Source organism: Elephas maximus, chromosome 18, assembly GCF_024166365.1.
Source record: "Elephas maximus indicus isolate mEleMax1 chromosome 18, mEleMax1 primary haplotype, whole genome shotgun sequence".
NCBI lineage: Eukaryota > Metazoa > Chordata > Mammalia > Proboscidea > Elephantidae > Elephas > Elephas maximus.
The window spans coordinates 17663361-17807539 of NC_064836.1; the positions used below are offsets into that span (position 1 = coordinate 17663361).

The window sequence follows — 144179 nt, forward strand, 5'->3', positions numbered from 1 at the left end:
TAAAGCACAATAAAAATTATTTTTAAAAATTAGTGTAAGAAATCAAATGTGAAAGTCTTCAATTACCTGAAAAATGGCTTGATGAACTCGAAGCATAGAAAATTTCATTGTCTGAAAGGTTCCTGTAAGATAATATTCTTGAATCTAATTTAGTACCTGAAACTAGGAAACCGAACACTAGCCATTTTTTTTCCTCCTATCTTTTTAATTTTCTCAAGTGAAAAAACTCCTACTTCTAAGCTTCAAAACAGATAGGACTTTTTCTTAAAATTGTACTTCAGATGAAGGTTCACAGAACAAACTAGCTTCTCATTAAACAATTAGTCCACATATTGTTTAGTTACATTGGTTGTCAACACCATGACATGTCAACATTTCTCCCCTCCTCGACCTTGGGTTCCCTATTACTGGCTTTCCTGTCCCCTCCTGCCTTCTAGTCCTTGCCCCTGGGCTGGTGTACCCCTTTAGTCTCCTTTTATTTTGTGGGCCTATCTAATCTTTGGCTGAAGGGTGAACTTCAGGAGTGACTTCAGTACTGAGCTAAAAGGGTGTCTGGGGGCCACACTCTCTGGGTTTCCGCGGTCTTTGCTAGACCAGTAAGTCTGGTCTTTTTTTTTGTGTGTGTGTGTGAGTTAGAATTTTGTTCAACATTTTTCTCCATCTCTGTCTGGGACCCTCCACTGTGATCCCTGTTAGAGCAGTGGGTGGTGGTAGGCAGGCACCATCTAGTAGTGCTAGACTCAGTCTGGTAGAGGCTGTAGTATTTGTGATCCATTAGTCATCTGGGCTAATCTTTCACCTGAGTCTTTGGTTTCCTTCATTCTCCCTTGCTCCAGATGGGGTGAGACCAGCAGAGCCAGATGGGACATTTTTAGTATTTATTGTTGCAGAGAATAATAAACAGATTTTCTGCTTTCACAAATAAGTGCAATATTGAGTCACAGAATGTTTCTGTCATATCACTTTCACAACTGTAAGCATTAACAGAAATGACATTTCCCCATCATTAAGTTTCCTATTCACTGTTTCCTTATTTTAAGTTTACTTCCTTTAAGTATCATCATGGAACGTCAGCATTTTAAAATCCAAGATAGTAAGGTGTTTACTTTGCATACCACCTCTACACTAAGTGTTTTCTATGCTTTGTCAAGAATTCACAAAATTTTCACAGGAAAAGGAAATTCTATGGGTTGGTGAACCCAGAAAATCTTCAGTGCATCTCAGATACAGAGTTATGTTAAATATATATAAACTGTAGTAATTACAGAAGGACCATTCGAGCTTCCTAGAGGGCCTTCATTTCCTCACCATCCTCTCATACCTTATCCCTGTGTAACACAGGTTCCATCCTCATCATTCTGTTAACAAAATATCACTGGGTACATGGGTTAGAGTTTTAAAACTAACCTTTGACCAAATGTAACATAGGATCAATGCGGAAAACTTATAAAACTGAAAGCACAAAGAAAACAAAATATCCATAAGCCTATCAACTACTGTTAATTTTGGTATGTTTCCAACTAGTCTCCTTTTAAGCACATTAATATGGTGCTTTTGTTTTAATAAAATGAACGTCATGATGTACATACTGATATATCAGAGTGATCTTTTACAACACTTGCTACATAGGATTTCATCACATAAAAGTACCTACCATAAATTCTTCAATGGTCTTACTAGACCCTCAGCACTTACATTTTTTCCAAAATTACAAATCTTTGCTCACAGCGCTGATGTTTTGGGATAAGCTAAGTGCTACAGCTGCTAACCAAAGGGTCGGCAGTTCGAATCCGCCAGACTCTCCTTGGAAACTCTATGGGGCGCTTCTACTCTGTCCTATAGGGTCACTATGAGTTGGAATTGACTCGACGGCACTAGGTAAGTGAGACTGTGGTTTAAAAGTCATGTCCATTTTAAGACCTTTAACGTACTGCTAACCTGACCTCCAAAGTTTTGTTTTTCCACTAAAAGTTAGGGAGTGATGCCCCTCCTTGCCCAACACTGGCTGATGTTTTTATACTCTTTTGACCGCTTTTAAAATACCAGTCAGGTTACTTTTATTTATTTACGTTGTCACACAGGCTTACTCGCAGCTCTACTGATAAATCTTACTCATTCTTAATTTTTAGGGGTTGTTGGAGAGATTCTCTCACCAGAAAAGTTCTCCTCCTGATCCACTCCATTTAACCCATCCCATCTCCTAAGGCATTCATTGCTTCTAGGAATTTGGCACTTAAAACACCCTGTCTTTACATTTTTTATGAGTGTACATTTCACCTTCAATAAAACATTCAGCTGCTCAAGAGCAAGAGCTACACAGAATTGAGGTGCAATATGCTAATCGTCCTGTTTCTAAACAATTCACCTTCCCATGGGGTCTCTGAAGGAAGTCCAGGAAGAGCAATTTCCACTCAGGGTTGGGAGTGCAGTGGCCAAACCCTCTTTGTGATTTTGAAAACCAGCAGGTGTTGAGAGGGTTTAGCAGAAGGCACTTCTTAAGCAAGTACGATCCTTAATCATGCCTGATTCATGCCAAATATTGGGTAAAGACGCAAGTAGTCCAGACCACCCGGAGTGCCCCAGGACAATGGGGCTCTGAGGGGTGCTGGTTCCACAGTGTCATGGATTGAATTATGTCCCCTCAAAAACGTGTATATCGACTTGGTTAGGGCCATGATTCCCAGTATTGTGTGATTATTCTCCATTTTGTGATTGTAATTTTATGTTAGAGAGGATTAGGGTGGGATTGTAACACCCTTACCAGGTCACATCCCTGAGCCAATGTAAAGGGAGTTTTCATGGGGTGTGGCCTGCACCACCTTTTATCTCTCAAGAGGTGAAAAGAAAGGGAAGCAAGCAGAGTTGGGGACCTCATACCACCAAAAAAGCAGCACGGAGAGCACAGGGCATCCCTTGGACCTGAGGTTCCCCCTGCTAAGAAGCTCCCAGAGAAGACCCATGACAAGGACCTTCCTCTGGAGCCCAGAGAGAGAGGAATCCTTCCCCAGTAGCCAGCGCCCTGAATTCGGACATGTAGCCTACTGGACTGTGAGAGAATAAACTTCTCTGTTAAAGTCATCCACTTGTGGTATTTCTGTTATAGCAGCACTAGATGACTGAGATACACAGTGACCCACTTCCTGCACCCTTGGTGTCCATTTTTAGCCCAGTGCCTTTTATTCTTCAATGCCCAGTTCCCAGTAAAGGAACAAGTTTCCCGTCCGCCCTTCCTGGGCAGGGCGGTAACCCGGTTCACCCAGCTGTAACGCTGAAGAGCGGATGTAGCAAGAGCAGTCACGCCCCATTCCAGGGGAGCTGGCGGCCACTTTCAAAACCCCTTGGGTTAGTCAGGCCACACCCATCTATTCCGGCCCCTTAGGCGGCCGCCTTCTGCCTGCAAGCCTGGGCACCGAGGCCCCGCCTTCCAGCGCGCCGATTGGCCCCGCCCTCCAGCGCGCCGATTGGCCCCGCCCTCCAGGGCGCCGATTGGCCCCGCCTTCCAGGGCGCCGATTGGCCTCACCTGGCTCCTGTACTACAAGTCACTTCCGCCCGGGGCGTGGTCCGGGCCACGCCCACCTGCTGTTGGGTACTTGTTACTTCGTGAGGCTGAGGATTGTTGCGTCTGATAGCCAGGCTCTGGGGGGTTTCTCTGCCCCGAAGGCTCTCGGGTTTCCGCCGGATCACCGGGAAAATGACAGTGTCTGCCGCGCCGCCCACGGCCCCTGCTTGCCGCCGCGAGAGTCCCTTTACTTCCTGGTGCTCCTTGGGAGCGGTTTTGATGTCTGTAGTGTTCCACCTGCTAATTAAACACACCGGTAAGACCCCGGCGAGGGTGCGCGCGCAGTCCGGAAGGCTGCTGGGCGGGCGAGGAGGCCCGCGCTCGGCTGACCTGGGTCGTGTATCTTATGGTGTAGGGCATGGCAAGGTTCGCCGGGGTCGCGCTGCGCCGGGATTTGGGGGGACCATGAGTTGCATGGCTTGGTTGCAGTACGGAACTGGGCGGTGCGGAGGTGGTGGCCGCCGCAGGTGTTTTTACAGCGGCTGTGCCGTGTTTACGGTGATTTAAATGAACCTTTCTTAGCTGTGGAAACCCTGGTTGCCTAGTGGTTAGGTGCTACGGTTGCTAACCAAAAGGTCCGCAGTTCGAATCCACCGGGCGCTCCTTGGAAACTCTGTGGGGCAGTTCTGCTCTGTCCTGTAGGGTCGCTATGAGTCGGAATCGACTGGACAGCAGTGGGTTTGGTTTTGGGGGGTTTCCTTAGCTGTGCTGTGAGTGCTGGCGGAGAGGCACAGCCGCCGTTGGCTGGAGCCGTGCTGTGCCGCCAGCAAGGGCCAGGGCGGTGTTTCTGGGACTGAGGCTCACCCGGAAGGGGAGCAGATGGCGTGCTTCGGTGAGGGCTTGGTATGAGGTGACTTGGGGTCTCGAGTGTTGCCAAGGTCTCTGCAGTATCCGCGTTGAAGGCTGGGGTGGCGGAGCCCAGGTACGCTTTTGGCGCAGAGTGTACTTTGCGGACGTTGAGGGGGCCCTACTTGGCGGTACCGAGTGTGGAGCCAGGAAACGCTCGTTTTGCTTTGTATGAATGAGTTCGAGCTGTGGGGTTGGGGAGGGTACATTGTGCTTGTTGTGCTTGCGGTCGGAGCAGGCACTAGATGCCAAGGTTTAGGGGGATGGAAAGGGAACTTAGCTTTTTAAACCTTCTGGAAACAGGCTCCTTGCCGGTGACCGTGTTGGTCCACGGCAGAGGAGCGCTCTTCTTTGGCAGATTGCTGCTTGCTCTTCCCCCACCCCCCCGCCCCGAGCCATCTTTCTGCTCCTAAAAAAAAAAAAACCCAATATAAAAAAAAAAAAATTTTTTTTTAAAGCAGTTTCTAATTCTATTACCTAACGGCTTTTGGGCATTGTTTTCCTTCTTTTCATTAGATTGTGCCATATTTGAGGGCATATTTGCAAGCCGTGGTACCTTGGTAGCCAAACCTAGTAAGAAATTAGTGTCCTAAGAAAGAAATGTTAATGTGGCCCCTACAGTTCATAAACTAAAGCAGAGGGTCTATCCCACTAAGCTTGTTTCATATTTTATTGAATGGGATAAGTACTTAAAAAATGGTAAAAAAAAAAAAAAATACGTGTGTGTGTGTTTCTATCGTATGCAACTTGCACAAAGGTCAGCTATTTTTTAATATTTTGGTGTGTTCCTTCTAGTCTGTGCACCTGTGTCTCTATGCCCAGGTTATCTTTAGGATCCGGTTACATGTAGAAGTCTGTAGTAGTGCAAACGGTTAACTGCTCTAGGCTGCTAACTGAAAGGTTGGAGGTTCAAGGTACCGCTCCACTCTCTCCACCCTTATTTGTTTTGTCCACTGTTATAGCCCCAGTGCCAGGCACATAGTGGGCAATCACTAAATATTAGTAGAATTTAAAGGGTGATAGACATTATCCGGAGCCCTGGTAGCGCAGCAGCTGAGAGCTACGGCTGCAAACCAAAAGGTCGGCAGTTTGAATCCACGAGGCACTCCGTGGAAACCCTGTGGGGCAGTTCTGCTCTGTCCTGTAGGGTCACTGTAGGGTCGCTATGAGTCAGAATCAGCTGGATGGCAACGGGTGTGGTTTTTTTTTTTTTGGTAGATATTATCCATAACATCATGCTAACGAATATATTATAAACTAAAAGAAATGCTATGGAAGAAAGGAGCACGATTCTCTATTGCATTTAACAAATGACTGGAAGCAGATTTTCTCCTCAGCACATGGGCCAAGCTCTGCAGCTTTAGGGTGTCTGCACTTGCTGTTCCCTGTGCCTTGGCACACTCTCCCGCCTCTCCAAATAATTAGCTCCTTCTTATCCTGCCAGCTAGCAGGGGTGTTCCCCCTTCAGAGAGGCCTTTTCTGACCACCCTCTCTGAGGTAGACAGACATTCGTCTACCTGCTAACTTTTGATCATCCTGCCAAAACTATCTTTTATGTTCTCTGTCTCTCCCCACAAGATAGACATCTTGTCTTGTCAGACTTAAGGTGCTAAAGGCCCAAATTTTGGTGCAAATAGTTAAGTGCATGACTGCTAACCAAAAGGTTAGTGGTTCAAACCCATGCAGAGGCACCTCGGAAGAAAGGCCTGGCAATCCGCTTCCAAAAGGTTACAGCCTTGAAAACCCTATGGGGCACAGTTCTACTCTGCACACATATGAGGTCACCATGAGGTGGGGTCATCTCCATGGCAACTGGTTTGGTTTTTTTGATTTGTAGCTGTTAAGTACCAGCAAATATATTTGACAGGGGCTTAGAGCCCAGGAAGAAGTTAATTCTTCCTGCTCTCCAGGAGGAAAGTTCTTTAAAGAGCCATGTTTAGGATGGCCTTTCTGTGGTGTGTAAGTAGTACGGCAGGGGCGGCTTAGGGTCAGAAAGTATCTGTCTTCCCTGTTTACGTAGACTTTCCAGAGCTCACAGAACTTCAGTCTCCCTTCTCACTGATCATTAAAAAGTTCATTTTGGTTGGGGGTTCCTTTTCTTCACCATTAAAAAGCAGTGGTGATGAGAAGAAAACAAGGAATTTTTTGAAAAAAAGAATAGTATTTAGAATAGGCTTAAAACTAGAAGTTGAAAGAGACTAAGATTGCTGTTTGAAATAGAGGAAAATAGATGAAATAAATATGGTCCAACATGATGGGAAACAAAACTAAAAGTAAGAAAAGGGAAAAAAAAGGCCAAAAGGTAAAACTCAAGATAGGCATAAATCCTAGTGAAAGTCAAAATGAGAATTCACCATGTTTATGTGCCATCAGTATGGTGGGCAAGGAGAATACATGAGTAAAATAAGCCTTTCTGTTTTGGAGCGGTTTACACTGTCAGGAGGAGAGAGTTTTCTAAGCAGACAGTGCTGTGCATGTGAGGCCTTTCATGTCAAAGGGAGTTGCGAAACGATAAGGGATTGCAGGAGGGAACATTTGTCAAATTCCAGGATCAGTCTCATTCTTCTAGAAGACTGGTTACGTTTGAGTCACTGACTCATGGGGACCTCTTGTGTGTCAGAGTAGAACTATGTTCCATAGGGTTTTCAGTGGCTGATTTTTTTAGTAGATCACCAGCCCTTTCTTCTGAGGTGCCTCTGGATGGATTCGAACCTCCAGCCTTTTGGTTAGCAGCTGATTGCATTAACTGTTCACACCACCCAGGGAGTCCTCCTCTAGAAAAGAGGCTGCTTATTTGGATGGAACCCATAATCTCTGTCATTTGTGATCTCTTCTGTCTATTTTAGGTCTTTCCAATTTAAGGAAGCCAAGATCAATAAGTACTTACACAGTAGTTTCTTAGTTTTCTTACTCTGCATGTTACGACGCAGAGAGAGAGAAATCCTTGTCTGATTAGTTGCCAGGTTACCAGACTCCTGGGCAATAAGCAACAAAGAAAATTACGTGGTCAAATCTCTTTCTCCGATTCATAAAGCTTGAGGATGATTATCTTCAATATGAGATTCATTACAGCTTGCTCCTCACTATTTTATGTTTGACGGTCATAATACTTTGAGTACCAGATGTTTTTTGAGTAGCTATTATGAGGGACATATTGTGCTTGTTGTTAAGGTCGTGTGGATAAATGAGATGCAGAAGCTTAGAAGTCAGGCATGTTAACTGTTAAACACAAAAGCATGGAATAGTTACTTGAGAGATGTAAGCAGAGAAGAATTCAAGGGAAGAGAACTGATCACTGCTTCATGGGGAGGAGGGGGAACCACAGAAAATGCTTTCTAGTGGAGGTGATGGGTAGGTTAAGCCTAGGAAGACAAGAGTTGAATATGAGTCATAGCTGACCCAGAAGGAAGGGTGTTAGAGCAGTGTGAACAAAGGCCCGGAATGGTCATACAGCTCGGGCCGTTCAGCGCCTGCCAAGATACTCAGTGTGGCCGCAGTAGAGCAAAGGAAGCAAGAAAAAGGCAAACGACTAGATCACAGAGTGAATAATTGGGAAAAGCAAACAGGATTGCTAGGAATGAACAATCACTCATAAAATTCAGACCAGGATGTTATTCCTTTTAGGGTAGCTGGAGCCCTTGCATTTGACTTAACACAACATGAATCCAAACTAGGGTTGCTGTAATTTCCCAAGCTGTTGAGATGACAGTTTCTTGAGGACTGACTTGCAGATAGAATGTGTAGGTGTCAGCATGTAGGGGTTCTAGCTGAGAGAGGTAATGGGAAGCAGTGTTGCATGGTGGTTCACGTTGTGGCCTGAGAACCAGGCTGCCTGGTTTGACCCCTGGGTCTGCCATCTGCTAGAAATGTGTTCTTGGGCAAATTACTTCACCTTACTGTGCCTCAGTTTAAAGAGCGGGAAATAGTAACTATCTCAGGATGATGATGAAGATTAAATTAGCTAAAAAGCACTTAAAATAATGCTTGGCACAGTAGTGCTTCATGTTTCCTCTTTCTCAAATTATTATTGTCATCACTAATGTCAAGAAGAAAGTTCTGGAATATGTAATTACCACCCAAACCAAAAACCAAACCCACTGCCGTCGAGTCAATTCTGACTCATTTAAGAAAAAAATATAACCCACAGTATTTGGAGTTCGCCTTTGTTAATTTTTAAAATACAATTTCTAATAATAGCAGTAACCAGAGCATGAGTTCATAATAAACTATTAAAGCATAAATATTTTGACGTGAAAGAACTAAAAACACTGATTAAGAAAATGTCTGTAACTAAACCAATTACAAAATTTTGAAGACGGGCATAAAAAGAATAAGAAAAAAACAAAATCTTGATTTACAGATATCTCTAAGGCAAATTGGCTAAATGGTGAAGAATGTGAGTTTTGGTCTAACAGCATTTAGAACTCGTGATGGTACTCCTCCAGCTCTGGCACTGGGTGCTAGAAATGCAGTGATGAATGAGACACGGCCCTCAAAAAGGTGACAGTCTTATACCAAAACCCAAAAACCAAACCCAGTGCCGTCAAGTCGGTTCCGACTCATAGTGACCCTATAGGACAGAGTAGAAGTGCCCCATAGAGTTTCCACAGAGCGCCTGGTGCATTTGAAATGCTGACCCTTTGGTTAACAGCCGTAGCACTTAACCACTACACCACCAGGGTTTCCGACAGTCTTATAGGGGATATAAATGATAAACAACTGCAGTATGAAGAGTAAATTAGAGTATCATAGGATATTTAACCCAATTTTTTGAGTGAGAGATATCAGGAAGCTTCAAGGAAGAAGGGGCATCTAAGATGAAACTGAAGGATGAGTGGTTGGGAAGAATGGCAGGGTCTGTGGTCAAAGCTGGAGTAAAACAGTGCACGGAGGCCTCAAGTGCCAAAAAGCACGACCCATATGGTCACTACAAGCAATTGAGTATGGCTTGAAGCTAGTCTGCAAGCGAGAGCAGGGTCCTGATAGTGAAGGACTTTAAAAGCCTATTAGCCATGTTAAGGAACCTTAGACATTACGTTGAGGGCATTGGGGAGCCATTAACAGCTATCTGTCTTAGAAAAGCCTTGGTACTATATCATAGAAATATCACTCTAGTAGCAAAGTGAAAAATGAATGGGATAAAAGGTGGCAAGGTAGGTAAGGAGACCTGAATTGTGTCAATCGAGATAAAAATGATAGTGGCTTGAATTAAAATAGAAGTACAGGTTAGAGATAGAGAGATCGAACAGGCATTTAAGAGGTGGAAACATGTGTAATGTGTTTGCTGGGCATATATGAATGGGATGAACCAAAGGTAACCACATTCAGGCTTCATTATGTTATTTGAGATACCGATGACACATTCCAAGTAGAAGTGTGTCAGGAGGCAATTCACTTGGCACCTTGGCTAGAGATCTAGGATGGAGAGAGGAATTTGAGAGGCAGCTGCTTCTCAGTGGTAATGAAGTCATGGGAGTTCATATACTCACCCAGGAGACCTGCAAAATGAAATAAGAGGAGGTCCTAGAACAGAGCCATTAGGAATATCATGTTACCCCATCATCCAGGGAAGAGTAGCCAGAGGACAAGTTGAAAACTGGGGTCACATGTTCGGAAGCCAAGGAAAGAAAGCTTTCAGGCAGAAGGGAGAAAGGAGAATGATCAGCTACTGAGGAAGAGACTGTTCAGATGAATTTAACAGGAAGAAGGCCACCTAATGACTTTGAAAATGATGTGATTTTGTGAGTCTAGAAATAAGTGGGAAGTAAGGAAATTGGCAGGTATCAGGACAGGGTCTGCATTTTGAAGAAGCAGAGAGAGTTTAAAAATATCTTGCATGGGGACTTCTGGGAAGTTGGTGGCACAAGAGGAGTAAGTTTGCAACTTCTTCACAAAAACACCAAGAAAGACACAAAAATTCTCTACCAGACTCAGCAGAAAACCTGTGAAGGTAGGCAGAGGACGCCTGCAGAGACCAGCTGAGGGGCCTAGTCAGAGAAGAGAACTGAAATGTAGGAAAAAACGCTCCCTCCATGATCTTCACTCTCTGACTCCCAGCGCCTGGAGTATGTACACCACACCAGCACCATTCCCCCTGGAGCCATCTTGCAGATCCAGAGGGACTTGTAAGCAGGTTCCAGGGAACCCTGAACCCCTTTTTCTTTGCAGTTTGTCTATGCAAAGAAAAAGCCTCCTGAACTCTGGCCAGGCTTGACAAAGCAGATCTCCCTGCTGGGCAACTTAGGGTGCACCAGCCTCCCTTCCCCCTACCAACACCTCCCTCAGATGATGGCTGCAGTTCCTAAAGAGGGGAGACGAGCCGAGTCTGTGGCAGGAGACATGAGGGCTGTCACACAGTGTGAGGGGAAGCTTTGGATGGGGACAGAAGAACTCCTTTTGGGGACCCCGTGGATAATTTTGAGAGGGCTGGGCTCCACGTTCACTTGCAGGAGTGTCACAGAAGTCATCAAGTGCGGCAAAGCAAGAAACAGAACTGAAGTTGTGCCATATGGTGGACAGATCAATTAGTGCAAGTGCTCAATTCTGATTGAGAGCTGCTGAAAGACCAAAAAGACCCTCTCTACTGGTCTTACTTGTTCCTACCCCTCCCTCCTCTTCTGCAGTAGAGGGAGGGGGAGGAACAAGCAAGGTTTGAAGACTGCCCACCTAAGGATTTCCAACAGAAAACAGTGCTGTCTATAACACCAGTTACTGAGGAGAGCTGAGGAAACTAACATCAAGGAAAAATTCAATGCTACAAATCAATAACAGAGTATAAGAAATACTAAGAGAGTGGAAATGGCAACTCACTCACAAGAACAAGATGAAGGGAGATACATTGCATCTATGGAAGCCCAAATAATGAACAGAATGGAAGGCTATAATACAACAATATTAAACAACCTCAAATAATTAAAGAAAACATAACGAACTAAAGGAAATAAGAAAAACAATGAACAAACAAAACAAGAATATAAATAAAGAAACCATAAAAAGAAAATAGATACTGGGACTGAAAGACAACAATAACTGAAATGAAAAATTCAGTGGAAAATGTGAACAATGGAGTTGAACAGGCAGATACTGATGAAGCTGCCTACATTGAAACTCTCAATTCTCTTGAGTCTTTGCCAGTAGAAGGGGTGCTTTTACCTCCCTCTGAGGAAATTAACCCCTTTGCCTGCAGAATCTGTAATGGCCTTCCCTGTGACAGTTGCCTTGTAAGATAGTGCTGATTTTCCTTAGGACTCACACACTCCCCACTCTTTTCTTTGAGACGATAACTAGAATCAAGTCCTAGTAGGCCTCAAAAGGTGAAGGACAAAGTGTGACCCATAGGAGTTGTGCTACACTCCAAAAGAACTACATGATTTTCTAATTTATACCGACAGAAATTGGGGAAAATGTGTGGGAATGGACATTAAGGGTGTAGGATAATAGTGAAAGGAACAAAAAGTTGGATCATGCTGAATTTATTTATATGGCCCACTAAGAAAAGATTCTGAATTTAATGTTTCAGTTTGATGGGTTAAAAAGGGCTTCAGAAGTTTGGTTGGTTGGTTGGCTGAAGCATGGACCAAAAGGTGGCGTACACTAAATGAAGTTGAAATGCCAGAACTACCTTGGTATACTGTAGAAGAAGATATCCAAAGAACTGGAATGTTAGAGTGAATTTATCATGTAAGACCTACCCACTCACCCTGGAAGTGCCCAAACGATTGATCTTCCACCACAACCTTGAGGAATAAATCTGTGAGGGGAGCCCTAGCATCCTGGAAGAGCACTGTGATCACGCTTCTCTGTAGGGCAGGTATTACAATGGGAGCTGCCACCACTGAATTAGGAAACTCTTAGGCTTAGTTCTCTACAGAAGCAAAACCAGTGAAGTGTATAAATATATGTAGGGAGATTAATATCAAGGAAATGGCTCATGCTATTATAGAGGCTGGAACATCGCAAGTCCATGGGTCAGGATAGAGGCCTCTCCTGATTCATGTCACTGCAGGGGTTGGCAAACCCAAGATTGGCAGGTCACACAGTAGGGTCCTTGCTCACAGGCTACGAAGATCAATGAACCCCAAGATCAGCAGGCAAGATGGCAGGTAAACTGCTAGCTCAAGACCCAAGAACTGGAGGTCAGATGAACAGGTGGCTGCTGTAGGATTCAACGTGAGCAAAAGCCCATGAGCCCAGAGAGTCCACTTACATTTGATGTAGGCTACACCCCCAGAAAAAAAAAAAAAAAAACTTTTTTTTTTTTTTTACACCCCCAGGGAAACTCCTTTTTAACTTACTGGCTACTCAGAGCAGATCCTATCATGGAGATGATCGTGTATATCAAATCTCATTGTGGAAGTGATCACATCACTATACAACTGCTGAACTACATCCATCGTAACTGCCAAACCACTGCCAATCGTGGCCCAGTCAAGTTGACAACAACTTTAAAGATCACAGTACACCCCTTGTGAACTTGGCACCCGTACATATTTCCTTAAACCATACATAATCTCTAAATAAAGACAGTTATAAAGTCATACTTGTGTCTAACGTGATACAGCTAACACACACAACAGAAAATGCACTAGACCTGTTTACAGCTTGTATTTTATAAGTGAAGAAAACAAATGTTTGATGCACACATACAAGGCAAAAACACTCATAACAGAGTCCTCATTTCTGCAATTGGTCATGTGATTGTAACTGGTATTTAGAACTACCTTTTTCCACTACCCATTCCATATTCCCTTTGCCCTCAGCAAGCACCTCAGCTGGTTGTGGTTCTTTGCCTGGTGGGGTGACCCAAATCTTTATTCCTGAAGGGGCTAGGCCATTAGTAGGCATGTGAGAATTGAGTTGCTGTAGTTTTCGATTGACTTTAATTACACGGTATGGTAGTACTAAGAGATGCCCTAAGGGATCACCTTCATTCCAGATGTATGCTTCTTTACCTCCATTATTTCCTTTTGGTAATCAGGATCAATCACACCAACCAATATGGGAACTCCCTTCTTTGCCTGTTGATCCAGAGGCATAAGGAGCCCAAAGTGGCTGGGTGGCATTCTTAACTTCCGGTTCAGTGGAGTCACAGGTATGTCTCCAGATGGGAACAGTCCTCCCTTTCAGACTAAGACCTCTAGACCTGCAGAGCATAGGGTTGTAGGGACAGGAAGCAAAAATTTTGTGAGTGGGTCACCAGAGGTAATAGTGAGTGGTGCCACTCCCATTTCCATCCCTTGGTTCCTGGACCCATGAATCCTGGCTATGGGAGAAACAGCACCATGTGTTGGACACTGGTTTAGAGCATGCATAGTCTCCTGGAGAACATTGCCCCTGCAAGGTATTGCCACCTAGCTGGTACCGTAATTGTGTCTTTAGAAGGCCATTCCATTGTTCTGTCAGGCCAGCTGCTTCAGGATGATGGGGAACATGGTAAGACCAGTGAATTCTATGAGCATAGGCCATTGCCACACTTCGTTTGCTGAGTCCCTTGATCTGAGGGGATACTGTGTGGGATACCATAATGGTAGATAAGGCATTCTGTAAGTCCATAGATGGTAGTCTAGTCGGAAGCATTGCATGCAGGGAAGGCAAATCCATATCCAGAGTAAGTGTCCTTTCCGGTAAATGGAAGTGTCCCAGAGTAATCAACTTGCCACCAAATTGCTGGCTGATCACCTCAAGGGACAGTGCCGTATCTGGGACTCAGTGTTGGTCTCTGCTGCTGGCAGACTGAGCACCCAGCAGTGGCTGTAGCCAAGTCAGCCTTGGTGAGTGGAAGCCCATGTTGCTGAGCCAATGCATAACCTCCATCCCTGCCACTATGGCCACTTTGTTCATGAGGCCATTGAGCAATAATGTGAATGGCTGGGGAAAGAAGATGATGGTTTCCACAGAACATGTCAGCGTATCCACTTCATTGTTAAATTCCTCTTCTGCCAAGGTCATCCTTTGGTGAGCATTTGCATGGGACACAAATATCTTTACTTCTTCGGCCCATTCAGAGAGGTCTGTCCACATACCCCTTCCCCATACTCCCTAGTCACCAATTTTCCAATAATCTGCCTTGCATGTCCCTGACCATCCAGCCACACCATTGGCCACAGCCCATTAATTAGTATGCAGTCGCACATCTGGCCATTTCTCCTTCCAAGCAAAGTGAATAAGCAGGTGCAGTGTTCAAAGTTCTTCCCATTGGGAGGACTTTCCTTCACTACTGTCCTTAAGGGAGGTCCCAGAAAGGGGCTACGGTGCCGCAGCTGTCCACTTTTGAGTGGTGCCTGCATATCGTGCAGAACCATCAGCAAACCAGGCATGAGTTTTCTCTTCCTCAGTCAACTGATCATAAAGAACTCCCCATGAGGCCATAGATGCAAACTGAGAGATGGAAGGTAATGTGACAGGAATGGAGACTATGGTCATTTGGACCACTTCCTCATGCAACTTACTTGTGTTTTCAGGTCCTGCTCAGGCCCGATCTCATATATACCACTTCCATTTAATGATGGAGTGCTGCTATGCATATCCAACTTTATGGCTCTGTGGGTCAGACAACACCCAGTTCATGATGGGCAGCACAGGCTGCATGGTGACTTGGTGGCCCATGGTTAAGCGTTCAGTCTCTACGAAGGCCCAGTAACAAGCCAAAAGCTGTTTCTCAAAAGGAGAGTAGTTATCTGCGGAGGATGGCAGGGCTTTGCTCCAAAATCCTAAGGGTCTGTGCTGTGATTCACCGATAGGGACCTGCCACGGACTCCAAACAGCATCTCTGTCTGCCACTGACACTTCAAGCATCGTTGCATCAGCTGGATTGCATGTCTCAAGTGACAGAGCAGCTTACATGGCAGCCTGAACCTGTTGGAGAGCCTTCTCTTGGTCTGGGCCCACTCAAAACTAGCAGCTTTTCAAGTCACTTGATAGATAGGGTGGAGGAGCACACCCAAATAAGGAATATGTTGCCTCCAAAATCCAAAGAGGCCCACAAGGTGTTGTGCCTTCTTTCGAGTTGTGGGAAGAGCCAGATGTAACAACTCATCCCTCACTTTAGAAGGAATGTCTTGACATGCCCCACGTCACCGGACCCCTAGAAATTTCACTGAGGTGGAAGACATGTGAACTTTTGTGGTATTAATTTCCCACCCTCAAATGTTTTTCCAGTAAGTCCAGAGTCATTGACAGTTCTTATTAGGTCCAGTCAGCTTAATGTCATTGGTGTAATGGATCAGTGTGACATCTTGTGGAAGGGAAAGGTGATCAAGGTCCATGCGAACTAAATTATGAGATAGGGCTGGAGAGTTGATGGAAGCCCTGGGATAGGATGCCAAAGATATATTTTTGGCCTTGTTACCTGAAGGCAAACTGCTTCAGGTGGTCCTTTGAAAGAGGTATGAAGAAAAAGGCATTAGCCAGATCAATAGCTGCATACCAGGTACTAGGATATAAATTAATTTGCTCAAGCAATGAAATGTTTGAAACAGCAGCTGCAGTCTGAGCCACTACCTGGTTAAGTTTTCGGTAATCCGCTGTCATTCATCAAGATCCATCTGTTTTTTGCACAGGCCAAATAGTCGAGTCAAATGGGAATGTGGTGGCAATGACCACCCCTGCATCCGTCAGGTCCTTGATGGTGGTAGTAATCTCTCTCTGCAATTCTTCCAGGAATGTGATAATGCTTTTGGTTTACTATTTTCCTAGGTAGAGACAGTTCTAATGACTTCTCCTTGGCTTTTCTTACCATGATAGCCCTTCCTCCACTTGTCAGGGATCCAGTGTGGGGTTTTCCCAATTGCTGAGTATATCTATTCCAATTATGCATTCTGGAACTGGGGAAATCACTACAGAATGGGTTAGGGGGCAGCCTCCTGTGAGACGGACATGAGCTAAGACTCCATTAATACCTGACTTCCATATGCCCTCACTCTGACTGGTAGGCCACAGTGAAGTTTTGGTTCTCCTGGAATTACTGTCAGTTCAGAACCAGTATCTAGTAATCCCCCAAAAGTCTGATTATTTCCTTTTCCCCAATGAACAGTCACTTTAGTAAAAGGCTGTAGATCCCTTTGGGAAAGGCTGGGAGAGAGATTAACAGTATAAGGTTTTGGCAGTGTATTGGAGTCCTTCCTCAAGGGGACCTGGCCTCCCCTTCATTCAAGAGGTTTTTGGTCTGTAAACTCACTCAAGTCTGGTAATTAATTGAGGGACTCTGACTCTATTCTGGCAATTCGAGTTACAGTGCTGTTCCCTTGACCTAGAATTCTTCTGTTTGTATGGATCAAAAAAACATTTAGTAGATTTCCTGTCTGTTTCACTCTTAGAGACACCATGACTAAGTAGCCAATACCATAAGTCCATACAAGTCAGACTGTTCTGATTACTGCTTTGACTGCTGTCCATTACAGTAATCACACCCACCTTGACTTTGTCTACTGAGTGCCATCACTTGGCCCCTATAGCCCCGGGGTCCAATTAGCCCCACTGTGGTTAGGTGTCTTAATTCAGTTAGGGCAGTTCCCACTGTCAAATCTGACTTACATAAAATATCAATCACAGCAGCCTTCAAAGATGCTGGGACTCCCTTCACAAATTGTTTATCACCTTTGTGGTAAAATGTGTGTCCTCTGCACACTCCATGTGTGGGTCTGTGGGTCTAACCTGATAAATCCACTCTAGCATGCCAGTTTTTCTAAGTTTTTTTTTTTTTTTTTTTTTTTTATAATAACTTTTATTAAGCTTCAAGTGAACGTTTACAAATCCAATCAGTCTGTCACATATAAGTTTACATACATCTCACTCCCTACTCCCACTTACTCTCCCCGTCTTGAGTCAGCCCTTTCAGTCTCTCCTTTCTTGACAATTTTGCCGGCTTCCCTCTCTCTCTATCCTCCCATCCCCCCTCCAGACAAGAGTTGCCAACACAATCTCAAGTGTACACCTGATATAATTAGCTCACTCTTCATCAGCGTCTCTCTCCCACCCGCTGACCAGTCCCTTTCATGTCTGATGAGTTGTCTTCAGGGATGGTTCCTGTCCTGTGTCAACAGAAGGTCTGGAGAGCATGACCGCCGGGATTCCTCCAGTCTCAGTCAGACCATTAAGTTTGGTCTTCTTATGAGAATTTGGGGTCTGCATCCCACTGCTCTCCTGCTCCCTCAGGGGTCCTCTGCTGAGCTCCCTGTCAGGGCAGTCATCGATTGTGGCCGGGCACCAACTAGTTCTTCTGGTCTCAGGATGATGTAGGTCTCTGGTTCATGTGGCCCTTTCTGTCTCTTGGGCTCTTAGTTGTCATGTGGGCTTGGTGTTCTTCATTTTCCTTTGCTCCAGGTGGGTTGAGACCAATTGCTGCATCTTAGATGGCTGCTTGTTAGCATTTAAGACCCCAGACGCCACATTTCAAAGTGGGATGCAGAATGATTTCATAATAGAATTATTTTGCCAATTGACTTAGAAGTCCCCGCAAACCATGTTCCCCAGACCCCCGCGCTTGCTCCGCTGAGCTTTGAAGCATTCATTTTATCCCGGAAACTTCTTTGCTTTTGGTCCAGTCCAATTGAGCTGACCTTCCATGTATTGAGTGTTGTCTTTCCCTTCACCTAAAGCAGTTCTTATCTACTGATTAATCAATAAAAAAACCCTCTCCCACCCTCCCTCCCTCCCCCCCTCGTAACCACAAAAGTATGTGTTCTTCTCAGGTTTACTATTTCTCAAGATCTTATAATAGTGGTCTTATACAATATTTGTCCTTTTGCCTCTGACTCATTTCGCTCAGCATAATGCCTTCCAGGTTCCTCCATGTTATGAAATGTTTCAGAGATTCGTCACTGTTCTTTATCGATGCGTAGTATTCCATTGTGTGAATATACCACAATTTATTTACCCATTCATCCGTTGATGGACACCTTGGTTGCTTCCAACTTTTTGCTATTGTAAACAGAGCTGCAATAAACATGGGTGTGCATATATCTGTTTGTATGAAGGCTCTTGTATCTCTAGGGTATATTCCGAGGAGTGGGATTTCTGGGTTGTATGGTAGTTCTATTTCTAACTGTTTAAGAGAACGCCAGATAGATTTCCAAAGTGGTTGTACCATTTTACATTCCCACCAGCAGTGTATGAGAGTTCCAATCTCTCCGCAGCCTCTCCAACATTTATTATTTTGTGTTTTTTGGATTAATGCCAGCCTTGTTGGTGTGAGATGGAATCTCATCGTAGTTTTAATTTGCATTTCTCTAATGGCTAATGATCGAGAGCATTTTCTCATGTATCTGTTGGCTGCCTGAATATCTTCTTTAGAGAAATGTGTGTTCATATCCTTTGCCCACTTCTTGATTGGGTTGTTTGTCTTTTTGTGGTTGAGTTTTGACAGAATCATGTAGATTTTAGAGATCAGGCGCTGGTCGGAGATGTCATAGCTGAAAATTCTTTCCCAATCTGTAGGTGGTCTTTTTACTCTTTTGGTGAAGTCTTTAGATGAGCATAGGTGTTTGATTTTTAGGAGCTCCCAGTTATCGGATTTCTCTTCATCATTTTTGGTAATGTTTTGTATTCTGTTTATACCTTGTATTAGGGCTCCTAGGGTTGTCCCAATTTTTTCTTCCATGATCTTTATCGTTTTAGTCTTTATGTTTAGGTCTTTGATCCACTTGGAGTTAGTTTTTGTGCATGGTGTGAGGTATGGGTCCTGTTTCATTTTTTTGCAAATGGATATCCAGTTATGCCAGCACCATTTGTTAAAAAGGCTGTCTTTTCCCCAGTTAATTGACACTGGTCCTTTGTCAAATATCAGCTGCTCATACGTGGATGGATCTATGTCTGGGTTCTCAATTCTGTTCCATTGGTCTATGTGTCTGTTGTTGTACCAATACCAGGCTGTTTTGACTACTGTGGCTGTATAATAGGTTCTGAAGTCAGGTAAGGTGAGGCCTCCCACTTTCTTCTTCTTTTTCAGTAGTGCTTTGCTTATCCGGGGCTTCTTTCCCTTCCATATGAAATTGGTGATTTGTTTCTCTATCCCCTTAAAATATGACATTGGAATTTGGATCGGAAGTGCGTTAAATGTATAGATGGCTTTTGGTAGAATAGACATTTTTACTATGTTAAGTCTTCCTATCCATGAGCAAGGTATGTTTTTCCACTTAAGTATGTCCTTTTGAATTTCTTGTAGTAGAGCTTTGTAGTTTTCTTTGTATAGGTCTTTTACATCCTTGGTAAGATTTATTCCTAAGTATCTTATCTTCTTGGGGGCTACCGTGAATGGTATTGATTTGGTGATTTCCTCTTCGGTGTTCTTTTTGTTGATGTAGAGGAATCCAAGTGATTTTTGTATGTTTATTTTATAACCTGAGACTCTGCCAAACTCTTCTATTAGTTTCAGTAGTTTTCTGGAGGATTCCTTAGGGTTTTCTGTGTATATAATCATGTCATCTGCAAATAGTGATAACTTTACTTCTTCCTTGCCAATCCGGATACCTTTTATTTCTTTGTCTAGCCTGATTGCCCTGGCTAAGACTTCCAACACGATGTTGAATAAGAGCGGTGATAAAGGGCATCCTTGTCTGGTTCCCGTTCTCAAGGGAAATGCTTTCAGGTTCTCTCCATTTAGAGTGATATTGGCTGTTGGCTTTGCATAGATGCCCTTTATTATGTTGAGGAATTTTCCTTCAATTCCTATTTTGGTAAGAGTTTTTATCATAAATGGGTGTTGGACTTTGTCAAATGCCTTTTCTGCATCAATTGATAAGATCATGTGGTTTTTGTCTTTTGTTTTATTTATGTGATGGATTACATTAATGGTTTTTCTGATATTAAACCAGCCTTGCATACCTGGTATAAATCCCACTTGATCAGGGTGAATTATTTTTTTGATGTGTTGTTGGATTCTATTGGCTAGAATTTTGTTGAGGATTTTTGCATCAATGTTCATGAGGGATATAGGTCTATAATTTTCTTTTTTTGTAATGTCTTTACCTGGTTTTGGTATCAGGGAGATGGTGGCTTCATAGAATGAGTTGGGTAGTATTCCGTCATTTTCTATGCTTTGGAATACCTTTAGTAGTAGTGGTGTTAACTCTTCTCTGAAAATTTGGTAGAACTCTGCAGTGAAGCCGTCCGGGCCAGGACTTTTTTTTGTTGGGAGTTTTTTGATTACCGTTTCAATCTCTTTTTTTGTTATGGGTCTATTTAGTTGTTCTGCTTCTGAATGTGTTAGTTTAGGTAGGTAGTGTTTTTCAAGGAATTCATCCATTTCTTCTAGGTTTTCAAATTTGTTAGAGTACAATTTTTCATAATAATCTGAAATGATTCTTTTAATTTCATTTGGTTCTGTTGTGATGTGGTCCTTCTCATTTCTTATTCGGGTTATTTGTTTCCTTTCCTGTATTTCTTTAGTCAGTCTAGCCAATGGTTTATCAATTTTGTTAATTTTTTCAAAGAACCAGCTTTTGGCTTTGTTAATTCTTTCAATTGTTTTTCTGTTCTCTAATTCATTTAGTTCAGCTCTAATTTTTATTATTTGTTTTCTTCTGGTGCCTGATGGATTCTTTTGTTGCTCACTTTCTATTTGTTCAAGTTGTAGGGACAGTTCTCTGATTTTGGCTCTTTCTTCTTTTTGTATGTGTGCATTTATTGATATAAATTGACCTCTGAGCACTGCTTTTGCTGTGTCCCAGAGGTTTTGATAGGAAGTATTTTCATTCTCGTTGCTTTCTATGAATTTCCTTATTCCCTCCTTGATGTCTTCTATAACCCAGTCTTTTTTCAGGAGGGTATTGTTCATTTTCCAAGTATTTGATTTCTTTTCCCTCGTTCTTCTGTTATTGATCTCTAGTTTTATTGCCTTGTGGTCTGAGAAGATGCTTTGTAATATTTCGATGTTTTGGACTCTGCAAAGGTTTGTTTTATGACCTAATATGTGGTCTATTCTAGAGAATGTTCCATGTGCGCTAGAAAAAAAAGTATATTTTGCAGCAGTTGGGTGGAGAGTTCTGTATAAGTCAATGAGGTCAAGTTGGTTGATTGTTGTAATTAGATCTTCCGTGTCTCTGTTGAGCTTCTTACTGGATGTCCTGTCCTTCTCCGAAAGGGGTGTGTTGAAGTCTCCTACTATAATTGTGGAGGTATCTATCTCGCTTTTCAGTTCTGTTAAAATTTGATTTATATATCTTGCAGCCCTGTCATTGGGTGCGTAAATATTTAATATGGTTATGTCTTCCTGATCAATTGTCCCTTTTATCATTATATAGTGTCCTTCTTTATCCTTTGTGGTGGATTTAAGTCTAAAGTCTATTTTGTCAGAAATTAATATTGCTACTCCTCTTCTTTTTTGCTTATTGTTTGCTTGGTATACTTTTTTCCATCCTTTGAGTTTTAGTTTGTTTGTGTCTCTAAGTCTAAGGTGTGTCTCTTGTAGGCAGCATATAGATGGATCGTGTTTCTTTATCCAGTCTGTGACTCTCTGTCTCTTTATTGGTGCATTTAGTCCATTTACATTCAGGGTAATTATAGATAAATAAGTTTTTAGTGCTGTCATTTTGATGCCTTTTTATGTGTGTTGTTGACAATTTCATTTTTCCACATACTTTTTTGTGCTGAGGTGTTTTTCTTAGTAAATTGTGAGATCCTCACTTTCATAGTGTTTGACTTTATGTTAGTTGAGTCGTTACGTTTTTCTTGGTTTTTGTCTTGAGTTATAGAGTTGTTATACCTTTTTGTGGTTACCTCATTATATACCCCTGTTTTTCTAAGTAAAAACCTAACTTGTATTGTTCTATATCGCCTTGTATCACTCTCCATATGGCAGTTCAATGCCTCCTGTATTTAGTCCCTCTTTTTGATTATTGTGATCTTTTACCTATTGACTTCCATGATTCCCTGTTATGTGTATTTTTTTTTTAATTAATCTTAATTTGTTTGTTTTTGTGATTTCCCTATTTGAGTTGATATCAGGACGTTCTGTTTTGTGACCTTGTGTTGTGCTGATATCTGATATTATTGGTTCTCTGACCAAACAATATCCTTTAGTATTTCTTGTAGCTTTGGTTTGGTTTTTGCAAATTCTCTAAACTTGTGTTTGTCTGTAAATATCTTAATTTCGCCTTCATATTTCAGAGAGAGTTTTGCTGGATATATGATCCTTGGTTGGCAGTTTTTCTCCTTCAGTGTTCTGTATATGTCATCCCATTCCCTTCTTGCCTGCATGGTTTCTGCTGAGTAGTCAGAACATATTCTTATTGATTCTCCCTTGAAGGAAACCTTTCTTTTCTCCCTGGCTGCTTTTAAAATTTTCTGTTTATCTTTGGTTTTGGTGAGTTTGATGATAATATGTCTTGGTGTTTTTCTTTTTGGATCAATCTTAAATGGGGTTCGATGAGCATCTTGGATAGATATTCTTTCGTCTTTCATGATGTCAGGGAAGTTTTCTGTCAGAAGTTCTTCAACTATTTTCTCTGTGTTTTCTGTCCCCCCTCCCTGTTCTGGGACTCCAATCACCCGCAGGTTATCCTTCTTGATAGAGTCCCACATAATTCTTAGGGTTTCTTCATTTTTTTTAATTCTTTTATCTGATTTTTTTCCAGCTATGTTGGTGTTGATTCCCTGGTCCTCCAGATGTCCCAGTCTGCATTCTAATTGCTCGAGTCTGCTCCTCTGACTTCCTAGTGTGTTGTCTAACTCTGTTATTTTATTGTTAATCTTTTGGATTTCTACATGTTGTCTCTCTATGGATTCTTGCAACTTATTAATTTTTCCAGTATGTTCTTGAATAATCTTTTTGAGTTCTTCAACAGTTTTATCAGTGTGTTCCTTGGCTTTTTCTGCAGTTATCCTAATTTCATTTGTGATATCATTAAGCATTCTGTAAATTAGTTTTTTATATTCTGTATCTGATAATTCCAAAATTGTATCTTCATTTGGGAAAGATTTTGATTCTTTTGTTTGGGGAGTTGGAGAAGCTGTCACGGTCTGCTTCTTTAAGTGGTTTGATATGGATTGTTGTCTCCGAGCCATCACTGGGAAACTAGTTTTTCCAGAAAATCCGCTAAAAAAAAACTGCAGTCAGATCCCTATCAGAGTTCTCCCTCTGGCTCAGGCTATTCAGATGTTAATGAAGCCGCCTGGGGAGGGTGGGGGAGGGAACAGAGAGATAGGAGAGTAGCACCTCAGAATATAGCCAGCGTTGCTTGTCTTGTTTGGAATGACTATTATATCTGAGATTCCCGCGGGCGCGTCGCCTATGTGTGCTGTCTGTGTGGAGATTGCCCCCGGGGGGTCTGGCCCGCTGGAGTCACGGTCAGATCCTCCGCTTCCAGCCCCACGCCCAGCGTCAAGGCTCCCCTACTGGGACGGTGCACTCTCGACTCCAAAATCAGTCGCTGCCTCCCGGGGACTTCTCGTCCCTCCAGCCGCGTGGCCGTGCCGCCCCCGTGAACCAGGTGGGCCCCCTCCCGGGGTTAGTTCAGATGGGTGGAGTAGCTCCCCGTGCTTGTGCCGCGACCGAGTGTCCCGGCTGGAACGCTGTTCTCCCCGCTCCAATACCAGTCGCTGCCTCCCGGGGACTTCTCCTACTGGCTGCGTCCCACGCCGCCCGCGCGACCCGGATGGTCACCTTCCCGGGGTTAGTTCAGGGGGTGGAGCAACTCTCCGTGTTTATGGCGTACCTGCGTGCAGTCCAAATCCCTGTGGGACGGTTCCCCGGCTCGGATGCTGCTCTTTCTGCTCCAAGATCAGTCACTGCCTCCCGGGGACTTCTCCTAACGGCTGCGTCCCACGCCGCCTGTGGAACCGGCTAGTCCCCCTCCCGGGGTTAGTTCAGGGGGGTGGAGCAGGTCTCTGTGCTTGTGCCGTACCTGACTGGTATGCTGGCTCCAGGCTCTGGAAACAATCGCTGCTTCCCCGTATTAGTTCGTTCTCCGTCTCTAAATCTGTGTTTGTTGTTCAGGGTTCGTAGATTGTTATGTATGTGATCGATTCACTTGTTTTTCCGTGTCTTTGTTGTAAGAGGGATCCGAGGTAGCATCTGCCTAGTCCGCCATCTTGGCTCCGCCTCCTTTTTCTAAGTTTTTAAATACCTTCTTCTACCATATACCAAGGCAGGTCTGGTACTTCAGCTTGATTTCGTATAGACCATCATGTAATGTGTGCTTCAATGACCTAACCAAATAAGCTATTAGATCCTTTCCTAACCTGTTGAGCTGAAGCATTGAATGAAGAACCAGTTCTTAGTGGGCCCACATCAATAAACTCAGATTGATCCAACTTTGTATCCTTGCACCATTATTCCACACCCTTAATAGTCATTTCCATACATATTCCCCAGGTTTTTGTCTATACATATTAGAAAAGTCAAGCAGTTCTTTTGGAGTATAGCATACATCCTCCTGGGTCACACTTTGCACTTTACCTTTTGGCGCTGGCTGGGACTTGAGTCTAGTTATAGGCCTAGAAGCCAAAATCAGTGGTGGGCATGTGTTTTGAGAATATTCAGCATTGTCTTATAAGGCATCTGCCTCAGGCGATTCCCCAGGCCACGACTTATAAAGGCCTTTTAGACACAGCTGGGTTAATCTCATTAGATGGGGGTGGAGGAGCTAATGATTTCACTGGGGAAGGCGGCTTAGCAAACAACATGGAGTAATCTCTTCAGTAGGGAGTGAGAGGGCAGGAGTGATTCAGTGGAATTTAGGGCCTCAGTGTCTCCAGCTTCCTGATTATCTACCCATATGCCCCCATCCCAAGTTTCAGAATCCCATTTCTTGCCCATCAATGCCCTCACTTTAATTTCAGGCACCACTTAAGGTTGGTAATTCAGTTGGCGTTGTAATTCAGCCACTCTTATGAGATGCTGGGTTTTGTTTTCAACAGTATCAGCTCTATGACTGCAAGAAATAAGGCATTCTTTCAAGGCACAAATGGAAAACTTTGAGGTTATTTATGTGGCACTTGAGCTTTGACTCTGAAGCCCTGAGCTCATCTCTTTCTTTTATCACTTTGTTTACCAAAAGTAGGACCAACCAACCATCTTCCTTATACTTCTCATTATAACAAATTGTAGAAAGGCATCAAACATACAATCACCCAGAGCCTCCCCTTTTACCAGTACCTGATCTATTGGTGGTGATATTTTGCACTTTCTATTGCCAACTCATGCCATGGATTAGCAGTGCCTTCTTTACTACTGGAATTAGAGTCATCAACACCTTTAAAACTAAACAGACATGAGAATCAAATTAGAAAACTCAGTCCTTACAGTTTTGTTTCTGTAGAGCCACTCCTGGTTCCAGATGTCTTAGGCTGAGCTCTCTAGAGAAGCAAAACCAAAAAAACCAAACCCATTGCCATCGAGTTGATTCCACCTCATAGCACCGCTATAGGACAGAGTAGAGCTGCCCCGTAGAGCGCCTGGTGGATTGAAGCTGCTGCCTTTTGGTTAGCAGCTGTAGCTCTTGACCACTGTGCCACCAGGGTTTCCAAAAAGCAGTATGTAAATATCTGTAGTGAGATTTATATTAAGGAAGTGTCCCATGCAGTTGTAGAGGATGTTTCAAGTGCATGGGTCAGGATAGAGGCCTCTCCTGATTCCCGTTGCTGCAGATCAGGCCGCAGGGCTCTTGCTCACAGGCTGGGAAGACCGACAGATCCCAGGATCAGCAGACAAAACTGCAGGTAAGCAGCTAGCTCAAGTCCCGAGAACTGGAGGTCCGATGAACAGGAGGCAGCTGCAGGATCCAGAACAAGCAGAAGCCCATGAGCCTTGCCAAAGATTCCACTTATATTTGATGCAGGAAACTCCCTTTCAGCTGATTGGATACTCACAGCAGATCCCATCTTGGAGGTGATCACAATTATATCAGATCTCATTGCAAAAGTGATCCCATCATCACACAACTGCCAAACTACATCATAACTGCCAAGCTAGTGAGAATCATGGCCAAGCCAAGTTGACATGCAACCTTAACGATCACAGAAACCTAAATGCAGGGGGGGTGATTGGATCCCAAGGTGACAGTGGCCAAGTACAGCACTTAATCACCAAAGACAAGGTGGGCATGGTTACCATAAAGGACAGCAGAGTCAAAGCAGTACTGTAGTTTTTATGTAAAAATAACTCACACCTTCTATGTGTGTTTGCCATCTGTGCCCCCCACCACCGTGAGATATTTTCATAAGCGCCATATGGCAATTTTTAGTGATGCTTAATAAATACCTTACTGGGGGAGGGTGCAGTTGGCAAACACGTAGAAGACGTGAGCTCTTTGCATAGAAATATGGTAATCAGAATGGTATGACTCAGAGAGACCTATTAAGTTGATCACGGTGTTCCTAGAAGTGAAATAAATGGGAAGTCTGCCAAATTCTTACTTGACCTATTTAACTGGAAGTATTCTGGAGCAAGTGAACGTAAATCTAACTTGGATCACCAAAATTGAGAGTTATGGCCCTTCAGTTCTCAGACTTCAGCCTGTTTACAGACCCACAAATGCTTGACTGAAGGGGAGGCTGCGCCCCCTTGAGGAAAGACCTCACTACATTGCTAAAAATTTATACTATTAATCTTTCTCCCAGCCTTCACCAAAGGAACCTGTAGCCTTTTTACCAGAGTGACTGTGCACTGGGGAAAAGGAAATAATTAGACTTTTCAGGGATTCCTGGACACTGGTTCTGAACTGACAATAATTCCTGGAGAACTAAAAGGTCACCTTGGTCTACCAGTCAGAATAGCAGCTTATGAAGGTGAGGTGATCAATGGAATTTTAGCTCAAGTTCATCTCACAGCGGGCCCCCAAACCCATCCTGTGGTTATTTCCCTAGGTCTGGAATGCGTAATTGGAATAGACATACTTAGCAACTGGCAGAATACCCACATTGGTTCCCTAACCTGTGGAGCACAGGCTATTATTGTAGGAGAGGCCGTGTGGGAGCCAGTGAAACTACCTCTGCCTAGTAAAATAGTAAACTAGAAGCAATACCACATTCCTGGAGGGATTGCAAAGATTAGTGCCACCATCAAAGACTTGAAGGATGCAGAGTTAATAATTTCTCCCATATCCCCATTCAACTCGCCTGTTTGGCCTGTGCAGAAAGTACGTGGTTCTTGGAGAATGACAGTGGATTATCATAAACTTAACCAGGTGGGGACTCCAGTTGCAGCTTCTGTTCCAGATACGATTTCATGGTACACAGCTATTGATCTGGTAAATGCTTTTTTCTCAATACTTGTAGTAAAGACCATCAGAAGCAGTTTACTTTCATCTGGCAAGGCCAGCAACACACCTTCACTGAACTCCCTCAGTGGTATATCACCTTTCCCCCCCGTATCATAATTTAGTCTACAGGGACCTTGATTACCTTTCCCTTCCATAAGATATCACACTGGTGGTCCACTTAGTGATGACTTCATGCTGATTGGACCTAATGCATTTGGAAGGACAAATGGCCAGATGTGTGATTGTATACCAGATTCACGGGATGTGGCCAGTGGTATGGTTGAATGGTCAGGGACTTAGAAGGAACATGATTGGAAAATTGGTGACAAGGAGGTTAGGGGAGGAGGTGTGTGGATAGACCTCTCTGAATGGGCTAAAAACCTGATGATATTTGTGTCTCATGTGAATGCTTGCCAAAGTGTGACCTCAGCAGAGGAGGGTTTTGTTATCAAGTGGATAGGATGACCCATTCTGTGAATACCATTCATTCTCTTTCCCCAGCCACTCGTTATTGCTGAATAGGCTCATGGGCAAAGTGGCCATGGTGGCAGGGATGGAGGTTATTTATGGGCTCAGCAACATGGATTTCTGCTTACCAATTCCAGCTTGTTAGAGACCAACATTAAGTCCCTGATATGGCCGTTACTCAAGGTGATATGCTAACCACCTGGTGACAGGTTGGTCACATTGGATTACTTCCATTATGGAAGGGGCAGCCTTTTGTTCTTTTAAGAATACTTACTCTGGGTATGGATTTCTCTTCATTGCATGCAATGCTTCTGTCAAAAATAGCATCTGTGGACTTTTAGAATGCCTTATCCACTGTCATGCGTTATATGTAGCATTGCTTCTGATCAAGGAACTCATTCACAGCAAGTAAAGTGCAACAGTGGGCACATGCTCATGGAATTCTCTTACCATGTTCCTTTTCATCCTGAAGCAGCTGATTCAATAGAACAGTAGAAAGGCCCTTTGAAGACTTTGTTATGGCACCAGCTTTCAGGGCTGGGACACTGTTCTCCAGGAAACTGTATATGTTCTAAACCAGTGTCTCATGTATGGTGCTGTTTCTCCCATAGCCAGGATTCACGAATCCAGGAATCAAGGGGAGAAATGGGAGTGGCAACACTCACTATTACCCCTAGTAATCTTGCAGAACTTTCGCCATCTGCCCTTAGAACTGTGTTTAAAGGTTTTTAAAGGTCCTAGTTCCAAAGGGAGGAATGCTTCCACTAGAAAACACGACCATAATGCCATTGAATTGGAAGTTAAGAATGGTACCCAGCCGTTTTGGCCTCCTCATGCCTCTGAATCAACAGGCAAAGAAGGGAATTACTGTACTGACTGATGTGATTTCTCCTGATTGCAAGTAGAGATTCGATTGTTATTACACAATGAAGGTAAGAAAGAATATAGATGGAATACAGGAGATCCCTTAGGGCATCTTTTAGTACTACCATGTGCTATGATTAAACCAATGGAAAGCTGCAACAGCCCAATTCAGGCAGTACTGCTAATGTCCCAGACCCTTCAGGAGTGAAGGTTTGGGTTACCCCACCAAGCAGAGAACCACAACCAACTGAGGTGTTTGCTGAGGACAAAGGGAATATGGACGGGTAGTAGGAGCCCTGGTGGTGCAATGGTTAAGTGCTTGGCTGCTAATCGAAAGGTAGGAGGTTCAAATCCACCAGCCTATTCGAGGGAGAGGAGACCTGGTGATCTGCTCCCTTAAAGATTTTAGCCTAGGAAACCCTGTAGGGTCACTATGAGTTGGTATTGACTAGATGGCACACAACAACAGGACCCCAGGAGCAATTGCAGAAATGAGAACTGAAAGTATTATGAGCATTTCTTTAAAAAAAAAAAAAAAATGTATGTGTGTGCACATCCTCTTTGGGGGAAAGGGTTAGTGTGTTTTGGGTTGTATGCAGTATAGTTATATGAGGCAGAAGCATGCCTTTGTTATTGTCTTTTTTTGGAGATGGCATATAGTTCAAGGAGATATGTATGGGTGCCAAGTTTACAAGGGATGGACTCTTAGAATTAATTTTACCTGTGAACTTGTCTAGGCTATCGTGCCCAGTTGTTTAGTTGAATACTAGTGTAGATATTTCCATGAAGGGGTTTACAGTTGGCCTTAAGGAAAGCAGATTACCCCCTACAATGTGGACGGGCCTCATCCAATCAGTTGAAGGCCATAGGAAAAAAAACTGAGGTTTCCCAAGGAAGAGGGATTCTGCCTCAAAACTGTAAGTAGACATCCTGCCAGAATTTCCAACCTGACGTCTGACCAGTAGATTTCCAACAGACTGTCAGAGTTTCCAGCCTGTCATCTGACTCATGGATTTTGGACTTGCCAACCCCCAATCTCATGAGCCAACTCCTTAAAGTAAATCTCTTTTCTCTCATTGATTCTATCTCTAGGGAGAACCCGAAGACAAAGGTGGAAAAGAATGCATACCTTTGTATATTTTTAAGACCAAAAACAATGATGCAGTCTCTCAAATTTATTATCAAATGAAAATTCACTTTATCAAAAAGCTAATAGGATGTTATTTAAAGCAAGCAAGGCACTTGCTGCCACCACTACCAGCACTTGGGTAAAAGCACTGAACAGTCTTTACAATCTTGCCAAGGACCTTTCCATTTATTCTGTACTGCTTGCTATCAAACCACAGCCCCTGGCTGGTGTCATTCATGTCAGTGCTTCATTTTTGTGTTCTCACTTCCTTTTCCCTAGATGCCTGTGGTGCTCCAACAAGATATGAAACTATGAAGCTCAGGGATCCCCCTAAAGACCATTATACTCCTGGGGAGTCAGTAGTGTATCAGTGTCGCTTAGGATATAGAATAAAGCCTTCCTTTGCCATGACTGCTGTTTGTAATGATAGTAACTCATGGACACCACTCCAAGAAGCTTGTGCAAGTAAGTAAACAAAACTTTTTTTGTTTCCTTCCTTGTTTGTTTCACTCACTCTAGAGCTTTTGTCAGGTTTTAGGGTGCACGTTCCACTATTGCAATGATGATTTTCTCGTGAAACTAGGTTTTAGAAAGCAATGCATTTTTTCAGGCTTTGAGAAATCTCCAGGGAATCTTTTTCTTGGCAACAGTTTGCCTGGGCAAATGTGAGTCTTAAGTTTGCCATTGTGATAGTTAAATTGAGACGATAACACTCCCATTAATTCACAAGAACAATGTAGAATTTTGATTTTTTATTCAAATATGTTTTGAAACTGGTTTAAAAAACAAATTTTAAAATTATTTTCTTTTAGAAAAACTGTGTAGCAATCCAGGAGATCCTGTAAATGGCCGTGTAATCCAGACAAATGGTACCTTGGAGTTTGGCTCACAGGTTGACTATGTTTGTGACGAGGGGTAAGTAAGCTCCTCTTTAGATGAAACAAGGCAAATGTTACTAATTCCATTTTTGTTTTGTTTCTCTTCTTAGGCATTCATTGTAAACTTGATTCATTTTGCTGTCTGTGTGAAAAACTGTACTAATACCCAAACAACTCTTGGAGTTTTCATGGAGACTGGGAAGATGTGTAATAAATAGAAAGAAATTTGAATGGAAGGAAGCAAAATTATATAATACTGTTTTATCAAATAATAAGCCTATTGTAAGCATTCAAGGTGTAGTCATCATTGGTTACTTGATGCTTGACAGCCAACTGTACCCAATTTAAAGATGCCAACTCTCAGTGTTGAAGTAGGGCTTATAGAAGTAGGAAGTGGGATTGCCAACCAAAGATATTCCTATATGCAGAATATAAAAAAACCCAAACCCAGTGCCATTGAGTCGATTCCGACTCAGTAATTCTCTATATTATTCTGTACTCAGTGTTACTAGACCAAAATTGACCTGGTTATCCTTGACCATCAAGTTGATCAAGATCTGTCAGTTGGAAAGCCTTACCTTTGAGATTGCTGTAAAGGAATGAAGCTTCTCAAAGAGAGGTACTGAGAGCTCAGTAATAGACTTTGTTCTAATACTCTTTTAATAGTGTACATTGGGGATATTGGGCATTTATGAAAAATGTGCACCGAGAAAGTAAATGTACTCTACCATAATATAGGAAAAAAATGAGTGAGCCTTGGATGAAAGTCAGCTGTGTCTATGTGCTATTTTTTAACTTGATGAAGTAAAAATATGGAGCATCCAGTCTACAGTTACAGAGAGCGAGCCCCACTAGACACTTTGAGCAATAGTAAAAGTTTAAGACATAGAACCTTCTCAAGGAAGTTGTAACCTTATTGAGAGAGACAATGTATACTGAGAGTCATCAAAGCAAAATAGTAAATGAGAAAAAAAAATTTTTTTTTTAAATAAGAAGTGCCCAATAAATAGAATTATTTATGATAATTAGACTGAGAGCCCAGAAGGAGGAGAGATTACCATGAATTTAAGTCATCAGGGAAGACTTCATAGAGTAGAGGTATTCCTGAGCTATGCCTAGAAAGATACCGTGATCTGAAGAACATCAGTGGGAGCTAATACCTACATGGCACTTAAATGCCTGATGCTAACTCATTTAATCCTCAGAGCAGCCCTGTGAGGCATGTATTATTAGTCTCTTTTTATAGATGAGGAAACTGAGGAAGAGAAATACTAAGTGACTTGCCCAAGCTCAAATAACTGGTAAACTGTGGAAGTGGGACTCAAATCTAGGCAGTCCAGCTCTAGAGCCTGATCTTATTGAGATCAACGTTCTTATTGAGTAGAATGGCATGAGCAAAGGCGCAGAAATGAATGCATAATGTTATTGCACGAGGCAGCAAATAGGCCAGATTACCAGGCATGACAGATTTATGGAGACGCCTTTGCTGTTAGCTAGTACGTGTTCAGATGAAGACACTGGTTATTAGATTAAATTGTAGCTTCTTTAGCACTTTTACTGTATGTCATTTATGAAACCTCTCCCTAAAACTACTGCATATAGAAAAACAACCATATAAAAATTCCCTGTATTATTATGTGCATCTCGTTAACTGCTAAAGGAAACAGTAACCTTTTCTTTTCTCATTTAGTTATCGCCTGATTGGTGAGAAAACTTCATATTGTTACATTTATGAAGATTCAGTTGCTTGGAGCAGTGAACGCCCAGAATGTGACAGTAAGTAAATTCTGTTTTTGCAGTTTAGATTAGCTGTTCTCAAGCTTTTTGACCTCAGGACCCCTTTAAACTTTGATATTGAGGAGGATCCCATAGAGATTTTCTGTGTATCTATTGATCTTTATCATGCTGGAATTAAAACTGAGAGGTTTTAAAAATATTAATTGATTTATTCATTTTTTAGGAATAGTAAACTCAATACATGTCACCATATATATTTTTACGAAAAATGAAAATTTTCCAGAGCAAAAATAATAGAATAGTGGCATTATTTTACAGTTTTGCAAATCTCTTCAATATTTGGCTTAAAGGAAGACATCTGGATTCTCATATTTACTTCTGCATTCAGTCTGTTGCAATATTCACACAGTAGCCTCTGGAAAAATTCACTGTATACTCACAAGAATGAGAGTGAAAAAAGACAGTAATTTCTTAGTATTACTGTGAACCACTGGTTTAGAGAATGGATATATTTATAAACTGTAAATCATATCTCAGCTGGGATTCGGTTTTATTTTTACTCACAAGCTCAAGTTTTCCTTAAATTGTCAGAAGCTCTTAAGATTATTAGAACAAAACTTAGCATGGCCTTGTAGGTAAATACAGGTATCTCATACCTTAAGAAAATGTTTTACTCTGAAAGCTCGTTTCTAAGGTAAGTCTTTGAATTTGGGATAATGCATTTTTACATAGAAACCCTCTTCCAAATGGTTTTTGGATTCACAACTAGCTTGTAGAAATCATGATGCATTTATTGAAGGCAGTTCATAAAACTTAACTAACGAAGTCTTAATCTTGTGCCTTTCATTTCCTATTTCATATGTATGTGTATAGATATGTATATATGTATATGAATAATTTCCTCTTTTTTCCTTTTTTAAGGGATTATGTGTGCACCACCTCCGAACATAGAAAATGGACAATACAGAAATAGTGAAAAGGAAGTCTATGAATATAATGAGGTAGTACATTATAGTTGTAGATCAGCTGATTATTCACTTATTGGAAATGAACGTCTCATTTGTTCTACCAATGGAGAGTGGAGTACTGAGCCTCCTAAGTGTAAAGGTAACAATCTTTGAATGTATATCCTTCTTCATTTGTAAATACTGTGGAAACATTTTGTAAATAATTTTACTTATGTAAGAAAAAAGTCAAATTATGTGCCTTTTCCTCCTATAAAATTGGTCCCTAATTTGATTTAATATAGGTCAAGCAGAGTTGATAATAGTTCTAGCTGAAGGAAACCCCTGCCCCCAATATTCTTGGCATTTGAGTTTATACACCGTGAACTACTGTGTATATGCATGTGTTAGGACTTTTTTTGCTTGAAAGAAACAAAAAATGCAACACGTACTGGCTTAAAAATAAGAAAGTTTTATCTTGTATTACAATACGTCTGTGAGTTCTGGCAACAAGTAGTGGTTGTAGTACTTTGTAAAACAGACTAACCCTCTCACTGATAACAGTGATAAACTCTGGACAAGATACATAAAAAAAAAATCAAATGTTTAAGGCACTGGAGAGTGATCAAAAGCACGGAGACACTGGAGGACATTTGACCCTTGAAAGAAGGGAACCACTGAACAACAGCAAAATATATACTTTCTGAGTACACGTGGAATATTCTCCAAGATAGGCCATAGTACAATTTTCAGCAAATTTCAAAAAGCTACAGTCGTTCAAAGTATATACTCTCAGCTACTGGCCAAGTGGTGGACTAGTCAGATGCAACACACCGTCCTTCTGCAGCAAAGACCTGAAAAACCAAGTAAAACAGATAACAGATGTCAGTCCTGGAACCCTGAGCATCAAATGACAGGATAAAGAACTAGATTGAATACCTACTAGAAGAAGACACTGACTGAAAACAGTGAGCAAGAAAAGACTGGCCCAGCCCGATGGGGCCATCTAGAGACAAAGACAGCAGCGATCCCAGGTGAGGAGCACAGGAGGCTACTTACTCCATGCAGTTCCCATCAGGACACAGAGAAACTGAGAAGACACACCCAAATTGAAACAAGGTGAAAAACAGCACAAGCCCCCCATCCTGCAGCCCAGTCTGCTGGTGACCACAATACAAGCCTCCGCCTTTTTTCTGTCCCCACCCCGACTCAGCCACCTGCTCACCTCATCCACCTGCCTGAGGACCCAAGTGCTGGCAGGCAGCTCCGGCTCCTTTGGCCCCATGCCACCCCCCGCCTTAGAGACCTGAGCACTGGCAAATAGCTCCAGCTCAACTTTGGCGCAGCTTCAGCCCCACGCCATCTTTCCCATCCTCCTGACTGTGCCGAGTGCCGTCAGGCCTCCCAGGTGTGGACCTGACTATCCGATCCACCCTTCTTGCCTGCTGACCTCGCTGGCTCAGAAAGGACAAACCAGCTTACCTTGGCCACCCGTCCTACTTTTCCCATTGCCCAACCATGCCAAGTGCCACCAGGACACTCCAGCGCAGGCCCAACCACCCACCTTGCCTTTTTTCCCTGCTCTGGCAGACAGTTCCGGCATAATTTGGCCCCCTGCTCCGCCTTTCTGGCCTGCCTATTGGCGCACATGAGATACTCCATGCATCGCCAACCCCCCACCCACTATGTGAGCACCAGCTACCACAAGTCCACGTGTTTGCACATCCGTCACCCACCCCATTCTATTCGTTGACCTGGTGAGCAGAGGCACCCATGAGCTCCTACACCTAACCACCAGTGCCAGGGATGTGGTCCAGTGAACCTACTACTTTCTACAGTCACCTGCACTGGGTGTCTGAGGACTGGTAGCACACCCTCCCTCCCCAGCAGCACGCTCTAGCAGAGATGGCACGCCCTCCAACTGGGCACACATGAGCTGGTGACATTTCTCCTACTTTGCCCCCCACATCGCCCCCTCTATAACTGGAGGCTTGTGCCCTCCCTGACCACCCCCACCCAGCCCATGCTGCCAGGCACCATCGGTGAGAGTTTCTTTGCCACTCACCCAGTGACTGATGGCCTGGATACCCTCAACCAGAACACCCAGCAACCGACAATGTGCACACACACAGTACCCAACCCAGTGACCAGTGAGGCTGCTCCCTGCACTCACATCCAGCTGACTGGCCAGAGAGACATATCATCTCACCAGAAATGCCAGCTATACCCTCAGCTGCCCAAGACCAGTGAAGAGAGAACCATGCTCTCACACCCAGTTGCTGCCCCGCTCACCTGGAGATGGGAGGTGAGAGCTCCAGTGCGGCCATTCTAGTGACCAGAGTATCACACACACTCTGCCTACTCAGATATCAAAACAGAAAAAAAATCAGGATGCAGGAAACAAACAATAAATATCCTTGTTGCCGTGAAAACAACAGACAGTATCAAATCACATAAGAAACAGGTTAGGATGGCTTCAGCAAGTGGCCAAAATAAAGCCCAGATGACCTGGAGGAAGAAATGATAATGTACTACCTGAAAAGGAATTCAAAAGACTTAGTCATATACAGGGTTCTCCAAGAGATTAAGGAAAACGCAAGTAAAACCAAGAAAAACACAGACAAGGCAATAGAAGTATTCAGGAAAACAATGCAAGAACAAAATGACAAAACAAATAGACAACTGGAAACCATACAAATACAACAACTAGAAATCCAAAAGTTTAACAATAAATTTTCAGAAATGGACAATTTAATAGAAGGACATAGGAGCAGAATTGAATTACTGGAAGACAGACTTAGCAAACTTGAGGACAGATTTATTGACACTAATTTGTTTGAGGAAGAATCAGAAAAAAGAATGAAAAAAGCCTAAGAATTATGTGAGATACCATCAAGAGGAAAAACTTGATTGCAGTTTCAGATAGGAGGAGGCGATGGAAAACAGAACTGTTGAAGATTTGCTGAAAGAAAACTTCCTTTTACTTTTATTTATTGTGCTTTAAGTGAAAACTTACAAATCAAGTAAGTCTCTCATGCAAAAACTTTTACACACCTTGCTATGTACTCCTACCTGCTATTCTTCTAAAGTGACAGCACACTCTTCCTCTCCACCTCGTATTCCCCGTGTCCGTTGTCCTCTGCACCCTCATCTCACCTCTAGACAGGAGCTCCCCACATAGTCTCATGAGTGTACTTGAGCCAAGAAGCTCACTCTTCACCAGTATCATTTACTATCTTATAGTCCAGTCTAATACCTGTCTGAAGAGTTGGCTTCAGGAATGGTTCCAGTCTTGGGCTAACAGAGGGTCTGGGGGCCATGACCTCTTGTCCCTCCAGTCTCAGTCAGACCATTAAGTCTGGTCTTTTCACAAAAATTTGAGGTCTTCATCCCACTGTTCTCCCACTCCATCAGAGATTCTCTGATGTGTTTCCTGTCAGGGCAGTCATTGGTGGCAGTAAGACACTTTGAAGGCTAAGGTGCACCTAACCCAAGCCATTGTGTTTTCAGTTACCTCATTTGCATAGGAAAGCTGGACAGTGAATTAGGAAGACCGAAGAAGAACCGATGCCTTTGAATTATGGTGTTGGCGAAGAATATTGAATATACCGTGGACTGTCTTGGAAGAAGCACAGCCAGAATGCTCCTGAGAAGTGAGGATGACCAGCTGTCTCACATACTTAGGACATGCTATCAGAAGGAATCAGTCTCTGGAGAAGGACATCATGGTTGGTAAAGTAGAAGGTCAGTGAAAAAGAGGATGACCCTCAATGAGATGGATTGACACAGTGGCTGGAACAATGAGCTCAGGCATAACAAGGGCATGAGGATGGCACAATACAGGGTAGTTTTTCGTTTTTTTGTACATAGGGTTTCTATGAGTCGGAATCTACTCAACGGCACCGAACAATGTAACAGCATGCATAGATGGTTCAAAATTAGAAAATCAACCAATGCAATCCACCACATAAATAAAATGAAAGAAGAGAGTCACATGATCATCTCAGTCGATGCAGAAAAGGCATTTAATAAAGTCCAACACTAATTCCTGATAAAAACTCTCAGTAAAATAGGACTAGCAGGGAAATTGCTCAGCGTAATAAAGGGCATTTAATCAAAACCAACAGCCAACATTCTACTCAGTGGAGAGAGACTGAAAGCATTCCTTTTAAGAATGAATACCAGACGAGGATACCCTTTATCACCACTCTTATTCAACATTGTACTGGAAGTCCTGGTTAGAGCACTAAGGCAAGAAAAAGAAATAAGGGGTGTACAGATTGGTAAGTAAGAAGTAAACCTATCCCTCCTCGCACATAATATAATCCTATACATAGAAAATCCCAATGATTCCACGAGAAAGCCACTGAAAGTAATTAGAAGGATTCAGCAAAGTAATAGGATGCAAGATCAACATGCAAAAATTCAGTTGCCTTCCTATATTCCAACAGAGAACTTTGAAAAGAAAATCAGAAAAACAATACCATTTACAGTAGCTCCCCATGAGATAAAATTATTAGGAGTAAATTTAATAAGGGATATAAGAGACATGTACAAAGGAAACTGCAAGACACTACTGCAAGAAACCAAAAGAGAGCTACATAAGTGGAAAAAAAAATACCATGCTCATGGATAGGAAGACTCAACACCATGAAAATGTGAATTCTACCCAAAGTAGTCTACAGATATAGTGCAATCCCAATCTAGATTCCAGCAACATTCTTTATCGAGATGGAAAATTTAATTACCAACCTTAATATGGAAAGGAAAGAGACCCCGAATAAATAAAGCAGTATTGAAGAAGAACAAAGTAGGAGCCCTCACATACCTGATGTTAGAACATACCATGCAGCCACAGTAGTCAAAACAGTCTGGTCCTGGTACACTGACAGACACGTAGACCAGTGGAACAGAATCGAGAGCCCAGGCATAAATCCATTCACTGTGGTCAGCTGATCATCAACACAGGGCCAGAGACCATTAAATGGGGAAGAAACGGCCTCTTCAATAAATAGGGGTGGCAAAATTGCGTGTCTGTCTATAGAAAAACAAAGCAGGACCCATACCTCGTACCATACACAAAAACTAACTCATCAAAGACCTAAATATAAAACCTAAAACTATAAAGATCATGGAGTAAAAAATAGGGACAATGCTAGGGGCCCTAATATATGGCGTAAATAGAGCACCAAACATAACTAAAAACACACGCAACACAAGATAAACTGGATAAAAGAGACCTAAAAATTAAACATTTAGGTTCAACAAAAGACTTCTTCAAAAGAGTGAAAAGATATTTTGAGAAAAAGTATTTGGCTATGATATGTCCAACAAAGGACTAATCTCTAGAATTTATAGAAAACTTCAACATCTGAAGAATAAAAAGACAATTCAATTTAAGAATGGACAAAGGATATGAACAAACACTTGAAAGAAGACATTCAGTGGGCTAACAAACATATGAAGAAATACTTGTGATCATTAGCTGTTTAAAAAAAAAAACCCAACCCATTGCCATCGAGTTGATTGTGATTCGTAGCGGCTCTATAGGACAGAGTAGAACTGCCGCATGGAGTTTCCAAGGAGCGCCTGGTGGTTTTGAACTGCCAACCTTTTGGTTAGCAGCTGTAGCACTTAACCACTGCACCACCAGGGTTTCCCATTATCTGTTAAACCCAAAAACCAAACCCACTGCCATTGAGTTGATTCCAACTCATAGTGACCCTAGAGGACAGAGTAGAACTGTTCCATAGAGTTTCCGAGGAGCACCTCATGGATTCAAACTGCCGACCTCTTGGTCAGCAGCTGTAGCACTTAACCACTATGCCAACAGGGTTTCCCATTATCTGTTAGAGAGAGATGCAAATCAAAACTACAGTGAGATACCATCTTAAACCCAACTTTACTGGCACAAACCAAACAAACAGAAAATAACAAACATTGGCAGGTTGTGGGGAGATTTGAACTCTTATACCCTGTTGGTAGTAATGTAAAGTGGTAGACCACTTTGGAGAACAGCATGGCGCGTCCTCAAAAAGCTAGAAATAGCAATGCCATATGATCTAGCAATCCGCTCCTAGGTATATACCGTAAAGAACTAACAGCCGTGACGAATAGACATGCACACCTATGTTCATTGCAGCATTATTCACTATAACAAAAGATGGAAACAACCTAAATGCCCATCAACAGGTGAATGGATTAACAAACTGTGGTACATACACACAATGGGATGGTATGCAACAATAAAGAATAATGACAAATCTGTGAAATATCTCACAACGTGGATGAATTTGTAGGACAGTATGCTGAGTGAAATAAGTCAAACACAAAAGGATGAATATTGTATGAGAACACTACAAAAGCTTTACATGCAGGAAAAAAAAAAACAAAACATTTTTTAATGGTTACCAGAGAAGGGAGGGGGAGGGAAGGAAAATTACAATTAGATAGAAGACACGAGGTAATATTGGTAAAGGGAAAGACAATACATAATATGGGGGAAGTCAGCACAACATGGCCAAGGCAAGAGAGAACACTGAGAGAGAGGAATGCAGAATAAAGGACAACTACTATAGCTTAGATATTTCTGTAACAATAGTATTAAAAATAGTAATTTACATATGGGCAAATAGGTAGATAGATACTCCAAGAAATAGGTAGATAGATACTCTAAGGGAACACATTCACTGGCAGATAGAGGTTTGGTGGTAGATATTTGTTCATAGATGACTGTAGGTGTGGCTCAGGCAGAGCATGTAAGGAGTATAGTCAGGGAATCCTCTTAGACATAACCAGATACCTCTCAGAATGAAATCCCTAGGCCAGAAGACAAAGGACCATGTATGTCTATGGGCACAACATAGTACATAGACAATGTTCTGCATCCTACTTTGGTTAGTAGCTTCTGGGGTCTTAAAAGCTTCCAAGCAGCCACCTAAGATACAAAGATTAGGTTCTTCCTGTCCAGAGCAAAGGAGAGTAAGTAAAAGCAAAGACTCAAGGGACCAAAGTCCAAAGGACCAATGGACCACATGAACTCCGGCCTACACAACCCCGAGACCAGAAGAACTATATGGTGCCCAGTGACCACTACCAACTGCTCTGACTGGGATCACAACAGAGGGTCCTGGATAGAGCAGGAGAAAATTGTAGAACACAAAAATCAAATTCACAAAAAAGACCAGACTTACTGGTCTGATGGAGACTGGAGGAACCCCTGAGACTATGGCCTAAGACACTCTTCTGACCTGGAACTGAAGCCATTCTCAGAGAACATCTTCCAGCCAAACAGTAGACAAGCACGTAAGATTAACACCCAAGAGAAACGTACTCCTTAGAACAATCAGTTATGTATGTGAAATCAAAAGGGCATTATCTGTCCAAAAGCAAAGATGAGAAGGCAGGAAGGGGTAGAAAAGCAGGATGATAGAAAATGGGGAACCCAGGGCAGAAATGGGGAGAGTGCTGACACATTGTAGGGAATGAAACCAAGGTCATAAAATACTTTATGTATAAACTATCAAATGGGAAATTAAAAAAGGGGGGGGTGGGGAGCAAAGTACATACTCTGATCACAATGGAATGAAAGTAAAAATCAGTAACAGAGATTTCTGGAAGATCTTCAAATATTTGGAAATTATGCACCATACTTCTAAATAACCCATAAGTCAAAGAGTAAGTCAGAAGAGAAATTAGAAAATATTTCGAATTGAATAAAAATGAAAACACAGCATATCAAAATTTGTGGGATACATTGCTTATTGAGATATTTATAATATGCTCATATTAGAAAAAAAGAAAAGTCTGTAATCAATTACTTCAGTTTCCTCCTTAAAGAAACCTAAAATCCACAGCAAGCAGATTGATGGAAATAATAAAGGTAGAGCAGAAACCAATGAAATTGAAAAGAGAAAAAAATAGAGAAAATGAATGAAACCAAAAGCTGGTTCTTGTAGGCCAATAAAATGGATAAACTTATAGCCAGACTGCAAATAAAAAACCAAGACACAAATTGCCAATATCAAGAGTGAAAAAGAGGACGTGATTACATATTCTGCAGTCATTGGAAGGATAAGAAGGGAATATTATGAACACCTTTATGCCTACAAGTTTGACAAGTTAGATGGAACTGAGAAATTCCTTGAAAGACAATAAATACCAAAATACACTGAAAGATGTAGATAACATGAAGAAATAGAATTTGTACTTTAAAACCTTATGCCAAAGAGAACCCTAGACCCAGATAGCTTCACTGGGGAATTCTACCAACTATATAAGGAATAAATAATAGCAATTCTGTGCAAACTCTTCAAGAAAATACAGGAAGAGGAAACACCTCCCAACTCATTTTTTGAAGATAGTGTTACCCTGATACCAAACCAGAGAAACACATTACAAGAAAATTACAGACAGTATTGTTGATAAACAGAGAGCCAGAAATCCACAACAAAGTATTAGAAATCACATCCACCAGTTACCAGTTGCTATTGAGTTGACCCCAAATTATGGTGACCCCATATGTGTCATAGTAGAACACTGTGCTCCATAGGGTTTTCAGTGGATGAGTTTTTGCAAGTAGATCACCAGGCCTTTTGTCCGAGACACCTCTGAGTGGTCTCAAATCTTAACCCTTTCAATATTTCAGTGGTTAACATTTGTACCACACAAAACCAAAAGCAAACCCGTTGTTGTCGAATCAGTTCCAACTCATAATGACCTTATAGGACAGAGTAGAACTGCCCCATACAGTTTCCAAGGAGCACCTGGTGGATTCGAACTGCTGACCTTTTGGTTAGCAGCTGTAGCTCTTAACCACTATGCCACCAGAGTTTCCAGGGACCCCCTAAATCAAATTCAGTTATATATAAAAAGAATAGTACATCATGAGCAAGTAGGAATTTATCCCATGAATGCAAGATTGATTTAACATTCAAAAATTAATCAGTATAATTTACACTATTAAGAGACTATAAAGAAGAGAAAATATGTTCATCTTAATAGATGCAAAGAAATCATTTGACAGAATTCATCATCTTTTCATGATAAAATATCTCAACAAACTAGGAATAGAAGGGAACTAACTACCTCGACCTGATAGAAGGCATACTACAAAATTCTCATAGATAATATTATACTTGATAGTAAAAGACTAATTGTTTTTTTCTCTCTATGGCAGGAATAAGGCAGGAATGTCCACTCTTACCACTCCTATTCAACATTGTACTGGTGGTCCTAGCCAGTGCAATAAGGCAAGCGAAAGAGAAAAAGGCATACATATTGGAAAGGAAGAAATAAAATTGTCTGTATTCATTTATAACATGACTGTCTATGTAGGAAATCCCAGACTCTGAGGTCTTCAGCAAGGTTGCAAGATATAAGATCAACATACAGAAATCAATTGGCTGTTTATTTACTGGCCTTGGACCATTAGAAATGGAAAAATTTTAGAGTACTATTTATAATAGCCCCAAAACACGTGACATACTTAGATAAAAATCTAACAGCATATGTATAAGATTTGAATAATAAAACTACTAAAAACGAATAAAAGAAATTTTAAAAACACCTTAATAAATGGAGGGATATACAATGTTCATGGATTGGAAGACTCAGTATTAAGATGTTACTTCTCCCCAAATCGATTTACAAATTCAACACAATCCCAGTCAAAATTCCTGCAGGACTTTTTATAGAAATTGACAAACTGATTCTAAGATTTATATGGAAAGGCAAAAAAACTGGAATATCTAAAACAATTTTGGATGAAGTTGGAGGATTCATACTACCTGAATTCAAGACTTACTATAAAACATATAATCCAGGTGGTGTGGTATTGATGAAGGAATAGATCAGTGGAACAGAATAGGGAGTCCAGAGATAGACTCGTGTGTATAAATTCATTTGATTTTCAATACAGGTGTACAGCATTCAGTGTGAAAAAGGATGGCACTCACATTCATAGTTTCTTGCTTAGGAATCATCCTTGCCTCCATTACTCAGAGTTTCAGCCCTGGTTCTGGACTGCTGCATCAGACAGGAAAAAATAAAGATGAGATCATGTGGGGAAAAAGAAAAAACAGTGTTGTAGTGGTAACAGGGAAGAATTGAATAAGCGAACCAGCATCCTCCCTCACCCCCTCCTCCACAGATCCACCAGTTAAAGCAGAGGAATCTCTCTAGTGTGGATGCTCCCTTGGTCCTCTTCATGGACCCCCTCCCACATACTCATGTAGACATGTAAGCCAGCCCTTCATGCCTGTATCTCTTCCCTCTACCTCCCTGTTTTAAACAAACAATGTTTCAATTGCCTGTTACAATTCTCTGTCATACCATTACTCTGAGGATAAAAGTGTGTTCCTTAATGCAAAGAAATACAACTCAGCAGTCCAAATTGGTGTGGTGTCTTCTGTCCTGATTCTTCTGTAGTGCTTTGAGCATTTGCATTGACCAAAGTCTAGTTTGAAGTAATTTTTTATTCTCATCAGGATCTATTTATAGCCTCCCGGGGCTACTGGCATCAGTCCAACTAGCTAGCTTATGTGCAGAGTCTTCCCTCAGAGGACTCTGCCCTATAGCTGCCTGTGGTCGCTGTCTCTTATGTTGACAGAACAGTTCTTACTGGCATTTTGTGCCTCAGAGTACAAGAGGGGTATGTCTAGATTCAGTTTCTCTGCATTGCTGCACCTTCACCATTTCCGTTCTTCTCTTGGATCCAGTTGTCTACTTTGAGGGAGAATACTGGGATATTTACTCACTGGCTGCACTTAGAGGGAGAATACCAGGGTATCTACTCACTGGCTCCGCTTAGAGGGAGAGCACCAGGATATCTACTCACTGGCTCCGCTTAGAGGGAGAGCACCGGGATATCTACTCACTGGCTCCACTTAGAGGGGAACACCAGGATATCTACTCACTGGCTCCACTTAGAGGGGGAACACCAGGATATCTACTCACTGGCTCCACTTAGAGGGGGAACACCAGGATATCTACTCACTGGCTCCGCTTAGAGGGAGAGCACCAGGATATCTACTCACTGGCTCCGCTTAGAGGGGGAACACCAGGATATCTACTCACTGGCTCCGCTTAGAGGGAGAGCACCAGGATATCTACTCACTGGCTCCGCTTAGAGGGGGAACACCAGGATATCTACTCACTGGCTCCACTTAGAGGGGGAACACCAGGATATCTACTCACTGGCTCCACTTAGAGGGGGAACACCAGGATATCTACTCACTGGCTCCGCTTAGAGGGAGAACACCAGGATATCTACTCACTGGCTCCGCTTAGAGGGGGAACACCAGGATATCTACTCACTGGCTCCGCTTAGAGGGGGAACACCAGGATATCTACTCACTGGCTCCACTTAGAGGGGGAACACCAGGATATCTACTCACTGGCTCCACTTAGAGGGGGAACACCAGGATATCTACTCACTGGCTCCGCTTAGAGGGAGAACACCAGGATATCTACTCACTGGCTCCGCTTAGAGGGGGAACACCAGGATATCTACTCACTGGCTCCGCTTAGAGGGGGAACACCAGGATATCTACTCCCTGGCTCCACTTGCCTTCCAGTCCTGGAGGTGTGTTCTTATGATCGACGTTGACGTGTCTGACTTTAATGCACCCCTCCAAAAATTAAATGTAAACGCCACACAACCCTAAGAGTCTGATCCGTTAAAGAAAAAAGTTAACACATTGAACTTTTTTAGAACTAAAAACTTCTGTTCTGCAGAAGACACTGTTAAAAGAATGAACAGATGAGCCACAGACTGGGAGAAAATGTTTGCAGAGCACACATCTGATAGTGGATTCGTATCTAGAGTATGTAAAGAACTCTCAATAAGGAAACAACCCAATTAAAAAATGTGCAAACGATTTGAATAGACATCTCAGCAAAGAAGATACATGGATGGCAGATAAGTACACAAAAAGATGCTCAATGTTATTAATAATTACAGAAATGCAAATTAAAACCAGTGAGATACCACTAAACACCTATTAGGATGGCTGGAATTAAAAAAAAAAAAAAATTTTTTTTTAATTGACAATACCAGGTATTGGTAAGGATACAAATCAGTTGAAAATTGAAACTCATACCTTGTCAGTGAAAATGCAAAGTGGTACAACCACTTGGAACACAGTTTGGCAATTTCTTATGAAGTCAGACGTACACTTACAGCACAACTCAGCGACCCAGGTGAAATGAAAACGCAGAAACCTGTATGAGATTGTTCATAGCAACCTTCTCAATAATCCCACCAAACAAGAAACAACCTGAATGTTTTTAATCTGGTGAGTGGATAAACAACCTGTCGGACATCCATAAAATGGAAATAAACTACAGATAAATGCAGCAACAGGAATGAATTTCAAATGCGTTATACTGAGATAAGCCATACTCAGAAGGCTATGATTCTGTTTATATGACATTCTGGAAAAGGCAAGACTATAGGAGTAGAAATAGAAAACAGATGAGTGCAGCGGTTGAGGGTTGATTACAAGGGGCAGGAGGGAATTTTTTGGGTGATGGAACTTTTTTATAGCTTAATTGTGGTGGTACACTGGTATGAAGGCTAAGTATTGACTTTGAACCTTTATTTCAGGCCTATTTGCATGTCTAATGGTTTACAATGGTTCTTGCTCTGAGTTGCAGTCAAAAGCTTTGGAAAACACGACCCTAAGTCCATTGGCCTGTTTCTTGAACATCCCAGTTTGTGTAGGCTGTTTCTTCCTGAGAACTTCTTTTCGTGTATCTTTGCGTGGCTGGCATCTTCTCAGCTTTTAAATGTGAGCTCGTGTATTCTCAGAAAAGTCTTCCTACCTTTTTAAAAAAGTGAGGGCCATTATTAGTTCAGCATGACCTAATAATCAAAAATGTTTCTTTTGAAGTTACTCTGAATTTTATTTGTAGACCCTTCTCAAAATGTTTTTAGAAAAAAATATTAAGAAAGAAAATAAACTATAATGACAATTTGTTTTGAGGGGTAGGGAGAGTTCTTAGATTTCACTGTATCTTTATCTGAAATTAAAATGCATTGTATTTTTCATTTTAAATATATAAAGCTGTTATTTTCGAACATCTTGCTTTCCACTTCTTATATCTTTGTTCCGACTGGAAATTACGACTTACTTTACACTGCTTTTTCTGGTCCTAGTTAAAGAAGCTTTCCATTAATTCTGAGTTTTCTTTACTTTTCAGTGGTCAAATGTCCGTTTCCAAGAGTAGACAATGCAGACCGGATAGCTGGATTTGGGACAAAATTTGTCTACAAATCAAAAGTTGTATTTCAGTGCCATGAGGGTTTTGTCATGAATGGAAGCGACACAATTACCTGTGAAGGAGATAGCTTGTGGGTCCCCCCAGTTCCACAATGTGTTAAAGGTACAAAGATTGTCTTTTTCCTTCTTTTTAGCTTTCTATCTTTGACCTAAGTATCAATGACACAGAATAACTGAAAGGAAACAATTTTAGTATTTAACTCTGCCTTGTATTCATTTCCATGCCAGATATATGACATGAAATTCGTGTAGAATTCGGCTATTGGGATTTTACGTTTTCATTAAAAAACCAAAACCAAACCTATTGACATCCGATCAATTCTGACTCATAGCAATCCTGAAAGAGAGTAAAACCACCCCATTGGGTTTCCAAGGAGTGGCTGGTGGATTTGAGCTGCTGACATTTTGGTTAGCAGCTAAGCTCTTAACCCTTGTGCCATGTTATGTATATCACACCAGTATATAAATTTCTCTTGTTAGATATTTGTATGTATAAAAAGTGGATGGCAGCAAGTTTTGAGAGTAAATTGAAGCATGGACATTTTTATCTCATTAGTGAATGAAAGCCATAATTCATAAAAAGTGAATGAGAGCATTTGCTCCCAGGTGTTTGACCTATCTCCGTTATGTTTGTTTTTTTTTCCAGTGTCGACTCCTCCCAGTACAAAACCTCCAATTTTGAGTCATCCAGGTTTAGTAATTTCCTGCTTATATTTTCTAAAAGTCCTTTAAATTCCTGGTGAAAATGCAGGCGGCAATTCCCGAGGGTTTGATACAATCCACGTTATTATTGTGTTTTGCAGTGTCGACTGTTTCAGTGTCGACTCTTCCCAAAACAACATCTCCAGTTTCGAGTCATCCAGGTTTAGTAACTTACTGCTTGTTTTTCAAAATTTCTTTAAATTTCCAGTGATTTCTATTTACTGATCATTTTTAGTAATGAAAAAAAGGAGGAAGAAAATTTGTTGCAGCCATTTTAGTTGTTACAGTGACTCTGAATTATTTGTGGAAACCCTGGTGGTGTAGCACTTCAGTGCTATGGCTACTAACCAAAAGGTCGGCAGATCGAATCCACCAGGTGCTCCTTGGAAACTCTTATGTGGCAGTTCTACTCTGTCCTGTAGGGTTGCTATGAGTCGGAATTGACTCGACGGCAGTGGGTTTAAATTATTTGTTGTAGTCTGCAGATATGAACACGTATGTGAACCTAGGTAAACTACATAAACTTTAAATGTGGTTTCTCATGTGTAAAATGATTTAGTACCTTCCTCACTGGGTGATGCTGTTGTTGTGTGCTATCTAGTTGATTCTGACTCATAGTGATCATGTAGGACAGAGTAGAACTGCCCCACAGGGTTTCCTGGGCACTCGGCTGCTAACCAAAAGGTGGGTGGTTTGAACCCACCAGCTGCTCTTTGGGAGAAAAATGTGGCAGTCTGCTTCTGAAAATATTTACAGCCTTGGAAATCCTGTGGAGCAGTTTTACTCTGTGTTATAGGGTCACTATCAGTCGGAATGGAAACCCTGGTGGTGTAGCGATTAAGTGCTACTGCTACTAACCGAAGGGTTGGCAATTTGAATCCACTAGGCATTCCTGGAAACACTATGGGACAGTTCTACTCAGTCCTATAGGGTCACTATGATTTGGAATCGACTCAATGGCAACGGGTACGGGTGTGAGTCAGAACTGACTCGATGAGCAGATAATCTTTATGGGAGCAGATTGCCTTAGCACAGAACGTAGGAGAACATATAGGAAGGTCTAAAAGTTAGCTGATATGATTTATATCACCACTTAAACTAATATCAGTGAAAAGAAAGGTCCATGACTATTGTTTTTTAAAATGTGTATTATTTATGTCATCAACTTTGCTATTTTAGTTATTCTTTTGTTGGCACCCTTACTAGATGTCTCCCTCATCTAGGGCTGTGTTTTCATTCCTTGGAATACAACCAGTTTAATTCCTTTTAACTGGAACATTTAAACTGGGGAAAGTCCTGCTGTTTCCAGAACAATTATTCTAACATGGTTGTTAGAATATCGTTTTGTAACTACTGTGAACTTGGTAACTTATAGCCCCATGAGTGTACTTTAGTTGAATACAGTGGGGTTTTGGAGGGAGGAATTAGTTTTTTGGTGGACTGATAGAGAAGAACAGAACTCAAGTTACATGTGAAATTTGTGCTTATTGACCCATCCATTTTTACGGACCTGCTCCTCGTGGGTGTGTGCTCAGTTTGTAGATGGCTGTTTGGAAGGAGTTCACTGTGACCATATCATAAGGGATTTATAAAACACTGATAAAAAAGAGGAGAGGATTGTGAGAAAAAGTTTATAAAGAAGAAGCATTACAGGAATCTTTTTTCAAAAAAACAAAAAAATTAAAATTCCTCATGGGATTGGCAGTCATTTTTTCTCATCAGTTAGAGAAAGAACATAAAAGTAGCAGCAGCATATAATGGTCGTATAGATCTAATGTGCTCATAGGAAACGTGTAAAAAATATTAAATGAAAAGAGAAGATGCAGATTATGTAGTATGATCCCATTTTGATGTTTTTGGTTTTTCCTAAAGATTCATGTATTTACCTGAACACATTACTTGAGGTTCAGCACACAGCTGCTAACCAAAAGTTCTGTGGTTCTATCCCACCCAGTGACTCTGGGAGAAAAGACCAGGTGATCTCCTACCGTAAAGATTATAGCTTAGGAAGCCCTATGGGACAGTTCTACTCTGTCTTATAGGGTTGCTGTGAGTCAGAATTGACTGGACAACACACAATAACAACTTCTAGGATTTCCATTATACAATACAAAGGTGTAGTAAACATTCTTATCTTCGCATGCTTGCACAAATACATACTTAGGTTAAATTCCCAGAAGTAGAATTGCAAAGTTTGGAAAATATGCGTGTTAGTCATTTTTATTAATAATGAATCACTTTAAAAAACCAAAATTAAATCTATAATATTAATAAAGCTGGTAAATTGATAGACTCAAATTTATTCTTTTATTTTTCAGCTACGACTACGATTTCTCCAGCTCCTCCAGGTTCAGTAACTCTTAACGTACTTATGTTGTTAAGAACTTTATACGGTGATAGGTAAAAAATTGCTATCTTGTTTTAATTTGCATTTCTTTAATTATCAGCGATGATTAACTTTTTTTCCTCTGCATTTATTGGCCGGTATTCTATTTTCTATAAGCTGTTTATTCATGTCTTTTGCCCATTTATTTTATAGATTTCTAAATATTGTTGATTTGTGAATTTCTAACTATTGTTGATTTGTGAGAGCTCATTATAAATTGTTGTTAGGTGCCGTTGAGTTGGTTCCGACTCATAGCAACTCTCTGTACAACAGAATGAAACATTGCCCGATACAGCGCCATCCTCACAATCGTTACTATGCTTAAGCCCATTGTTGAAGTCGCTGTGTCAGTCCATCTCTTTGAGGGTCTTCCACTTTTTTGCTGACCACTCTACTTTACCAAGCATGATGTCCTTCTCCAGGGACTGATCCCTCCTGACAACATGTCCACAGTATGTGAGACTATAGTCTCACCGTCTTTGCTTCTAAGGAGCATTCTGATTATACTTCTTCCAAGACAGATTTGTTCATTCTTTTGGCAGTCCATGGTATATTCAGTATTCTCCAGCACCACAAATCAAAGGTGTCGGTTCTTCTTCAGCTTTCCATATTCATCGTCCAGCTTTCACATGCATAGGAGGTGATTGAAAACACCATGGCTTGGGTCATGTGCACCTTAGTGTGTAACTATACCTTAGTTATTTATACATTATAAATTAAAGCCCTTTTAATAAGAAGTGAAAGTTTTTCCATTTTTCCTTTTTTGAGAGGGGGATGGGGGGTTTTTTACTAAATTTTGTATGGTTTTCATGCTATTGGATATAGGTTCCTTTTTATAACTTTTAATTATATGAGTAGCATACAAACACATTTTTGTTAAATTTCAAACGTTACAAAAGTGTTACAGAGTAAGAGATGAGTTCTAGTGTATTGCTTGAATGAAGCACTGTTAATAGTTCAGGGTTTCCTTTATTTCTGAACATGATCATCCTTATATGTGTAGTTATACACAGAGTTTGGAGTTTATTTTTTTAAAACAAAAATGACATGATACACGAATTTTTTCTGTGACTTGTACTTTTTTTATTTAATGTCTTGGATTGTGGGTTATATTTAGATTTATTCTCATCCTCTTTAGTGATGACATGAATATATAGCATGTTTTATTTAACTATGCTCTTATCAGTGATCTTTTATATATGGAGAAGCTAAGGAGCATTCTGGTTGTACTTCTTCCAAGATAGACTTGTTTCTTCTTTTGGCAGTCCATTGTATATTCAATATTCTTCTCCAGCACCACAATTCAAAGGCATCAGTTCTTCTTCTGTCTTTCTTATTCACTGACAAGTTTTCACATGCATGTGATGCGATTGAAAATACCGTGGCTTGGGTCAGGCACACCTTAGTCTTCAAGGTGACGTCGCTGGTTTTCAAAACTTTAAAGAGGTCTTTTGCAGCACATTTACCCATTGCAGTGTGTCATTTGATATCTTGACTGCTGCCTCCATGGGTGTTGATTATGGGTCCAAGTAAAACGAAATCCATGACAACTTTGATCTTTTCTCCCTTTATCATGATGTTACTCATTGGTCTAGTCGTGAGGACTTTTGTTGAGGTGCAATCCATGCTGAAGGCTGTGGTCTTTGATCTTTATTAGTAAGTGCTTCAAGTCCTCTTCACTTTCAGCAAGCAAGGTTGTGTCATCTGCATAACACAGGTTGTTAATGAGTCTTCCTCTAATCCCGATGGCCCGTTCTTCTTCATATATAGTCCAGCTTCTCGTATTATTTGCTCAGCATACAGATTGAATAGCTACGGTGAAAAGATACAACCCTGATGCACACCTTTCCTGACTGCAAAACAATCAGTATCCCCTTGTTCTGTCCGAACAACTGCCTCTTGATCTATGTAAAGGTTCCTCATGAGCACAATTAAGTATTCTGGAATTCCCATTCTTTGCAGTGTTATCCATAGTTTGTTATGACCCACACAGTCAAATGCCTTTGCATAGTCAGTAAAACACAGGTAAACATCCTTCCGGTATTCTCTGCTTTCAGCCAGGATCCATCTGACATCGGCAGTGATAGCCCTGGTTCCACGTCCTCTGCTGAAACTGGCCTGAATTTCTGGAGGTTAACTGTCGATATACTGCTGCAACTGTTTTTGAATAATCTTCAGCAAAATTTTGCTTGTGTTTGATATTAATGACATTGTTCTATAATTTCCACATTCGGTTGTATCACCTTTCTTGGGAATAGGCATAAATATGGATCTCTTCCAGTCATTTGGCCAGGAAGCTGTCTTCCATATATTTTGGCATAGACGAGTGAGCAACTCCAGCGCTGCATCTGTTTGTTGAAACATCTAAATTGATATTCCATCAATTCCTGAAGCCTTGTTTTTCGCCAATGCCTTCAGAGGAGCTTGGACTTCTTCCTTCAGTACCATCGGTTCCTGATCATATGCCACCTCATGAAATGCTTGAACATCGACTGATTTCTTTTTGGTATAATGACTCTGTGTATTCCTTCCATCTTCTTTTGATGCTTCCTGCATCGTTTAATATTTTCCTCATAGATTCCTTCACTATTGCAACTCAAATCTTGAATTTTTTCTTCAGTTCTTTCAGCTTGAGAAACACCAAGAGTGTTCTTCCCTTTTGTTTTTCTATCTCCAGCTCTTTGCACATGTTATTATAATACTTTGTCTTCTCGAGCTGCCTTTTGAAATCATCTGTTCAGTTCTTTTACTTCATCAATTCTTCCTTTTGCTTTAGCTGCTCGATGTTCATGAGCAAGTTTCAGAGTCTCCTCTGACATCCATCTTGGTCTTTCGTTTCTTTTCAATGACCTTCTTTCTTTCTTCATGTGTGATGTCCTTGATGTCATTCCACAACTCATCTGGTCTTCGGTCACTAGCGTTCAATGCATCAAATCTATTGTTCCGATGGTCTCTAAATTCAGGTGGGATATACTCAAGGTCATATTTTGGCTCTCGTGGACTTGCTCTGATTTTCTTCAGTTTCAGCTTGAACTTGCATATGAGCAATTGATGATCTGTTCCACAGTCGGCCCCTGGTTTTGTTCTGACTGATGATATTGAGCTTTTCCATCATCTCTTTCCATGGATGTAGCCGATTTGATTCTTCTTTGTTCCATCTGGCGAGGTCCATGTGTATAAAAAAAAATTAAAAAAAAAATTTTTTTTTTTTCCATGTGTATACTCACCTTTTATATTGGTGAAAGAAAGTATTTGAAATGAAGAAGTCATTAGTCTTGCAAAATTCTATCATTGGATCTCTGGCATTGTTTCTATCACCAAGGCCATATTTTCCAACTACTGATCCTTCTTGGTTTCCAGCTTTTGCATTCCAATCATCAGTAATTATAAGTACATCCTGATTGCATGTTCGATCAATTTCAGACTGCAGCAGCTGATAAAAATCTTCTATTTCTTCATCTTTGGTTTTAGTGTTGGGTGTGTAAACTTGAATAATAGTCGTATTAGCTGGTCTTCCTTGTAGGCGTATGGATGTTATCCTATCGCTGACAGCATTGTGCTTCAGGATAGATCTTGAAATGTTCTGTTTGATGATGAATGCAACACCACTCCTCTTCAAGTTGTCATTCTCATTCACATCGGCCAATACCAGTCCGTTTTAGCTCACTAATGCCTAGAATATCGATGTTGATACATTCCATTTCGTTTTTAACGATTTCCAATTTTCCTAGATTCATACTTCATACATTCCACGTTCTGATCATGAATGGATGTTTGCAGCTGTTTCTTCTCATTTTGAGTCCGCCACATCAACAAATGAAGGTACCGAAAGCTTGACTCCATCAATGTCATTAAGGTTGACTGTACTTTGAGGAGGCAGCTCCTCCGCAGTCGTTTTTTGAGTGCCTTCCAACCTGGGGGGCTCATCTTCCAGCACTATATCAGACAGTGTTCCTCTGCTATTCATAAAGTTTTCACTGGCTAATGCTTTTCAGAAGTAGACTGCCAGGTCCTTCTTCCTAGTCTGTCTTAGTCTGGAAGCTCAGCTGAAACCTCTCCTCCATGGGTGACCCTGCTGGTATCTAAATACTGGTGGCATAGCTTCCAGCATCACAGCAACACCCAATCCCCGACGGTACGACAATCTGACAGACATGTAGGGGAAAAAAAAAATTTATATGCACCTTGCTATATAGTCCTAGTTGCTCTCCATCTAATGAGATAGCACACTGCTTCCCTCCACTCTATTTTCGTGTCCATTCGGCCAGCTGCAGACCCTCTCTGGCCTCTCATCTCCTCTGCAGACAGGAGCTGCCCCCGTAGTCTCATGTGTCTACTTGATTCAAGAAGCTCACTCTTCACCAGTATCATTTTCTATCCCACAGTCCAGTCCAATCCCTGTCTGAAAAGTTGGATTTGGGAGTGGTTCCTCTCTTGGGATAACAGAAGGTCTGGGTACCACGTCTAGGGTCCTTATAATCTGATTCAAACCATTAAGTCTGGTCTTTTTACGAGAATTTAAGGTCTGCATCCCACTGCTCTCCTGCTCCTTCAGGCGCTCTCTGTTGTGTTTTCTGTCAGGGCAGTCATGGGTTGTAGCCGGGCACCATCTAGCTCTTCAGGTCTCAAGCTGATGTAGTCTCTGGTTTATGTGATCCTTTCTGTCTCTTGGGTTCATAATTACCTTGTGTCTTTGGTGTTCTTCATTCTTCTTTGATCCAGTTGGGTTGAGACCAGTTGATGCATCTTAGATGGCAGCTTGCTAGCGTTTAAGACCCCAGACGCCACCCTCCAAAATGGGAGGCGGACTGTTTTCTTAATAGATTTTATTATGCCAATTGCGTTAGATGTCCCCTGAAACCATTGTCCCCAAACCCCTGCCCCTGCTACGCTGGCCTTCGAAGCGTTCAGTTTATTCAGGAAACTTCATTGCTTTTCGTTTAGTCCAGTTCTGCTGACCTCTCCTGTATTGTGTGTTGTCTTTCCCTTTCCTTAAAATAGTTCTTGTCTGCTATCTAATTAGCAAATACCCTTCTCCCTCCCTCCCTCCCCACTCTCATAACCATCAAAGAATACGTTTTCTTGTTTAAACTATTACTGGAGTTCTTATAATAGTGGTCTCATACAATATTTGTCCTTTTGCAACTGACTGATTTCACTTAGCATGTTGTTGTTGTCAGGTGCCGTCAACTTGGTTCTGACTCATAGCCACCTACGCACAACAGAACGAAACACTGCCCTGTCCTACACCATCCTTAAAATCGTTGTTATGCTTGAACTCATTGTTGCAGCCACTGTGTCAATCCACCTCGTTGAGGGTCTTCCTCTTTTCTACTGACCCTGTACTCTGCCAAGCATGATGTCCTTCTCCAGGGACTGATCCCTCCTGACAACATGTCCAAAGTATGTAAGATGCAGTCTCGCCATCCTTGCTTCTAAGGAGCATTCTGGTTGTACTTCTTCTAAGACAGATTTGTTCGTTCTTTTGGCAGTCCACGGTATATTCAATATTCTTGGCCAACACCACAATTCAAAGGTGTCAACTCTTTGGTCTTCTTTATTCATTGTCCAGCTTTCACACGCATATGATACGACTGAAAATACCATGGCTTGGGTAAGGTGCACCTTAGTCTTCAGGGTGACATCTTTGCTCTTCAACACTTTGAAGAGGTCCTTTGCAGCGTATTTGCCCAGTGCAATGCGTCTTTTGATTTCTTGGCTGCTGCTTCCATGGGTATTGATTGTGGATCCAAGTAAAATGAAATCCTTGACAACTTCAGTCTTTTCTCCGTTTATCATGATGTTGCTCATTGGTCCAGTTGTGAGGATTTTTGCTTTCTTTATGTTGAGGTGTAATCCATACTGAAGGCTGTGGTCTTTGATCTTCATTAGTAAGTGCTTCAAGTCCTCTTCACTTTCAGCAACCAAGGTTGTGTCATCTGCATAACGCAGGTTGTTAATGAGTCTTCCTCCAATCTTGATGCCCCGTTCTTCTTCATATAGTCCAGCTTCTCGTATTATTTGTTCAGCATGCAGATTAAATAGGTATGGTGAAAGAATACAACCCTAATGCACACCTTTCCTGACTTTAAACCAATCAGTATCCTCTTGTTCTGTCTGAACAACTGCCTCTTGATCCATGTAAAGGTTCCTCATGAGCACAATTAAGTGTTCTGGAATTCCCATTCTTTGCAGTGTTATCCATAGTTTGTTATGACCCACACAGTCAAATGCCTTTGCATAATCAATAAAACACAGGTAAACATCCTTCTGGTATTCTCTGCTTTCAGCCAGGATCCATCTGACATCAGCAATGATATCCCTGGTTCCACGTCCTCTTCTGAAACTGGCCTGAATTTCTGGCAGTTCCCTGTCGATACACTGCTGCAGCCGTTTTTGAATGATCTTCAGCAGAATTTTTCTTGTGTGTGATATTAATGATATTGTTCTATAATTTCCACATTCGGTTGTATCACCTTTCTTGGGAATAGGCATAAACATGGAACTCTTCCAATCAGTTGTCCAGGAAGCTGTCTTCCATATTTCTTGGCATAGGCGAGTGAGCACCTCCAGCGCTGCATCTGTTTGTTGAAACATCTCAATTGATATTCCATCAATTCCTGGACCCTTGTTTTTCGCCAATGCCTTCAGAGGAGCTTGGACTTCTTCCTTCAGTACCATCGGTTCCTGATCATGTGCCACCTCTTGAAATGGTTGTATATCGACTAATTCTTTTTGGTATAATGACTCTGTATTCCTTCCATCTTCTTTTGGTGCTTCCTGCATCATTTAATATTTTCCCCATGGAATCCTTCACTATTGCAACTTGAGGGTTGATTTTTTTCTTCAGTTCTTTCAGCTTGAGAAACGCCGATCGTGTTCTTTCCTTTTGGTTTTCCATCTCCAGTTCTTTGCACATGTCAGTATAATACTTTACTTTCTCTTCTCGAGAGGCCCTTTGAAATCTTCCATTCAGTTCTTTTACTTCATCAATTCTTCCTTTTGCTTTAGCTGCTCAACGCTGAAGAGCAAGTTTCATAGTCTCTGACATCCACCTTGGTCTTTTCTTTGTTTCTTGTCTTTTCAGTGACCTCTTGCTTTCTTCACAGATGATGTCTTTGATGTCATTCCACAACTCATCTGGTCTTCGGTCACTGGTGTTCAGTGCATCAAATCTATTCTCGAGATGGTCTCTAAATTCAGGTGGGATATACTCAAGGTCATATTTTGGCTCTCGTGGACTTGCTCTGATTTTCTTCAGTTTCAGCTTGAACCTGCATATGAGCAATTGATGGTCTGCTCCTACAGTTGGCCCCTGGCCTTGTTCTGACTGATGATAATGAGCTTTTCCATCGTCTCTTTCCACAGATGTAGTCAATTTGATTTCTGTGTGTTCCATCTGGCGAGGTCCATGTGTATAGTCGCCGTTGATGTTGGTGAAAGAAGGTATTTGTAATGTAGAAGTCGTTGGTCTTGCAAAATTCTGTCATTTGATCTCTGGCATTATTTCTGTCACCGAGGCCATATTTTCCAACTACTGATCCTTCTTTGTTTCCAACTTTCGCATTGCAGGCGCCAGTAATTATCAATGCATCTTGATTGCATGTTCAATCAGTTTCAGACTGTGGCAGCTGATAAAAATCTTCATTTGTTCATCTTTGGCTCTAGTGGTTGGTGCGTAAATTTGAATAATAGTTGTATTAAATGGTCTTCCTTGTAGGCGTATGGATATTTTCATATCACTGACAGCGTTGTACTTCAGGATACATCTTGAAACGTTCTTCTTGACAATGAATGCAACACCATTCCTCTTTGAGTTGTCATTCCCAGCATAGTAGACTGTATGATGTCCGATTCAAAATGGCCAGTACCAGTCCATTTCAGCGCACTAATGCCTAGGATATCGATGTTTATGTGTTCCATTTCATTTTTCACGATTTCCAATTTTCCTAGATTCATACTTCATACATTCCAGGTTCTGATTATTAATGGATGTTAGCATAATGCCTTCCAGATTCCTCCGTCTTATCAAATGTTTCAGATATTCATCGTTGTTCTTAGTTGATGGGTAGTATTCCATTGTGTGAATATACCATTATTTATCCATTCATCGGTTGATGGGCACCTTGGTTGCTTCCATCTTTTTGCTATTGTAAACAATGCTGCAGTGAACATGGGTGTGCATATATGTGTTAGTGTAAAGGCTCTTTTTTCTCTAATATATATTCCAAGGAGTGGGATTGCTGGAATCGTATGGTAGTTCTATTTCTAGCTATTTAAGGAAGTGCCAAATCGATTTCCAAAGTGGTGGTACCATTTTACATTCTCACCAGCAGTGTGTAAGTGTTCCAGTCTCTCCACAACCTCTCCAACATTTATTATTTAGTGTTTTATAGAATAATGGCACCCTTTTTGTAGTGAGATGGAATCTCATTGTAGTTTTGATTTGCATAATCATGAGCATTTCCTCATGTGTCTGGTAGCTACAGAATGTCTTCTTTAGTGATGTGCCTGTTCATATCCTTTGCCCATTTTTTTTTTAACTTTTATTGAGCTTCAAGTAAACATTTACAAATCAAGTCAGACTGTCACATATAAGTTTATATACACCTTACTTCATACTGTCACTTGCTCTCCCCCAGTGAGTCAGCCCTTCCAGTCTCTCCTTTCGTGACAATTTTGCCAGCTTCCAACTCTCTCTATCCTCCCACCCCTGCTCCAGACAGGAGATGCCAACACAGACTCAAGTGTCCACCTGATACAAATAGCTCAGTCTTCATCAGCATCTCTCTGCTACCCCCTGTCCAGTCCCTTCCATGTCTGATGAGTTGTCTTCAGGAATGGTTCCTGTCCTGGACCGACAGAAGGTTTGGGGACCATGACTGCCGGGATTCCTCTAGTCTCAGTCAGACCATTAAGTATGGTCTTTTTATGAGAATTTGGGGTCTGCATCCCACTGATCTCCTGCTCCCTCAGGGGTTCTCTGTTGTGCTCCCTGTCAGCCTTTGCCCATTTTTTAATTGCAACATTTGTTTTTTTGTAGATGAGTTTTTGCAGTATCATGTAGATTTTAGAGATCAGACACTTATTGGAAATGTCATAGCTAAAAATTTTTTTGCAGTCTGTAGGTAATCTTTTTACTCTTTTGGTGAAGTCTTTGGATGAGCATAGGTGTTTGATTTTTAGGACCTTGCAGTTATCTAGGTTTTCTTCTGCATTTTTAGTAATGTTTTGTATACTGTTTATGCCATGTATTAGGCCTTCTAGGGTAGCGTCGTCCCTGTTTTTTCTTTCATGATATTTATTGTTTTAGATTTTATATTTAGGTCTTTGATCCATTTTGAGTTCATTTTTGTGCCTCGTGTGAGGTATGGGTCTTGTTTTCATTTTTTTGCAGATGGATATCCAGTTATGCTAGCACCATTTGTTAAAGAGACTGTCTTTTCTCTATGTAACTGACTTTGGACCTTTGTCAAATATCAGCTGCTCATATGTGGATGGATTTATGTCTGGATTCTCAATTCTGTTCCATTGGTCTATGTATCTTTTTGTTGTACCAGGACCACGCTGTTTTGAGTACTGTGGCAGTATAATAGGCTCTAAAATCAGATAGAGTGAGGCCTCCTACTTTGTTTTTCTTTTTCAGTAATGTTTTACTTATCCAGGCCCTGTTTCCCTTCCATGTGAAATGGGTAATTTGTTTCTCTATCTCATTAAAGAATGTTGTCAGAATTTGGATTGAATTGCATTGTACGTATAGATCATTTTTAGTAGAATAGACAGTTTTACAATGTTAAGTCTTGCTATGCAGGAGCAAGGTATGTTCTTCCACTTACGTAGGTTTCTTTTAGTAGTGTCTTGTAGTTTTCTTTATATATGTCTTTTACATCTCTGGTAAGATTTATTCCTGAGTATTTTATCTTTTGAGGGGCTGTAAATGGTATTGATTTGATGATTTCCTCTTCAGTATTCTTTTTGTTGGTGTAGAGGAATCCAGCTGATTTTTGTATGTTTATCTTGTATGCTGAACTCTATTAGTTTCAGTAGTTTTCTTGAGGATTCTTTAGGGTTTTCTGTGTATAAGATCATGTCATCTGCAAATAGAGATACTTTTACTTCCTCCTTGCCAATCTGGATGCCCTTTATTTCTTTATCTAGCCTAATAGCTCTCGCTAGGACCTCCAGCAGAATGTTGAATAAGAGTGGTGTTAAAGGGCATCCTTGTCTGGTTCCTGTTCTCAAGGGGAATGCTTTCAGACTCTCTCCATTTAGAATGATGTTGGCTGTTGGCTTTGTATAAATGCATTTTATTATGTTGGGGAATATTCCTTCTATTCCTGTTTTCTTGAGAGTTTTTATTATGAATGGGTGTTCAACTTTGTCAGATGCCTTTCCTGCATCAATTGATAGACTGATGTGGTTCTTGTCTTTTGCTTTGTTTATGTGATGGATTACATTGTTTTTCTAATGTTGAACCATCTCTGCATACCTGGTATGAATTGCACTTGGTCATGGTGAATGATTTTTTTGATATGTTGTTGAATTCTATTGGCTAGAATTTTGTTGAGGATTTTTGCATGTAAGTTCATGAGGGATATTTTAGATGCTGGCTTCAGAGAATGAGCTTGGGAGTATTCCATCGTTTCCTATGCTGTGATATATCTTTAGTAATAGTGTGTTAACTCTTCTCTGACAGTTTGGTAGAAGTCTGCAGTGACGCCATCCGGGCCAGAGCTTTGTTTTGTTGGGAGTTTTTTGATTACCTTTTCAATCTATTCTTTCGTTCAGGGTTTATTCAGTTGTTCTACCTCTGTTTGTGTTAGTTTAGGTAAGTACTGTGTTTCTAGAAATACATCCATTTTTTCTAGGGTTTCATATTTGTTAGAGTACAATTTTTCATAATAATCTGATGTGAGTCTTTTAATTTCAGTTGGGTCTGTTGTAAGATGGCCCATCTCATTTCTTATTCAGGTTATTTGTTTCCTCTCCTGTTTTTCTTTTGTCAGTTTGACCAATAGTTTATCAATATTGTTAATTTTTTCAAAGAACCAGCTTTTGGTCTTGGTATCTCTTTCAGTTGTTCTTCTATTCTCTATTTCATTTAATTCTGCTCTAATTTTTATTATTTGCTTTCTTCCGGTGCGTGAGGGTTTCTTTTGTTGCTCTCTTTCTATTTGTTCAAGTTGTAGGGATAATTCTTTGATTTTGGCCCTTTCTTCTTTTTGTAAATGTGCGTTTATTGATAAAAATTGACCTCTTAGTACTGCTTTCGCTGTGTCCCAAAGGTTCTGATAGGGAGTATTTTCATTCTCATTGGATTCTATGAACTTCTTTATTCCATCCTTAATGTCTTCTATAGGCCAGGCATTTTTGAGCAGGGTATTGTTTAGTTTCCAAGTTTTTGATTTCTTTTGACTTCTTTTTATGTTACTGATTCCTGCTTTTATTACCTTATGGTCAGAGGAGATGCTTTGTAATATTTCAATGTTTTGGATTCTGCTAAAGCTTGCTTTATGACCTAATATGTAGTCTATTGTAGAGACTGTTCCACGTGCACTAGAAAAGAAAGTATACTTGGCTGCTGTTGGGTGGAGTGTTCTGTATATGTCTATGAGGTCAAGTTGTTTTATTGTGGCATTTAGATCTTCCGTATCTTTACTGGGCTTCTTTCTGGGTGTTTTGTCCATCACCGAAAGCGGTGTGTTGAAGTCTTCTAATATAATTGTGGAGCTGCCTATCTCACTTTTCAGTTCTGTTAGAGTTTGTTTTGTGTGTTTTGCAGCCCTGTCATTGGGTGCATAAATATTTGATATGGTTATATCCTTCTGGTTTATTGTGCCTTTAATCATTATATAGTGTTCTTTCTTATCTTTTGTGGTGGATTTTACTTTAAAGTCTGTTTTTTCAGAAATTAGTATTGCTACTGCTGCTCTTTTTTGATTGTTGTTTACTTGATATATTTTTTTCCATCCTTTGAGTTTTGGTTTCTTTGTGTCTCTAAGTCTAAATGGTGTCTCTTGTAGGCAGCATATAGACAGAGCGTGGTTTTTTATCCATTCTGCCACTCTCTGTCTCTTTATTGGTGCGTTTAGTCCATTTCCAGTCAGTGTAATTATGGATAGGTATAAGTTTGGTGATGTCATTTTGAAGTCTTTTTTTGTGTGGTGTTGACAGTTTCTTTTTCCCACATAATTTTCTTTGCTGAATAGTTTATACATTGTGTTTTCCTCTCGTTCGTTATTGTTGATTTTGCTTCTGCTGAGTCTCTATTTTATTCTTGTATTTTATTTGGATGAGTAAGATTGTTAGTCTCCTTTGTGGTTACCTTAATATTTACTCCTATTTTCTTTGTTGAAACCTAACTTTTGTTTCTTTATATTGCCTTGTCTTCCTCTGCATATGAAAGAAAGATCTATGACTACAGTTCTTATTCCCTGTTTATTGTTTTAATGTTGCCATCTTTTACATAATGACATCTCTGTTTCCCTGTTTTGGGTGTTTTTTTGTTTGGTTTATGATTTCCCTCTCTGGGTTGACATCTGATTGCTCTGGCTAGTGTTCTAGTTATGGGTTGATAAGTGATATTATTGATTTTCTAGTCAAAGAACTCCCTTGGTTGGCATTTTTTTTCCTTCAATAATTTATATAAGTCATCCCATTGCCTTCTTGCCTGCGTGGTTTCTGCTGAGTAGTTCGAGTTTATTCTTATTGACTTTCCTTTGTAGGTGACTTTTCATTTATCCCTAGCTGCTCTTAAAAGTCTCTCTTTATCTTTGGTTTTGGCAAGTTGATTATAATATGTCTTGGTAACTTTCCTTTAAGATCTACTGTGTGTGGAGTTTGATGAGTATCTTGGATAGATATCTTCTCATCTTTCAGTATATCAGGGAAGTTTTCTGCCAACAAATCTTCAAGAATTCTCTCTGTATTTTCTGTTATCCCACCCTGTTGTTATTCTCCAATCACTTGTAGTATATTTCTCTTGATAGAGTCCCATGTGATTCTTAGGGTTTTTTTTTTTTTTTTTAATTCTTTTATCTGAATTTTCTTCAAATATGTTGGTGCCAAGTGCTTTATCTTCAATTTCAGCAATTCTGCCGTCCACTTGCTCAGTTCTGCTCCTCTGACTTTCTATTGAGTTGTCTATTTCTGTAATTTTATTGTTAATATTCTGAATTTCTGATTGCTGTCTCTGTATGGATTCTTGCAGCTTATTAAATTTTTCATTATGTTCTTGAATAACCTTTGTAATTTCTTCAGCTGCTTTATCTGTGTGTTCCTTGGCTTGTTCTGCATATTGCCTGATCTGTTTCCTCATGTTTTTAAGAGTTCTGTATTCTGCATCCAAAACTCCAGCAATGCATCTTCATCCAGAAGATCCCTTGATTCTTTGTTTTGAGAGCCTGTCGAAGTGATTGTGGTCTGTTTCTTTATGTGATTTGATATTGAGCATTGTCTCTGAGGCATCTGTAAGTTATTGTGTTAGTTTATTTTGTTTGCTTACTGTATCCTAAGTTCTTGCTTCGTTTTGTTTTGATATGCCCATATAGGTTGCTTGAGTGAACTAGCTCGATTATCTTTGCCTTTGAAGCTCTAATGTCCTGTCACTAGATGGCTAGAGCTTTTATCAGGTCTACCTGCCTAGGGGAAACCTTGGTGGTGTAGTGGTTAAGTGCTACAGCTGCTAACCAAAGGGTTGGCAGCTCGAATCAACCACGCACTCCTTGGAAACTCTATGGTTCAGTTCTACTCTGTCCTATAGGGTCGCTATGAGTCAGAATCAACTCAACGGCACTGGGTTTGGTTAGGAGGAGTCCATTCACTTTTCTTGTATGGATTTAGCTCAGGTGTCCAGGTAGTTTGTCATCAAGTGTGTGGTACAGGCTCTGTCCTACAGTCTTAGAGGGGCAGGGGTGATGGGTAAAAGTACTGGTATCTGGTTGAAGCAAGGGGCCACGCTCTGAACAAAGCAGGAAGCTGACAACCGTCCCCCCTGTGTTTGTGAGGAAACCTTGTCCCTCTTCCCTAAAGCACACAGGTTGGTGGGTTCTGCAGATGGACCATGGGCTCTCAGTGCTTTTGGTTGTAAGGACTGGGAGGTACCAATTATTCTTGGACCCCCGTCGTGGGTGGCTGGGTGACATGAGTGGAGCCTACCAGTCCTTATGCCCCTGATGTGGGTAGGTGAGGACCCTGTTTAATAGGCAAAGTGATATCAAACATCAAACACCCACCTGTCCCCCGCACAGCTGAAACAGTTGCAGTCTGCCAACAAGGGCCTATTCTCCTGAAATAGGCCCACATAGGTCCATGCAGGGGGGAGAGGTATTCAAAGTCCATGGACCGTTTATGCCTGGATAGGAGGTGGTTCTGTCCTGAGTGCCCCAGCTTAGTGGGGCTGGCAGATTATCTTTTCCCCCAATTGTGAATTTATTCCTTTTCCAAGGCCGGGAGAATAGCTCAGGGCATGCAGCAGGACCTATCTCAGGCCTAGGGAAATCGACAGCCACTGAAGCCGGCTTGGGGCCTGGGGGCATGGTAAAATATATGCAAGTACTTAGCTGTTGCCGAGAGTGCCGTTCTTCTCTGTTTTTGGCGATGTGAATAGGCTGTGCGGCTGGCTGTTTCTCCCTGAGGAAACTACGGCTGAACGCTACCACCAGCCCGATGAAGTCACTCTGGGGAATGGTGCCTAAGGGTTCCTGGCAGTTCAGGTCTGGCAGAGAAGTTGCACTGTTAAAAGGCTAAAGTAGCATTCCTGTATGTACATAGGTGGTTCGGGGGGCGTGTGTGCCCCCCGCTGACTGTGGGTTCAGTGGATAAAAACCAGGTCAGCGATGCTAGACGGGCGCGAGGCCCCGTGATCTTCTCAGTAACCTTGGTGTGAGTAGCCTGGGAACTTGAACTGCGACATGCCCAAAGGGGGTGGCAGGTCCGGGTTGAGGTCTAAGGTGCTGCAGTTCAGGCCAGCAGGTCCGGGGCTAGGCTGGTCTTCTCCTCCTCTTCCTCTGACAGTACCAGGGAGGCTGCTGTGGCTGCCGCCCGTCTCCACACAGCCCCACGGTCCACCGTCCTCTACAGCTCCCGTCCATGTTTTGTGTGTTATTTGTTATGATAGGTTATTTTTTGAGTCTGGGAACACTCAAAAATTTTTCCCATATAAATTAATGGTAATTACTTCACTCGATTCTCCTTCAGCTTACGAAAGCTTTCATAGGAATGCTCTGCTTTTGGATGGCTGGGGAAACATGTAAGGAGAAATCTGCTTACTCTACCACAGAATGTCATCAGAGGAAATGTTAGTGGGCAGGGAGAAGAAACCTGATGGCATTCAGTGTAAATTTATAAAAGTTTATGGTACTGCTTTTAATAAGAGATCATAATACAATTTATAAAGGAAATAATTATTGTGTTTTTCTTTAAAAGATGAAAAATAAAAGCCTATGAATCTTTAAAGCTTTATTTTTTCTTTTAGCTTTTTTATTTTTATGTAGTCTCAAATTCACAGAAAATTACAGTAGTACAAAGAATTCCCCAAATGTTAACATTTTACCACATTTACATTATCATTTCTCTATATATATCTTTGTTCATTTCTTCTAAACCATTTGAGACTAAGTTGATACATTGCCCCTGTACCCATAAATATTTCAGGTTTATTGCATAAAAAGGATATTTACTTACATAATTACAGTATAATTATTAGAATCAGGAAATTAATATTGATATACCGTTATTTAATCTATTGTTATTATCGATAGTTGCTGTTGAGTCAATTCATACTCATATTTTACTTAATCCATTTTTCTTCTTTTTTTCTAGGACATGCTCCTTCCACTAAACAGCCACCGATTTCCAGCCTTCTAGGTTTAGTATTATTTTGGTTACTAAGAACTCTGCATTAGGAAACCTTAGAGTTCACGTGGAACTACTAACATTCTAATCATCTGCGGTTAAGGAAGAAACCAGGTGTCACAAATTATTGATGATAATTGACATTTAGGGAGTTATTTTAAGTAGTGTAGATTCTGTAAAAAACAGCTTGAGGGTGATGTCTGACATCCTCTAACTTCATTCACAAGGGGAAAAGAGAATCAAAATCAACAGCTCAAGACTGATTCCCATGAGGCGGGGGCCAGACAAGCTTCCTCTCTCTGCCATCTCTACTAATTCTCATACCAGCCTTCCCTCACACAGCACTTTGTACTTCTCTGCTGGGTTCGATAATTCATTGCAGTGGCTGCACAAAACTTGAAGACCATACTCACAAATATGAGGTTTATTATACAGGAAGTGACAGTTATAATTCAGGCTCAGGAACACTCAGGATATAGTTCTTTCATCTGGACAGCCTCTCCCCAGCTGTACCTGCAGACACGCCTCTCCTTGGCCCTAGGTCTCTCCTGAAAGGTGCTCAGCTTTCTCTCTCTGTGGTCCAGGAAGCCTACCACGCCATTTCCTGCTGGCAGGTCTCCTGCTGGTCTCCTTCCTTGGTGGTGGTGATGGTGGGCTCTCCTCTTTGCTCTGGAATTGGCTCTCTCTTATGGCAAAACTGACCAATCCTCTTGGTAGGCCACAATTACCTATCACAGTCACCTGGGTGAGAGTTACAAGACCATGGCTAAAAAGGCCACACACAAAAGTATTTAGTCGTACCGCAGACCACTCCTTGGCTTTTCTAGCCATGGTTCTTTAATATTTGGAGGATAGCTTCCCCCTCCCAATCATTTTACCAGTCCAAAACAGTCATTAACAGTCTTTCAATAGGGAAGAGAGTCCACAGGATGAGGATACTCAGGTACCAGCCATTCAGATTTGCTGCAGGTGACCATCAGATTTGGTCAGGCTCTCCAACAGTTCATCTCATCTTCACGCTTTCTGGCCTCTAATAAAATTTAATTGGGAATATTATTCCCTTGATCTGAGTGTCATGAGGGATCGGCATAAGCAAAACTTTTAAAGGACCTTTGGTTTGGCCACTGTAGTCCACCAGCAGTGCCTCCTCCTTAGTCCACTCTTTCACACTTAAAGTTTCTACAGTTACAGTTGTACAGTCACAATTAACCCTGTTAACAGTCAACACTCACAGCTGAATCATACACTGTCTATGCCCCAGACCCATCAGGAGAAGAAGAATCTCTTCAGTGGGGATCTTCCCGTGTCCCCCTCATTTTGTATAAGCACACTCATGAAAGTATGTAAGCCAGTCACTTGATGCCTTTATCTCCCCCCATTTTAGATAGCCAGTGTTTAAATTGCACATCCCTATCAAACCAGTACTCTGAGGAGACGAGCATGTTCCTTGGTCTTAAAGAATCTTCAGGTCCGGTTGGAACTTTGAGCATCTGCATTCATAAGCAAAGCCCAGTCCAGAGCAAGCAATCAAATTGCAGCAATCCATACCAGCACATGGTGTCAAACATCTTTCTCTTCATCCAGTTGGGTTCAGTTCAGCTCATCCTATCTGTAACTGAACGCTGCTCAGGTTCTTTTTTTTATTGGTGCATTTAGACCATTTACACTCAGCGTAATTATTGATAGGTATGAGTTCAGTGCTGTCATTTTGATGTCTTTTTTTGTGTGTATTGATGACAGTTTCTTTTTTCCACTTAATTTTCTGTGCTGAGTAGTTTTCCTTTATATATTGTCTTTTCCGTTTTTTTATTGTTGCTGCTTTTGTATTTGCTGAGTCTTTGTTTTTCTCGTTTTTTATTTTGATGATTGTTTGTTTCCTTTGTGGTTACCTTAATATTTACCCCTATTTTTCTAAGTTTAAACCAACCTTTTATCTCTTTATATCACCTTGACTTCCTCTCCGTATGAAAGATCTGTGACTACATTTTTTAGTCCCTCTTGTTTGATTTAATGTTGTCTTTACATAATGATGTCTCTGTTTCCCTGTATTGAGCATTTTAGGTTTGATTTATTTTTGTTATTTCCCCATCTGGGTTGATATCTGGTTGTTCTGTCCTCTGTTCTAGTCTTGGGTTGTTATCTGATGTTACTGATTTTCTAACTAGAGAACTCCATTTAGTATTTCTTGTAATTTTGGTTTGGTTTTTGCAAATTCCTTAAACTTCTGTTTATCTGGAAATGTGCTAATTTTGCCCTCATATTTGAGAGATAGCTTTTCTGGATATATAATTCTTGGCTGGCAATTTTTTTTCCCTTCAAGGCTTTATATATGTCCTCCCATTGCCTTCTTGCCTGCATGGTTTCTGCTGAGTAGTCCAATCCTAGTATTATTGACTCTCCTTTGTAGGTGACTTTTCGTTTATCGCTAGCCGCTCTTAAAATTCTCTCTTTATCTTCGGTTTTGGCAAGTTTGATTATTTAATATGTCTTGGTGACTTTCTTTTGCGATCTATGTTATGTGGGGTTCTATGAGCATCTTGGATAGATATCTTCTCATCTTTCCCAATAGCAGAGAAGTTTTCTGCCGACAAATCTTCAACAATTCTCTCTGTATTTTCTGTTTTCCCCCCATGTTCTGGTACTCCAGTCACTCATAGGTTATTCCTCTTGATGGAGTCCCACATAATTCTTAGGCTTGAGGGCGGTGTCTGTCCTCCTCTCATTTCACAAGGGGAAAGGAGATGATCAACAGCCCGAGGCTGATTCCCGTGAGACAAAGGTCAGACATGCATCCTCTCTCCATCTTTACTGACACCAGCCATCCCTCACATAGCATTCTCTATTTCTGTGCTTGGGTTCGATAATTCATTGCAATGGCCACACAGAACCCAAAGACTATACTCAACAATTATGGGGTTTATTCTAAGGGAAGTAACAGTTACAATTTAGGCTCAGGAACACTCAGAATATAGTTCTTTCAACAGGACAGCCTCTTCCCAGCCATACTGGCAGGCATGTCTGTCCCTGGCCCTAGGCTTCTCCCCCAACGGCACTCAGCTTTCTTTCTGCAAGGACCGGGCAAGTCTACCACGCTGTCTCCTCTTGCCAGGTCTCTCCTGCTGGGTCCTTCCTGCTGGTCTCCTTCCTTGGTGGTGGTGGGCTCCTCTCTGCCCTGGAATTGGTTCTCTTTTAAGGCAAAACTGACCAATCCCCTTGGTAGGCCACAATTACCCTATCACATGGTTACCTGGATGGGAGATACAAGACCATGGCTAGAAAGGCCACACACAAATGTAATGAATTACACCAGAGATACCATGACAAATATAAGTGATCATATGTGCAGAAACAGGTAGTCATAGTTTTTAAAGAAGTACCCTGTTATGGATTGAATTGTGTCCTTTACTATGCCTGGTAGTATAGTGGTTAAAGCACTCAAGTGCTAACTGAAAAGGTCAGCAATTCGAAACTGATCATATTGCTTTGAGTTTGAATCTACTGGACAGCAGTGGGTTTCTGGTTTATGCCTGTGGTTATAATAATATTCGGGAATGAGCTGTCTTTTATTATGTTAATGAGACAGGATTAGTGTAGGGTGTGTCTAAAGTCAGTCTTTTTGAGATACGAAAGAGATTAAACAAGGAAGCCAGGAAGCAGAGAGAGGGGAAGAGAGATGCCAGGCCACATGAAGATCACCCAGGAGCAGAAGCTCAAAGAGACAAGGACCTTCCTCCAGAGCCGACAGAGAGAGAAAGCCTTTCCCTAGAGCTGGCACCCTGAATTCAGATTTCTGGCCTCCTAAATTGTGAGAAAATAAATTTCTATTTGTCAAAGCCATCCACTTGTGATATTTCTGTTATATCAGCACTAGATAATTAAGACATACCCCAACATGGGATTCCTAGTAGGGTGAGACTTTGGGTGTCGCAAATGGTTAAGCACTGTGCTGCTAATCAAAATGTTGGAGGTTGGAGTCCACCCAGAGATGCCTTGGAAGAAAGGCCTGGCAATCTGCTTCTGAAAAATCAGCCATTGAAAACCCTATGGAGCACAGTTCTACTCTGACACACATGGGGTCCCAGGAGTCAGAGTCAATGGAAACTGATGGTAGGCTGAGGTAAGTTTCTTAAATGCTATGGTTAGATGTAGGTTAGAATTATTAAAATACAACTTGCTTTACATGTGGCAGTGTTATTTTGTGATGGCAATTTGTAGATAAGTTTTCTTTTCACTTGTGCATGAGCCTTAAAGTAATACATGCTGGGTTAGTTTTTTGGAGTAATACGCTTTATGTAGGCTTACATTGTTCATGCATTATACATTAAAGAAAATGATAAATTATAATAGTAACAGTTAAAGTTGAGTGAAATATAAAGATTTTTTTTGATAAGTAAATGAAGACAAGAAACTATTTGTATTCATTTGACTAGTAATAATCATTTTATAAAATGCACTCTAGCTTAACTTGTAGTATATGCTTTAGCTGTGAACACATGGCCAGACTGTCCTGGTGCCAGTAAATCCAGGGCCATCTTAAAATGTTAGATACTTGGTACTTGTTTATGAAAGGAGGTCGAAGTTCAGCATGACAGTTCATGTGTGACTTGTAGCAGTTTAATAATATCATCAGCAGTTTAGATTGTAGCAGGTTAGTGATAATAATAAGGGAAGTTTAGATTGTAGCAGGTTAGTGGTGGTAAAAATGGCAGTTTAGATTGTAGCAGGTTAGTGATAGTAATAACAGTTTAGAAGCAGAGCTACTATTGACAGAAACATGTCAAAGAACTTAGATTTCGTAGAATTAGTAGTTAGTGGTCTCTGAGTAGTAAAAAATGCATGTTTAAGTTTCTCTGCATAACACATCCAAGTGTTCTTGTGTTTCATTTACATTTTTAAAGGGAATCTTAGTAATCAGGACTATGTCTTAATTGATGTGGGGATGGGGGTCAGAAGGGGTTAATGATAAAATAAAGTATTATATGTGAAGAGTCTGAAAATAGTATCTGTGATAGGTTCATAGAAATTTGACTTCTGCAGATCCCTTTTTGGGGAAAAATTTAAAATTCCTACCAAATCATAAGAAATGATAGAATGAATATTGAACTAAACCAACTATACTGGGATAATAGTTTTTTTATTGTTATTTTCCCCTAATCTAGTGAATTCTGATTGCTCTAATGGCCTTTACTAAATCCCCTGTGGGGTAGCCACAGCCCAAAGCCATGGAACAGGAGGTTCACATCCAGACTTGGGCAGGTTGGACCTAAACCAGGAAACTGGTTAGGGTTCTGTGATCCACATGGCCTGGACGCCCTGGCAGTCATGCTGAAACTAGGAGACGGATTCTTTTGCTGTAATTCTTAGATGATCTGATAGAAATAAAAATGCAGCTGCTACCTGGAGACCCACATATGCTTCGTATCTTCAAACTGTTTTTCTGTTTTTCTCAGATGGAGGCAGCATTGCTGTGATCGTTATTGCAGTATGTAAGTATCTCGAACCTTAATACCACGTAAATCAAAATCTCCATTAACAAAGAAGTGCATTAGTTGTGTTTTATAGTTTTTCCATTTTTAAAGCTTGAGATCCAGTAAACCAATCTAGAAAAACCTTCCATGTGATCTGCTAACTTGTGGCGATGATTTTATATTACTTGATACTCAGCATAACCACTTAGTAACAGCGTTTCTCACATGATTAGTAATAGGACTTTGCTTCCCAAATATGCCTTTGGTGATTTTCTAAATTAAGCATGGACTCTTCTCTGACTCACTTTGGAATGTTTAAGTGATTCCCGGGAACTGGATTTAGATAGTGAAGAGTCCAGATGGTATCTAAGTATAAAACCCAAAACCAAACCGGTTGCCGTCGAGTCGATTCCAACTCATAGCGACCCCGTAGGACGGGGTAGAACTGCCCCATAGGGTTTCCAAGGAGCGACTGGTGTATTCGAACTGCCGACCTTCTGGTTAGCAGCCATAGCTCTTAACCATTACGCCACCGGGGTTTCCGTGCATGTATGTACGTGCTTAAATAAAATCATGTTTTCTGACCACTGAAATGTAACTAACATTTACTTCTGCTAGATTTTGAATCTTGGTGATGAGTTTTCAGAGTAACATGTCATTTGTTTCCTGTTTTTCGTAGCAGTTGGAGTTGTAGTAGTTTCCATCTTCCTGTATAAGTACCGTCACCACAGGAAGAGAGGGTAAGTGGAAGCGCCTTTCTTCTAGGTGACTGGTCCTTGCCCCCCGACTGGCTTTTGTGCAGCCTCAGTTTGTAACCTCTGCTGCATGCAGTCCTGTTCTAAATGTGCCTGCATTGCTGTGCCCTCAGCATTCTGTTCCTTTGCTGACAGTATTTTCAGCCACTTTTCATACTGCAACAAGAGTAGTCTGTGCAGAGTCACTTCAGCTATTATTAAAAAAAAAAATTTTTTTTTTTTTTTTTAATTTCTGTGGGATTCGAGGTTTCAGTTCTGCAGCGAATCATGGATCTCTGTGAGGCCTTTCCTGCCCTAAGCATACCCTACCTCCTAAATTGGAACAGTGGCCAAGATTAAAGTCTTTCATGGTGGAGACTGTATGACAGTTGTATTCACTTGAATTTTTATGATGAAAGTTTGTATAACTTAGGTAATTGTATATAGGTATCTCATTCAAATACCCAATTTGATTTCTTTTCATCTAGAGGCGTTATTTATACATATGAACTGAGGGATTAAAAGCAGCACAATTTGATTTCCCTTTTATGTTCTCTTAATTTACTAGGTTGCCGTAAAACTGATGGGGTTTGCTGACAGGGGTAAGATACACAAGGTGCCTCAATTAACTTTTTTCTCTCTCTTTTCATCTATAAAAACGAGAAAAGAGGTGCTTAGGATAGCAAAAAATTGACAGATAAATACCGTCTAAAGAAAATAGGGGTTTTAAACATCAAACTTAAATTTTAATGAAATAATTTATAATTTAACAAAAGACTTAGAATAAGCCATGGAGCATCAACCAAGATTCGGTGCTTTGGAATTTCTGAAAGATAATAAGCATTTTAATTTATTTTTTCTCTGTGGTTTTGGAAATAGCTTTGAAGTCAAACAATAATCTTAAGACATTTGAGGTTCATGTTTTAGGATATATTTTCCTTTTATATTAATCATTGGGTCTGGACTATGTAATAAAAGAATATTCTTCACTGATAAAGAGCTCAGACCTTTTTCATATTATTTAGTTACCTTTTTTAAAACACCCACAATGCCTTCCAAAAGGCTTATGTAAAAGAACTTCTAAGGAAAAACAGAATACGATATTCTGTGCCTCATTTTCTTAAAACATGACTGCATCAGCATATTGATGGGGGGGGCTCCCTAAAAAGAATGATGGAACTCTCTCAAGCTACAGTTAACGGGTCTTTCACAGCTGAGCAGTTACTGAGTATTACCCCACACTGGAGGTTCAATGGCAATAGTGACTGGAGATTCCAAAGTAGTTTGTTTTCTGACTTTAAAAAGCCCATATTTTACAGCAAATATTATTTGGAAAGAAAACAGAAGATTGCAGTGTTCAAATTTTAAAGTGTTTTGGGAAGATATTTTTTAACAAATCAACATAACTAACCTGTATATAGTAGCTCAACTTAGAAAAGAGAAGTTTTTTTTAAAAAATGGGGTGGGAAAGGTAATTCCTAATTGCCTTAGAGCTAAACTATAAACCATACTAGAACCTTTCAGGCTGTGTGCTGCCTTCTTCCTGACAAGCATGTTCAGTCAAAAATTCTGTATACCATGTGATGGCTGAATTAAATAAAATCCAGGGTCCCTCCATTTAGAAATTCTGTATATCATGTGATGGCTGAATTAAAATCCAGGGTCCCTCCATTTAGAAATTCTGTATACCATGTGATGGCTGAATTAAAATCCAGGGTCTCTCCATGTTTTGGCTTCAAGACCTTGAAGTCCTGTTTAATCCTTTAAGTTCTATATTATTTTAATAGCTGAATTTACTGTAATGAGGGAGTGATATGCCTTTCTTCTTTACTGTCTAGAGCATATTTCTCAAACTTTAATATGCACATTAACCACCTGGGGATATTGTTAAAATGCAGATTCTTATCCATTAGCTCTGGGGTAGAGACTGAGAGCCTGAATTTTACTAATAAGCTCCCAAGTAATGATATTGGTGGGCCGTAGACCACACTTTGAATAACCAGAGTGTAGGCTATTATTGATGTGCCCATGTTCTTGAAGTTTTACGAAAAGTCACAAAACCTATTGGCAAATTTTTCTCATGTTTAACATCATTGGATTTCTTAAGACTCATCTGTGTGTATGTTTAAAAGAAAAAAAAAGAGGTGTACCCGACCTTGTCGGGTACTACTTGGCTTTATTTTGCTGGGTTTTTTTTAAAGGAATAAAAATATCTATTATATTCCATGTACTGTTTAATGTCCATAATCCTTTCTCCCAAAATTGGCTATTGTTGCCATAGAATCTTCCATAAAAGAAACTCCATATATTCTACAGAAGACTATAAAATATATGGAGTTCCTTATAATTCTGAAAGAAGGGTAGATAATCCCAAATTGCTGTTAAAGCTTGGTTCAAAATGGATTTTATGTAAACTTGTATTTATGATGATTTGGAAAGACAGTTACCCTTGTACCAAAGTACAAAAATAATATAAGTAGTCATTTTCAAAGGAGTCCCAGTGACACAAAGGTTAAGGTCTCTAGCTGTTGAGTGAAAGGTTGGCGGTAAGAAGCCACCCAGTGGCCTTGAGGGAGAAAGACCTGGTGATCTGCTTTCCTTAAGATTACAGCCAAGAAAAGCCCATAGGGCAGTTCTGCTCTGTCACATGGGGTCGCTATGAGTCAAAAATTGACTCCAGGATACCTCACGGTAGTATTTTTTAAGACCATTAAGCATTGTTTAAATTACTTGATGAAAAATGGCCAAAAGGTTTCCATTTCTTAGCTCTCAGCTGAGACTAGAACAATGACACAGGTCCCATTCCATGCTGCTGCTTTTTTCCTTCCAGTTTTCTTGCTTAACTGGCTTCTCTGCCATTCTTTCTAGTCTTGGAATCCACCGCCCTTGCTCTGTGCTTCCTGCTTGAGTCCCATGTTGCATATGTCCTCACTGTGTGATACTGAAGACTGATGCTTTTTGTTTACATAAATGTTTTCACTGCTTGTGGTTTTTTTTTTTTTTTTCCATTAATGTATGATTTTCTTTATTCCAGTTAATTCATATCTGGATAAATGAGAGTTGGCTAATTTAATTAAAATTATTTACATAATTTATATATTTTACTACCTATGACAAAATAGTTTTTTTTTTTCTTTTCCCCCATTAAGGGTGTTTAGTATTCGGTGTACATTAAACCTATTTTTAATGTTAATATTGACTGATCCAATAACTTTTGTGATTTTTAAGCTGTCATGCTTAAATGTTAGAGAAGTTTTTGGAATTTAGTGTCAATTCAAGTGTTTGGGAGTGTAATGACATGTGGCAAAAAAAACTTAAGAGTCAATTTAACTTGAACATTTTTCTTCTTGGCTCTCATTCTTATGCGTTCAACAAACTCTTCAGAAACTTTAACAAAAATAATATATACCAAGAGATTTTGTCATTAGCTTAGAGAACACATGTATGATTTTAGATCTGTCTCCAAAATATAGGACATTATATAATACTGTTTTACAGTTTTTCCCTCAGGTTGAAACCAAATGTACTATGGGAAGAAACTATACTCAATGCAAAAGTCAAGGTGCATGTGAAAATTTATGAGTTGTTATAAAATTGAGTTCTAAGACAATGTGACATTAATTTAATATATACTCTGTGAACCCTCAAAATCCATGGAGCTAGAGACAGGGCCATTTCTCCTCACACAATCTGCTATTTTTTGAAAGAATTTTTACGTTATTTACTTCCTTGCAATATGGTTTCAAGGGTGAACACGTTGAACAGAAATTTAGAAGCTGTTTATCTGTCGGATGATCTGTAAGACGTAAAAGCTAAGTTGCTTCTTGCACAGAATTCATGTTTCAGGTCCCCATATTGGAAAGTCTCGGTTTATGGACCTAAGTTCTCAGCTTTACTTCTCTAGAATTGGTTTTATCCCATTGATTACATCACTCCTGTGTCTTTCTTTGTTTGACGTCACTATTTTATTCAGTCCTTTTCCCTTCTTCTGTTCAGCACATACATAATTGATGAGAGCCACAGAGAAGTAAAATTTATTTCTCTCTGAGATGATAGATGAAAGAAAGGTTTTCTTTTATCATTAAAAGGTATCTGATTTCTGTTTCTTTGAGCGATACTTTCTTTTCAAAAATACTCTATTGATATTTAGATATCCATAACCTGAGCTAAGATGAACTAAGATGTGTTGGCAGTGAACATCAAGAGGAAACTCAAGTTTCTGCTCCCTTGGCCTAAATTATTAATGTCTTCTTACACCATTTCTTTTTGAAGTTTAAAGTAAATAATGGTTACTGACAGTCTTTTGCTTTGACATAGGCTTAAATGGAGTAATGTCAACCCCATCCTTTTATCAGACTGTCTAGGTTCCTCTACCTTCTAGAGCAGCCATGAATCCAAAAGTAAGCCCAGCAGGAAATCATCAAATAATCAATTCATTTTAAGTGTGAGGGTGGGGAGGATCCCATCTACAGGAACCAAAATATACAAAATTTTATGAATTTATTCAATTGAAACTTTTAACTAACTCAACGAAGGCATAGTTAAAAGTTAAAAACCTGGTTCCCTTGCTCAGAATATTTTCAGCATAATAAAAAAAAAAAAAAAAACTCTTCGAGTTTGAAAAATTATAATTTGCATTACCTTAATCACTTTGACCCCATCCACCTCTGTCTTTGAGTGGGAATAAGCAGTGTTCCTCCATTTCTGCTGATTGGGTGTGTGGCATACCTGGGAGGAGAAGATGATAACGTAGCCTGCTTCTTGTGGTGGGACGTGATGAGGAAGATAACATAGCCTGCTCCTCCTGGTGGGACGTGATGAGGAAGATAACGTAGCCTGCTCCTTGTGGTGGGACCTGATGAGGAAGATAACGTAGCCTGCTCCTTGTGGTGGGAGGTGATGAGGAAGATAATGTAGCCTGCTTCTCATGGTGGGAAGTGATGAGGAAGATAACGTAGCCTGCTCCTTATGGTGGGAGGTGATGAGGAAGATAACGTAGCCTGCTCCTCCTGGTGGGACGTGATGAGGAAGACAACGTAGCCTGCTCCTCATGGTGGGACGTGATGAGGAAGACAACGTAGCCTCCTCCTTATGGTGGGACCTGATGATGAAGATAACGTACGTAGCCTGCTCCTTATGGTGGGACCTGATGAGGAAGATAACATACCCTGCTCCTTATGGTGGGAGGTGATGAGGAAGATAATGTAGCCTGCTCCTTGTGGTGGAGGTGATGAGGATAACGTAGCCTGCTCCTTATGGTGGGACTTGATGAGGAAGACAACATAGCCTGTTCCTTATGATGGGACCTGATGAGGAAGATAACGTAGCCTGCTTCTCATGGTGGGAAGTGATGAGGAAGATAACGTAGCCTGCTTCTTATGGTGGGAAGTGATGACGAAGATAATGTAGCCTGCTTCTTATGGTGGGAGGTGATGAGGAAAATAACGTAGCCTGCTCCTTGTGGTGGGACGTGATGAGGAAGATACCGTAGCCTGTTCCTTGTGGTGGGACGTGATGAGGAAGCTAATGTAGCCTGCTCCTCATGGTGGGATGTGATAATCAAGCATCTGGAGCAGGACCTACAATAGTCAATGGAAAGGGCAGTTTCGCGGTAAAAGCAAAGTGATTTCTTGAGTCGCGGGCACAGGGGAAGACAAAACATATCAACTAGAATTGACAGTCTGGGCCTGCCCAGTCATGTGTATCTTCTTAGCCCGTTAGGATACCTTTGAGGCTATAGCCAACTAAAAAAGTAGTTTTTAGACTGTGTCGGAGCTTCAGAGGTCTGCAAATATTTGAAGTTAATTTAATGAATGCTGAAGTTAATATCAAATAAGTGTAATTAGTAATTCAGGTTCAGATTTTATCATCTTCAAAATAGCTTTGTTATATGAAATTCTTGTTTCTTTAAATGTATATTAATGCTTTTTCATATATTTGATTCCTATGTAAAATTGTATTTATAGAAAAAGATTCTACAACTACAGGGGAAAAAAAGGAGTATTGACCTGGAAAAGTCCAGTCGTCTTGGAGAATTCAGTGGCAGGCCAAGCTGTTAAGTCACTCACCAATGTTGTTTTTGTTTGCTGTCAAGTCGATTCTGACTCACTGTGACCCTCCAGGACAGATTAGAACTGCCCCATAGGGTTTTCTAGGCCGTAATCTTCATGGGAGCAGATCACCATATCTTTTCTGCTGCAGAGCAGCTGGTGGGTTCGAACCACTGACCTTTCTGTTAGCAGTTGAGCACTTAACCACTGTGCCACCTCCTCTCCTGCTCACCACTAAAGACCTTAGGAAACTGGTGTAATACAAGCATAGCACTGTCACAGTGGGAGTTCATAATGATAGCCTTCCTCCCAAAGAAAAATATTAAAATGTCCAAAATAACATGCTTAGCTGTTCCAGTGGGTTGGCATCCCTGAAATGTTTGCTATGGCATACACACTGGTAAACAACTAGCTGGTCCAAGTTGAGTATTTGTCTATTATGGTCAGTTTACTAAGGCAGGAGTGAGAACTGCATTGTCCAGTATGATAGCCAGTAGCCATGTGTGGCTATTGAGGTCTTCAGAAGTGGCTAGTCCAATTTGAGATGTGCTGTCAGGGTAAAATTCATAACAGATTTCTTAGGCTTGGAATGAAAGCATGTAAAATACCTGCCAAAATGGAAATATTCTGTTTAGACTGGGTTAAATAATACTCTTTAAATTAATTTTACCTGTTTCTTTTACTTTTTTTTTAATGTGGCTGCTAGAAAATTTAAAACTACATATGTAACTCATTTTCTTTCTTTTGGCCAGTACTGCACTAGAATAATAGATTTTAGAAAGATGTCTGTTCAAAGTATGATATAAACTTTAGTTATTTAAGATAATTTCTTACCTGAAATACATGATTCCCTTGACAGTGAGGAATAAATGAGGCATTGAATACCGTTAAAATCGCCACTTTAAAAATGTTTTTCTCAGAGCCACAGATTTAAAATTACAATATTAGGGAGACATGTTTCTCTCTAGCCTTTCCCACTAGCCTTAAATCAAAATGGCGACATACGGAATACTGTGTCTACTGCTTGGCACTATGAGTCGGAAACGACTCGATGACACTGGGTTGGGTGTCTAGTGCTGCTCTAGTTCTTGTTTTGGAGGAAACAAAAGTATAATACAGCAGTAGAAGAAAAGTTTTTAGAAGGAGACTGGTCGAATATTTGGAAGTGTTTAAGAATCATTTATTTCTCATTTTGGGCATTCTTAATAATGTAAGCATCATTTTTTAATGGCCCATTTTCTAAGATAATCGGCTTCTGGAGCTTCATTTTTGTACTTAATTATGCTAACCTTTGATGCTGTCTCTGTACCTTGCCTTGTAGGAGAACAGAGGTTACAGCTAAATACAGGACTTGCAAGGAAATTTCAGCCACTCCAGCAGAGCAGAAGTGCTAAATGGATTCTACAAACCGGTGCAACCTTTTATCCTTTGATTCTGTTAAAATATTAAGATCTACAAAGCCTAATCTCTAGTTTCTTTCACTATCATGAGTGCTATCGTTAAGTCATGATGCTAGTATGTGAATGACACTTGGATCTAGTCACCATCCTTTGATGCTTCTTTGAAACATGCATGAACTTGGGGAAGAACACATAGCCTGCGTCTGCTTAAGTGACACTTGCAATTTTATGGTAAGTCAGCACAGCATTCCTGGTAGTGTTAGAATGGGAAAAAGATTTATTTATAAAAATCTCCAAATTCGAGAAATACAGTTCAAAATGAAATTACCGTCATGTGCCGCATAATGTCCATTTGGGCAACGTCTGACATATATATCCGTGGTCCCATAAGGTTATAATAGAGTTCAGAAATCCCAATTAGAGAATGGGACACAGCAGACGTAACGGGACGCAGTGAGCGCAGCAGCTTCCCGCACGCAACCCCTGTGTCTCATGTCTCTTGTATACAAGGTGATAATGCTGCCAGGTGCACTGCTGTATCCTGTACAACTTTGCTAAGTATATAATAAGCTGTTTGCACAACATCTAAATCACACAGTGTCCTATTTTGCATAACGTATCGTGGACGTTACAAAACACATGACTGTGTATTTCCTTTGCGAAGAAAATGGTTCATTCTTTCAACAACTTTAACATGTATTTTACATATTGTTTATTGTAAAAAAAAAAAAACCTTTGCAGATACGCACATACGACTTCAGCTCTTGTTGTTAAGTGCCATCTCAAAACAACCCTGTGTACAATAGAAAGAAGCCTCCCAGGCCCTGCGCCGTCCTCACTATTGTTGCTGTGTTTGGGCCCGTTGTTGCAGCCACTGCTCTCAGTCCATCTCGTTGAGGGGCTTCCTCTCTTTTGCTGACCCTCTACTTTACCAAGCATGATGTCCTTCTCCAGGGACTGGTCCCTCCTGATAATATGTCCAAAGTGCAAGAGACAAAGTTCCACCATCCTTGCTTCTAAGGAGCATTCTGGCTGTACTTCTTCCAAAACGGATTTGTTTGTTCTTCTGGCGGTCCATAGTATATTCCACAGTATATTCCATATTCTTCACCAACACCATAATTCAAAGGCATCAGTTCTTCAGTCTTTTTCATTGTCCAGCTTTCGCATGCGTAGGGGGCGAATGAAAACACCATGGCTTGGGTCAGGGGCACCGTAGTCTTCAAGGCGACGTCTTTGATTTGTAATGCTTTAAAGAGATCTTTTGGAGCAGATTTGTCCAATGCAGTACATCGTTTGACTTCTTGACTTCAGCTCTTAAGCATTAAAATCAAGAACACTGAAAATTGAGAATTTGGACAAGTTCATAGGGTAAAATTCTGGTTTTTTTTTATATATAACTTTTATGGTGACTTAAAGATGAGAAGCTATAAAGTTCATGTAAGGCATTTGTTTTTCACTTTTTTTTTCAACATCAATAAACCTGTCCTAAGAAACTAGTAAGAATTGTACACTTCTGTAAAAAGTTAGAGGGCCCTAACACCTAGCCAAGGATAGCGGTTCATGGGATGAAGCAAACACTGTGGCCTTGGCAATTTTCTTAGACAATTCATATAGTCAGTGTTTCTTAGACAATTCATATAGTCTGTGTTAAAAAAAACAAAGAACTGCTGCCGTCGAGTCCAATTCTGTGTTAGGCATTGAATTATGTTGCTCAAAAATATGTGTAGTAAATCCTAACTTCTATGTCTGTGGTTATAATCCCATTTGGAAATGGGTTGTCTTTGTTATATTAATGAAGCAGGATTAGTGTAGGTTGTATCTTGAGTCAGTCTCTTTTGAGATATAGAAGAGATTAAACAAGCAAGCAAAGCAGACTCAGGGGGAGAGAGATGTTACCCACATGAAGATTGCTAAGGAGCAGAAGCTCAGAAGAGAAAAAACAGGACCTTCCTCCAGAGCCGACAGAGAAGGCCTTTCTTTCAGCCAGTGCCCTGAATTGGGACTCCTAAACTGCGAGAAAATAAATGTATTTGTTAAGCCATCCACTTGTGGTATTTGTTACAGCAGCACTATCTAAGGCAGTAATCCACTCTACACTGTGTAGATGTTTCCTTTCCCTCCTTGTATAGAGATGCCTTACTTATCAGAAAAGTAGGCAGTTTTATAGGGAATAAATCCATCAGGTCATCTCAGGTTGTACCAGGATCCTAGTCCATTTGCATTGTCCTTGCTGGCAAAGCCCTTGTGCCTTTGTCTACCTCTCCTCTCATCTCCTGAAAGGAAGAGTGAAAATTAAGCCTTGTATTTCAGAAAAGAAACTGAACTTTGTGCATTTGCTGTTGGTTGTACTAAGGGACAAAAAAGTAAGCCCAACTCAGGTAGAGCTTCCCGCTTAGGTAGGATGGGTATGTCGGCCCTCTCCTGAGTCCCCAGTACCCAGACAAACTGTCTTCCAGAGAAGTCAGTGCGCAAAGAAAAGGAACAGCCACTCAACAAATTCAAGTTACGTTCTTTAAAATTTTGTTTTAAACTTTTATAGTTAGTAGCACAAATTGGGCCAAAGAAATGTTGCCTTGAGAAAGCCTCCTTCGTCTCTGCTGAGGTGACAAAAGGAAAAGTCTGAGCAGAAAAAAACAGGAGTTGTGAATTCAGTCCAGAGCAGCAGCTTCACTGTACCTGTTTGCACACACTTTTCAAGAAAGTGGCAATGCTTGAAGCAAGGAATGGCTGTGCTATTTCTTTCTTGTTTTTAAACCTAGTTGTGTTTTTCAACCAAAGATTTTAAGTAGCAAAATTAATGAACTTTTATAGAAGTTTCTGCTTCAGATTATTTTTTCTATTTATTTATATATGAGATGGACATGTATGTGTGAATATGTTTTATCTGTAAAGATTTGTCAGTTTATATTGGGGGAAACATCACATACAGATGTTTGCTTACATAACGTGGAAACATATTGGAATTAAAAAGGAAAGACCGCACATGCGTGTTCACTGTAGCACTTTTTACAACAGCCAAAAGGTGGAAAAAACCGAAACGTCCATCAACAGGTGAATGGAAAAGCCAAATGTATCTGTACCTACCGTGGAGTATTTACTCTGCTAAAATGACGTCCTGGCGCGTGCCCCAACATAGATGAACCTCGACAACATGTTGAGGGAAATAAGTCTGTTGTAGTGAGAGAAGTCAGTGGCAAAGGGACAAACTGGACTTCACTTATGAGATAAGCAAATATATAGGAAACAGGTTAGTTGATAGCAGGGGCAGCTGGGGGCCACTGAGTGTATGGTGGTGGTGGCGGGATGACTGGAAAGGACAGTGGTAACGGCTGCACAGTACAAAGAATACAGTCGTCTCTGAATTTTATAGGCAGAAGTTGTTGAATTGGTGATTGTTTTGGTGTATATATTTTCACAAAAATACTGGAAAAAAAACTGCGGAACTATTTCTGCAGTGACATGAGAAGTCCCAGGCATCGGGATCTTTATTGTTCATGGTTTTAAATTGGCTCTTTGAATTTGATAAAATAAAATTGTACATTTGGAGAAGACTCGTTTGAGATGTGTTTCTTTCCAGGGCGTGTGTGTGTGATCTCAAGTGAGAGTACGTTTCCAGCTGGGGCCATCTTCTCTAAGCATTCCAGCCCACTTCCTCCTGTCCCTCGCATCTCACGCCCAGAAGTATCGCCAGGCTTCTCCACTCCCAGCCAGCCTGTGTCTTACTGCACAGAAGTTACCCACAGCACAAAGTCCACCGTTCTCAGCATGATACTTCAGTATCTTCTACAACTGTCCCCAGCTTTTCTTCCCAGTCTTTCTGCTGCACTTCTGAGATGGCCCACTGCTTGTTTCTGTATCCCTCATCCAGTGTCGCGTGGAACACCTGTTGTCTTGTTCGTATCCTGGGCATCTTTCAAGCCCAGCTCAGATTTGACCCACTCCACGAAGCTCTTCTTGATTTCTGCCCAGCTCTTTGATTATTACTTGACTTTGAGTTAAAGCCACATTCAGGTATCTATAGATGTGTGTCAAGTGGAAGGTGTATCTCCCACGTCAAAGCACAGGTAGAGCTAAGACAATGAAAACCCGAGTCCCAACAATGAAACCATAAAATCAGATTTATGTAACAAATGATGGGATTTTTGTTTATGCAAAAAAATTCTTGCCTTCCCTCCAGATTTTTATTAAATCAGATGCTAAATCTCTCAAATGAGGTCTCAGTGTTTCTCAATCATGGTTGAACATTGGAGTCACCTGGGAAGCTTTACTGATGGCTGGGTGCCACCCCCCAAGACATCTCCTGTAATTGATGTGGGATGTGGCCTGGGCCAGGGGATTTTAAACCTCCCCCAGTGATCTAATATGCAGCTAAGGCCGAGAACCTGTGCCTCAGTGGTTCTCAAGGTCCCTAGTCACTTTCAGAAACCCTGGTGGCATAGTGGTGAAGTGCTATGGCTGCCAACCAAAAGGTCAGCAGTTCGAATCCACCAAGTGGTCCTTGGAAACTCTGTGGGGCAGTTCTACTCTGTCCTATAGAGTCGCTATGAGTCGGAATTAACCGTACGGCAACATGTTTGGTTTGGTTTATAGTCACTTTCTACATATAAACACATAGAGACAGACGATATGAGCGTCTATTTACAAAAGAAAATAATGGCTTTATTAATTCGGCCTACTAAAGAAATCAAGAAATTTCAAAAACTTAAGGTTTTGGTGCCTGGCTATCTGAACATACTTTGTGGCTTAAAAAAGAAACAATCTTTCAGTTTAATACCAACACTAGATGGAAAGTATGTTGACTGGGAATAAGGAAAGCATTTTAGCAAATTTTATTTGACTTTAACTTGAGACTACAGTGTATTTTTAAATTGGCATGAGATGTACAGGGAGAGCTTTGGAAGGTGACTAACAATATGCCTTCTGCAAGAATGCTGAAGCAGAAATTTGAGTTGGCACGGTTAAAGTGGACTCCAAAGTTTATGGGAACCGGGCAACTCTGGTATTCTAAAATTTTGTAATGCCTGACAGCTAACATTTTAACCAAGAGTGAGTTTTTGCCTATTTTTAAAATTTGCATATTTGACCTCAAGAGCGGGATTTAACTTAAGGAGCCTACTGACTTCCACAAACAGAAAAACTGAGTGTACATACGGGTATATATTTTTTCTAAACTACATAGCTGTCATCAGAATTTCTAGGCTCATCTGGAGAAGGTTACGCTGATAAAATCAAGTGGTGAGCCTTTGTAAAGAGGCCCTGGTGGCACAACGGTTAAAAGCACTTAGCTACTAGAAGTTCATCGGTTCAAGCCCACCAAGAGTTTCGTGGGAGAAAAGACCTGGCAATCTGCACCCATAAAGATTACAGCCTAGGAAACTCTGGGGCAGTTCTGCTCTGTCCTATAGGGTCACTATGAGTCGGGATCCACTGGACAGCACGCAAGCCTTTGTAAATTGTAGCACTGCTGCCCTCTTGTGGAACATTAGGGTGTTTGACAACTTCCTTAGCCATTCAAACTTTGTCATTATTTAGAGGTTTCAATCATTTCTGTGATTTCCAGAAGTGCTTAAATTCATTTTGGACCTGGTATTAACTAGCTCTTTTCAGCCTTTCTTCTGTGAAATAACATTTTAAGCAGGGTTAAACTCTGTCTCTTGCTTAAATATGGGAGGAATATTGGAGAATTTAGGTCTGTTGGGAAAATGGAGGGCTTCAGCTCTTACAGGCAGACTTTCTGTGGTCAGTAAGCTGTTACCTTTCTCTCTCTCTTACATACCAGCAGAAGGTGAACAAATTGCTGCAAGTATGGATAACGGAGAGAGCTGTCCACCCTGACTCCTGACTCAACAGACCAAAGCCCCCAAAAACCTGTGTAGAAGTAGTCAAACTGATGCTAGCAGGAGAAGCCACTTGTGTTTATAAAATTTAACTCCCTTATGTAGCTTTTCCACCACCCATCTGTCAGTTCGTTGTACTGCAGTGGCTTGCATGTTGCTATGACACTGGAAGCTCTGCCATTGGTATCTGAAATACCAGCAAGGTCACCCATGGTGGACAGGTTTCAGTGGAGCTTCCAGACCAAGGCAGACTAGGAAGAAAGGCCTGACAATCTACTTCAGAAGGTTAGCCAATGGAAACCTTATGGGTCACAACAGAACACTGACTCACTTGCATTGGACATATTGTCAGGAGGGATCAGTCACTGGAGGAGGACATCATTTTGATGAAGTAAAGGCCAATGAGGGCAAGGGTGAGAGGAACGGGCACAGTAGTCTCAATGATGGACTTGAACATTCCGGTGATCATGAGGATGATGCAGGACCAGGCAACATCCCGTTCTGTTGTACGTGTAAGGTCACCATGAGTCAGATCACTTGATGGCAGCTATATATGCAGCTTTTAAAATAACTATTATCACAGTGGCTCGCTTTGAGTTGAACCACTGGAAACAGAGCGAGCTCTGGCATCCCCGTGCTTAGGGCTTGTGGCTTCATTGAGAATTCTGGAAACAAATTCTTACACATGCTTAGATGAACACTTATTTCTGGTGTGCAGTAGAATTGTTGGTCATCTCCAGAAGAACTGGATGGTACCCGGCTACCTTTACTGAATGTCTTGATCTAAGATTCTACAGAAGAATCCTCAGCAAAAGGGTCGAGGCGGGGAGGGAGGTTATGGAACAATTTCAAATTCTCAGTGGAATACAGATCTTCTGGAGCCATTAAGGGTAAAGAAACACAGAGCTACTGCCCTGAGATAATCTTTAAACCTTAAGCCTCAAATCAAAACTTTGCCCAAAAATCTGCTTTGAACCAAACAGCTTAATTAGTGAAGTATGTCTGCCTTGAGCATTCGGCTCTTTCGGGATTGACAACAGCACGTCAAGAAGTCAGATCAGAAGCTTAGGGGGGCAGTGAGTTTATGTTAAACGGGTGGAATAAGTTGGAAAAGGATGTTGAGAAGGAATACACAACTTGAAGAATGTGAACGTCACTGATTTGGACATGTAGACTTTTCTGTATTCCCTCCAAAAAAACAGTTGGTCATCTGATCCCCAACCTGCACTGAAAAAAAGGCTCCTGGCAAAAACCCTTCCTAGGTTTGTATCTGAGGTAGGGTCCAGGTTTGGAGAACTCCTGGGGTAGGATCCCAGAGAACCATGCTTCTCAGCTTTTAGTGTGCATGTAAGTCACAGGATGGTCTGGTTAAAATGCAGATTCTGATTCAGTAGGTTTGGAGTAAGACCTGAGATTCTGCCCTTCTAATGAGTTTCCAGGTGCTGCGAATTGCCATAGCCAAAGCTAGCCAACTCCAAATCCCTGCAACCTGCAAATGTTACATCACAAAAGGGACTCTGCAGGTGTGATTAAAGATTTTGAGATGGGAAAATCATCCTGGATTATTCCAGTGGGGCCTTAAATATAACTACAAGCGTCCGTCCTCGTAAGAGTGAGGCAGAGGGAGACTTGGCTACAGTAGAAGGCCACCGAAGCAAAATGCTGTGCTCCTGGCTTTGAAGACAAAGGAAGAGGACATAAGCCAAAGAATGCAGCTCTAGAAGCTGGAAAAGGCAAGGAAACGGATTCTCCCTAGTGCCTGAGGAAAGAGAGTGGCCCTGCCAATACTTTGACTGCAGCCCAGTGAAACAGATTTCAGGGTTCTGACCCCCAAACCGTAAGGCAAGGATGCTTGTGGCATTTTGTTAAAGCAGTCATAGGAAATCAATACCAATCCCGGGGGTCTCCAGACCACACTTAATAAACCTTTCTAGGACCCAGGCCATACAACAGTGAATCTCAACCCTGGCTGCACATTAGAATCACGTGGGGGAACTTAAGAAAAAAAATGCTGTCCTGGTCCCATTCCTGGACCAGTTAAATCAATCTACCAGGCTAGGACCCAAGAATCACTATTTTAAAGGCTCCTTGGGTAAATGTGATACGAAGTCAGGGTGGAGTACTACCATATTAGAATAAACCCCAAACATAATTTCTCGTGTCGAGAGAAAACTCTTAAGCTTTCCAAAGTATACACACATTATTCTGCTTGTCGTCAGGTGCTGTGGAGTTGGTTCCGACTCACAACAGCCCCGTGTACAGCAAAGTGAAACCCTGCCTAGTCCTGCAACATCCTCACAATCCTTAACGATGTTTAAACCCATTGTTGCAGCCACTGTGTCAACCCATCTTATTGAGGGGTCTTCCTCTTTTTCGCTGATCTCCTCCTCTACCAAGCATGATGTCCTTCTCCAGGGATTTGTCCCTCCTGATAACACGCCCAAAGAATGTGAGATGAAGTCTCGCCATCCTTGCTTCTAATGAGCGTTCTGGCTGTACTTCTTCTAAGACGGATTTGTTCATTCTTCTGTCAGTCCGTGGTGTGTTCAATGTTCTTCACCAGCACCGTAATTCAGAGGCATCAATTCTTCTTGTCTTCCTTATTCACTGCTCAGCTTTCACTATCCTGCTAGGTATCCCTTAAAACTATTCGCCAGCTCCTCAGGATGGGTCAACATCTTACAGGAATGACCAGGTTTTCGACTGAGGCACTTGTTTCTCCTAGGCTGGTTAAAGACTAGTCTCATTAACTGGTCTCATTAAGGACCCATCAGCACTTACTACCACAGATGGGAATTATTTGCCAGTACAACTTGCTTGAGGATCAAGTATGCTTTCAGTGTAATATTCCCTCTGCAGTTTTAAATTTATAACTAAAAAGTCTGGTACAACTGAGGGCAGTGGGACCCATGCCTGACGAAGAACCATCATTTGCTGACCAGTTATGAAAAATCACCTCAGGATGGCAGTTTCAAACAGAGCCCTGGTGGCGCAAATGGTTAAGTGCTGGGCTGCTAACTGAAAAGTTGGCAGTTCAAACCCACCAGGCGCTCCGCAGGAGAAAACACCTGGTGATCTGCTCCTGTAAAGATCACAACCTAGCAAAACGTGGGCCCCAGTAATTGAGGCGGCCTTTCAAATAGGACTGTTTTATTCATCGGCATGTGTTTTGCTTCTTCTGACCTAGCAGGTGGGACTGTTCAAAATTAAGTATTCAACAGGAGCTCCGCAAACTTCTTTTATGGAAAAGTTGTCTCAAATCATTGTTTTTGTGCTTTGATGCTCAGTTCAATCTAGCACTTAATGAGCACTAGCATCAGGGCCCCCTGTGCCATGTCTTAGGCGTATCTGCAACTCCAAGGCTGGAGTTAGATAAAGGAGCCCTGGTGGCGCCGTGGTTAGAGCACTTGGCTGCTAACAGAAAGGTCGGCGGTTCAAGCCCATCGGCCATTCCGTGAAAGAGCAGTAGTCTGCTTCCGTAATGATTACAGCCTTAGAAACCCTATGGGGCAGTTCTACTTTCCTACAGGGTTACTGTAAGTGGAAATCAGCAACCAGTTTGGTTTTGGTTTGGTTTAGGCTGGAGCTTGGTACATGGTAAAAAAAAAAACAAAACAAAAACTCATTCCCACCAAGTTGATTCCAACTCATGGTGACCCCATGTGATAGAGCAGAACTGCTCCATGGGATTTTCTTGGCTGTAATCTTTACAGAAGCAGATCTCCTGGCCTGCCTTTTGTGGTGCCGCTGGGTGGGTTTGGATCTCCAGCCTCAGGTTAGTAGAGGAGCACAGACCATTTGCGCCACCCAGGGACCTTGGGGAATGATAAAAACCAAAAACCAAACCTGTTGCCACCGAGCTGATTCCAACTCATAGCAACCCTATATGACCCAGTAGAACTGCCCCATAGGGCTTCCAAGGAGCAGCCGGTGGATTTGAACTGCTGACCCTTTGATTAGCAGCCGTAGCTCTTCAGCACTGTGCCACTAGGGTTCCTGGGGCATGGCAGATGAGCCAAAAATTGTTTAATTTGTAGTCAATACACCCAAAGCTGTCATACCTATAGGTACTACCACAGCCTTCCTCAGTGGGGGAACTGAATAACACAGTTTAGGGTCTAAATGATTCCAACCATCACATCCTATGGATTAGAACAAAGACTATTCAGCTGACAGCCTGAAACAGCACCGAAGCGGCCATAAGGGGGTGGGTTACATTCACTGGGAAGTTTTCCCAACAATTGCTGCATTTGCCACCACCACCCCCGGCCCCCAACCCACTGGGCTGGGCAGCCATCTGGGGGAAGATGGCAGGATGTGGACTTAGAAAAGGCTTCCCAGGTGGTAGATTTGCCACCACTTATGAGAACCAAGAAAGCCTTGGTGGCCCAGTGGTTAAGCAGTCAGCTGTAAACCGAAAGGTCTGGGGTTTGAACCCACCAGCCACTCCTCAGGAGAAAGACGTGGCAGTCTGCTTCCATAAAGATTACAGCCTTGGAAATCCTATGGGGCAGTTCTACTCTGTCCTATAGGGTTGCTTTAAGTCGCAATCAACTCAATGGCAATGGGTTATGAGAACTATGGGCCTGAAATGACTGTACTCTAGGTAGTTCACAGTCTATCAGGCCCTACCCGTGGGAAGAGGCCAACTTCATTCCTCAAGATTCTCCCAGCATGATCCTCTATCAGGTCCAGTCTGGCTAATCTGTGAAGACCTTTACAAAACCAGTTTGCCCTGTCTTCAATCCTGGATATAAACACACAGCCCTAAATGGAACGCCTGCATCTTTTATAAAGCCACAAACCGTCCATGCTGCTCCCCTCCAAGGCCACGTGACACTACATTCAGTTAAGCGGAAGATTCTCACAGGACACTGACTTACAGGTTGAGGGCCCAGGGCGGCAGGCCATTTGGAACCAGTGTTCCCACTGAGTAACATTCCCTTGGCCTAGATTTTCCTCTACATTTTTTCTCTCCCCTCATCTTTTCTCTCATTTTATTCCTTGGCTCACAGAATTCCACTGTCTTAATGGGCTTCATTTTTTAATACATCCTCTGTAACCTACTTCCAATTCTCTATCAGGTAGGTAGGATCTGCAGAGCAAATTCATTTAACAGGACCCACTTCTCATCATCATAGAGTTATGAATGGAAAATAATAGATGAACAACACAGACGCTGATGAACTGGATACGGTAAAAGATTTATTGAGCTCAGGGTGCACGAATAGACTCTTCTTAATAGAAAGATAATTCAACAGCAACCGATGTGTAGGATTTACACCAATACTACATTTCAGCAAAATGCAACTGCGGTTATCAGAGAACTGATAGCGATTTGCTTTTAAAAGTCCACTACATTATCTCTTACCTCTACAACAAAGTATCAAACGCAGTTAGAGACGCTAGTAGGAGAGTGTGATCTTCTCCTCTCCGTGACCATCCATCTTCCAGAACCACAGACTACTGTTGACCAGACTTGGCGTGACGCTTCCAGGTTGCTGCTTTTCCCCCTACATCATAACCGATTTCAAATGGTGCTAGACAAAAACAGACTCTGAACACCAGGAGAAATCGGTCAGCCTGTGTAAGAGATGGGTCCTGTGGTGCCGCTGGGGTCTGCACCTCAACAGTGCATGGTGGCAAGTCTAAGTTTAGCTGGCCTCTGGCCGGGCATCCTCTGAGAGAAGGCGGATGTTTTAATGTGGATGAGACAGTCCTCCAGGTACACAGCCCTCCTCCCTTTCCCGTTACAATCACATAGTCAACTGGACAATACAGTGACCCTGCTCACAGGCCCTACCATCACGTTAGCGATCACAGTTGTTACTAACAGTCGACAGAATGAGCATCAGGACTTCCGTTCCTACTCAAACCAGAGTTTCTTTTAAATAACCCCCTCCCCCACTGTCAACCCTCCAAAGCCCCAACATACTCAGGAGTGTATTCTGCTGCTGAAGTTCTCCCCTCGACCCCTCGACTTGCTGAGCCAGCTCAGGCGGCAAGGGGAGAGGAACCAGTCCTATGAGCAGCTGCTCCTTTGTCGTCCATCCGCCCTTTTCTGTGCTGCAATTCTTACTCCTAAAACACTGATTTCAAATGGTGCTAGATACAAAGATGGAAAAATCTAAGCCACCATGTGAAACCAGCTTCCAGAAGAAGATGATCTCACTGACGAAAGAAGGGAGATGCAACTGGAAGACCCAGCCTCTGCCCCAGGAGGAACGTCTTCCTTGGAGTTCTCCCTGTGACGGTGACACAGCATAATGTGGAGAGGCACAGAGGAGAGTCCCAGTGACGCTCAAAGCAGCATGAAGGTCATGCTAATGCTTCAATTCGTTAATTCTGTTTACTTTCAGAGCTAGTCGTGACAAATTATTATACATATGATGAAATAAAACAGCCAAAGCTGTTATTAAAACATGTTAGTATTTGCATTAGTACCCCACCCTGCATATTTAATATTTCACAGTATGCAAAGCATTCTCAGGTACTTATCTCCGTTCATCAGGACACCACCGTCCTCTCTGCCGAGGATGCTCTAGCCACTACACAAAGGTGCGTGTCACCTGGGCTGGGTAAGTCTTCCATGTACCCGATCCAGGAGGACCATGGGCGCCTCCTTCCCACCCCACGTTAAAGTGTCACAACAGTCAAACAGGAACACATGAACTGGCACTAGTCTTATTTAACCTCTGGTGTGCATTAAAAGGCAACTGGCATTATGACACTGTACTAAGTAGACAACCCTCTGACATAGCAATTGAGTTTTGTTTTGTGTTCAGTATTTGCCGGAAAATAAGATTTGCAAATTACGTTCCCTTTCCCCTTCCTTAACTGCACCATCTTTCTTGGTTGTCTGAAGCTAAGAAAATACATCTGTGATTCCTCTGACGCTATAACCAAGACAAAGGGGAGACACATCAGGGTCTGTATCTCTCAGGTTCCCTCCCAATTCTTTAGGCTTCCTGATACAGACCTGTATTATATTCTTTATGGCTTCTGACCATAACGCTGTGTCCCTACAGGGAAGGGAAGGGAAGGAAATAAAACTTAAACACTAAGAGCGCCATTTAATTCTGACAAGAGTCCTATGAAGCAGCTATTACTCCCATTTTTGCAGAAGATGACACCGATCCTTAATGAGGTTAAATACCTTGTCCGCAGTCAACATGGCTAAATGAATGGTGTGAATCCCAGGTCTAACTCCAAAAGTCTGTGTTCCTTCCCCTCTGCCCACAGCTGCCTGCTTTGGAGCTTGACTATCAACTCCTTTTGTTCCTGAACTTAATTACGAGCAAGACTGAGGGAATATTCCTAGGCCATGTTTTTGCGCGGACGTGGGATGGTACTGACTACCCAGCATGTTACTCTGGGTGGAGATGGGTGCACGATTTGGCTCTGCCAGGGGCTGGAGTAGCTGGCTTTGTTTTCTGGCACCCTCACATTCTCCCACAGGACGGCTGTGGCAGTGAAGATGCTAGGGATGAACCTACCCTACGATGCCTGTCATGGGTTCCTGACCGATTCTGACACTAGCACTAGGCTCTGCAGCTGGAGGACTTTCTGAGGCCTCGTCAGATATGGGAAAGCTGAGGGCCAAGTGTGCGTGGCAGGGGCCCTGAGGGAGGGCCCCTGCAGTCACAGCTGGGCCTTGTTAGCCAGGTAACCAGGAGGGTTTTAAGGTCGGAGGGAGTGTTAAATGTCAATCATTTTACCTTGGGATCTGAATCCCGTAAAATGAGGGGGTTGGATGAGCTCTTAGGAGCCCTGGTGGCCCAGTGGTTAAAGCGCTCTGCTGCTAACTGAAGGGTCGGCGGTATGACCCCACTAGCTACTCTGCAGGAGGACAATTTGGCAGTCAGCATCTGTAAAGATTTACAGCCTTGGAAACCCTATAGGACAGTTCTACTCTGACCTATAAGGTCGCTATGAGCTGGAATCGAGTCGATGGCAGTGGGTTTGGGTTTGTTTGGCTGGTCATTCTCAGCTGCTTTGCTTTTCTGCATTTTACTTCAGCCAGGTCCTTCCTTAGCAGCTTCCAACTGCCAGTGACCAGCGAACCCCTTCCTCTGGGTCGCAACACAGGTGTCCCTGGTGACCCAGAAGTCACACTACCTCCCACAAGGCTCCTGCATATGCTGGTCCCTTTTTCTGGAATACCACTGCCACCAGCTTCCTCCCAGCCATCCCCTAGATCTCAGCTCAACAACCCCTTCTTCAGGACTGCCGCCCAGACCAGAGTGTAGGCCCCGCTGGTGGTTAAGTCCGCCCTCTCCCAGAACTGAGTCCTTTTCCTTCAGAACACTTATCTCATTTGGTCATCAGTGTGATTAACGATGTCTCTCCTGCTCCCACTAGATGCCACCCCAGAGCCTAGCAGAGCTGCTGCTCACAGCAAGGGGGTGACTGTTACTGAGGAACTAATGATATTAACCAGAGTTTGGACTTCCCAACTCTTGAATTCTAAAACATTCTTAGTTCTCTGGAAGAAGAGATAAGAAATCATTAATAATGCATCACTTTAAACATTCTAAAATAAAAAGAGGGGGAAAAAGTGATCTTAGTACCACAACCTTTCACCCTTTCAATCCCTATGGATAAAAGGGTCCGCCCAGGTCTCAGCCCTCCCCAGCGGATGCAGGGTTCCCTCTCACAGTCAGCTGAGCAATGACTCTTTGCTGAAACAAGCTGGCTTTTGTCCCTAGTTGGACACAGTGGGTGGCCTGACATGGGCCGGAGGGCCTTGCTCTCCCTGGCACTGAGCCTGAGGCCACCTAGATCTGCAAGAAGGCAGAGGCTTTAGGTCCCAGCATTCTGAGGCCACTGTCATGGAAGGAGGGTGACGGGATTCTCCCCCTTGGCCTAACAGCACCCAGCAAACTGGCCAATGGGGAAGACCCTACCTGGGCTGCCTGGAAAGGAAATCCACCCACCCAGTGGGGCGCAACCCTGGGAAGGGCCACCATGCAAGGGGGAGGGTCTAGGAGCCCACTTTCGTGCCCACATTCTGTTTGAAGCTTTCCTACCCTCTCATGCCCAGGACACCCCTCTGGCTCAGCAGAGACCTGAGGGTGGAGGAAAGGTCACCACACAGTGAATCGGAGCACCATGCTTTGCACTCCTGCTCAGTCTAAGTCTGAGAACAGGGGCCTGCCACTTCCCCTGCCTGGGCCTCCGCGTCTTCTGTACAGAGAGGAAGCTGGGGCAGTCTGGCTGCCCAACATTCAAATGCTCAGAGGGATCAGTGGGCAACTTAAAAGAGAGAAGCAGAGACAGCATGTGGCAGAAATACAGAGACCTGCAGAGGCTGTTTGTCTAAAAGCATGTAAAGTTAGACACTTAAAACACCTGTGCAGGTCAAACCAAACACACCAGAGGGTTAAATACGATTCACAGGCTGCTGGCTAAAAACAGCCCAGAGACTGCAGAGAGCTCTGCTTCCTTCTATAAACGAGCCTATGTCTTTTCAAGTCTGAAAAACCCTATGCCCAGCATGATGCACATGGTAGGTGCCCGAAAAATAACATGGGAGGAAAATGGAAAGGAGAGGAGCCTTGTTTATGAAATCCATAAGCAAAGCCACTGAACAGACAGATATCCACCCCCAGGAACCTAATCCTACTTGCTGGGTTCTGTCTTAGCACAGCTTGTTTAAACCCAGAACGCTGGGAAGGTTCCTGCCAAGGCAGCAGCTCTCCCTCCTGACCCAGGCTGGGTGCTGAGTCACAGCTACTTACATGACTGATGCAAGTTCCAGCCAGTAGGGGAGGGGCCGGAAGCAGAGCCTGGGTGTCCATCTTCTTGCCACTGGGAATGCTGGTTGCAGGGTTCCTGGCAGCAAGGAAGAGCTGATCTCAGTGAGAAAGGGGATTGGGAAGGCCCTCTGCAGAAAGGGGAACATCCTACCCTCAAGTCTATTGTATATGTGAATTGAAAGGCGAGCCCAACTTCCTGTCGCTCTCTGCTCTAACCCAGACAGAGTGTCCTGGACATTTTGTCTTGAGCTATCAGGGTGGAACCTGTTGCCCACCAGCTGTGGTTAATGAATCAGAGAAAAGGGTGACCAAATGAAGGGGATGTGTTGGCAGGGAGGATTTCAGGGGGCTTATGGAGCTGGCCCAAAGCCCCCAGAAACTTCCATCTGGCCCTCCCTTTCTGGCAACTTGCCCCCCCCCACCCCCGCCTGCCCCAAAAGGGGGGCTCGGCATCCAGGGGCCACCACACTTCCCAGGCCTTGATTCTCAAAGTGGGACTAACATGCTCCAGCCCCACCAAGTCCCTCAAATGTCCATCCAAGTTATATGGCAAGAAGGCATGGCCTTCCAAGCTGGCATGGGCCCAGTACCTGCACTTCCCAGTTTCCCTAGGGTCCCAGCATGGGTGGAGGCCCGTGTTTGTAGGCAGCTCCTTCCTAAAGCAAGCTTCTCTGTCCTTCCCCAACACTACAGCAAAAATATGGGTCTCCAACCCTTCCAGACTCAGCAAACGGCACGTGGGAGGCCCTGGGTCAGGGCGGCTGGCTGGGTGTGAGGATGCACCAGGGCCACCCTGCCCCTGGGGTGAGGCGGGTGAGGGAAGGAGGGACAGCATGAAGACTGGAACCCAACGTCTCCATGTTCTCCTGGAAGAACGGCTTAGCTCTGGCAGGAGCTAGTGCACCAGAGGAAAAGTGAGCATGCGTTTGGTCTATTACACGCACACAATGCCCGCCACCCGGGTTACCAGTCCCAACCAACATGGGTCCAAAGGAAACCACCAATGCTGCTCCCCTGACACTCCCAAACCATCTACCAGACTCAGTGAAGGTGGACTCAGAAGTGAAACTTCAGTCTCAGTGAAACCTAACTTTGGAGGCTAGGGAGAGAAGTCCCTGAGCCCGGCTTCCCCACTGCCCCCAGGCAGAGCTGCCTAGAAATGGCCAGCAGATACAGTCTCCTACCAAGGCGGTCTAGGCACTCAGGCCACACTCCATAGGACTACAGGCCTGCCTGCTGGGATTAGCACGTTGCTGCTCCCAGGAGCCTGGGCAGAGGCATGCCCCATCTGCTGCAGCACAGCGCCCACTCCCCAGGAAGGGCAAGCACAATGTTTCAAAGGAGAGAGCATCTCACCAAGTCAGGTTTCCTCCCGTGGCACAGCCTCCAGTGTGCACCAGGAAGCCCAGAAAACAGCTGCAACCCACTGAGGGGCAGTTCTACCCAGTACCTGGGCACACACCTGGCAGAGCACATGGACTGGGGCACACCCCGTGACTTGGTCCCACTTCTCTAGTTGGAGGGGGGAGGCCGGGCCAGACAGAGAGTAGGTCCAGAGTCCAAACCCAACTGGAGGGAGCACGGTATCTCCCCAAGCTTCCCCTTTAGTTGGCCCAGCGGGAAGCTGCACCTACACTGCTATTCCAGACTCATTCTGTTACCAGGACTTCTGTCTGCCAGTCTCAAGACCAGAAACAGTGAGTGTCCGGAGAAGGGGAGGAGGGAGGAGGGAAGAGGGAGGGAGGGAGGAGGGAGGGAGGAGGAGGGAAGAGGAGAGAGAGAGAGAGAGAGAGAGGGAGGGTGGGAGGGAGGAGGAGGGGAGAGGGAAGAGAGAGGGAGGGAGGAGGAGGGGAAAGGGAAGAAGGGAGGGAGGGAGAGGGAAGGGGGAGGGAGGGAGAGGGAAGGGGGGAGGGAGGGAGAGGGAAGGGGGGAGGGAGGGAGAGAGGGAAGGGGAAGGAGGAGGAAGTTTCACAGTCTGGTGCATTCCCATCAGATTGGAGAGAGGGGAACACGCACAACTTCCCTTTTTCAAGCCTTTCTCTGCCTCCCCTTTTGTTTCAGTTCCTTCCTCTCTGGACCAGGGATGGCGCTGTCGGTGGGCTGGGCAGGGCAAAGCAGGCGCCCAGGTACCCAGCCAACTGGGCTCTCGGCCGGCTCCATCGCAGGCCTGGCACGCTCCCTCGGGCCATTACCCAGCGTGCCCTTCTCCTTGTCAGGGAGGCCTCGCCCTCTTGTTTTCAAAGTTTTATAACAGTATTGTTGTTGTCCAGCAGATTAAATTCTTTGGAGGCTGTGGGGGGGGGGGTGGGGAGGGATGGGGGGGTTTTGAGAGAGAGAGAGGAGGAAAAAGAGTGAAGGGGAGAAAATACAAATAGCTTTCATTAGGGCCAAAAGACTGAATTCTTTTCTGAACACAGCTCACCTGTCTTGGAGACAGGCCAGGAACCAGGCATCCATGTTTTCTTCCTCTGTCTGTCAGTCCCCTTCCCTCTCCACCTCCCTCCTCACCTAATAGAATGGCTGTGCTCTCAGACACGCAAGGCCTCTGCTCAGAGTGCAGGCTGAAAAGAAGTAACAGCTAAGAGGGTTTGGGGGATCTGTGCCTGGCAAACCCCACCCCAAAGAAGACGCATGACTGGGCCAAGCCAGCCCAGCAAGGACACTTGATTTTCACCTCCTAGGGGTTTGGCTGACTCAGCCCAGGCCTCTGGGGGCGGGAGGGCTGCAAGCAGCAGCCAGGACCTCAGGCTCATCTCAGAGGGGCTCAACTCTGGAGTGTGCTTACGGTCAGTTTATGTTTGAAATAAAACATTCAACAATGTCAGAGACACTGGACGGACTGTGCCCCACGGCAATACCACCATAGATGGAGGAGCAAATACATGTACCTGGACAAGGAAGGCGGGGGGGATGTGAGAGGAAACAAAAAGTGAACAGAGAACAAGCATGATCTTACAGACAGGTCCACTTTAAGGTCCCTGCTCTGGCAGATGTTTCCACTCTAAGTCTGCAGACAGTAATAACCAAAAAAATACATGATTTTCTATTTTAATACCATTCTCATTAGCCATTAACTGATTTATTTCAGACTTCTGATCTACCTCTCCACAGTGCCCATCTGAACATAAGAAGCTCCCCAGCTGTGGCCCTGCCTTGAGCTACTCCTTTCCCATTCCCCACCTCCTCCACAACTGCCCCCCCCCCACCCCCACATCCCCAATGCCCATCAAAGATCCCTAGGGGCAATGGGCCAGGGACAATCGTGATACAATACAGGGTCAGACAAGCTCAGGGTTCTGTCACAGAAGGTATGAGAAGGCAACATCCCTTTCTCCTGTTTTATTTGCAAATAATCTGTCTCCACAGGATCAGGGAAAACAAAACCAGAGCTCTAGATCCGATGCTCACGATGCTCACGTGGCCCCACGTGGCTGAGGCCTGCCGTAAACACGGAGACGTGGGGCCTGCTCTAGATCTTGGCACCCAAATGTCCTGTTCCCCGGACGGCTTCAACATCCCACAGACTCGGGCCAGGAAGGTCCTCGTCAAGGACACTCAGGCCTCTGCCCTCCCTCCAGAGAGGCTTCACCTTTTCTTGCCACACTTCTCCCAGAAGCTTTGCCTAAATCTCCCTCCCGGCTACAAGTTCAGCCAGTCGCCTTCCTCCTCAAGGTTAACAGAAACAACTGGGTCCAGTAGGACAAATTCTCACGAGTGAAGGTACTGAAGACTCCGCCCACCAAAACGATTCCTCTGCTCTGAAACGTGCTGCCTGTGGCCCGCCCCCACGCGGACCCCGCCCCACGCGGACCCCGCCCCACGCGGACCCCGCCCCACGCGGACCCCGCCCCACGCGGACCCCGCCCCACGCGGACCCCGCCCCACGCGGACCCCGCCCCACGCGGACCCCGCCCCACGCGGACCCCGCCCCACGCGGACCCCGCCCCACGCGGACCCCGCCCCAGGGGTTCTCTACAGGCCAAGGCTGCGCTGAGGGAGTGTGATCTGACAATCCACAGACATGCGCGCTGCCCCTGGTCGGCTCCCAACCGTTCTTCCAGAACACCTTCAAGTGCAGCCTAAACCATGAGCTTAAATATGTTTTAAATTAAGGTAAACACTTCTTTCCCCTTCATACAAGTTCTGGGTCTACTGAATGAAGATCACTCAGGGAGCGAAATGGCCAAGAAGACAGGCAGCTCAATCCTCAGTGCCCCTTATAAAGTGAGGGGGTTATCCTCAGAGAAAATTTAAGCCTGAGCACTCTCTTACCCCCTTCCTCTCCATAGGTCAGGCTTACTTCCCAGTCACTCATGAAGCAAACATCCAGAGCTGATGCCGGGGTGTCTAGTATCTTACTTTACATTGTACATTAGCCAATTCTTCAGCAGGTGGTGTACATTAGCCAGCAAACAGGAACATACACACAACATGCATGCTGAGCCGAGATCAGGGTATCCCTTATAAATCTGCTGGACTGTCTCTCAAAGATGCCCCAGTGAGGCCTCATCTCTAAGTGACCTACAATTCCCAGAAACCTGCCTGTACGGGCATGCATCAAGTGCCACACAGATGTGTCAATGGTTTAAAGCATCACGTTTTCAAACGTGATGACTTCTTAAACCTCATGCTGTCCATATTCCAGGAGCTCCCAAACGTAGGAAACCTCTCCGGGAACACATGGAGAGTGGCTAGTTTTCCAACCAAAAAGTGCAAGGCAATTCTCTCAAGAATCTCAAGAAGTCTAAAGGACTAGAGAATATGAAAACCCTAACATTCTGTAATTTCCTTACCCTTCAATGCACCAAAGGCCCACAGAGATCAAAGAACATTGTCCAAGACCCCTCTCCCCACTGGCCAGGGCTGGAATGCTACTAAAGCCTGGCCAGCTGGAGTCAGGGTGGGAGCCCCAATTTACACAGGTGCCAGCAGTTAGTCAGGTCTTGGCAAGACTCTCTCTGGCCAGTTTCATTCACTCTGAAGATAACCCTCGCAGGATGTGAGAGGACCCAGTGCAGCCAATGTGAAAAGAGCTATAAAACATCACATGGGAGAGAGTCACACGACTGTTGCTAATCAATTCCTCTCCTACCTGAAAAATAGCTCACATCGTTCTTCATTATGACACACTGGGGTGGAAGGCAGAAGCAGGTTGTTTTTAATGCCAGGTAAATATCCAGCCAAGTGGCAAGCAGATAGCATCTGCAGAAATGCAGCTATTTTTAAAGCCCTGCATTCTGTTTTGCAGATTACACCACAGGTCCCCCTCAGCCCCAAGGGCTCCTACCTGCAGTCTTGGGAAGAGGTGGACCTCTGGGCTGAGGCTGCCATAGGGAAGCCTGGCTTTGCCTGGATGCAGAGTCTTGGGGAAGAGGTAGACCTCTGGGCTGAGGCTGCCATGTGGAAGCCTGGCCTTGCCTGGCTGCAGAGCCTTGGGGAAGAGGTGGACCTCTGGGCTGAGGCTGCCATGGGGAAGCCTGGCCTTGCCTGGCTGCAGAGTCTGGGGGAAGAGGTGGACCTCTGTGCTGACGCTGCCATGGGGAAGCCTGGCCTTGCCTGGCTGCAGAGCCTTGGGGAAGAGGTGGACCTCTGGGCTGAGGCTGCCATGGGGAAGCCTGGCCTTGCGTGGCTGCACAGTCTGGGGGAAGAGGCAGACCTCTGGGCTGAGCTACTATGGGGAGGCCTGGCCTTGTCTGGCTGCAGAGTCTGGGGGAAGAGGTGGACCCCTGGGCTGAGGCTGCCACAGGGAAGCCTGGCCTTGCCTGGCTGCACAGTCTGGGGGAAGAGGCAGACCTCTGGACTGAGGCTGCCACGGGGAAGCCTGGCTTTGCCTGGATGCAGAGTCTTGGGGAAGAGGCAGACCTCTGGGCTGAGGCTACCATGGGGAAGCCTGGCTTTGCCTGGCTGCAGAGTCTTGGGGAAGAGGTAGACCCCTGTGCTGAGGCTGCCATGCGGAAGCCTGGCCTTGCCTGGCTGCAGAGTCTTGGGGAAGAGGTGGACCTCTGGGCTGAGCTGCCATGGGGAAGCCTGGCCTTGCCTGGCTGCACAGTCTGGGGGAAGAGGCAGACCTCTGGGCTGAGCTGCTATGGGGAGGCCTGGCCTTGCCCGGCTGCAGAGTCTTGGGGAAGAGGTAGACTTCTGGGCTGAGGCTGCCATGCGGAAGCCTGGCCTTGCCCGGATGCAGAGTCTGGGGGCAGAGGCGGACCTCTGGGCTGAGCTGCTATGGGGAGGCCTGGCCTTGCCTGGCTGCAGAGTCTGGGGGAAGAGGTGGACCTCTGGGCTGAGGCTGCCATGTGGAAGCCTGGCCTTGCCCGGCTGCAGAGTCTTGGGGAAGAGGCGGACCTCTGGGCTGAGGCTGCCATAGGGAAGCCTGGCCTTGCCTGGCTGCACAGTCTGGGGGAAGAGGCAGACCTCTGGGCTGAGGCTGCCACGGGGAAGCCTGGCTTTGCCTGATTGCAGAGTCTGGGGGAAGAGGTGGACCTCTGGGCTGAGGCTGCCATGGGGAAGCCTGGCCTTGCGTGGCTGCACAGTCTGGGGAAAGAGGCAGACCTCTAGGCTGAGCTGCCATGGGGAGGCCTGGCCTTGCCTGGCTGCAGCACAGCAGCCTGTGGGTCTGGGGCCCTGTGCTTTTCTGCATGTGCTTTATTTATTTTTGTTATCTTTTTAAGACTGACTCAAAACTAACAAGCCAAAAAGGGAACTGGTGGCTCTAAATTATTTTTGTTTTTATTATTTTTTTCTTTTTTTAATACCACTTGCCATCGGGTCAATACCAACTCATGGCGGCCCCATGTGTGTCAGAGCAGAACTGTGCTCCATACGGTTTTCAAGGGCTGATTTTTTCGAAGTAGATCACCAGGCCTTTTTTCTGAGGTACCTCTGGGTGAACACAAACCACCAACCTTTCAGTTAGCAGCTGAGCGCATTAACCATTTGTACCAAACAGACACTTCTCTTTTTTGAAATAGAAGGTGGTGAAATATAAAGAACTTCCTGATGGCAAGGGGCCCTCCCTAACTCCACAATCCCACTTTCACTCCAGGGTTTTGAACCACGAAGAATTGAGAATTTTACCTAGAGAGCAGTTCCTCTAGCCACCCCTTGCAGTACTGCAAGCACCCCCAGCAGCAACTGAGGTGCCCCATCTCTATACAGATCTCTAGGTGGGAGCCTGAGCACCGTCACTTGCTGGAGCCTCATCAACCAGCCAGCTCCACCACCTGCACTCAATCTCCAGCTGCATCCCTCCTCCTTCTGGGGAGTCCTTCAAATATTATATCTCTCCCCATCTACCCTAATTCATGCCAAGAGTGTTTATTCAGGGGAAGAGGACTCTGGTTGCTCTGGGACTCCGTTTGCTCAAGACCTCTTCCATCTCATTTTAACTCAGGTCTAGTTTTCCTTGTCCTGAGTTCCTGGCTAAGAAACACCTCCCCAAATATTTAGAGAGACCCAGTACTACTTGGCAGGAACCTCTGAGAAGATTCTGGTTCAACCCCCTCATTTTAGAGACAATGAATCTGAAGCCCAAAGAGGGAAAGTGAGCGAGTGAGTTAATTTTTACCAATGGAACCAAGACAGAATCCAGGTCTGCTGACTCCACTACACCAAGCAACCTAGAGCCCACTTCCCACCCCCTCTGAGCCCCCACACCTCACTACCACAGACACCCACCTCATTTGGTCTGTAACCCTAGCAAGGCCCTTGTACAACATCAGACTCCTGGCAGCAGATGGCAGTCTCCACGGTACAGGGAGGCTGTGCGCCAATGACAGGCCAAGGAGGGAAGGATCACGTGGCCTGACTCACCATGGACGGGTCTGCCTCTTCCACCAAGTAAACAAGTCCTAAGCCCTGGGGCTGGACACACTGAAAACAGCTCCCTCCCCCATCTACAGCACCACAAGCCTGCCTCAACCTCTCAAGACACCAAGCAAGACCAAACATCTGACACGAGGTGACTTGTGCCTGTCCCTTCCCTATCATGATAATCAGCTCGTGGAACCATGCATTCCGGAAAGTGAGGCTGAGCTCAGAGTCCAGTGACTCAGCAAAGATTTAACCCAAATGTTCCCCTGTGCCGCACAGACCATGCTGAGCAGAGAAGCCAGCTGGCACCACGTGAGGGTGGGAGATGAAAGGCCAAGAATAGCCATGGCCAATGGAAAAAACTCTTAGTCTGTGACTGAAAGCTTGACATCTAGTCCCACCTTGATCCCTGAGTGGCTGTGTAACTTTAGACAAGTCCCTGTAAGCTATGGGGCCCTTGGATTTTGCTAGTTATTAGGAGAAAAGAAGGGGTCAGTATCCTTAGCACTCCTAATTCTTTGGAGAAAGACTCAATATGGTTTCCCCAGGTGGCTAAGGTCCTTCAGTGTCCTAGATACCCCTGTTTGATCATCATTTGGACCCCTTCTTATGTGTGGGTGTCCTTGTTCTTCATTCCCACACATTCTCCATCTATGTCTTCTTTATATATTTTCTTGGTAAGATTTTTAGAGCAGTTTGAGGTTTACAGAAAAACTGCAGAAAGCAGAGTCCTCATAAGCCTCTCTCAGACATTACTTGATATATTTTAAATTACTATTAACTGTTTGAATGATCTCTCCCCACACTAGAACGAATGACCCATGAGAGCAAATTTTGTTTTGTTGAGTTCTATGTCCTCGGCACTGGTACAGTCCCTCACATAGAGTACAGGCTCTATACATATTTACGGAAGGAAAGGGTCTGCCTTGCTCAGCCCTGCCTGTCCACAGATACCCAAGACTATCCACCTCTGCCCTGCCTTCCCCAGGGACAGGGAAGTTCCCCCCGGGTCTCTGGCCCTTCACTCTGGTTCAGGTCAGTTCTCCTGGTTGCTTATCCTCTGAGGGACTTAGCTCCCAAAAATGTCTGACTTCAACCCAAGAGGGTATGGGGACAGCTGAAAAAGTACAGGCCTGGATTCCAATCTTGACAAGCCCTCAGTACCAAGCATGTAACCTTGGTTAAGTCACTTGATAACCACAGTTTCTTTAACCATGTTGTTGTTGTGGGCCCTCAGGTCAATTCCAACTCATAGGAACCCTATAGGACAGAACAGAACTGCCCCATAGGGTTTTCTAGGCTGTAATCTTTAGAGGAGCAGATCACCAGGTCTTTTCTCGTACGTAGCTGGTGGATTTGAACTAGTGACCCTTCGGTTAGCAGCCAAGCCCTTAACCATTGCGCCACCAGGCTCCTTTAATCTTAAAAGGGAGATAACACCTACTTCCCATGGGAGTTCTGAGGATAAAATCAGAAAAGCAAAGGAGGGAGAAACAGTAACCTGGCCAACGTAGTAGGCCTTACTAAAGGTCAATTTCCCTTCCCCAGGCAGCATGCTGAGACCAGGAGTTCTGATGCCCACCTCATACCCTCACGCTCATTACAGACCCTGATCTGGGCGCCATACTGTCTGTAGCCTAGGCATTCAGATGTGAGTCCTTCAGAGGGAACACAAGTACACACACAGCCATCCTAGTCCACAGCAGGTAGCCCGGCCAAGCACTGGGCCTGTCCCCCACACCCTCCTGGCCTTGCTCCTGTGATCATTTGGAGCACATCAACCTCCCCTGCACCTCCCGCCATCCTGGTGTCCTGCTCTACTCCTGCCCTGGCTGGACACTGTCTTGCATGTGTGGACCCAGGGCCTTGGGGCCTGGTGGTGTTCTCTGCCTTATCAGCCCACGAACAGCTCATGAGAAACGAGCCAGCAAAAACCAAACCCAGCCTGTGCTTCCTTCACAGTCAACCCATGTCCAGAAGAGCAACAAGGGCCTCCCATAGACTGCCAGTTGGTGGAAAAAGAAGTATCTCTTATGTATCTCAGCAGAAGGCAATGCACCCAAAAGTGACCAGCATGAGGTACAGATCCTCTTGAAAGCTGTGGCTGCAGCCTCAGGGGCACCTATGCCAGGGGACAGAGCCAAGACATGCATTAAACAATTCACAGGCCTGACCAGCCCAGGAGTCAGTGGATGAGAGAAGGTGCTGACCAATTGGGTCCTCTGGCAGGGCCCCTCCCCACACCACCCTGGCCAAGCCACAATACTACTGTTCCTGCCCCACCAGCTCTATTAACCTCTGCTGGATCCTGGATGGAAAGGCCCAACACTGCTGCCTAGCTCCCAAACCTCAGAGAAAAAAGCACCAGAAAAGGTTGGCCCCTCTCAGGGATGCCAACTGTTCTGTAGCCCAACTTGCAACACATAACTTCCTATGTCAGTGGAAACCAGGCTAGTGGGCAGAGAGGCAGGGCAGACAAAAACAGAAAAATCACCAGGGAAGCACCAGCATGAATTCTAGAAACACCAGGAGCCGCAGACAGCTGTGTCACAAGGAGCAGAACCAACGACCCCTCTGCTGCCCACCCTGGTAGCCTGACCTAGCCAAGGGCAGGGCAGTCAAGAGAGCCAGGCCCAGGCACACGCCACACAGATGAGGGCCGGGGCTCCAAGTGTGGCCAGCAGCTACATCTGGCAGGAGCCTACAGCCAGCCCTGGCCAGACTCTAGCCAACACATCTTGAGGGCCTTGGCTCACTTCTCTTCATGTTCCAGCTGCACCAAAGCTGATCGCCCCTTTTTATTCATGTTCCAGGTCCAACACCCGCAGCCATCCCTAACTATGTTACTGCAGCGGGGGCTGAGACTTGTCAAATTCCTTGTAGGAAGAGACACCGGACTCTTCCAGACAGTCCTAGATTCCTCACTTGGTGAGCATCTCAACGCTACTCACTGCTAGCTTGGAGACTCATCTCGGACGGGAAGATGAAACACAGTGAGCCCAGACTGCCTGGGTGGGGGTGGGGACGAGGAAACAGCACCCACATCCACCAGACTGTGGCAGTGACTGTGTGGTAGGAGGCGGGATCACACAGGGGCCTCCCAGTATCAGGGAAAGCATCCCAAGATTATTCGGCACCATTCCTTTTATCTTCAGGCCCCCAATAAATCTACTGCTGGCTAATTCCAACTGGTCTCACTGGCCAAGAACACGGCAGTAAGCTACTGAGAGGAGAGAGACTGACGTAGCACTTGTGATGTGTCACGTGCCCACAGCCTGCTTTCCGAGCTGTCTCTCTAACGCACCAGCCCTTCCTGACTCTGCAAGCCATCGTCATTTTTAACTGCTACTGCTATCACTGTGGCCGGCATCAAGCAAGGCAGAAAGAGAGAAAAGCATTTCTACATCAACTGCCTAGAAATGCTCTGCAACGGCTTACTGGGCCAGGATTTTTTTCTTTTTTCTTTGAAGGGGAAGGGAATAAGGGCCTTGAGGAAGAAAGTGATTCATCCAAGAAACCCCACAAGTCAGGGAGAGAGCCACAAAGTCCACTGCCCAACCCACTCTCTGAACTCTAGACCACAGCCTCTAGACTAGTTGCCAGGAAAGCTAAAGTGTCTCAAGTAAGACACAGCATCTGCTGAGACCTCTCTGGGAAGAGGAGGCCCAAGCTCCAGGCAGCTCCCAGGGCCCTGAGGTTAAAGCCAGGGAAGTTAGATGCTAGGGGCCCAGCAGAGTTTCCATTCAGCTACTGTGGGAGACCTGGCTCCTCTGCCAACTGCCACACCCAGCAATGCTCCCAGATATCTCCCAGACATCCTAGCAGCTGGTCACTTCAGCTGGCTGCCCTTCCCCCAGCCTGCTGCTGGTTACTAAGCCCATTCACAGAAAATCCAGCAACCGGAGAATGGAAAGAAGAGAGCAACTGTATGTGCGATTCTGAATGGAGAAGTCTGAGGAGTCCCTGCTGAATAAGGGAAACAGTCTTCATGAGAAGGGACGTGGATGGAGGAAGGCCAGCAGGGAGTAGACCACACTTGACCTACCTGGGAGGTAGGGACGGGTTACGTCCTATTTTCCTTACTGCGTCTGGTTTCCAGTCTGGTGATGATTCACTGACAAGACTGGGATCATGTCACAACAATCAGCACTTCAGTCAGAGAAGCAGCACCTGTGAGAGGGAAGAGGCAGATATCCAACCCAGCCCGCCCTATAAATACTACGCAGTGCAGCACCCTCAGTCACCACCCAGCCGCCTCCTGAGACGGCTGACCCCCTCTCTGCCCGACCAAAGTCAAACGAGGCGGAGGGCGGAGAGCAGACACAGCTCACAGATGCCCACGGTGGAGTGTGCCTTCATATATCCTAAAGAAAATCCAAAAAAGGAGGAGGAAGAGGGGGAGGAAGGCAGGGAATGCGATGGGTCAAAAGGAGGAAGAGAGAGGTCAAAAGACATCATTGGGCAAAGCAAGGCAAACAGGAAACTAAGAAGAGAAACTGGAGGCTGACCTCTGACGTGGGGCACAACTGTGCCTTCAGCCCTGTCACATGGCCCTGGCCTCTCCTCCAGGCCCAGCATCCATCAGAGAACTCTCAGTCTTTCCTGGCCTCACCCCACATCAGCACTCTCATCCAGCATGACCTTTGAATCCACCAGCATCTGAAATAGGGGAAAGGAAATAAGGCTTGGCAGCTCTGAACCACGCACGCGCGTGCACACATATAAAGACACACACACACACCTTCCCAGAATAAAAGGCCCTGTGGAGATGGCTCACACAATCTGGGTTCCGGTTCTCTGACAGAAGTGCTTCTCTCCTGCAGGGGAGGGCAGACACGTCCGATAAGAACTGCTTAGCACAAGGCTATATATAGTCTAGGTTCCTTCCAGCCTAGAGATCTGGAGCTAGAACTTGGCAGAGAACCACGCTAGGTGCTGGCAAGGACCATCCTCCCACAGCCAGCCAGCTGAGAGCCTCACCCACAGGCTGGGGGCAGTGAGGGCAAACAGGGTCCTTCCAGTCAGCCCATTAGCCTTCTGCACTGAGGGACACGGGCTGATGGCTCCATTTTAAGGGAAAATTGACTTCTCCTAAATGTCAGGGGGCTGTATGGGGACTGAACCTGACTTACAGCTTCTCTGCAGCTCTCCAGTTGCACTAGAAAATCAATCTAGTTCCCTCTTCCGGGGAACTAGGGGCGGGGGTGTGCAGAATAAGAATGGCAAAGGCACCGCAGCTGGCTGGGCTCAATAAACGTCTATCCAGTTCTGATGTTTGAAGAAATAAAAGAATGTAGAAGAATGTGGACTGATACTTACCGCGGAGAACCGGGGCTGGCAGGCATCTTCTTTTTTTTTTTTTGTTCCCAGTGAATGCAAACTGGCTATTCCATCTGACCACAGGATGGCTGTCTCCTGCATATGGCACCATGCTCAGCCGGGGATGAGTCTCAAAGAGATTATCACTTACCCGTGGAGCTAACTAAACTCTCCCAAGATCTCTATAGGGAAGAAGACAAAGGAAGACATGGGCTCAGCTCATGGAACCAAGCAATTAATTGTGCAGACTCCAATCAAGGCCCCATCTGGGGTTAATGTGGCCCCTGTGACCATGGCCCTCAGCTCATCATCTAATGATAGAAGCAAGACGATGCTGGGCAAAGTCATGGGGGCCCATCATTCTGGAGAAAGGCCAGCACCAATGGGCACAGGGTCTAATCAAGGGGGGCCTGTCCATCATCTCTTTCAGAACACAAATCTGAGAGACCAGACAGCTGTCCCAAGGACGGAATCCAGGTTCTCGTCTCATGCACAGTTCCAGACAAAGAAATACAAGACACAGAAGGATCCAATACCCACACATATACAAGTTTTTTAGGTCAAGTTCCTCTCTACGCAGGCTGAGGAAGACATGGCGAGAAGAGCTGTGGCTGCCCTCGCCCTCTGGGTGGGCATGGGCCCCCATCCCTTGCCCTGCTCCACCCTCGCTGTGACCCCAGCCAGCTCTGCCCACTCCCTCTGCCTCCCAAGGCCCAGGAGCCACCCCTACCCGAGATTCCAAATGAGCCGCCCTAGGAGATCCATGGAGAGGAGGTGGTCCGTGTCAAACGTCATCTACGGGAAAGCGTGAGGCTGAAAAATGGCACAGGAGGGAAGCAGGAGGCCACACCCGGGCCAGGGTGTCCCCTCAGTCCCCACACATGGGTCATTAGTGCCCCTGGCCCCCCGATACTGGCTGAGGGAGGTAGAGAGAAAAGGAAGCCAGGTGCTGGGGATAATGGCTTGGCCACGAATTCAGTGGCAGTGGCAGCCCATCTTCCCGCTGTCTCTCAAGGAGGCACCGCAGGGCGGGGCGGGGCAGGGCGGGGCGGGGGGGAATCACGCGCCTATAGCGCAATGCTGCAGACTCAAGAAAAGTCTAGAACCCTGAGTCACCAGGATGATACTCTCCCCCTCCAGAAAAGGTAGAGGCTCAAGGACCACTGTTCTGCCCAAGAAAGAAGTGGGGATGATGAAGGGGAGATAAGCTCTGATTTGGGACAAATAAGGAAGGAAAGGCTGAAGCCAGCTACCCAAGGGCTGACCTTTAGCTACGTGCAACAAAGGTTGGTGACATGGAGCCACCATGTATGAAGCCCAGCAGGGACCCCTAAGACACCACATTCCCACCTTGTACATTCGCTCCTGGAGACCAGGATCGCCAGTGTCCACTCACTAAGGACTGTCCAGTCCACACCCAAGAGGGTAATCGCCCTCTATCCGCAACAATGACCACCAAGATTATCATAGACAGAGCCATGTTGAAAAATCCCAAAAGGTTTCCTGAGCCCATAAAGGTGTCTGTCATTTGGGGCCAGCAAGAGGCACTCTTGATATGATCCCAGTTACCAAGGGTATTTAATAGCACAAACAGCTGTATTTCCTTTTTAGATTCTAAGATTCCAGGGTCCACAGAGCCATGCTAAGTTACCTGGGGTCGCCCCAACCCTGATGCCTGGCTGTGACCTTCTTCTCTGCCAGCCCTCCCTTAAAATGACCCCGGCCTGAGGACCGGCTCCGAGCCTGTGCCGCTTTCGTGTTGACAGAATATCCTGGCCACTCAGCTCAGAGCTCCATCTCCCGGCTCACCATACACTGAGTCATCTTCCAAAGAGGAAAAAACAACAAAGCAGCCGTCACCAGGGTCCCATTGCCATTGACTGACGACTCACTGGCTGTCGTCACTCTCCTTGTGCAACCCCCAAATTAATGACGAAAGGCTTCAGGGTGCCCAGCTCCCCTCCCACGGGACCCAGTGTCGTCAGGAGCCGAGCACCCACTGCTGAGATCCGGGAGGAAGGAGAGCTAAGCCAGCATCGCAGGCTCCCAGCAAAGCTTACTGGTTAACCCCCACTCTGCCACCATGGCTGGCCTCACCTCTCCCTTCTCATCTGACTGACGCAGAAGCTAACGGGGCATTTGCTCCAGGCTGGGAAAGGTACTACCTCCCAAGCTTCTGTGTTTACTGCCCAGGTTACCTCCTCTCTGCTCATGCTTATGACTCCATTGCAGGCACACAAGCTCCCCTCTCCCCCATTTCTGGTCTGTTGTTATTAGGTGCCACTAAGTCAATTTTTGACTCATAGTGACCCTACGTGACAGAGAAGAACTGTCCCATAAGACTTCCTAGGCTGTAATCTTTGTAGAAAAGGGGCCCTGGAGGTGCAGTGGTTAAAGCACCCAGCCACTAACCAAAGGGTCAGCGGTTCAAACCAACCAGCCACTCCATGGGAGAAAGACATGACAGTCTGCTTCCATAAAGATTTACAGCCTTAGAAACCCTGTGGGGCAGTCACTACAGAGCGACTGGGTAAGTCTGAACCACAAACCTTTTGGTTAGCAGCCAAGTGCTTAGCTACAGTGCCACCAGGGCTTCTTGCTATGTTCCTTCTGTATGTCCCAACCGACAACGAGGCAGGTGGAAGAGAACCGCATCAGTATCTGCCGAGGACCTATTTGCCTGGCAATGTATTGGGCATTTCTCATGGATGGACAGCACCAAGACTTCGAGAAGCTAAATGACTTGTCTAAAACCATGCAGCTAAGAGGAGGCAGCTAAGATGCAAACCTAGGGCTGTCCCACACCAACGTCTACGCTCAGCGCCCCCTTCCTTCCATGCCAGATCCACTGACTTCTGTGTTCTGGAGCTTATTCCGCTCTGAAGATGCTGCAACCCCTAGGCCACCTCCACCTCCTCTTCAAGTGGAGTTTTTTAACCCATCAATTTCTGCTACGAAAAGTCATCATCTTGGCGAGCCTGGCCTCAGAGAGGAGAGTGAATGAGACAGCAATGAGTGCATTCAGCTGGCACAGGACAGGTAAGTGACCCAGACTATGGGCACAAGAAGATTAGCTACTCACACTCCTACTCTGCATTAGGGGTTTACAAAATTCCTTAAAAAGACACATCAGCAGCATTTTCAGACACTGAGAATTCAGAGAGGGAAACTCAAGGACCGTGAGAGATCGAGGTTTTAACCACAGTCAGACACAATCAGCCATGGGACACTCCTCCCAGGGACGTGGTGAGGAACAAACAAAACCACCACCGTCAAAGAGGCTAGGGTGGTACCTGGCACAAGGAGGCACCAACTGGATATTTGTTTTCTTTCTTCTTTCCCTGGCTTCTTGGAATACACAACCTAATAGGTGGCATAAGACTTACATTCGAAGAACGTAGCACCAAAAGTACCCTAAAAGGGGGCTGAAAGGTATGGGAGCTTGGCTGGACAGCCAGGGCAACTGTGAGAATCTCTTCTTTCTGGGGAGGAAGGTGGGACTGCCACAGGTGGAGACGCAGTGAAGAGGAGGTGTGAAAACAGAGTGAGCAAAGAGAGTAAGTCACCTGGTTTCATAGGAATACCTGTCCATTTAGGAAAAGGGAGGCAGTACGACTGTACAAGAAAGCTAAAGCCAGTCACAGACAGCCTTGAACGTCATGCTCAAGAGAAGGGAGTTTATTCTGGAAACGATGAGAAACCATTTTAAATTTCTGAGCAAGACAGACAAGATGGCCGCAGCACGCAGAAGGGACGGGAGAGAAGAGGGACTGGCAGCAGGGAGCCTCACTAGAGGACTAGAGCTGGGAGCCGGCACGGCAGTAGGAATGGAGGAGAAATGGAAGGAAAAAGGGAAAGAGCAGGGCCATCCGAGCAAATCCTCAGAGCTGCCCTGGACCCCACTCCCTGTCTCCACAGGGAGAGTCGTGCCAGGGACAGAGCCTATTGGGAGAACACACACCACAAGTCTGACACGTCTGAGAGGAACTGCCATGTCTCTGTCTCCACTCATCCCCCAAATACTAGGCTTTTCCCCGAACTGCTGTAAGCTCAGGCTGGCAAGGGCATGGGCCACCCAGGCCTTCGGTGAGTAATACCCACACTCTGGTGAGGCCAGGCCCCAGGTAGTGGAGGCTGTACCCAGAAGTCTTCTACCTAAACCCCCACCCAGAGCTGTGTCCACGGGTGGGCCTCCTCCACTGCGGCAGCCACCACTGTGCCCGCCTCTGCTGCGCTTTTGGCCCCCCTTCCCCTCCTCCGTCATAGCCCCCGCCCCCCGCCCACTCTGCGCAACTGGCACAGCAGGACCAGAAAAACCAACGCCACCATGTCGGAAGCCAGGAGAAATGCCTCCAAGATGGCAGCCATTAAAAAACGTCCCAAAATATTGTAAACCCACCCAGAAGAGGGAAGCCAGTGACAAGGGGAGTGAACTGCCAGCAAACTCTAGGCTCCCACACTTTCCCTTACTCTCACAATGATCACATCTTTTGCTTCAGAAATTTCCTCCTCCAAATCAGAAAGGGTAAGAGAGAAAAAAGGGTACCATCCCATCCCCCAGGGGCCCTGAGGAGCCATAGGTGACACAGGGCATTGAAGAGGACATTCTGCGTTCCATATCCCAAGAGGAGGGACAGCAACTCAGTTCTGCCCTCAAACCCAGCTCCTGTCACTAATTGAACAAGAGCTAGCCCTCCAAGGGGGCAAAACCATTCCCTGCTCCCAAGTCAGCACTGTGGGCCCCGGGGAGTGGGGAGGTTGGGTTGCGGGAAGGGCCGAGAAGGCGCCCGCATGCCCTCCGTTATGTAATAAGAAGGGCGGTGCTCGTCCTAGGCCAGGGACCCAGGGCGCACTGCGCTTCCAGATGCGCAGTCATCGGCGGGGGCACTGCGCATGGCGCAGGCCTCCAGAAACCCACTCCCCACAAGTGTGAAACCTGCAGCAAGGACAGGCTGGGGAGTGCCGGACCCCGGTTTTTCCAGGCCTCCCCCCACTGCCAACCGGAGAACAGCCCGCTGTCCTAGTTTCCCTCACTCTCCTCTTTCCCCAGGCTGACCAACCTTTCAAGCCGAGACCTCTAAAGCTCTTGTCACCCACTGACTTTTCTGGAGATCCCACCAAATACGCAGTTTTTGAGCCATTTCCTGGGGTCAGTCCCGATACTCACCTTTCCAAGTACCAGGTAGCAGCAGCTTCCAGAAAGCAGGTCTTTCCCATTCTGAGCTCAGCTCACGACTGGCTCCTGAGGGCTTCTGGACAGCCAGGGACGTCAATGCAAATCTCTGGTCCCCGGGGAGTAGCCCAGAGTCAGCAGGAAGCCCAGGGTGGTGGCAGTATCAGCAGCGGCTCTCCCCTACCTTACCCGTGCGTTTCCAGGGAGCCCAGAGTTATTTTGCAGCAACACTGAGGTGTGGCTGATTGGAAAATTCCCTTTTCTGACACCCAACTAAAGGACTAAAATATTTTCTTCCAATTTGGTCAACTCTCTGCATACCCACCTCCCTAAACCCTCTACACTCCCGCAAAAAAGTTTGTGGAGCCCTGATCTCTTCTTCCTTATAGTGCATGAAATAAAGAAGGCACAGGAAGGGGCTTCTGTGGTCAGTCAGAAGCCCAGAAGCCGGCACAGGCACACACGCATACGCACACCCCTAAAGAGATTTTAGAAAGCTGCTGGGCTTCTCCCCCCTTTAAGCAAGTGAAATGCAAATTCAGATTTGATACCCTGCCCTTGGCCAATCAAAAAAAGGTTTTCACCTGCCATCGGGCCGCCCACCAATCAGAAGAGTGTCTGGAGTGAGAGCCCTCCCCTGGCCAATGGGAGGCCAGCTCAGTCACTTAGTTAATGATGCAGCAGTACAGGGAAGGCCATCACATGTGAACTGGAAGGGTGCCAACATGGAGACACAGAGAGCGCAAGGTAAACAACTTTCCAACGCCAAAAGGATGACATTTAATCTCTGAATGCTAGCTTCCTTTCTCAGCTCATCCTTAACCCTCTCAGCTGGCCCCTCAGACCAGACAGCCTCACTACCTGCCCCCCTTGAGCTCCTAACGAGATGCAACAGTGACTGCGTCACCATTCACCACTTTGCCCAACTACGCAGTGACAAACCCACCAGCTTCACCCCACTTCTCCGGGCCCACGCCCCATCCTATCCACCACACTGCTCCCCACCAGACTCTTACTCCTGGGGACAAGCATCTCCACTAGGTAACCCCTGGAAAGCTGCTCCTCTTGCCTTCCCTCACCACTTCTCCTCACTCCCTACCTTCTACCTAAGAACTGCGTGGACAGGCAGACGCTGACACCCAAACAACCTGGCAAACCAGTCTGTCCAACTATCTGTCCACCAGAGGGAAATGGGGTGAAGGCTGGGAGGTCAAATGGGAAGCTGGAGACAGCTCACTTCTCTCTCCTCCACCCTGGTCAGCCTTGAGCAGCTGACACTAAGGGAAAAGAAATTAAAGTAGAAAAAAAAAAATCCTCCCCCGGAGAAAAAATAGCAGAAAGCGAGAAAAGAGGTGAGAAAGACAGAGCCCCCACACGCAGAGACATCGCCCAGATCCCAGCAAATACGTACGTGGGAGAAGATGGGGGTTACGCCATCAAGTCGGGGAGCCTGTCGGCCCACCCACCATCGCCTGCGCAGACCCAAATCTCTGTCCGGACCGCAAGGTGCCGCAGTCCCGAAGGTTCCAGAATTTTGTCCCGTTAAACCTTCCACCGTCGCCCCGCAACATCTTGCTCTCACCCCTGCCCCCACCACCACCCTGAGTCCTCCCCACGGGAGCCGCCCGTGCCACCTAGCGTGTCATGTCCTCAGCCCAGGCTACCCAGAGGCCTCCTGCCCCCGACAGATTTCTGGAAGCTTGGCAAGTGAGCTGGCAGACCTGGTGCCCGGTGTTGCTATGACTTGTTTCTTGATTTCTCTCTCTCTCTCTGCTGCAGCACGGCTGTTGCTAGCAGACCTATCGATGGAGCTCTCGCTCTCTCTCTCTCTCTCTGAGCTCTGTGACGCAGATCTAAATTCTCCAGTCTGCTCCTTGTGTTGCAAGAGCAGAACTGCAGCTTTTCCCCTGGAGAGCCGGAGGGCAGTGCCAAGGCTGGTCAAACAAGGCAAAAAAAAGTTGGGCCTACACTGCTTCCCTGGCCACACTTTCCAGCCAGCCAGTTTTTCACCCCACACCTCACTGCTCTGGGGCATAGAGGTCCAGGTCCCTGCAGGCTGCTCCTTCCCTGAGGGCTTCCCAGCCACAGGAACAGCTTAACGCTTTGAGTAACAGCCCCCAGAGTCCAGACAAGGCTGCCCCATGCTAAATGTTGCATCATCTTTTCTTGAATCGTGTGGGCTTCTCCCAACCCTGAGCAAAAAAATGGTCCTCTCCCCGAGACCACCACCACATTAACTCTTTCTGCCACGAGCAAGTCCCGAATAACAACCCTAGCTGACTCTACTTTGTTCTGTTTTTTTGCTTTTTTGGCCACAAACCAGGGCCTTTTTCTCCCTGGAATTTCCTAAGGACAAAATGCATAATTAAAACATTGCCTGCTTACCCTACAAGTGAGATCCTCCTATCAGGTCAGGAATTTAAGAAACCAAACTGAAGAGCAGCTGAGAAAGCCAGCACAAAAACCCTCTGTAACTCCATTCTTCCTGGGCTCCGAGTTTTAGGGCCTAGGTAGATACTTCACTCACTTCTCAGAAAGCAGTGAGGCCACACGGTCCCAGAGGTTCAGGCTGCTGAGTCATTTGTTCCCAAGAAGATCCTCCCGATGACATGAAAGGCAGCGAAACAGAGAAACAGCCAAGCCTGGACCTGAAGTCGCCAATGCCTGGGTCCTCCTCTCCCAGCTAGGCAGCCAAGCGAGATGAGCCTTACCAGCCCCCTCCCCTCTGCCCTGAAGATGGAAATGCAGAGGCATCTGCACACCTAGAAACTCTCCAAGGGAGGCAGGGGTCCCACCCATGCTCTGGAGACTGACTGGACTTCTTTTTGGATACCAACAAGTCTCTTCTTACAGCAAGCAGCTAAACACATAGGTCCCAATGTTTTCCCGTCACCAGACCCAAAAAGGTCTCCAAGATCAACTCAGATACTAATCCACTGGACAGTATACACAGAGTAACTCAGGGAGTCTAGGGTTCCCCACACCGCTACATCAATAGAGTGTGGACCGGCAAAGGTTTCCAACAACCAGCTGCACCATATGTGCCTTGAGGCATGATGAGAAGTGAGACAGACATTCAGGTACCGGGACAGTCCTGTCAAAAAGTATATCATGTCAAGAGCCTTACAACTTATAGGAAGATGGCTTAAGAAAAAGAGGCCAGACAGCCATCTTATCCTAGACCCCATTTCCCAAGCAACTACTTCTTCAAGCAATGATGCTGGGACAAGGTTTCACCCAGCAGAAACAAGGACCACCTGGAAGACAACCACGGCACCACAGTCTTAAAGAAGCTCCGAGTGACTGTGCCAGGCTCCCAGCAGGGGGAGAAATGCTTCAGATTTGCACCTTCTGGGCTCCAGGTTAGAGCATGCCAATAAAGAAGTCACCTACTGGTCTGATGACCAAAGGAATGTGGCCTTGATGGCACTGAAGCAAGTGCCCTGGAATGGTCCTCTGCCTACTTAAATCCCATTTGCCGTAGTTTCCTTCTCCATGGAAGAAAAACATGCCTAAGTTCATGTCAGGACATTCCTGATTTATCCAAGAGCCCAGGATCAAATAAACAAAGGGTTCTGAGCTCTGCCAGGGAGCCTCCTGCTTCAGGAGGGGGAATAGAGGGAAGTAAGGCCCAGCATTCAGTTGGCCCATCACCCCATGAACCCGGTGAATGACGTGGCTGCTCACTGCCATGGCGATGGAGATGTCACGGGTGGGTGGAAGTGAGAGAGAAGAGGCAAATAAGTCATGAGAGACGGAGAGCGAGCAGGCAGGGTCAGAGAAGGGGCAGATACAGCCACAAGATTTGCACAGAGAGGCCAACTGTGGAGTACAACCAGAGCAAAGCTGAGCTTGAGCCAAGGAAAGAACGGTCCTGTCTCAGGGTCCCAGTGGGGTCTACGCTGACTTTCAAAGTATGTTGATGACCCTATGTTTAGGAAGGCTTTCTTCTGTTTCACTTTTCACCTTATCTTTTTCTTCCCAAAACCCTCTTCCTCTTCTCACAATTTTACAACATTAAAACAGTCCTCTTAGGTGCCTCTGCCCAATTCTACGCCTTCCTTCTATCAACCTGACTGATTCTGGGTGCACTGAGCGCAGAAAAGCCCAAACGGGATGACCAGGAAGCATAAATGAATGCAGTTCCAAAAACATGGGAGGATGTTTACTTAGCAAGCTCCAGCCTACGAGGAAGCAGTTTTACAGGGTGCTGTGTGCAGTGTTTGATTTCAGGGGGTAAAGATAACTTCTGAGTGAGCTGAAGGTGCTGGCTCCTTCCATCCACTCTTGGAGGCCTAAGGAGGCTGGGGCAGGGCAAACTTGAAAAGGCTGAGCTTCAGCTCCAGCCGAGGAGGCGACTGGCTCTATTGAGCGTCTCTGCAGCTACAGGCCTCAGGAACGAAACCAGCTCTCAACACATCGCAAGCTCTCCATGGCCTCTGACTGATCTGGGTCAAAAATTCTGAAATTCCAAAGAAAAAAAAATTTTTTTTTCTTTAATGGTAATGAGCTGAACTTTTACCCAACACTTGTCCAGGGTTTGGAATGCAAGTACTCTGTAACTGCCCCAAACTCTGGTTTGGCCATCATTACCTAGGACGGCCAGCTGAGCACAGGCCTCTCTGTCCTTGCCTTCCCTTGTTAGGGCCGACTCTACGGTGACGGGATCTTTTATCAGAAAAAGCAACAGCTTCTCTCAAGACAGGGAGATGTGGAGGGGACTGATCCTAAAACTCTATACGGACCTCTACCAGGTGAAAGTGGGAGATCTAGGTAAATCAGGCAGCAATCTGGTCTCAAGCAGAACTGGCAGGCCCAGGCCCACAGCGAGAAGGTGCTTCCGTTTGCCGCCTGAAAGGGCATCAGACAACAGGCCTTAGTGACTCCACGAGGTAAATCATTTATTAAGTGTCTACTAAGTACTAGGCACGGACTGCCAAAAAAATGAAGAAATCAGTCGTAGAAGAAATACACTCGGAATGTTCCTTAGAAGAGAGGATCGCGAGACTTTGACTAGCGTACTTTGGATACGCGATCAGGAAAGACCAATAATTGGAAAAATATATTTGGTAAAATAGAGGGTCAGCGAAAATGAGGGAAATGCTCAATGAGATGGACTGGCACAACAGTCACAACAATGGACTCGAACATGCCAACAATTGTAAAGATGGTGCAGGACCAGGGAACGTTTCATTCTGTCACACATAAAGTCACCGTGAGTCAAAGCCAACTTGATGGCATCTAACAACAACGATAAGTGCTAAGCAAAATAAAGCACCAAACCCGTTGCCATCAAGTCCATTCTGACTCATAGCGACCCTACAGAACAGAGTAGAACTGCTCCATACAGTTTCCAAGGAGCACCTGGTAGATTTGAACTGCTGACCTTTTGGTTAGCAGCTGTAGCACTTAACCACTACGCCACCAGGGTCTCCAAATACAGCACAGGAGACATATAACACACAGACCATCACCCCAAGGCACACACATTTTAGTTGGGAGCCCTAAAAGCACTCTCACATTTCCAAGGACTAATATTTCAAAAATCCGCTCTTTAAAAGCTGGAACATGTCTTCCTGTTGAAACAATATTAAACATACTGGTTGGGTTCCCAGGCTAGCCCACAAAAGCCTATTTTATCCACTTCAGGAAGTCACAAACTCGAATGCCTTTTTGGGCCGGGCAGGTAATAGAGGAGTGAAGCAGGCTGGGGAGGGACTGTGCCAAATGGAAGGAAGAGTCCACTCCTGGCCAGGCCAGCCCCTCCCCAGCTCTGTAAGCTTGCGGCCATACGGGAATAAGACCCAAAGAGCCCAGATTACCAGTTTTACAGAAGCAGCTGGAAATCTAGATTTATTATGTTAAACTCCTGAATTTTAAACATTGTTCAAATTTTTAAAAAGCAAAACATACTTGTCAAGCTTCTACAATGTTTTCTGTCATAAAGTGTTCAAAATACAATACACTGGCTATGAAAAATGGGAGCATTCCCATGGAGCCACTGGATGAGTTTGAACTGCCAATCTTTCCGTTAGCAGCCAAGCATTTAACCACTGCACCACCAGGGCTCCTTATCCAAGGCATAGGCCCCTCCATAAACACCAGACCAAATCACTGTCTAACTTCCATTTGATTCAATAACTCCTAACCCCTCTGTGGAGAACTCAGACGGCTGGAAAGTAACTGAGCTGAAATCTCTCTAGGTACCTTCTAGCTTCCAGGTCTCCAAAGTCGGCTCGCATGTTCCCCCCTCACCCCTGCCCCAAGACTTTCAGACATTTTTGGGATAGCTTTTACAACCACAAGCTTTTAGGCTCAACAAGAAGGCAAAAAAAAGGGGGGGGGGGCCGATGGGGAGAGGAGAAGCAGGAGAGAAATATTCCTAAGATAGCATATCAAACGTTAAAACGCCAAAGGGAAGCAGGAAGGTTCTCTGTGTTCTATCATGAGAAAGGAGGCACCGGTGGCAGAACAAACGGCTAAATAAAGAAGAGCATGGGAAAGGTGGGTACAGTCCACACACGTGAAAAGGACAAGAAGAGCCACAGGGTTAGACAGTTCCCAAGGCCAGCCACCAGGCTGTGCCAATGATCCAGGACAAACTGGTTACAATCTGGAAGTGGGTGGAAAAAACTGCCTACAATCACAATTTTTAAGTAAGGGACATTCTTCTGCTCACTACGGGAGGCGGAGGGCTCCTTTCTTAGGGATTTCTGGATGTTTTCCTTTATAGGTAGTGCTTTCTATGTCTTGTTTAAGAAATGATTGATTACCCCAAAGTTATGAAGATACTCTTTCCAGGTATCTTCTAGATGAAGCTTTATTTTTGCTTTAACTTTCATTTTTAGAGAAGTGATCTGGAATTTATGTTTGTTTGTGACGTGAGGTAATGGTTGAGATTCATTTCTTTCCATGTGGCTATCCAATGGACCCCGCACTGTTTATCAAAACTACCATCCATTCCCAGCTGCTCAGGTGTCCAGACACATGGGTCTGTTTCCGGGCTCCCTGTCCCCATTCCTTTGGTCATAAATGAAGGAGGTAGACAAATGGATCTATTGTTGTGGGTATGGAGCACTCATCTTAAATCAGGTTCTTTATTATTATCATTTTTTAATCAGGTGCTTTTAACACAAGGATTTTTTCTACAAATAAAGTTTAATATAAATTGAATCGCCAATCATGTGGTACATAAAAGAGGCAAAAGCATTAGTGCAAAGTGAATTCAATGTGGACAGGCAGGGTCTGAGAAAAGGGCCCCAGCCTGGGCTTCTTGACAAGAACAGGATGAGCGGAAAAACCATCACAAGATAAGGAATCTACAAAATATATAATTACAAACTTTCTGAAAGTTTTTTTTTTTTTTTATAGAGTCAGTAATACAGTGACTAACAGAACAGATCGCACTGTTTAAGAGTTAAGCTATGTCCAAATCCTGACTATTACTACTTCGCTGGGTTACCTAGTGCAAGTTGCTCAGCCTGCCTGAGCCTCAGTTTCCTAATGTACAAAATGGGGGTAATCATCCTCACTGAGCTGTGAAAAGTAAACGAGTTTGTATTTACATACATCACTTACTACAGAGCCTGGCTGTGGGTTGCTATGATTAACATTATTAGTGATGACACCATGGAGACCAGCTGGGCTGTGGGGACGATCTTGCTCATCTACAAACATTTATTGAGTATATACTACTAAACAAAGATAGTACATACAGTGGTTAAAAACTCGGACTCTAAAATGAGACAGATCTGAATTTGAATTTTGGTGCAGCCTCTTTACTAGTTACATAAAACCTGAACAACTTACTTAACCTTTCTAAGTTTCTAGTTTCGGCTTTATCCACACTTCACAGGGCTTTTGTGAGGATATTATGAAATGCAGAAAGCATTTAGCAAAATGCCCAACGCAAAGTGCTCCATCAATGCCAGCTACCTCTATGATGATGACAACGCTGATGACGATGATGACTTTGCACTTGGTACCATACCAGGCACTGGAAGAAAAGGCCGACTAACACCAGGGAAGACTTACAACACCTGGCATTTCTAGGTCTTTCATCCAAGGACTAATCAAGCACAACCATACCTAGGTTCACCTTGACAAGACTACATAGAAAGATTAAATGCATTCAAGGTAGCATGTACGGCCCAAGACAGAGGAGAACCTGGAGAAAAAAGGCTGGAGAAGGAAAGCGAAGGCCAAATTACTGGGACAGTTCAATAACTGGCAAGGAAGAGATGGGTTTCTAATCTTGGAGAACTTCAAGAAGAAACAAAACCACAGAATCTACAAATATATATAATCACAAGAATTCTGAAAGTGCACAAGGTTGGTGGGGACTCAGAAATGGTACTTGTATATCACAAGTCTATAGCATCCGTGGGGAAAGGCTGCTCAAGGAATAGTGACATTAATGGCTTAGATCAACAGTAATTACCATGATGTGGTCAGCCTTCAGCCATAAAGACCACATCTTGTCAGTCGTCTGGAGAAACTACCCTGGAGCCACGAAGAACCTTTCCTGTCATATACCCACACCAAGCAGCCATGGTACTTCTGCCCAGGTTGCCGAGCTAGAGGAAAACAAGGCCCAACAGTGACAACAAAGGTTCCAAGGACACAACGCAGCACCAGGTGCCAAGCGAAAATCCGAGAGGCACGAGCTGGGGACAGCCTGTGCTGGAGGGTAGGTCCTGGCAGAGGTGAGATGCAGAACACAGACACAGAATGCTGCCACAGCCTGACAGCTGGAGCCAAGCAGCAGACAATAAGCGGCCTGGCAGACTGACCCTAAGAACACGGGACTCCCACGACTTCAGGGTGACGGAAGATGAGTGAAGAACGCCAGGTCATGTCCTGAATTCGCAGCACAAATGGAAGTAAACACCAACACCAACAGAGACTCCTGCATGGAATTTGCCCAAAGGCAGCAGTATGGGAGGCATATCTGTTTTGGGGGGAAGGTCAGGACTGGGAAGGCAGATATTGTGACCAATATGACCTGTTTGTAAGCAGAAGCTTTCTCCTGGGCAGACTGAGTCAGTAGGTCTCTCAGGTCAAAAATCCAGGCTCCAAAGTGTCCTGCCCAAGCTGGCTACCATCACCTCCCAGAAAAGTGAAAGGGGCCAGAACGTTTATCTTGTCCTAGGCCACTGATCATTAAATCGAAGCTCCTGCCCCAGAGAGCTCAGAGCTCAGCTTTAAGCAAAACCCAGCCTGGCAATGGGACCGGCACCTACTGCTCTGATGCTGGGCTGAGGACGGGTGAATGTGGCCACTCCACAGTCACCGGTCAAAACCCCTGGACCAGGGGCTTCTAGTGCTGTCAAACCAAGCAGGGGGACAAAGTCTTCTTGGGACTCAGGGAGTAACCTAACGCACCTCTTGGCTGGCTGCTCTTGAAATCCTGGCCCTGTCAATGAATGGAAATAATTTCCAGAGAGATGGAGTGTGCCTAGACCACGTGAGTTGGACCGAAAAGAGCACAGTGGAACCCGAAGTCTGTGCCACAGGCCAGACATGGCTGGCGTGGGGTTTTAGGCAGATGCCCTCTGGGCACAGGCTGGTGTCCTCAGAGGTTACCAGCGCTCTTGGTATTCCTCTTCTTGATGGTGGAGGGCAGCTCTGGGCAGGAGATGTCTCTAGTGTACAAAGAACCTAGGCAACTGATGACTCATGGGGCTGTACTGACCTCTGCGTGACCACATGAGCTTAGCACCACGTGACTTAAAATGGAGTTTCTTTCCTGCCCTGGAACAAACTATTGCTTCGCTTAGCTGAGTCAGATCTAGGCCACCAGAATCACAGAGAAAAGTAGGGCAGGGGGTTCCCCAAACAACTCTGACTTGAGCTTTAATTTCCATACTGCTTTATACCCCATTGAGGGGCACGTCTGCATCTGCAGCCTAAGAGAGAGAAAGAAAGAGACTAGGGCTATCAAGAGCCACCAGGATCTAAGTTTGGGCTTTCAGCAAAGTGCCAGCCTTGACAATGAACTAGAACAGGGACGAGACCTCCAGGGTCAAGGCTCTCAACCGGGGGGCGAGAGAGGCACTAGGGTCAGCCCAACTCAGAGCCTTCCACCCTATTCAAATGGTGTGGGACTGGCCTCCCACTTGGAGGTTTTAGAATTCCAGTGTTGTAAGGCACCCTAGAGGTCAAGTGGCCTCATCTTTCACCAGTATAAGGTCAGCCTTGGGCTCAAGACCAAAGTGTGTGATCATGGGTGGGTTACTTCATCTCTCAGGCTAAATTTTCCCATTTACAAATCAGGGCTAATCATACCTCTTCACAGGGCTGTTGTGAAGATTAAATGAATTCATACAGGTGAACCACTTAGTTACGGTGCCTGGTACCCTGTTATTGTAAGTGGTAGTTACTACCACTGTTTTTACTATAAGCACCCCTGAACGGTGGGCATTCAGCTGATGTGCAAACTCTATGGGACCTCCTAAAGGAGCTCACCAACCTACAGGGCCACCCCTCTCCACTCTCTCACTTCCTTCACATCCCCAGTGGCTGGGAAGTCACCCAGTACTGTGTGTCAGCATCTGCCTCCCTGCTGTTGTTGACCTAGGCCCCAGTACTGCCCTCCGGAGTGGCACTGAGGAAGTCTGATCCCCCTTCACATGGCAGTCCTTTAAATACACAATACCATGCCCAGCAAACCCCCTCTACCAAAATCCTTCCCTCTCTGAGGTCAATATTCCCGTATTTTCAACCATTCTTCATATGCCAGCAGCCCTCCTCTGTGCTTGCTCCAGGCTGACACTTTCCCTCCTAATGGGATCAAGAGCCAGAGCAGCCCTCCACGAGTGGCCTGAGCAGTCCAGTGTGCAGCAGGACTATGACCAGGACCAGCAGTCTTCCTCCCTGTCTCCTGCTCAGTCCACCCCTGTGGCTGTCCCTGCTACTCTGTTCTCACTCTAATCCCCACACACTGTTTAAAAGCTTACTCAGGTGTCTTCTCCAGGATCACCTCAGTCTTGATGTATGAATGTATGAACAAACCTTTGCTGAATTATTTCTATATGCAAAGCCCTAAGCTAGATGCCTTCACATGGATTTATTTCCAGTAATCTGCTCATTTTCCTTAGCTGGGAATCAAACCCTGTTCTGCTTGATCTGCTTGATCTCAAAGCTCCTTTACTGACTGCTCACTGGATGGATCCTTTTCACCTGGTCATCAAGTTGACTTCAACTCATAGCAACCTCACATGTGTCAGAATAGAACTGTGCTCCATAGGGTTTTCGATGGCTGATTTTTCAGAAGTGGATCATTAGGCCTTTCTTCCAAGGAGCCTCTGGATGGGCTTGAACCTCCAAACTTTCAGTTAGCACCTGGGTGTGTTAACTGTCTGCATCACCCAGGGACTCCACGTTGCAATTCAGATAACATGCTGTTATGTCTCACGTGACAGTTGCCCATCTGGTATCTCCAATTAGAGTGTAAGCTTTTCAGAGACAGGACCCAGGCAAGCTTCAGAATTTGCCTTCATTCTTCCCAGGGCTAAGCTCCTAAACTCACTGCCATCAAGTCAATTCCAAATCATAGCAACCCTGCAGGACAGAGTAGAACTGCCCCATAGGGTTTCCAAGGCTGTAACCTTTACGAAAGCAGACTGTCACATCTTTCTCCTATGGAGAGGGCAGTGAGTTCGAACCACCAACCTTTTGATTAGAAGCCGCCAGGGCTCCTTGCTAATCAGTACCTGTCGACTGGCTGATCAGGCTGGATGAGGCCTCTGTCAATGCTGCGCCAGAGCGGGGCTCACTCAGCCTCAGGGCCATTGCTGACCATGCTGTTCCTGAGTTTTCGGCTGCTCCTCCTTCCTTTGATCTAGACTTGTCCAACATAAACTCACTCTTCTAACTCCAGCTCCTGTAAAGGGTTCCCAAGCAAATATCAAAGGGACACCCAACCTTTGCTGTCACAAACACCAGCAATCACCTCACTCTCTGGCTAGAGGATGCTATAAGGCCAGCTCACTTTAGCCCAAAAATAGCAAAAATAAATAAGTAAAAAACCCATTGCCATTGAGTAGATTCCAACTCATAGCGGCCCTATAAGACAGAGTAGAACAGTGGCCCCTAATTCTGAATCTGGGGAGTCTTTTGTGGGCACTCCTTGGCCCTACGGCTCAATGTGATGATGATAATGGAGAAAACAGAAACAGCCGTCCCACCTCATAGGCACTTCAGAAGGCTACTGTCAAATCCACCCTCTCCGAGAGAATCTAAGGCCAGAGATTCCAATAGCTCCCAACAACTACACACTGTAGATTTCAGCTACGCAGCCCTCCCTGGATGCCGTAGCGAAAGAAGAAAAGAAAGGAGTGAAGAAGAGCCATCCTCCTGGGGATGGATCATGGTCTTACTGTTAGTATGTGTATAAACCAACCACAGAAAAGAGGGGGGCGAACCCCTCTACCTTACGGCCTAGCTCCAGGGGCTTTCACAGATACTGCTGTACTCCAAACAATGTCCCATGACCAAGGTGCTTCTGAGACCTGAACAACTGTGACTGCACAAGAGAAGGTCTGAAGGTCTTCGGAGACTGTTCTAGGCAGCAGCTCTAGTTAATCAACAAACTCTAACCAAGTATCTCCTGATTCTTCTAAGTACTTCCAACACCTAAGACAATGCCAAGCACACAGTGTTTGTTGACACTAATACTGAATCCAGGACAGAAGAGGCAAGAGGATCAAAATTAAATGTAAGATATGGTTCATAACCAAAGGAGTTCCTAAAATAGCTCCCAGAGCTAACATGATTTGGGAACAGTTATAAAATAGCCTAGCCACAAGGAAGTGTCTCCTGGACTGGAATGTGTCTTATACCCCTTTATGACACCATGTTCGGCACATCTATTCCTAGTAATTGTCTGCTAGATGAATAGACAAACGCAGGAATGGAAACATCAGACAACTTCTTTGGGGCCTACTTCTAAATATCCTCAGTTTCAGTCTTTACCCCTCATTTTTGGAATCATAAAATACCCAAATGCTACTGATTGACTACTTCCTACCTCTAGGTCATACGGAGTTGTATCGCCTTTGTGCAAAAAAATAGATGAATATGTCCCAGCAAGCCCCTCCAGACATTTAACCTCCTTCCCACCCCTACCTCAACTCTTGCCTCCCCTGACTCCTTCTCTCTTAACACACAGAACCAAGTAACAAGTTAAAAAAATGGCAGGAACTCTTACTGAGTAAACTTTGCTCCTTGGCCAACATGACAAAACCAAGCTTCCCCCTCAAACGCATCCCTCCTCCTGATGATTCGTGATCTGCTCAGGCCCAGGCTGGAATCTGGCCAGCTGACCTCTAGGACACAACCCTCCTCCAGGGGCTTTCAGGAGGCTTCAGGCAGAGGTTGCCTCCCTCTGAATCCCTTATGGCCCCACAGCCCTGACCTCCAGCTTTGGGAGAGGCTGTGTTTGGCTTAGAGCCCTTGATTGGGGTCTGGCTGCCTCCCATGGATCATCGGTGGTGCAAACGGCTTGTGATTGGCTGCTAACCTAAAGACTAGCAGTTCAAACTCACCCAGTGGCTCTGCAGAAGAAAGGCCTAGCAATCTGCTTCCATAAGGATTACAGCCAAGAAAGTTCTATGGAGCATTCTACTTTGCAATACATGGGGTTGCCATGAGTAAGAATGGACTTGAAGGCAAAGGGTTTGGTCTTTTTGTTTCTGGCTTCCTTCCAATGGGGCCCTAAGGCTAAGGCCCTCAGTCCCACCAGACATATATGTTCCCCTCACCCCCACTTCTGAGAGAGACTTCAAATACGGCCAAGCCCCCAAACTAGGATACCCTTTAGCCTTTCATCTGCCCAATAAATAACAGCATCATCTTTATCATCAGCACTGACCTCAGCATTCATTAACACTTACCACGTCAGGCCGTGTGCTAGGCTCTCTGAATGCATCACAGCTCATTCTGTCTTCACGACAACGGTATAAAGTCGATACCATGATTAACTCCATTTTACAGGTCCTGGGAACTGAGGACCTTGTCCAAGGATATTCAGCTAGTAACTAGACTCAAAGTCAGTGTCAGGCGCAAAAACCCAGACTCTTAACCATGACAGTAGACATGCTAACCACATCCCTTCCTCCCTTAAAAACTCCCTCTGAGCCCCTATCCTTGCTGAAGAGCTACTCCCCCTTCTGACACCTGGTAACCCCAGCCAAAGGTTGTGCAAACCACGTTTCCTTTAAACAAAAAAAAAACAAATACACAACAAAAAAAGCCAAATACACATAGGATTTTTTTTTTTTTTGGTCAGTCTGTTTTAAACAAGTTTTTACAGCTGACTCACTTAGATGAGGTGTAATACCTGTATAATGTATAACTCCTTCTAGTTTACAAAGTGGTGGCTCTGTGGTAGAACTCTCACTTTCCATGAGGAATACCCAGGTAAACCCCCCCACTGCACCGCATGCGCAGCCAGCCGCCTACTTGTAAGCAGAGGCTTACATGTTGCTAAGATGTTGAACAGGTTTCCGCGTAGCTTCCAGACTAAGAAGGACTAAGGAGAAAGGCCTGGAGATCTACTTCCAAAAATCGACCAATGAAACCCCTATGGATCACAGTGATCTGATCCACAACCCATCGTGGAGACGGCGCAGGACTAAGTGGTGTTCCGTTCCGTCTTACACGGGATCACCACGAGGCAGGGGCTGACTCAACAGCAACCAACAACAACAAAGTTTACAAAGTACTCTGATGACAAATTATCCTATTTCATTCCCATTAAAACCTTGTGAAGTAGACGAAATTATTCTCATTTTAAGAATGAGCAAATGAGAAAAGGTAGGCGGCTCAGCCATCAGCCAGGAAGCAACAGAACAAGAAACTGAACCCAAGACTCCCAAATGCTAAGTCCTGGGTCTGGGTACCGTGAGACACAGAACAGCATTGGGACTGAGCGTGGGGGCCCGCGTGTCAGAAAGGCTCACACTTACTGGCTGTGTGACCCAAGGCACGTGAATTAACCTCATCTTGTCTCCGTTTCTTCAGCCATAAAACAATGCGGATACCAACCGAAACGCCTGGTTACTGGGAGGGTTAAACAACATCATATATGCAAGGTACTTAGCACACGGCCCTGCATGCAGCAAACACTCAAGAAACGGCAGTTATTTTTTTATTACACCCATCACCCAGGCAAGGAGCCCTGGTGGTGCAGTGGTTAAGCGCTTGGTTGCTAAACGAAAGGTCAGTGGTTCGAACTCACCAGTGGCTCTGCAGAATCAAAGACCTGGTGATCTGCTCCCATGAAGATTACAGCCTTGGAAACCCTATGGGGTAATTCCTTGTCCTACAGGGTCACAATGAGTAAGAATCAACTCAACAATACACAACAGCAACCCAGGCAGGGACTAAACCACCAAGGACTATTTGCCTATTATTATACATACTGGATTAAAAAAAAGCTCTGTATGCAGTAGGTGCTTAACGCAGGTTGACTAAGCAATTTCTTATGCCAGCAGCAGCACTTCACAAACAACTGCGGCACAGTCACAGGACACAGACAAGAAGGAACAGCCCAGGGCCACAGGCAGGGTCTGACTGCCAACCAGATTCACCATGACCAGAACGTCTTCTGCCAGGAGGGCTGGGACCTGGCTGCAGCTCCACAACCACGACAACCAGGAAGACGTGGCGACTGACAAACACAGGGACCAAGACTCCAGCTGCAACGGCTGCCCACAACAAAATGGTCACCAGCCGATGGCGTGTTGGCCTGAGCACAGCCGTGGCTTCTCCATGTTCTGCCCCTTACCTCCCTCCCCTGGGACTCCAGGTCTTTGCTCCCAGGGCTCCGGAACATGCTTGTCCTTGGTGAGAAGAGCAAACAAAAGTGCGTGGCCTACTTCCAGCAGCCTCGTTGTTCCTCACTTTAAGATTAAAATAATGAAAACACACATATATAGAGGCTGGAGAGTGAGGGACAATTAAGTGGCACAGGACCTGCAGCACAAGGACTCGGCCAGCACAGGGCTGCAGTAACCTGGCAACCTACGAAAGGTGTGTCAGAGTGAGCAGGACGCACATAGATAAGTACCAGGGCTGAGACAGTCGGGGCTGGACAGGGGGAAGGTCACAACGTGCTGGCCTGGTTCCTCTGGTGCTGAGAAGGGAGGGTGTGGAGGGCAGACAGGACTCCCAGCTGTGTGTCCCCAGCAGCCTCCTAACTGACTGCCTGCTAAGTGCAGGCTCTCTCTTTTCTCATCCATTCTAGACACCTCTTTCACTATCTTCCCTGAAATATCGGCTCGCCACGTCCTTCTCCTACTGTAAAACCTCCCATGGTCCCCCAGTGCCCTTCAGACACACTCCAAGCATTCAAGACCCTCCAGCATCTGGTCCCAATCTATTTTTCACTATTCAGTTTTTTACTATTCTCCCAGGTACTGTACCCCCAATCCTGCCTGCCTGGTTTATCTCATACCCCTTCCATTTGCCTCCTTCCAATACGCTCTGGAAATGATGAGTCGCCCGACCCCGCCCCCACCCCGCCCCCGCCCCGATCTAAATCTTGAGATGGCTTGTCCTTTTAGTAATGAATGCCCAGTACCCGGCACTGCGCTAGGCACCAAGGCTACTGAAATACATATGCTGCCCACAATAACCTTGTAGTTGTAGGGCATATCAAACAAGCCCACAAATAATAAACACATGTGCAAATAATATAGAAGTAACAAACACACAGCACTTGCTATGGGTGGTAGTTAACATGCTCAGCTGCTAGCCAAAAGGTTGGTGGTTGGAGTCTACCCAGAGGTGCCTTGGAAGAAAGGCCTGGCAATCTACTTCTGAAAAGGCAGCCACTGAAAAACCTATGGAGCACAGCTCCACTCTGGCACACATGGGGTCGCCACAAGTTGATTCCAACTTGATAGCAACTGGTTTTTAGGATCCTCATCTCACAGGAGAAATCCCACCCAGGGAATCACTGAGCTCCACCCAGGCCACCAAAGCAGCCCATATCTTGTTGCAGCCCCGCCTAAGCTGAGGGCCCGCCTCTGATCAAGCAGAAGGGACTCTCGCCCCTCTTTCTCCAGCCCCTGTGGGCTCTTCTTGAAAACTGGTTGGAATGTAAGCTCCATGAGGACAGGGATTTCTGTCTGCTTTGTAAACGGCTGAATCCCCAGAGCCCCTATAATTCCAGAAACACAGTTGGCACTCAACAAATACTTGTTGCATGCATGCATTATCACCCCCACTCTATAGATAAGAAAAGTAGATTTTCCAAGAAGAATACAACCAGGATGTTCCTTAGAAGTAAGGATGGTGAGATTTCAGGGTACATTATAAAGCAAGGCCAATTGTCAGAAAAGGACATCATGCTTTGAAAGTGAAGGGCCAATGAAAACGAGGGAAATCCTCGATGAGGTGGGTTGGCACAAGAACCACAACAATGGACTCCAATCTACCAGTGATTATGAAGATGGCGCAGGACCAAGCAATGCTTCATTCTGCAATACATACATCAGGTCGCTAAGAGCGCTAACCTGATGACAACTGACAACGTTATAGTACCTAGCATGTAGCAGAACCAAGATTCAATTGCAGGGTTTCCCACGTATAAAACACATCATATTGTGCAATCATTTAGCATGAGTATCTACTGAGAACCTGACATGTGCAAGGCACCCAAGATGATTCCCACTATCAAAAGCCTTTACTGAGAGCTTATCAAGTACCAGGCACTGGGGACACAGAGACATGGCTCTTTTTTAAAGGACCTCAACTACCAGTTTGGAAGCATGATCAATCCATATCTCAACTTCTCTCTCTCTCACACAGACACAAACATATACACATAGATGCATATGAAAATATATGCTATTTAGATGCAATATATGCAAATATCATAATGTATATGCAAACATTTATGTAAATTTTAAAGCACAATACTAAGAGCATGGGGCAGCCCAATGATTTAAAAAGCTAACAAATGCTCTGCAGTAATAGGACCCTGAACAGGGCAAGTATCACTGGAGATAAAGTGGCTCCACGAAGGAGGTAGAACTGAGAGGGGCCCTGAAGAATCCACAGCCTTAAATCAGAACAGAAGAAGCAAAGGTGACCACGGAGGCAAAAAGGGTGTGAGGAAGGGCATGGGAGCTCAGAAAATAACTGCAAAGAAGTAGGTCTTGCCTAAGGCTTTTTTGAAGATTTATACCTCTTTTCCTGGCAGGGTCATTTAAATGGTTAATGCGCTCAGGTGCTAAGCAGAAGCTGGAGATTGGAGTCTACCCAGAGGCACCTTGGAAGAAAGGCCTGGGGACCTACTTCTGAAAAATCAGTCACCGAGAACCCCATGGAGCACAGTTCTACTCTGACACACATGGGGTAGCCACGAGCTGGAATCCACTCAGCTGCAACTGTGTTTTGTTTGTTGATTGGTTGGCTTTTTGATATTCTGTACCTCTGGGTAGTGTTTTGTTTGAAGAAAACGTCCCACTGCAATAAAAAAAGTATTTTCTGAAAACTACTGTTTAAATTAAATCTCATTATCCTACAGATGGGAAACAGGGGTTGCCAACATCCCATAGCTAGCTCATGGCAGAACTGGGGCTGGACCCGGGTCTCCGGGCTCCCCATGAGTTGTCCAGGACACTATTACATTTCATATGGTGGAAGCGGGGAGAAACAGAGAAGGCAGGTGGGGCAGAGACTGAGTGGGCTGTGCCTCAGACTCTTGAGTGGTAAAATGAAGGGTCCCTGGGGCCGCTTTCAGCAGCGTACACCCAAAACTGGGACACATCCTATGCACCCCTCCTGCGGGAAAGGCTGCATGGCTTTTCTGCTGCAAACCTGAGTTGTATGTTGTTTTTATTCTTTCCTGAAGGGAGAGGCTAATCCTCCTGGCAAATGTGGGTAATACAGCAGGGCAAGTGCCCCCCTTGCAAAAGCAGGGACAGCCTCCTCCAACAGTGAGAAACTGGATGTAGGAGTCTGACGGGTCAGCAGCTGACCTCTCTGCTCTGGCCTCCAGTGGCTTCTGCACATCCCACTGGGGCTGCCTTCCCTTACAGTACAGGCTCTGGAGCCAGCCTGGTTCAAAGCCCACCTCTGCCTCTTGCTAGCTGTGTGATATTGGGGAAGACAATACACCTGTCAATCTGTTCCCTCATCTGTCAAACATGGCAACTATCTCAGGCATCTAAGAGACAATAAAATAACAATAATAGCTAAATTTACTGAGTGTTCTGAGTGTTTACTGTGTCCCGGAGTCCCTGAGTGGTACAAATGGTTAAGCGCTCAACTACTAGCCAAAAGGTTGGTGGTTCAAACCCACCCAGAGGCGCCTCAGAAGACAGGCCTGGAAATCTGCTTCCGAGAGGTCACAGCCTTGAAACCCTATGGTGCAGTTCTACTCTGGAGGCATGGGGTGGCCATGAGTTGGAATCCACTCGACAAGATCTATGTCCTAGGTACCAGGGGGCGGGTTAACCAGCAAGCGCGGCGCATACTGGCTTGCACCGAGCAAGGTACACTTGAGCTTAATTGTATTTACTTGCTAACCTGTGGTGAGAAATTTGACGTGGTGGGGGACAAGAGAAATTGTACACTGCACATTAGTGGGAAGGCACAACTGTGCCTGTGCGCCTTGCTCATTGGGTAATCCAGCCCTGTCAGGCACGATTCTAAGTGTTTTCTATGTATTAACTCAGTAGACCTCACAATACAAATAGCTGTGGATAATTGCTGTATTTGACAGATGAGGAAACTGGTCCCTGAGGAAGTAAGAGGAGGATCTAGACTAGGCTGGACATAACAGGAACCTGCTGGGGGGCTAGGAGAGCTGAGGGAGCTAGGGGTGCCAGAGACACAGGTACCAGCCTGCAGAGACCCAAAGTCCCATTGAGTGTCTTGGCTTCCTTTCAGCACATCAGGGCTGGGGCAGGCAAGGTAATGCTTCCAGGCTCTGCCAGGAACTCCCAGGTACTCAGAATCAGGTAAGGTCTTCTGCTGCACGGCCAGGTCTGGCTTCCCGTGCTCAAGCTCTCTCCTTGGCGTCTGCAGCAGGGGCTGGCATCTCAGCGGTTCCCTGTACACAGTATTCATTTTCCACAGCTTGGATCCTTCACTGACATGCTGTGAGAATGCCCCAGGTATCTTCCTTGAGATGAACAGCTTTCAGGCATTCCGGATTTGGCGGAGTAAGCTGGCGAGTATATTTAAAAGTCCTTTCTGAACATTTCCTTGAGATCCGGGGCCAACCTTGTGGGTACACTAAAGAATTTGCCAAACTGCTTCTTCAGAGGGGATATGTATGGGAGGACAGACTTTGCCTGGCCCCAGAGTAGTGCTTCCAAGGCTCAGCATTTGTGTAAGAAGATGCAGAGTGAGATGGAGGCAGGTGTGGCCTCCACTTTCTCAGTCTTCTGCCCAACATCTCCCCAGGCTCTGGAGAAAGGAATGTCTTCAAAACCTAGGTAAGTCTGGGAACAGCCCAGGCTCAACTCTTAGTTCTTAGAAGATCTTAACCTTTTGTCTTTATATCCCAGCATCTAGCACAAGGCCTGGCTCTCAGCAGGAGCTCAATGAATACTGGCTAAATTCAACACAGACTCTGATTCTCCAGCACTTGATTCTGAAATAGCCATACGCATATTTGAGCCAATTGTGTGTGACATGCAACCAGGTCTTTACAACTACCAGTGCCCAGGTTAGAATATTCTACTAATACTTACAGGGCAGTGGGTTGTCCTGGGGATTCTTTGGTGTCCAGTAATTATAACCATGACTGTTGAGTTATGTTATTTAGCTTCCTGATTACTCAAGCTTCCCGAAAGCCATCTCGACTGCCTTTTAAAGGAGGAAATGTTGAAGTGTCAACTGTATTTCCACTTTCCCCCACATATCCTCTACCTCATCAAGCTGGTCTCCTTACTGTCACCGTCCACCCTATTCTTTCCACCAAACCCTTTTCCTCACTGCTTACTCTACTTGAGGTGCCCTTCTCTCCCTCTGATAGTGCAGATTCCAACCATATTTCAAGGCCGCACTTGAGTTCATAACTCCCATGAAGCCTTAGAATGATCTGTGCTGCATGAATCTTTTCTTTGCTGTTGCCTCACCTGTTTGCTAGTCCCAGTGTCCCACAGTTTAGCATTAATAGCTCTGGCTTTCTGGTGTGTTTCCCCCAGCCTCCTTTCTGGCCTGTGCCACCACCACTTCATAGACATTTCTTTCTGAGGTCAAGAGAGACGTCAGACAGAGCTTGGTCTTGGCTCCACCGATATTTGCCAATTCCATCCAGTGTTCCTTTCTCAGACCTTACTGACTTGGGTGCTGCTGCTGCTCGTCATCCCCTTCTTAAAACCCTACTCCTGAGACTACCTTCCTCTGCCATGACTCTGCTTCCATCTGCTAACCCTGGGCTGTTCTCTCAACCCCTGCGCCCTGTCCCTAGGAGCACCTTCACACCACTGGCTTCACCCCTCACCTCTGAAGGTGACTCCCACACCTTGAGTCCTGACTCATCTAGGAAGACCTGTTGGATGGCTCACTTGGATAGCCCACTGTCACCTCACATTCAACATAACAGCTAAAATTCACTCAATAATCATTTGTTGAGGGCCTGCTAAGGCCAGGATCTGTTCTAGTCATTGGTAGCAAGCCAGATAAAAAGCGCTTGCCCCTTTGTGTCCTTTTCTGTATGTTTATGCTTCAGTAAAAATGAAAAAGGCTCTGACCTCAAGGAACTTGCATTCTAGGGTCAAGATCACAAGTCACCATCCAAGCAGCTTCCTTCTCCAAATTCCCATCACCTATACTCTCATTGGAGCACTGACGGCACAGTGCTTAAGACCTTGCTGCTAATCAAAAGGTCAGCAGTTAAAATCCACCAGCCGCTCCTTGTAAACCCCATGGGGCAGTTTTACTCTGTCCTGTAGGGTCGCAGTGAGTTGGAATCAACTTGATGGCAATATGTAGTACTCTCATTCTCCAAGTTTGTACGGTAGTCACTGGATCCCTCCTTTTTCCCCCATATCTTTAAATCCTTTCTCCTTCCCAGGATGACAATTCCATGACCTCTTAATTTCTAGCAGAAAACATGAGAAAGTGGGAAAACTGAGGCACCTGGATCCACTGCTGTCTCTACCACTTGCTGAATAACCAACCTCTCCCCGAGGCTTGAATTTCCTCATCCGTTAAATGACGAGTTTGACCAGATATTCACGAAGGTGCCTCCTGCCTCCAGCACAGGTAAGTCTCCAGTTCACCCCAACCAACAAGTCCAGTGTGAGGTCTGGCACATTCCTCCTGGGCACTCTGAGCAGCCTGAGATGAAAGGCCTTATTCAGAAGGGTAACCTAGTCTGGTGACAGCTCCCTCCAAGTGCTCCTTGGCTCTCTCTCCAGCCAGCCTGAACTTTTACTGTTTGCACCCTTATGACTCTGGATGATGTGACCTTGAGTCAAGCCAACCGCATACTGCTGCTGGGACCTCTTCTGACCTGACTGCCTGTAACTGGGGGCATTCTCACCTGCTGACTTCAGACCCTGCTCTGTTTCCACAAACTGGCCTGACTTGTGGCTGTACAACTTGGATGCTGCTGCTAGCCTGACTCTGAATCCTCCCTGGGCCATCACCATGGCCTCTGCTGATGGGTCTGCCTTGGCCCTGGTCTCTGCCGCGTCCTCCAAGTTCACGCCATCTGCAGGGCAGGGTTCCTCATCTTCCTGTGATTGATTCATTCACTCCACGAATATTCACTACAATGTCTACGCCATGACAGGCACTTCTCCAGGCAAGAGATGCACCAGGATGGAACTCAATCATTTCCCACACCAACATACCCCATTCCTAGCACAAGCTTCCCTACTGAAGGAAGGCTTTATCCAACTCACCACTGTCAAATTCTTTCTCTCGACAAGTATTTACTGAGCACCTACTATGTGCCAGGCTCTATTCTAGGCACTGTAATAGAACAGCAGTTTGGGGAAAGGCAACTTTCTATGTAGTATAATGGTTAAGGGCATGGGCTTTGCAGCCAAAATCTTAATTGTGTGACCCTGGGCAATTACAAAACCTAATTCTTGAAGACCTAGATGGTGCCCGGCTACAACTGATGACTGCCCTGACAGGGAACACAACAGAGAACCCCTGAGGGAGCCAGAGAGTAGTGGGATGCAGACCCCAAATTCTCATAAAAAGGCCAGACTCAATGGTCTGACTGAGACTAGAAGGACCCCGGTGGTCATGGCCCCAGACCTTCTGTTGGCCCAGGACAGGAACCATTCCCAAAGCCAACTCTTCAGACAGGGATTGGACTGGACAATGGGTTGGAGAGGGATGCTGGGAAGGAGTGAGCTTCTTGGATAAGGTGGACACTTGAGACTATGCTGGCATCTCCTGCCTGGAAGGGAGATGAGAGGGTAGAGGGGGTTAGAAGCTGGCGAAATGGAAACAAAAAGAGAGAGTGGAGGGAGGGAGCGGGCTGTCTTATTAGGGGGAGAGTAACTGGGAGTATGTAGCAAGGTGTATGTAAGTTTTTGTGTGAGAGACTGGCTTGATTTGTAAACCTTCATTTAAAGCACAATTAAAAATTATAAAAAACAACCTGAGTCTCAGTTTCTTCATTTGAAAACAGGTGTAATAATACCCATTTTATAGTACTTAACTGATAAGCATGTCTAAGGAATAAATGAGACGGCCCGTGTAAAATGCTGAGAACAGTATATGGCGCACAGTAAACACTTGGCTATTAACAATTTTTATTTTTATGTGAGTCCAAAGGTGTTAGCCCCTATTTATGCCAAGAATCCCAAGAGGCCCTGTCCCACCTCATAGAAACAAGGTCTTAACAGTGCTTTTGTAGATGAGTATTGACAGAATGTGGCCCCAACTTCAGTACAGCTAACAGAATAAGAAGCGCTGGGGGCACGGTGGTTAAGTGTTCAGCTGCAAACCGTCGGCTGTTCAAATCCAGCAGCCACTCCTTGGAAACCCTATGAGGCAGTTCAACGCTGTCCTATAAGTTGGAATCGACTCAACAGCAATGGGTTTGGGTTTTTTGTTTTTTTTTTTTGAACAAAGAATAAAAGATTCCTACACAAGTACTATACATGATCTTGATGCTCTCACTGGGTTAGCCTTGCAGATAGCACTAAAGACAAGGACACCAAAGCTTACTGAGGAGAAGATATCTGCAATACATATATCTAACAATATGTAAAGAGTTCTACAAACCAGTAAGAAAGAGGAAGACAGCACAGTAGAAAAATGGGCAAAAACCTGAACAGGTTTAGGTCTCCTCCGCTACTTGAAAATAGGGCGTTCTTATGAAACCTTTTATAAGCTGAAACGGCCATAAAGTGAAGAAGCAATTACCATAAATTTACACCGGAAAATTTTTTGAGCACTCCCAGACCCCAACTAAACCTACCAAATCATACCAAGTAACACATAAACCCCTTACGAGTTCTCAGGGTTTTCTGAAACCTTAGGACACAAGATGAATCGCGGTAACATGCAGATGCTCACAGACAAAGCTCAGAGCTACGGCAGCTGACGCTGAGATGCTGACTGTAGTTCCTGGGCAAGGAGCTTGGCGAAGCCACTTTCGCTGCTCAGGGTGCGCGCTGCCTCTTTAATGGCTTGCTGCAAACAAACGCTGAACGCTATTTCTGCTTTGCACTTTTTTTCGTAAAAGTGAAAATCCTCTTTGAATTTCTTTCAGTTAGCAAAAATAGGTACTAACGTAGCTCTTTCATAAAAGCGAGTGGCATAACTCGAACTTTCGGAAAGCGGAGGATACCTGCACTTCACAGAAAGAATACTCAATGGCCAGTACCGTGAAAACACACATTCAGACCACAGGGCAATACCACTACACACCCACCAGAATGAGTACAATGAAAAGGAAAGAGAATATCAAATACTGGCAAAGAGCAGTGCAACCAAAACTTTCATACTTTTCTGGTGGGCGTATACTGTGTTTTTACACAAATAGCACACGCCTTCTACATTTGTTTGCCAGCTGCACCCTCCCTCCGCAAAGTATTTTCATAAACGCCACTACGCCGATTTTTTTTACATGTTGCTGTAAAAAAAATTAGTATAGCATGCTTACAAAAATACCTTGAGGGAGGATACAACTGGCAAACAAACATGGAAGCACGTATTATTTACGTAAAAATACAGTAATTGGCACAACTGCTTTGGTAAATAACTACGATCCAGCAATCCTACTCGTAGGTACATACCTAACAAGAATATAACATATATACACACAGACATACCTACATTCAGGTCCCTGGCTGGTGCAAACGGTTGGCGCTTGATTATTAACCTAAAAAGGGAGTCCTGGTGGCACAGTAGTTAAGCACTCAGCTGCTAACTGAAGGCTGGCGGTTCGAATCCACCAGCTGCTCTGCAAGAGAAAGATGTAGTGGTCTGCTTTCATAAAGATTTACAGCCTTGGAAATCCTATGGGGCAACTGTACTCTGTCCTACAGGGTCGCTATGAGTTGGAATTGACTTGACAGCAATGGTTTGGTATTAACCTAAAAAGCTGGCAGTTTAAATCCCACTCAGTGGCATAACCAGGGACGGATTACCCAATAAGCAAGGTAGTCAGGGCTAACTTGTGCTTACTTACTAATCTGTATTGTACAATTTCACCTGTAGTACACAACCATGTGGAATTAAATGTACACTACAGACTACTAAGTAAACACAGGTAAATTCGTGTGCACCTTGCTTACGGTAAGTCTGTGTATAGCTTGCTCACCGGTTAGTCCACCCCTGTGCATGACAGAAGAAAGGCCTGGCAATCAGCTTCTGTAAAGATGACAGACAAGAAAACCCTACGGAGCAGTTCTACTCTGTAACACATGGGGTTGTCATGAGTAGGAATCAAATTTTTTTGTTTTTTAAATAAATATACTCACTCACCAAAAGACACGTACAAGCATATTCATAACAACGCTATTTGTAATACCCAAAATACCCAAAATCTGCAAACCCAAACCCAAACATCCATCAACAGGAGATTAAATAAATTGTGATCAGCTAATAAAACAGAATATTATACAGCATGAGCAAAGAAAACTACGCTGGCGCACAACACGGATGAATCTCACAAGCAAAACGCTGAGTGAAAGACGCCGGATGCAAAAGACAACACTGCGTGCCTCCATTTATTTAACCTGAACAACAGGCAAAATCCATCCGTGATCTTAGGAGTCAGAACAGTGGCTCCCATCATAGGGGCTGTTAGTGACTGGAAAGAAGCACGGGGCATTTTCCGAGGGGCCTGGTGATTTTGTTTATTTTCTTGATCTGGGAGTTTGTTACACGGTGTCCTCACTTTGTGCTGAACACTTACAATTTGTTCACTTTTCAGTGTATGTATTATACTTCAATAAAAAAATTACTGGGAAAAAAAAAAGCTAAAGAAAAAGATATATCAGAGAAAATGGGCATTTATCCAGATGGGTTGTTACCTCGACAACAATAAGATTTTAGTACCTACCATCTCTGCTCACAAAATCTAAAGATATATATACATTTCTGATCACTTTCATGCTGCATTTTAATATACTACAGAGCTGTTTCTCTATAAAACTTTGGTACCATATAAAATATACACACCTTTTCAAAACTCTGAATTAATTTGTCAAGGTTTAAGTTCTATGAGAAAGACTCAAAAAACAAACTCAGTTTTAGAAACGCATGTTGAAATACGAAGTGATTTTTATTCTAAGGTTTTTAATGAGCCAGAACTGGTGGGGGTCCAGGGTGAAGGGAGTGAAACCCAAAAACACTGATGGACAGAGGAGAGGATACCGTTCCAAACCAGCAATCCAGGGCTTAGATTTCCAGTATCCAGCAGAGTGCAAATAACCAGGCCTGGAAGCCAGGAAGCCCAAGCAGAAGCCAGAAGCTCAAAGGTAAATTCAGGATCTAGAAGCAAGGTAGTAGCTAAGTTGTGAGGTAGCTCAGGAACAAAGGCAAAAGAATCCAGAATGTTGGTGGATGACTGGAAGATGCCAGGTGATCAGGAGAGAAGTGAGCTACACTTCCTGACCCAGGGCAGGAAACAGCAGCTGGGTGTGGGCAGCCTTGGTATATAAGGAAGTCACTCCAGCTGACAATGGAATAAGACAACATGCCCTTGGGCACGCTCTGACCTGTGGCAGGGATGAGCAAGCCAGGCTTACCAGGAAGTTCTTTCTCTACCAGGTGTGACTTTCTAAATAGACACATGCTGGTCTGTTAAATCCATTCAAACACTGATCATCAGTGAACAGGACTTTTGAGGCTTGCGGTTCGAAAGCCTGGTGGCCAGCTAAAATAGCAGTAACCTAGAACCTGGATCCCTGAGCCCACAATCATCATCTCAGTCCTTTACATGAGAATAAGAGAAGCAGTGAGCCGACACTCCAAGAGCATCAAGGACCTGCTGTTTAATCCCTTCTTCAGAGATCTCCCCAGGGGATAGGAAAGAGCCCTCGTAGCACAGCAGTTCAGCACTCAGCTACTAACCAAAAGGCTGGCAGTTCAAACCCACCCAGCAGCTCCACAGGAAAAAGACCTGGCCATCTGTTCCTGTAAAGATTAAACCAAAAAAAACCCAGTGCCGTCGAGTCGATTCTGACTCATAGCGACCCTTTAGGACAGAGTAGAACTGCCCCACAGAGCTTCCAAGGAGCGCCTGGCGGATTCAAACTGCTGACCCTTTGGTTAGCATCTGTAGCACTTAACCGCTACGCCACCAGGGTTTCCATTACAGCCTAGAAAATCCTATGGGTAGGTCTACTCTGTAACATGGGGTTGCTGTGAGTTGAAATCAACTCAATGGCATCCGACAACAGGCAGACAGGAAACTCAAAAAAAAAAGGGTAATCCTAAAGTCATTTGTAAAATGTCATTTACTCCCCTAAGCCACAGTGGTTAAGAGCTCTGCTGCTGATCAAAGAGGTCGGCAGTCTGAATCGACCAGCTACTCCTTGGGAACTCTACGGGGCAGTTCTATTCTGTCCTATGGGTCGCCAAGAGTCGGAATTGACTTGACAGCAGCAAGTTTGGTTTTTGTTGTTGTTTTAGTTGAGAACTACTTTCCGAACTGTTTGATATGGGCTCACCACAACACATACTTGTCCCCCTCCCCAGCAGACATAGAAACGCAGCGAGTGTACCAGAGACGGGAATAACGTGGGGATGTGAACCGGGGCAAGGATGTCAAACGCATCCCGGGACAGCAACTCCCCTTAGTTCCCAGGGCGTTGGGCTGCCAACTTCTTTCCCCACCACTCCCATCACCTCTTCTCTGCCCGTATCATAAAGTTCTGCTCACATCACAACTCAAGAGTCCTTTAAAGTTTTCCTGAAATTAAAACAGTCACCAACCGTATTCTAGAATCCACACACAGTGAACACCCCCTCGTTATCTAGAGCAACCTAAGGTCCTTACTCTGGAAGACTTCTCATTTCCTTTTTCTGGTCTTCAATCAGCCTTGCCAACTGCCGGAGAATCCTGTTGGCAGACAGGAGATGCACTAGGTGGCTGAGGGATGAGGCAACAGTTTTGGAACTTTTATCAGGGAGGCAACATCATGCCCTCCAGTGCAATGAGTGTGTTTACTACCTTTTAGAGAACCGTAGCAAGCAGAAGTCAGTTCTGCAGGGCAGAGCAAACACCTCAGTGGCGGCAAGAGAGAAAGAAAACAGTTCCAGGCTAGACTCCTAACATTCTCACGTGATGTTTGCCTGGAATGGCTTCCCTGTCACCCTTGAAGTTCATTTCAAAGGTTATCAGCACCTAATATGTCAAGTTCATAGCTTATTTACCTGCACTAGCAACACAAACCCACCTATAAGGCCTGCTTGGAATACATATCTGCTCAGAGTGGTATTTAGTGGGAAACATACCCTGTGAGGCTTAAACAACTCCCTGGAAAAAACTTCCAGAATATAACCATGTTAAGACACGAGTATGTCACTAACAGGGTTCACTGTAAATGCTGAGGAGAAGGGGAGCAGGGCACAAAGGGAGAAGACAACAGCTGACAGATCCTGGTTTCAAATGAACGAAAGGACAACTTAAAGCCATTTCTATAAAATGTTCCCCTATACCAGGGTGAGGAGATCCGTGTGTCATGCAGATGGTTTGTGCTCAACTACTAACCAGAAGGTTGGCCATCACCAAGAGTAAAAGGAAAACCTACAGACTGGGAAAAAATTTTTGCCTACGACATATCCGACAAGGGTCTAATCTCTAAAATCTATAAAATACTCGAACACCTCCACAACGAAAAGACGATCCAATTAAAAAATGGGCAAAGGATATGAACAGACACTTTACCAAAGAAGACATTAAGGCAGCTAACAGAAACATGAGGAAATGCTCGCAATCACTAGCCATTAGAGAAATGTGAATCAAAACTACAAAGAGATACCATCTCAATCCTACATTACTGGCACTAATCAAAAAAACAGAAAATAACAAATGGTGGAGAGGTTGCGGGGAGACTGGAACTCTTATGCCCTGCTGATGGGAATCCAAAATGGTACAACCACTATAGCAAACTATATATATATGGCCTCCTTAAAAAGCTAAAAATAGAAATACCATACTCTCCAGCAATCCTACTCCCAGGAATACATCCTAGAGAAATAAGAGCTGTCACATGAATAGACATATGTACACCCATGTTCACTGCAGCACTGTTCACAATAGCAAAAAGGTGGAAACAACCTAAGTACCCATCAACAGATGAATGGATAAACAAATTATGGTAATTACACACAATGGAATACTATGCAACAATAAGGAACATTGATGAATCCCCAAAACATCTCACGACACGGATGAATCGGATGAATCTGGAAGGCACTATGCTGAGTGAAATAAGCCAATTACAAAAGGACAAATGTTATATGAGGCCACTTGTCTCAGTTATCCAGTGTTGCTGTAACAGAAATATCACATGTGGATAGTTTTACCAAACAAATTTATTCTCTCACAGTCTAGGAGGCTAGAAGTCCAAATTCAGGGTGCCAGCTCTAGGGAAGGCTTTCCCTCTCTGTCAGCTCTAAGAGAAGGTCCTTGTCATCAATATTCCACTGGTCTAGGAGCTTCTCAGCACAGGGACCCCAGATGCAAGAACGCACTCTGCTCCCAGCTCTTCTTTCTTGGTGGCAGGAGGTCCCTCTCCTCTCTGCTCCCTTGTCTTTTACATCTCAAAGGAGACTGACTCAAGATACAAACTAATTCTCTAGATTGCATCCTACCTCATTAACACAACTGCCTCTAATCCTGCCTCATTAACATCATAAACCAAAACCAAAAAACCAAACCTGCTGCCATTGAGTGATTCCGACTCACAGCAACCCTGTAAGACAGGGTAGAACTGCCTCCTAAGGTTTCCAAGGAATGGCTGGTGGATTTGAGCGGCTGATCTTTTGGTTAGCAGCTAAGCTCTTAACCACTGAGCCACCAAGGCTTCCGTTAACATCATAGAGCTTAGGATTTACAACACACAGGATAAATACATCAGATCACAAAATGGAGGACAATCACACAATACTGGGAGTCTTGGCCTGGCCAAGTTGACACATATTTTGGGGGGACACAATTCAATCCATGACACCACTATTATAAAAACCCAAGAAAAGGTATACACATAGAAAAAAACAATTTTTTGATGGTTACAAGCAACGGAAAGGGTGGGGAGGGGAAATTACTAACTATATAGTAGACAAGTGTTAACTTTGGTGAAGGGAAAGACAACACACAATATAGGGA

At 44.4% G+C, this 144179-nt stretch overlaps 1 protein-coding gene across 9 annotated transcripts; it reads left to right on the top strand.

Annotated features, from left to right (window-relative positions):
- Positions 1-3555: 3555 nt before the first annotated feature.
- Positions 3556-82669, top strand: CD46 (CD46 molecule). 9 transcript variants are annotated; one of them, XM_049857755.1, is made up of 14 exons: positions 3557-3816; positions 30342-30527; positions 30875-30977; positions 32631-32716; positions 33599-33784; positions 46825-47007; positions 47551-47595; positions 47708-47767; positions 49925-49954; positions 65815-65859; positions 71298-71333; positions 71995-72055; positions 72618-72651; positions 79421-79479. In XM_049857755.1, the coding sequence occupies exons 1-13, from the start codon at positions 3693-3695 to the stop codon at positions 72625-72627; spliced, it is 1155 nt and encodes a 384-aa protein (XP_049713712.1). In that variant the 5' UTR covers positions 3557-3692; the 3' UTR covers positions 72628-72651; positions 79421-79479. The 9 variants fall into 9 exon arrangements, 8 of the variants coding, with proteins under 8 accessions (XP_049713708.1, XP_049713709.1, XP_049713712.1 ...); XM_049857751.1 differs by lacking the exons at positions 72618-72651; positions 79421-79479 and adding an exon at positions 53724-53814 and having other exon boundaries at positions 3556-3816; positions 49925-50006; positions 71995-72046; XM_049857749.1 differs by lacking the exon at positions 72618-72651 and having other exon boundaries at positions 79421-82669.
- Positions 82670-144179: the final 61510 nt, after the last annotated feature.

What these genes read in the sequence shown, in the direction of transcription:
- CD46 (XM_049857749.1), top strand. Translation starts at nt 3,693, where the DNA reads ATGACAGTGTCTGCCGCGCCGCCCACGGCCCCTGCTTGCCGCCGCGAG. An exon ending in CCTGCTAATTAAACACACCG is followed by an intron (nt 3,817 to 30,341) that starts GTAAGACCCCGG and finishes CCTTTTCCCTAG; the next exon opens with ATGCCTGTGGTGCTCCAACA. An exon ending in AGTTCCACAATGTGTTAAAG is followed by an intron (nt 47,008 to 47,550) that starts GTACAAAGATTG and finishes TTTTTTTTCCAG; the next exon opens with TGTCGACTCCTCCCAGTACA.